Here is a 121,136-nt window from a genome sequence, read left to right on the forward strand (position 1 = left end):
GAAGGTCGGCAGTTCGAATCCCTGTGACGGGGTGAGCTCCCGTTGCTCGGTCCCAGCTCCTGCCAACCTAGCAGTTCGAAAGCACGTCAAAATGCAAGTAGATAAATAGGAACCGCTACCGCGGGAAGGTAAACGGCGTTTCCGTGCGCTGCTCTGGTTTGCCAGAAGCGGCTTTGTCATGCTGGCCACATGACCTGGAAGCTATACACCGGCTCCCTCGGCCAATAATGCGAGATGAGCGCACAACCCCAGAGTCGGTCACGACTGGACCTAATGGTCAGGGGTCCCTTTACCTTTACCTTTACCATACCCTCCAACCTCTCTCCGATGGAAATAGCAACGTCCTATTCCATGCCCTCCAACCTTCCCTCCCTCCCTCCCTCCCTCACTTCCTGCTGATAGTTGTTGAGCTGCTTTTTTAAGGAAAAGAGGGCCAGATTTTCCAAGTCTGTAATTGGAATCCCAGACATATGGCAACCCTACAGAAGTGGAATTAGTTGGTTCCGCCTGCCTTCGGTGTTTCTGCCGCCATCTGCTGTTGACCTCCCAACGGGCACCAGCAGCTTCTGAATACCACCGAGCCACAATTTTATTTTATTTTATAAAAAAAGGTTCTACTTTAAAATCCCTTCTCTTCGCCAACGGGTTGCTCTGCTTCTTGGCAGCGCTGCAAACCGCAAAGAGCTCGGCTCTTTGGGAAGGGCCGTGTTGTGAAACCTTGCTTCTTTTCAAATGCTGCCGGTTAGGGTGTGTGTCTAGCCCTACGCTGCCGGTTAGTGCAGGCAGCACTGAATTAGATAGGCCAATGGCTTCACTTGGCCTCGAGCAATTCCAACACTACCACCTCTGACCCAACCTGGAGGCGCTGGGGGACCAAAACGACTCCTTGCCAAAACCTTGGGAGAGCGCGGCTGCCGGCCAGAGCTGGCAACACGGAGCTCGGCGGACAAACGGTGCAAGGATGGCTCCTCGGTGAAGAGCTGTGACCGGGACAGAGGTGGCTGTGAGTGCGAAGGAGGAGGGTCTGTCCCGGGAAACATGCAGCAAGACCTTTGGCCCCCGTTTCCAGAAAGGTAGCGTCTCAATGGCAGAGCCCTGTTTGCCCACAGAAGGTTCAACCGTGGGCATCTTCAGGTAGGGCAGAGAACGCCCCTTTCTCCTGAGGTCCAGCGCTGGACTGGACGGGCCAAGGGTTCTGACTTGAAGGGAGGCGACCCTCTTTCCCCTCTGCCCCACAGCGGCTAATACTGAACGGAAGTGGGGTTTGGCAACCTGTGTGCATGTTCGGAGGGTGTTTGATCCTTGGCAGCGGGAGCCAGGCTCCCAAATTCAGGAAGGAAGGAGAAGGCTGGGGAATCTCTTATGGCTTCGACATGGCTGCATAAAAGAGAAGGTCGGAAGGTGATGCTAGCAGGCCATGGGGCGGGCGGACCACAGGACTGGGGCGGGCGGAGAGCAGGGCACAGCGGGGCTTAGCTGGCGCTGCCCTCCTCGGCGGAGCGCGTGTCCGACTTCAGCTTGACGAACTCCTTCGCCACATCGTCGTTGTTGCGCTGCGAGAGGATGCGGAGGACGGTCAGCCCCGTGTCGTCCATGTGGATGCGGCGGCCGAGGGGCAGCCAGCAGGCACAGCTGCCCCTCTGGAGGAGGTCCTTCAGCTGCAGAATGGCGATGCCCACCGTCCGGTCCTCGCGGGCAAAGCAGTAGTCCTTCACGCAAACCTGGAGCTCGTAGCATTCCGGGCCCGTCTCGGTGCCCAGGGCGCTGTGGGAGGAAAAAGGTGGGTTCAGCTACAGAGCCGCAAATATAAAGCTTTAAGTGCGTTTCGAGCGCATTGCGCAAACACATCATCTCCTTGACATCTGACGGGAGGGCGTTCCACAGGGAGGGCGCCACCACCGAGAAGGCCCTCTGCCTGGTTCCCTGTAACCTCGCTTCTCGCAGGGAGAGAACTGCCAGAAGGCCCTCAGAGCTGGACCTCAGTGTCCGGGCTGAGCGATGGAGATGGAGACGCTCCTTCAGCTATACTGGGCCGTTGAGGGCTTTCAAGGTCAGCACCAACCCTTTGAATTGTGCTCGGAAACGTACTGGGAGCCAGCGTAGATCAGTCTCACAGGACGGAAGGTACATGTCTGTCATGGGCTTAGCTAGTGAGGCAAGTGGGGCAGCTGCCCCCACCCCCCCAAATTCAAGTAAACAAATAAAAATACTTAAATAAAAATAGAAATAATCAGAATATTCGAGATTCAAGTGATCAAGGGGCTATGCTTACTGAGTGTGGGCAGAAAAACTGCATTGGGGGGGAAAAGGAGGAATTTGAGAAGGAAGTGCTGAAAAGGTTTTCAGCAAATCCCAGAAAATGTGCTTTGGTTTAAGTTTCTTTAAAAAAAAGATGAAAAGGTGTGTTCTTTGTAATTTTGCAAATAATAATAATAATAGTAATAATTTATTTTTTATACCCTGCCCATCTGGCTGGGTTTCCCCAGCCACTCTGGGCGGCTTCCAACAGAAATATTGTTGTTGTTGTTGTTTAGTCGTTTAGTCGTGTCCGACTCTTCGTGACCCCATGGACCATAGCACGCCAGGCACTCCCGCAATTTGGCCAAACAGAAATATTAGAATACACTAATTTCTTAAAGATTTAAAGCTTCCCTAAACAGGGCTGCCTTCAGATGTCTGGTAGTTTTTCTCCTCTTTGACATCTGATGGGAGGGCGTTCCACAGGGAAGGTGCCACTACCGAGAAGGCCCTGTGCCTGGTTCCCTGTATGTAACTTGGCTTTTCACAGGGAGGGAACTGCCAGAAGGCCCTCGGAGCTGGACCTCAGTGTCCGGGCTGAATGATGGAGGTGGAGACGCTCCTTCAGGGATACTGGACCGAGGCCATTTAGGGCTTTAAAGGTCAGCACCAACACTTTGAATTGTGCTTGGAAATGTACTGGGAGCCAATGTAGGTCTTTCAAGACCGGTGTTATGTGGTCTCGGCGGCTGCTCCCAGTCACCAGTCTAGCTGCCGCATTCTGGATTAGTTGCAGTTTCCGGGTGGGTCACCTTCAAAGGTAGCCCCACATAGAGTGCATTGCAGTAGTCCAAGCGAGAGATAACTAGAGCATGCACCACTCTGGAGAGACAGTCCGCGGGCAGGTAGGGACTCTGCCTGCGTACCAGATGGAGCTGATAAACAGCTGCCCTGGACACAGGATTGACCTGTGCCTCCATGGACAGCTGTGAGTCCAAAATGACTCCCAGGCTGCGCACCTGGTCCTTCAGGGGCACAGTTACCCCATTCAGGACCAGGGAGTCCTCCACACCTGCTTGCCTCCTGTCCCCCACAAACAGTACTTCTGTCTTGTCAGGATTCAATCTCAATCTGTTAGCCGCCATCCATCCTCCAACCGCCTCCAAGCACTCACACAGGACCTTCACCGCCTTCACTGGTTCTTATTTGAAGGAGAGGTAGAGCTGGGTATCATCCGCATACTGATGGACACCCAGCCCAAACCCCCTGATGATCTCTCCCAGCGGCTGCATATAGATGTTAAAAAGCATGGGGGAGAGGACAGAGCCCTGAGGCACCCCACAAGTGAGAGCCCAGGGGTCTGAACACTCATCCCCCCCCACCACTTTCTGAACAAGGCGTGTTCTTTTTAATTTTGCAAACTATACTCATTAACTTCCCATCTCGCGGCAGGCAATTTCACCTTCATAGCAATCGCCTCCTAATTGCTCCTACAGCCCATCATTCCAGCTTCTTGGCACTCAGTCAACAATTGCATGTTAGAACTTGAGGGAAAACCTTGTGGAAATGCAGTACCGTTTGGTACTTGACCCCACTAAAATTATCTAAAATGTACCAGAATGTTTCAAGTAAATGCTGGAGAGGTGGAAGGCTCAATGTTTCATCTTTTACAAAAACAAAAAACAAAACCCAGAGGCTTTCCTGTTGGCAACATTAATGGAAAAAATGACAGACCGCACTGAACAAATATTTATTAGGAAATGGGGCATGTACAAAAAGTACCTTAAGGATTATTGTAATAACATGAAATCTGTGTAAGCTCTAGAATAACTTCTGTGATATGTTGGGTGAGTATTAGAAAACATAACATGCATGAAATTTAATGAAAGAAAATCGAAATATAAAGTGCGATAGGTAAAATAATGAGGCCAACTAAGTTTGTCATAGGTGTGAGCTTTCGTGAAGTGTGCATGCACACGAAAGCTCATAGATATGACAAACTTAGTTGGTCTCTAAGGTGCTACAAGAAAGAAGATTCCACCTAATCATTAGGAAGAACTTCCTGACAGTAAGAGCTGTTCGGCAGTGGGATTTGCAACCAAGGAGTGTGGTGGAGTCTCCTTATTTGGAGGTCTTTAAGCAGAGGCTTGACAGGCATATGTCAAGAATGCTTTGATGGTGTTTCCTGCTCGGCAGGGGGTTGGACTGGATGGCCCTTGTGGTCACTTCCAACTCTACGATTCTATTCTATGATTCTATGCTACTGGAAGGATTTTTTTTTTTTGACTGCGTCAGACCAACACGGCTACCTACCTATAACAGGTAAAATAATGTTTAGAGGCAGGAGGGGTTGGCAGGAAGTCACTGGAATTTTGAGAATAATGTGATACAATGTAACAAGCATTAATTCTTTCTTCTTTTTATGGACAATTTTGTTTTAATAAAGCATTTTAAAAAGCAAAAAATGAAACAAACAAACAAACAAAAACAATTGCACACACCACCAGCATTTAAACTGCACGCTCAGCTGCTGGAGAATTGCAATGCCTCCACCGACTGGTGTTTCCTCTGTTTAATGCGCGTAAAAAAATTATTTCGTCAATATTTAAAAATGGTTCTTACAGCCAATTGAGACGGCTGACCTGGCGACGGGGCAGGACTGAGGTTAGCAATAATTGCCCTTCTTGAGTTGGAGGAAGGAAAGGGGGGAATGGAGAATCACTTACAACTGGATGCTCTCGTTATATTTCGGGGACCAGCTGTTGTTCTTGGACTTGGTGGCGAATTTCCTCTTCTTGTCACTGAGGTGCGGCCCGATGATGTTGACCTCAATAAAGGGGCGGAAGATTCCCGACGTTTGCCACTTCAGGTCATTGGCGGCTACCACTGGACGAGAGAAAGGCACAGTGCCGGATTTATGTATAAGCTAGACCACAGAGCCTAGGGCAGGCATAGGCAACCTTGGCTCTCCAGATGTTTTGGAACTACAACTCCCATGATCCCCAACCACTGGCCCTGTTAGTTAGGGATCGTGGGAGTTGTAGTTCCAAGCCTAGGGCTTGCTGATCAGAAGGTCGGCGGTTCGAATCCCTGCGACGGGGTGAGCTCCCGTTGCTCGGTCCCTGCTCCTGCCAACCTAGCAGTTCGAAAGCACGTCAAAGTGCAAGTAGATAAATAGGTACCGCTCCGGTGGGAAGGTAAACAGTGTTTCCGTGCACTGCTCTGGTTCGCCAGAAGCGGCTTAGTCATGCTGGACACATGACCTGGAAGCTGTATGCCGGCTCCCTCGGCCAGTAAAGCGAGATGAGCGCTGCAACCTCAGAGTCATCCGCGACTGGACCTAATGGTCAGGGGTCCCTTTACCTTTACCTTTAACCAAGCTCTAGCTTAGGGCCCCACTTTTTTGCCCCCCCCCAAAAAAAAATTAAAGGAAAAAAACACCTGGATGTATATTTCCAAAATACAGGTGAAACTCGGAAAATTAGAACATCGCCGAAAAGTGCATTTATTTCAGTAATGCAACTTAAAAGGTGAAACCAATATATGAGATAGATGCATGACATGCATAAGCAAGATATGTCAAGCCTGTATTTGTTGTAATTATAATTATTTGTCATTTGGTGGGTCAATTATAAATGGAATGTAATTAATGAAATGTAATGGCGATGTTTATTTTTGTATTATTGTAACTACAGAATTTGTTTTATTACTGTGGAATTTCCAAAAGACAGCATTTGTAAAAATAAAAATAAAAAAGTTGCATTACTGAAATAAATGCACTTTTCAACAATATTCTAATTTTCTGAGTTTCACCTGTTCAAGATAAAAAAACAAATAAAAAAGTGAGGAAGGAGAATATTCAATCAATATATTATCTCCTACTATCCACAACACCAAGGTAGCAGGTTCAATCCCCGGACAGATTCCTGCATTGCCGGAGGGTCAGACTGGATGACCTCGGGGGTGCCTTCCAAGTCTACGACTGCCACTTCTGCTCACCTTTGACGGTGACCTTATGCTCCCCGGTCCCAGGGTGGGTGATCAGTTCCACGTGGATGGAGACCTCGCCAACAGGGTCGTCCACCCCGGATCCTGCCCGGCAAAGGGAGGGAAGCATGGAGATGTAGAACAGAGAATTAGTGCATAAGCTTTCAGCCCATCCCCAGTCCGATTATTTCTCCCGCTCCTCCCTGCTCCAAAAAACCCAAAACCAAAACCTTGTTGATGGACTGAGGCCTGACGCTTGCTTCAGAGGCTCCCCCCTTTTGGGAGGTCCTTCCTATGTCATCATTCCCCCCCCCCCGGAGAAACCTTTCCCTGGAAGATCAGGCAAGGCCTCCTTCCACCTGGCTTGCCCCACCCTCTAGTCTCTGCTTCTCAGTTTGTATTGTATTATTTTATATACTGTGGCTTTATTGTTTGTTGTTTAATCGTTTAGTCGTGTCCGACTCTTCGTGACCCCATGGACCAGAGCACGCCAGGCCCTCCTGTCTTCCACTGTCTCCCGCAGTTTGGTCAGACTCATGTTGGTAGCTTTGAGAACACTGTCCAGCCATCTCGTCCTCTGTCGTCCCCTTCTCCTTGTGCCCTCCATCTTTCCCAACATCAGGGTCTTTTCCAAGGAGTCTTCTCTTCTCATGAGGTGGCCAAAGTCTTGGAGCCTCAGCCTCAGGATCTGTCCTTCCAGTGAGCACTCAGGGCTGATTTCCTTCAGAATGGAGAGGTTTGATCTTCTTGCAGTCCATGGGACTCTCAAGAGTCTCCTCCAGTACCATACTGTGGCTTACCATTGTTTTATTGATTATAGTTTAGAAATTGTTTACTGTAACTGTCAAGAGTGAATTTCTGTTTAACTTTCATATGCTGATATTGTTATTTTAGACTATTCCAACGATTGTCTTCTGTATGCCTGCCTGGTCGTTTTAACTGTATCTAGTTTTGAAATTGTTTTGTGGGTCTTTGTTGTTGTAATGATTGTTGAATGTTACTTTTATGATGCAGGTTGCTTATTTTAGAGTTATGTTTTATTATCACATTTTTGCATTGCATTAGATTGTTATAAGGTGTACATTTTTTGTTTCTTCAGCTTGTAAACCTCCTTGAGTACTGTAAGATAGAAATGTGGTATACAAATAAAAAATGATGGCGATGATGGTATCAGACTCACCAAAGCAGGGAATCGTACTCATATCATTGTTACCCTTTGTAAACTCCCTGCCTATTGATATTCCCTGCACCGTGTGTTTTTCCCAGCGCTTGCTGAAAGCACGCACATTTTTCGAGGGCAATTTTTATTTTATAACGTTTATGGGTCGCCTCCAATGTCAGTCGTACTCGAGAGCAGACCCCTTGAAACGGAAGTATGTGACGAACGAAGCGCCGTTCCTTTCAACGAGCGTAAACTCGGTGTAGAATTTAGTTGGCTGTAACTGTGCTTAAAAAAAAAGTGTTCTTTTGTAAAAGGCGAAAGATTCACATGATCTGAAGAGAAACCAGAGTATCATTTTGACATTTCAAAACTTGACTTCCTTCTGCCTCTTTCTGCGGTTCCTTAAATTTATTTTTTAATATTTTCTGCATATCCAAATTAACCTAATTTGGTCCTTTATTCATCTTTAAATATATACTCTCATGAAACTGCAGGTTATTACAATAACCCTGCCAATGTTTTTATCTGTCTACAATTTATTTGTAAACATTCAATAAACCATTCCCATTCTTTTATAAAAAGTTGGTTATCTTGATTTCTTATTCTCACAGTAACTTTTGCCATTTTTGCATATTTCATAAGTTTTTTGTTTCCATTCTTCCTTTGCTGGGACTTCTTCTTCTTTCCATTTTGGGGCAAGTAACATTCTTGCCGCTGTAGTCGCACACATGAATAAGTTTCTATACAGTTTAGGTAGTTCTGGTCCCTATAATTCCCAAAAGAAGCTTCTGGTTGTTGTTTTAACAAACGTTATTTTAAACATCCTTTTCATTTCATCACTTATAATTTCCCAAATGATATTTGGTTCCCCCAAATTCAGCTAAAAACGCAACTTTGATTTGCTCGTTGCAAACAGCGGAAAGTCTGCAAATTTTTTATAATGAACCTGTTTTGCAATGGGTGTTGAATAATTTCAATCTCAGCAGCAGATATAGACCCTGGTTATTTATACCTCCATCTTATAATTTTGATGCGAGCCACTTAAATGCTTTGCTGATTAAGCGGTATATATATCTAAACCCTGTTAGCGATTGGTAACCAGAATAACAGAGTCATCAGAATGGGCAGATAGCCCAGGCAAGCTTCTGTGACCTCAGCCAAGCAACAAGGTGAAAATCATTCCTTCCCGGAACCCCACTTCAGTAACAGTACCCAACCCAACTCTGCCCTTTCATGGTCCAAGAAGCAGGATAAAAACCAGTCCATCATTCAAACAGGCTTCCTCCGATGAGGAACTTATTCATGCAGCAAAGGCAGAGAAGGAAGAGGAATGGGTGAGGAGGAGGAAAGAGAGACAGCTGTTTGTCAGATGGCAACCAGGGACAGGAGATCTCAGCCAAAGGTGGCCGAGCAAATGGGGAGAGGAGTTGGTGGGCGGGGGGGAGAGAAGAGCTTGGAAACAAAAAGTGCTCCCCCCCACGTTCAGTGGCTCAGGTCTTGCGGATGGGGAGGGGGGAAGGAGGCCAAGGCTGCGGATCTCAGAAGAATGGGGGCCCTGAGCCAAGTGGGAATGTTCAGGGTGGCAGGAGAGGATATATAGTTTATTAATATCCTTCCTAGTTCCTTTACTTAGCAGAGTTAATTCCCCCTTTTTACATGCACAGCAGAGAGCTGGTTGCAGGCTCGTGTGAGGCTCTCACTATTGCACAATTCAGTCTGTCTTCAGATTGAATTGTACGTTCCTGGTAAGTTCCCTTGAATCCCTCTTGAAAGAATAAAGACGCCACAAAAAATATTCAATGTCAATAAAATAAGTTTACTCACATCCATTCACAGTTGGATTCCTGAAGGCAGACTTAGTTGCAAATATGTACATGTGGATCTACCCATATGGGGGAATAATCCCAGTGCTTCTGCTAGCTGAGAGCTAGCAGAGCAGTCCTAGCTAAAAGCTGGTCAAACCAAAGAAGGCAGTAAAAAGAAAGAAAGAGGTTGCTGCATGACTCGTCCTTTTGTTACCTGGACAGGTGAGGTCAACGCCCACCTTCCATCACACGCAAAAGGAAGGATGCTTCAGCCAGGAGGAACAGGAAGTTTTCGACTGGCCTGCCCAAACATTCCCTTGGATGTCTTCTCTAGCATTACAAGGAATGTTGCACTTGACTGCCTCTCATGGATAAAAGGGAACTTACCAGGAACGCACAATTGAATCAGACTGAATTGTCTAATAGTGAGAGGCTTACACAAGCCTGCAACCAGCTCTCTGCTGTGCATGGAAGAAAGGGGAATGTAACTCTGCTACATGAAGGAACTTGCTAGCGCAAGTTAGGAAGGATATTAATAAGCAACATATCCTCTTCTGCCACCCTGAACATTCCCACAAAAAAGAGGGCAAATTTACCTACTTCTGCTTTTAACTGACGACTCTCATTCTAATTACCCCTCCTACATGTAGGCTTTAGAAGCTGTGGTTGCCAGTAGCTATGTTCTTCACTTTCAACAACAAAATAATAATACTACTACTACTAATTGCTCCCTCGCTTGCCACGTGAAAGTATTTGGGCTCATGTTCACATCTTTGTGAGCATCATTCTGCACAGAGCAATTTATTAAACTGTTTCACACGTACATATGGATTCTCCTGGAGGGCAGAGCGGTGTCAACTCTTGCCCTCCCAGACTCCTTCTCCGTGATCTCGTAGCTGAGCCAGCGGCCTTTGAATTCAGCCGCAAGAGAGGGGATTTTTACAGGGTGGAGCTGGTTTAAGATGTTGCTCTCTTGTGATTCTCTGCTGCAGACCAGCTTAGATCTGAGTCGAATGCACTAGGAATTTTTTCCTTGGGGTTACTGTAAACCAGGGGTGGCCAACTCCCAAGAGACTGCAATCTACTCACAGAGTTTAAAAGTGATCTACCCCCTTTTTTGGGGGGTTCGGGTCAAAGTTGTTCAGGGAGGAGGTAAATGTTGAGCTTTTATTTAGGGGAGCCACAGTTGTTCGGCTTCTTTGAGGGGAGCCAATGATCTACCAGTGATCTACCACAGATGTCCAGTGATCTACTGGTAGATCACGACCTACCTGTTGGACATGCCTGCTGCAAACAAAACAAAAAAACCCTGGGCGTTTTGGCCCAATTTTAAAAATCCACCTGAACAGAAATTTTAATTCTGAAAAAGAGGACATGTCTGGGGAAAGGAGGACACATGGCAACCCTAGTATTGAGGGGAAATGTACAGCCTTGGAGGAAATGCAACGATCCGGCCGAAAAACCATTCCCCGCCACTGCCTGGGAGATAGTCCGGATCTTCAGCCTTTGCCCTTTTCATGCAGAAGGAAGATTTGGGAAGGTTGGGCAACACGCACACACACACACACTCGCAACGGCACCGAGCCAACTCCCGAGTCGCATGCTGAGACTCTCTCTCGATCCAGGAACCAAGGCTGGAAACAAACGGGTCATTTCCAAAAGGCCAAACGCAAGCACAGGGGGATGGTGAAAACCCCAAAGTTGCCCCCCTCCCCTGCCCGGTTTCCTCCATCTGGGGATGAGTGCTTGCTTGTGCAAGGGGGGGGGGTTCTCATTCTGACGCATTCAGTGCATAAGGTTGTGGAGAGCTGATGGAGGCCCCCCCCCCCCTGAGCAGAGCTAGTCAAAAGCGAGGCAGAGGTGAGAGCCAGTTGTGGCTTGCATGTCCCTTTCCATATCGGGTCCACAGAGGATGAAAGTTTGGGGGCTTTTGCTAGCCCTGGTCAGGGTGGCGGGGAGAGGGTGGGTGGGTGAGTGGAGGAGGTCTGGGGTGGGTGCAGTCCAGGAAGGAGAGGAGCATTGGGAGGAGAGCTCGAGACGTACCCTTCTCAGGATATATTTCTTCACTAAGAGTAAACCTAACACCTTTGCCACCATGGACTAAGGATGAGAAAAGGAGAGATAAAGTTGGGAGATAAAGAAATGCCAAGGAGGGAAGATAGAGTGGGAAGTAAAGGAGGAGAAGGTAAAAGGAAGGATAAGAAAAAGGCAGAGGGGGAAAGGGAAGGGAAGAAGGTAGATATGAGGGGGGGGAAGGTCAGTACAGAAGAAAATACAGAAAGGATAAGGAGGAGGGCAAAGAGGGAGAGGGAGAAAAGTAAGGCAGGTAGAAAGAAGGAGGGGGAAAGGTAATCAACATAAGGTGGAAAGAAAATATAAGAAGGAAAGGAAGGAATAGAAAAGCAGATGGAAAGAAGGAAGGAAAATATAAGGAAGGAAGGAAAGGAACAGAAAAGCAGAAAGAAGGAAGGAAGGAAAGAAGGAAGGAAAATATAAGAAGGAAGAAAAGGAATAGAAAAGCAGAAGGAAGGAAGGAAGGAAAATATAAGGAAGGAAGGAAAGGAACAGAAAAGCAGAAAGAAGGAAGGAAGGAATATATAAGGAAGGAAGAAAAGGGATAGAAAAGCAGAAAGAAAGAAAGAAGGAAGGAAGGAAAATATAAGAAGGATGGAAAAGCAGATAGAAGAAGGGAAAAGTTCAGAAGAAGATAAAGGAAGGTGGAGAGAAAGAATGAAAGATAGAAGGGTAAAATGGAAAGATGATAGAAATAATGGGTAAGAAGAAAGTAGGAAGAGAAAGAAAAGAAAAAAGGTAAAAATGAAGTTTGAGAAAAAGAAGGTGATGAGAAAACGAGAAAAGGTTAGAGGAGAACAAAAAGTAGGAAGAAGGAACAAGAAAGAGAATGAATAGAAAAGAAGACAGCGAGAAAGAAAGACAAACGTTTGGAAGAGGCGATAAAGAAGGATAGGGTAGAAAAGAAGACAGGTGAAGAAAGGAAAGGGTAAGAAGAGGAAAAAGGAAGGTAGGGAGAAAGAAGGGAAGAAAGAATGGATAAAAACAAGGGTAGCAAGAGAGAGAAAAGGAAGGGAGGGAAAAAGAAGAGAAATAATTTAGAGGCAAAGAAACCAAGAGCAGGAAGAGAAGAAAGGAAGGCGGATAGAAAGGGTGTCAAGGAAAGTTGGAGAGAGAAGGAGGGAAAGAGAAAGAAAAGAGAGAGAGAGAGAGAGAGACATGAGATGGTTACAATAGAAGCAAGAGAGGGAAAATGTGTGAAGGGAGGAATGGAAAAAGGCAAGAGAAAAAAGAGAAGACGAGAGATCAGCTCCTGTAGATTCACACACTGACTCGAGTCGCAGCTGGAGAATTCAGAATATAATGTTATAGCAATCACCAAGTTCAATAACTCTAGGGGGAAGAGGGGAACGGTCAGAAATGTGCCCAGGAGGGCTAGACAGCGCAAGACACTGTATGAATATTTTGAATGTATCATTTGAGGTATCCTGTTTTTATTTTAAAGAGCTCTGTGGAACGCCCTCCCACCAGATGTCAAAGAGAACAACAATTACCAGACCTTTAGAAGGCATCTTAAGGCAGCCCTGTTTAGGGAAGCTTTTAATGTTTGATGGATTTCTGTATTTTAATATTTTGTTGGAAAGCCGCCCAGAGTGGCTGGGGGAAGCTGGCCAGATGGGCGGGGTATAAATAATAAATTATTATTAAAAATTATTATAGAAGCCTGAACAAGACTCCCTTCGGGTGTCTTTTAGCCTGTTTGCACTCTTTGTCAAACCAGCCGATCGATTCCATTCGCCTTTTTGAGCCACTGTTTTTAATCTCAATTCTTAAGTGGTCTTGCAGCCTATCAGTGTATTAAATGATTTCATGGCCTCAGCAGTGGAAGTAGCTGAAATAATAGCAGCGTGGATAGCCTAGTTTAAATCATCTATACGAAGAAAGCCTGTCAATGCTAAATTAAGTAATGGGGGTCCATTTAATTCTATTGGCTGCCTAAGTTATGCCTCAATTTGCGTTTGGAGATAAATTGAATTTCTAAGGGAGGGTTGTTAAGTAGTGGACCCGAGAGTACTATTGTTAAGGGTAGGCGATCGCTTGCAATACTGTGGCCCACTTCAAACTCCACAACAGATTTATGTGTGAATCGTGAGATTGCAATATAATCTATGACACTTCCTCCGAACTTTGTAAAATGGGTATATTCCCCGGGCCATGCTTCAACAATATTTGCATGGGTCCGGGCATCTATTTATTCCAAAAGGAGTCAGCTCTTCGAAATGCAGAATATTAAATATCTTTAACCTTCAGCACAGCCGGCCGGTGGTCCCGATTGAGGGGAACAGGCCCCCTGCACCCCCCCCCCGGACAACTTCAACAACGCGCAAGAACCCGCCTCTCTTTTTGGTTTACACCAAAGCAAAAACCTGGCACTGTTTTCTAAAAACAGCAGCTTGCCGGATGCCTTGGGGGGGGGGGAAGGAACCTTCAAAGCAGTGCATGATGGGAAACGGCACCGACCGCCTCCTCCTGGGCAGGCTGGTGCCATAGGGATAGACTGCACCCGGCTAGGGAGGCTCCGCACAGCCTGCTGGACCAGCGAGCTCCACGAGAGCAGCGACTCCGGGGACTCAGCCGCAAATATTAATGTTTTAAGTGCACTATACAAACATGACGCTAGGTGGCGACGGCGAGCTAACGGGAAATCCAATATATTTTTCAAAACTTTTTTTTAAAAAAAGTGTTTTCGCATCTGTGTCTGGATTCTACCTGGGTCTCCTTGGGGAAACTGGGATCCGAGGAAACCCCAGAATCTGGGCCCCCTTCTGCTTCGCCAGCCGCGCTTACCTTGTGAGGACTGCGTCTGCACGAAGGTTTTGATGAGCAGGTCTGTGGCTTGCGTGTAAAGAGAAAGGGCGTAACGCAGAGACTGAAGGTCCGGGCTCTTCTCCAGGAAGGTTTTCTTCAGGCCGACGCCTCCTGCGTGGAAGTATTGCTGAATTGGGGAGGAGAGAGGGGAGAGGGTTGGGGTGGGAGAAGACACCAGTGGAAGCAAACCCACAGAGCCGTGGCCACAGCATCACATTTGCAACGTGCCAGCTGAGGCGATAATAACGGCAACGGCGACCGCAGGCTGCCATGAGGACTAGAAACTTGGATGGTGAAACTTGAGGGTGAAACTGGACAACTTAGGTCCACTAATGCCGACGGGTTTGGGATGTGACTCAAAGAGGCCTAGAAACTTGGGAAACGAAACTTAGGAAGGGGGAATCGTCCTGGGGACTAGAAGCCGCGCGAGACGTGGAAATGAAACTGAGCATTGATCCCTTGTCCTCCATCTCACTGTTGCTCCGAACTTGCCGGGGCAAGAGAAGGGTAGGGAGAAAACAAGACTGATTTGGCTCTGCCTGTCGTTCTCTCTGGCGCCACCTTCTGTTGGCCTCCTGCGCTGCCGCAGCACTCATCTGGATTTATTGGCCAAGGGAGCCGGCGTACAGCTTCCAGGTCATGTGGCCAGCATGAGTAAGCCACTTCTGGGGAACCAGAGCAGCACACGGAAACGCCATTTACCTTCCCGCCGGAGCGGTACCTATTTATCTACTTGCACTTTGACATGCTTTCGAACTGCTAGGTTGGCAGGAGCAGGGACTGAGCAACGGGAGCTCACCCCGTCGCAGGGATTCGAACCGCTGACCTTCTGATCAGCAAATCCTAAGCTCAGTGGTTTAGACTACAGCGCCACCCATAGAGTTGTTTAAAAAAATAAAAATAAAAATCACTTGGGGACACCTGGATATCTGTGTGTGAAAGGGAGAGACTATATTGACTTTACCCACAGTTTTTTTGGAACTTGTGATGGTATGGAGCCGGTTAGGGCCTTTGTCACAAACTAGCAGGCCAAGAAGGGACGGGATCCCCTCCCAGACATGCTGGGTAATCCTATACGCCAGCCCCATTCAACTCAACGAGACTTTTCCTGCGCGCAAGTGTGTCTAGTGTGACGACCTAAGTTCTTAGTCTTCTTTACCATGTGTACAACATGATTTTTTTTTAAACGAAAGCACCCATGAAGTTTAAAGGATAAATAAAGCCACTGAGAATAAATAAAACGCCACAACCAAACCAGACACGTTCCACATGAATTGCAATAGGATCTAAAATAAAGATACAATTGTCAAATCATCTATTCTAGCACGCAGGGGGCCAACAAAATAATATAATTTGGCATCTGAACAATTGGCATTATTAATTGCATTATAATTTGGTATTGACGATGAGGCTTTTATGGGGCTACTGTAACTGAAAACTAATAAAAAATATTATACATTTTTCTAAAAAAAATAAAGATAAAAACAAAAAATCCCAATAACAGCGGTGTTTCACCCATGCTGAACTGGACAACCTGCCCAAGACATGGTGGGGGAAGGGAGTCCGGGACATGCCCGGTTTGGGGTTGGGCTAGATGACCGCTGCAGGCCCCTCCCAGCTCTACAATTCTAGGATTCTATGCTCTCACCTTGATAGTGTCCAGGGCCAGCTCTACCACAGCACACTGCTTGGGTGTCAAACTCTTGGCTTCCTCACGCACCATGTGGTCCTGGATGGGATGAAGAACAAGTGACGAACAGGTTTCCTTTTCCAGGTGGGGGTAATGCACCCTCCGGCAACCCCCATTTCAAAGCCCCTTTTGCCATCTCATAACCTGGATTACATTTGCCCTACGCCCGGATTTTCCCGTTCGGGATTCCGATGACGGAATTGGCGCCCAGGGAGAGTTTTGGGGTGAATCGGCAAAACGTGCAATTTTTAAGGGGGTAGGCTCAGTTGTCAGGCTCCCCCCTTCTTGACCTAGGCAGCTGCAGAACCTCAGAAGCTTCTCAACTTTCCCTAACCTAGACCAGCCCCATGGCGGTTCAGCCTGCCATGGGGCCGCTGGTGGATGCCCCCTCTCTCTGTGCAACGCTGGAGGGCTTGGTCCTTACGGGTGAAAGGGGCCACTGCTCCCCCCCCCACGCTTCCACTTGCCTTCCCTCTGACCTACAAATAGTCCAGAAAGTGCCACTATCAGTGTCGGCCCATTTTCCCCTTGTGAAACTCAGCAGGGGCAAAGGTCAAAAAGGTAAAAGACCCCTGGATGGTTAAGCCCAGTCAAAGGCGACTATGGGGTTGCGGCGCTCATCTTGCTTTTAGGCCGAGGGAGCCAGCGTTTGTCCGCAGACAGCTTTCCAGGTTGTGTGGCCGGCAGGACTAAACCGCTTCTGGCACAACGGGACACCGTGACGGAAACCAGAACACATGGAAACGCCGTTTACCTTCCTGCCGCAGTGGTACCTATTTATCTACTTGCTCTGGTGTGGTTTCAAACTGCTAGGTTGGCAGGAGCTGGGACAGAGCAACGGGAGTTCACTCCGTCACGGGGATTTGAACTGCTGACCTTCTGACCGGCAAGCCCAAGAGGCTCAGTGGTTTAGGCCACAGTGCCACCTGCGTCCCTGGGACAAAGGTAAAACGAGTTGGCTCTTCCTGCTGTTTGTCTCTGGCGCTACCTAATGTCCAGCTCCTTGCCTTCTGCAATACCATTGGGCTGGCTCCATCTCTCGTCACCTTGGGGCCATTGGTGATGGGAAGCATGGGAGGCTAGCTTGTTAAGGCAAGTGGTCTGCCTAACTCATGAGTCATCTACACTTGTGGTTTTCAATGCTAAAAGCGAGTTTTAAAAAAGGGTTACGGTAGCCATATAGCCATATGACGTTCTTTTTTTAATAATGCGTTATTGGAATGTGACACCAGGGGGCGCTGCAGAGCGATTCCCGTCAAATAAACGGGCAGACCTTGTAGAAAAGGAAGCGGAGGAGAAACCAACAGTATTTTAAACATTATTAAATATATCATTCTAAGAATGTGTAAAAAGAGAACATAGGACCCCCCCCCCCCGCCTCAGTCCGCTGTCTTCCTCCTCCTCGTTTTCCGTTGTGGGACTCAGCAGGGAAGAAGATGGAGGCCACTCTAGAATTAGCTAATTCTCTGCCTGTCATTGGCTGTGGCGCCACCTAATGCCCGGCTCCCTGCTTTGCGCCCAACCAGGCCCAAGAAGCACAAACGACCGCCGTCCTCTGCAACACAGCTCCTTGAATTCTGTGGACTCCACAATCCTGCGTTTCTCACCTTGAGTTTCGAAAGCTGCCCCAGTTCCTTGGCTGCGTTGAAGATCATCTGCGTGCCCTGGGGGGCGGGCATAAGGAGGGATGGAGAGAAGAAAGGGGAGGGGGAGGGAAGAAAAGATAACAGAAAGATAAAAGGTAGCTATGTTTCTGCTGAAATTTACCCTGAACCTCAGCTATCCTTTCCCATTTGATGCTAAGAAATTCAGGCAAGGTTTCACCCATGAACATAGCTGCCAAGTACCCTGTTTCCCCCGGGAAACCCCCGGTTTTTCTTACCTTTTCCCGGTGTTCCCCCGTATCACTTCGTCTCCCGTTATTCTCCCTTATATTCTCCTGCCGGCGGCCATTTCCCCCCCTCCTGATATGCCCATCTATGGGCACCAAAAATGGCCAGCGTTGGCTTTGAAAGTCGCGTCTACGCATGTCCGGAAGCCGGCGCCGGCCATTTTTGGTGCCCACAGATGGGCAAAGCGATACTGGAAGTTGCATCTATGCAACTTCCGGTGTCATGTGGCTGCTGGTCCCGGATTCTGCAGTCCAGGACTTGGCAGGTATGCCTCTGAAGCGTTGCTTCCCAAGAGCGTTGCACCCGAAATGTCTGTTTTTCCACCTACCCATCTCAAATGGAGGGTGTAACAAAGCAATTCTGGCCCTACACACCTAAACAAGATTCACCCTTTCATTTGCAAGGCCTTGGCTCTGGCGTTTTGGAGCCGGTCACTCCCGAGCGTGACAAAATACCTGGAGGCAGAATAGCAGGGTATCGAATGGCGTTAGATACCCTGAATAGAGGCAGGATCCAGACCAGGCACCCTCAAACTTTGGCCCTCCACATGTTTTGGACTACAATTCCCATCTCCCCCGACCACTGGTCCTGTTAGCTAGGGATCATGGGAGTTGTAGGCTGAAACATCTGGAGGGCCGCAGTTTGGGGGTGCCTGATCCCAGACAGTTTAACCGATTGCATAAGCCAGAGGTTTTCAACCTTTTTGTGTGCACAGCTCCCAGGAGCAACATTTGTCTGTGGCACCCCTGTGGGGCTCAGGAGCCCAGTTATGTCCCCCCTTCCCTGCAGAGCTGGCAGCCCCTCACCCTTTTTTGAACCTCCTCCCTTGTGGCATGTTTCCCTTGGCCTCCTCTCCCCTCTCCTTGGGCGTCCTCAGGGCCGTCTTAAGCCCATCCAGCGCCCTGGCACTACGTCCCTCCAGCGCCCCCCTCCAGAGCCTCTCCAAGGGCCCGGGAGTGCCAAGCAGACCACGGCAGCAGCGGGAGGCCACCTCCGAGGACTCCGCGCTGCGCCTCCTTCTCATTTCCCCAGCGCTGGGTTCCGCTCAGTCAAGCTTCGCCACCAGCGCCCGCACCGCAGGACCAGCAAGAGCTGCTTGGGCGCTGTGCGCGCGCTGGTGGCGAAGTTCGACTGAGCGGAACCCAGCGCTGGGGAAATGAGAAGGAGGTGCAGTGCAGAATCCTCAGAGAAGGAGCGCAGTCCTGGCCAGATCGCCGGAACCCTGCGCTCACTTGGCGCCCTTCCAGCGCCCTCCAGCGCCCGGCGCCGTGGTTCTCCGTGCCACTAGCCTCTATGGCTAGGGCGGGCCTGGGCGTCCTCTGGGCATCCGCTGGCCTCTGAGCTGCCCACCCCCCTGCCCTAAAGAGAGGTGCCTCCTCACACTGCCCCACAGGGGCTTGGGACTTGTCTGCCCCATTCCCAACAGCAAGGGCTGGCGGACTGGGTGGCTGGGATCCCTCGCCTGCTTGCTTGCTTACTCCGAGGCCACCCCGACTCCTGGCACCCAGCACCCCCTGGCCAGCCCCAGAGGCACCGTTCGCCTGGGGAGCTTGTAGCCGGGGCTGCTGCAACAAACAGCCATGCAAGCCTTTGGGAGGCAGAGACACAAGAGGGCATCAGAGGAGGGAGGGAAGGAAAGAGGGACGGAGGCCAGTGTTGCCCGCAGCACCCCTGACCATCATTCTGGGCACCCCAGGGTGCCACGGGTTGGAATCCACTGCCATAAGCATTGCAAGGTGCAGAGAGATACAGTATACTAGATCTGATTAAATACAGGTACTGTAGACAGATTGGATGAGATAGATGCGGATGAAGAAGGCTGGATTAATTTAGATAGGTACAGAGAGATTTAGTTCGACGCAGAGATACTGGATTGGTTTTGATAGATGCAAATTTGGTTGGATCAGGGCTGCGTCTACACAGCCCTGGACTACTGCAATGTGCTCTATGTGGGGCTGCCTTTGAAGGTGACCCGGAAACTGCAACTAATCCAGAATGCGGCAGCTAGACTGGGGACTGGGAGCGGCCGCAGAGACCACATAACACCGCTCCTGAAAGACCTACACTGGCTCCCAGGATGTTTCCGAGCACAATTCAAAGGGTTGGTGCTGACCTTGAAAGCCCTAAACGGCCTCGGTCCAGTAGACCTGAAGAAGCGTCTCCACCCCTATCGTTCTACCCGGACACTGAAGTCCAGCTCCGAGGGTCTTCTGGCGGTTCCCTCCCTGCGAGAAGCCAAGCTACAGGGAACCGAGCAGAGGGCCTTCTCGGTAGTGGCACCTGCCCTGTGGAACGCCCTCCCATCGGATGTCAAAGAGAAAAACAACTACCAGACTTTTAGAAGACATCTGAAGGCAGCCCTGTTTAGGGAAGTTTTTAAATGTGTGACTTTTTAATGTATTTTAATCTTTGTTGGAAGCCGCGCAGAGTGGCTGGGGAAACCCAGCTGGATGGGCGGGGTACAAATAATAATAATAATAATAATATATTATTATTATTATTATTATTACTAAAATTCCTTCAGTAGCACCTTAAAGACCAACTAAGTTTTTATTTTGGTATGAGCTTTCGTGTGCATGCACACTTCTTCAGATACAGTAAAATAGAAGTCCCCAGGCACTTATGTAGAGAAGGGGTGGGGAGGGGTGGGGATGGGGAGGGGAGGGGGGATCACTCAGAAGGGTGGTGGAAGTGGGTGATTGACTGACTGATAGCTGTTGATGACCGAAAACGACTGCAAATGGTTTTGCATGAAAAAGCAAGGGTTGAGATGGCTGAAGATCGCTTATCATGTATAATGAGATAAGAATCCGATATCTCTGTTCAAACCAGGTCCCTCCATGGTTTTGAGCTTGGTGATAAGTTGTAATTCAGCAACTTCTCTTTCCAGTCTATTTCTGAAATTCTTTTGTAGTAAGACAGCTACTTTGAGATCTTGTACAGAATGTCCTGGGAGATTGAAGTGTTCTCCTACTGGTTTTTCTGTCTTCTGGTTCCTGATGTCAGATTTATGTCCATTTATCCTTTGGCGTAGGGTTTGGCCTGTTTGTCCAATATAGAGAGCTGAAGGGCACTGTTGGCATTTGATGGCATACACAATGTTAGAAGATGAGCAATTAAATAGCCCTGAGATGGTATGTTGGATGTTGTTGGGGCCAGTAATGGTGTTGTCCGGGTGTATGTGGCAGCAAAGTTGGCATCTGGGTTTATTGCAGGCTCTGGTACCAGTGTCCATGTTAAGTCTGGTGGTTGTATTATTGTGGGTGAGGAGTTGTTTAAGATTGGGTGGCTGTCTGTAGGCAATGAAAGGTCTTCCTCCCAGAGCTTGAGAAAGGGAGCTGTCATTGTCCAGGAGAGGCTGCCTCCTCACCCCTTAGGAGAGGCTGCCTCCTCACCCCAGTGCCTGGGGACTTCTATTTCACTGTATCTGAAGAAGTGTGCATGCACACGAAAGCTCATACCAAAATAAAAAATTAGTTGGTCTTTAAGGTGCTACTGAAGGAATTTTTTTATTTTACTTCGACCCAGACCAACACGGCTACCTACCTGTAACCATTATTATTACTGTTTATTCTGTTTCTTTGACTTTCTCTGTGTTATATCGAAGCCTTTCACGCAATGCAAGAGGCCCTTCCTGAAATCTAGCAGGGATCTACCAGAAGAGGTGGAATTCTTGGGCAGTCGCGAATTATTTCCTGTCGTTTTCATGGGCAAATATTGGGGGGGCGGCGTGGAGGGGACAGGGCCCCGAATGGGCAGAGAGGGTGGCAGAATAGTGATGTTGTCCCACTGCTGCAAGTGAGATTTAGTGCGTTGTCCAAAAGCCACAGCTCCATCGCAAAACAGGTACTGGGGTTTGAAAGGAATGGGACAGAGGCAATTAGCACTATAATCGGGGAAACTAAGGGAATATTTCCCGTGACGGAATTCACCCTGGGCTGATGGAGACAGATATATTAAATTAGATTAGGCAGGAGCAGATAGATTGGATTAGATTAGGTAGCTGCAGTTAGATTAGATTAGGTAGCTGCTGACTAAATTCAGTACAGAGAAGGTACTTGTATATTCGACAGATGCAGATTAGTGTAGATATATTGATTAGACCCAGATGGTATTAGATCAATATAATCAGACTGAGATTAGGCAGGCACAAATCAGATCAATGCAGGACATGGATAGATTAGATCACAGGCAAAATGAGAGAAACAAACATTATAAAAGTTGACTTCTTCGCTTTCAACAAACTCCCCACCTCTTCCCAAACCCTGCTTTGAGTTTTAAAATACATTTCAAACAAAATCCCGATAGGTACGCCATCCTCCTGACAGTTTGTGCCCGAGTTGCATGTGTGTGCCTCTAAAATTTACACCCAACAAGTAAAATATGTTTGGGTCTTAATCTGATGATCCTGTAGAAGAAAGGGGGATTGATTGATTGATTGAAAGGCTGATTGGTGTAGGGAGTGGATTCCTCGACCCGGAACTGCCTAAATCATGCTTCCGATGTCCCCCTAGTTAACTTGGTTTGTAGCCCTCCACCTGTTGTACTCAAAGGTACACAGCTGTTGAATGTGGAGGCTCAACCTTTGGCAGGAACTTTGCCCCAACCCTTATTCCCCAACCCCCACCGACCGGCAAGCCCTTGGCCACCACATGATCGTCTTGTGGCAGTGAGTCCCGCAAGCCGGCGATATCGTTGCGTGATGAAATCCTGAGCCCAAGCACCTTCCACGTGTTATAAGAATTCTAAGGTCCCAAATATAAAATAAAGGTTCATAAACGTACGAGGCAAACACATGCGTAAGTATATAAACCACGTGTCTGAAATAGTCCAGGGGAGCAATCCTGAAGCCATTTGGACTCTCCCAGTGACCTCAAATATTCCTCTGCAGTAAGGGGGGGGGAGGGGAATCGGGAAAGCCTTCCCATTGTCTTTTTGCTTGCAAATCCTGCCTTAAGGGCATATTTGCGTAAAATAGGGTGGACCTGTGACCTGGATCCAGGAATTTTTACCATCACAAAAGAACGGCCAGGCTGCCCAGGTAAAACAATCAGTGACCATTATCAGGTATCCTGGCAGGCAGGATTTCTGCTGTAGACCGCCTTCTTCTGTGATGTATGTATGATTTTTTTTGGGGGGGTGGTCTCTTGGGCTACAGGGTGGGCAATTTCAAAAGTCTATACAGTGGTACCTTGCAATATGAAATGCCTCGCGCAATGAAAAACTCGCAAGACAAAAGCGTTTTGCGATGTTTTTGGTGACTCACAAGACGAAGTTTTCTACAGCCGTGCTTCACAAGATGAATTTTTTTGCGTTTTTGTTTTTGCCGCGGCAAACTGCGCTTCACAAGACGAAATTATCGCAAGACGAAATTATCGCAAGAGAAAGCGACTCGCAGAACGAATTAATTTCGTCTTGCGACGCACCACTGTATAACGGCTTGCGCAGCATTGTTCGGGGTTTCTCCTCCCACCTGCGTGTGGGGAGTGGGGGACCCTGTTGCAACAGTTTAATAAAGATCAGGCTTACTAGCCGCTTTGCTTCTCAATAGTCTCTGGTTCGCCTCTCTTATTTTCTCCTACCGAGAGAGAACCCACTCAAGGACTCTATACGGGCTTTTGGATACCCCATAAGGGAAAAGGAGCAGGTTTTTTTCCTATAACGCACGGCTGGTCCTTAACATTGTAAGAACACAAGAAGAGGCCATCATAAGGGCCCTCTCCCCTCCTGCTGGCCTCCAGCAAGCAGTATTCAGAACCAGGGCTGCTTTCCAGGTATAAGTAAATAAATAAGTCGGACCCATTTCTTCCAATGAGTTTGCGACGAGCATGCTAAAACCAGGAATTGGGGGGGGGGCAGTTAAACGACTCCCCCCAAATCCCAAGTCCCCACCAAGCCTCTAACTATGTCCAGGACAACGGCCATTGAAAACAGGCACCACACATGCACAACAGCAAAGAGGCTGAGAAAAGCAGCCTATAAAATTGTAGCAAGAAGCGGATACCATGCATCGTATCCAATATAAAATCAAATAAATGCCGAAATACAACGGTGTGACGGATTTCCTTGGTTCCAACGGCTAATGAATCCCCTGGAAGAGGGGAATCCGGGGCTCGCCCTCCCTCCATAATCCCGTAAGCATAAGGTCACGTACTCCTTGCCCCTCCACAAGGTGTAAACTTAGCCACGCAATAGGAGGCAGGAGGGCAACATATATCCAGGGCCATCTTAACCATAGGCGTTAGGGGTGCTGGGCACCCGGGCGCCGGGCTCTCAGGGACACTAGGCTGAGAGACCAGGGCCCAAGAGTTGGAGTCCGGGGAAGAGCCCGCCCGTCAGAGCGCTGTGGTGGGTTCTTCCGCTGCGGGGGGGGGGGCTCTCCACCGCAAGTTCGGGGGCAAGCGAGCCAGCGAGGCCCTGAGGCGGCCGGCTGGCTACACCCTCCTGCTCGCCTGGGATTGGCGTAGGGCCGTGGAGAGGCCTGCCCAGGGTGCACTGCCCACCTGATGAGGCGCCCAGCCTAGCACCAGGGCCGGCTCTAGGCCCAGGCTGGGTGGCGCAATGCACCAGGGCGCCTGGCCACCAGAGGCGCCGAAGGGGCGCCAAACGGCTGGCGTCCAGCTGAGCGCGGCAGCCAGGAGCTCCATGCGAGGCGGCAAAAGCTTCCTCTCCTCCTCTTCTTGCAGAACCAGTGAGACACCTGCCTAGAGTGGCAGCAGGCGTGTGGTGTGCAAGGCCACTAAGTCCTATGGCTCCTCCTCTGCCGCTGCCTCCTCCTCTCCCTCGGCTGCAGGAATCCCCTCAGCCGCTGCCCGCCGAGCCGTCATCTGAGGGAGCGGTGCCTCTTCCCCCCTAAAGTCCCTTCTCTTTCTCTGGACTCCACCCCACCCCACTGCCCCACCGCCTTCCCATCTCCCGGCCATTCCCGAGGACGGGTGGCCAAGCTTCCCCTGCTCTCCGCGCTTCGCCCTCTGCCTCGCGCTCTCTCGTGCGCACCCTCTTCGCCTGGGCGCGCGTTTGTTTTGCCCGTGACGGCGGCAAGGCACCAGAGCGAACTTTGGCAAGGCGAGGGGCCGCCCTTGCGGCGAGTGCTTGTCGGTGGGTGGGCAGCGGAGAGCCCCAGTGGGCAGCCTTGGCGCTTATCTGCTCCGAGGAGCGAGGCAGGCGTTGCTGTGGGCAGGATCTCCGGGGAGCTGGTGGCAGCTTTATAAGCCAGTGCTCTTCGTGGGGATGGCCTCGTCGGGCGCCAAGATGCCTCCTGTCACCACCTTCCGCAAGTTGGGCCCCGAGGGGGCGCAGGAGGGATCTTTGCACCACGGAACTGGGTGAGCTTAAGATGGCCCTGCCTAGCACCACCGCCTCGCGCTCCTCTGTGCCCTGCTTTGCCCTGCCTGCATGCCTCGAAGGCTGGCCCAGAGCGCCCTGGCCCCCCCCCAAAGGCTGACAACTCTGGGCAACCTGGGGGGGGGAGGGCCCACCGGGTGGATTTTTGCACCCCGGCGCCACATATGCTTCAGACAGCCCTGCATATATCCCAGACAGAAACCCATCGGGATGGCGGATTGAATCCTGATACTTTCAAAGGAGAAGCCCAGGAAAGCCTTGCCGCCACGTGTAAATACTTCTATTGCTCTTTGGAGAAAAGGGTAGTTAAAAAGGTGTCGGGTATCGGGGTGGGTGACTGGGCTCATGTTTCGACATGCCAAGCTTTGTGACGTATTTGTGACGCACCAATGATGCCATTGGAAAATGGCCTCGGTCCAGTACACCTGAAGGAGCGTCTCCACCCCCATTGTTCTGACACTGAGGTCCAGCTCCAAGGGCCTTCTGGCGGTTCCCTCGCTGCGAGAAGCAATGCTACAGGGAACCAGGCAGTGGGCCTTCTCGGTAGTGGCACCTGCCCTGTGGAACGCCCTCCCATCAGATGTCAAAGAGAAAAATAACTACCAGACTTTTAGAAGACACCTGAAGGCAGCCCCGTTTAGGGAAGCTTTTAATGTTTAATAGATTGTTGTATTTTAATATCCTTCTGGAAGCCGCCCAGAGAGGCTGGGCAAACCCAGCCAGATGGGCGGCGTATAAATAATAAATTATTATTATTATTATTATTATTATTATTATTATTATTATTATTATTAAAGTTCAAGCAGCCCCCATGCTTGGCGTTCCTACCCTTTGTGCGTTCGAACAAATAAAGGTCAGGTCTACTGACCGCTGTTTTGCTTCTTTAGATTGGCTGGAGACTCCTCCTTTTGCTGGCCAGAGAGAATCCTAGAATCCTAGAGTTGGAAGAGACCACAAGGGCCATCCAGTCCAACCCCCTGCTGAGCAGGAAACACCATCCGAGACCCACAGGGAGAGTGGACCCTGACCAGCTGGGCAGCGGAGTAAATCCGCACCCCAGGATTTTTCCTTATCAGGCAGAACACCCCCCTGAGTCTTAGGACTGCCAACATTGATTTCCCACAAACTTGCCCACACATGCAGACAGGCAGGCAAAGCAAGCTGAGAAACAGACGAGAAGGAAAATAAGGGGTTGTTTCCCCCCTTACCACCACCAGGGAGGGTCACTTAAAAAAACAGAGGTCAGCAGACACAACTTTAGCACAGGATATATTTTTGAAGAAACACAACAGCAGCCAGGTAAATCCAGTTAGCGACACCCGGGAAAAGAGAGGGGGACAGATGGACACGATGACCACAGAGTCAAAAGACCACAGGCGGGGGGCAGGAGGGGGGCGGACACGGGGCTCTGCAGACAGAGGGAAGCAGGGTTAAGAATTAAACGGAGTATCCTTACTTCGGTGTGACTGGGGACCTTCGCCCTGCTCTGCAGAAAAGAACAGCAGGGTTTTATATACTTTCAGCACACGGAACACATTTCCATAACATTTATATACTTTCAGCAAAGTGGAGCGTTGCCCCACACAGACATTGCCCTCCATTCCTCCCTGCTGTGACTCAGCTTCCATTTCGACAGGGCTTGGATTGTGTCGATTGATCGGCGACCGACTGACCGATCGATTGATCTGTCAGGTTCTGTCCCCGGCGTAAGGCGAGTTTTGCAGGGCAGGGACCCAAATGCGCAGACCCTCTTCCCTACCCCTGAAGGCTGCCTTGCCTGCGGACCCCTTGCTAGTGTTAGGAGAATTATAAGGTCTAGATGTAAAATAAATGTTCATAAATGGACCAGGCAAATGCATACATAGATCTATAAACCACATGTCTGAAACAGGACAGGAAAACAGCCCTGAATCCATTTCGACTCTCCCAAACTGACCTCAAATGTTTCTCTGCAAGGACAAAGGAAATGGGGAAACCTCCCCATTGTCTCTTTGCTCACAAATCCTGTCATGAAGGCGTATCTGTGTGTGAATAGGGTGAGCCTGTGACCTGGATTCAGGAACTGAGTATTTACCATCACAAAAAAAAATGGGCACGATGCCCAAGTAATACATTCAGTGACCATTATCAGGTACCCTGGCAGGCAGGTTTTCTGCTGTAGACCGCCTCTTCTGTGATGTATGTAGGATGTATTGGGGGTTGGGTCCTGGGGTACAGGGGAGGCAATTTCAAATGTCTATATAAGAGCTTGCACACCAATGTTTGGGGTTCCTGTCCTCCCTCCCGGTGGGGGGGAGAGCGGGGGGACCCTGTTGCAGCAGTTTAACAAAGATCAGGCTTACTAGCTGCTTTGCTTCTCAATATTCTCTGCTTGGCCTCTGTTATTTTCTCCTTTCGATAGAGAACCTACATAAGGACTATATACAGCAGGCATCCCCAAACTTCGGCCCTCCAGATGTTTTGGACTACAATTCCCATCATCCCTGATCACTGGTCCTCTTAGCTAGGGATCATAGGAGTTGTAGGCCAAAACATCTGGAGGGCCGCAGTTTGGGGATATCTGATATACAGACTCTTGGGTACCCCATAAGGGAAAAGGAGCAGGTTTTTTTCTTATAACAATTGACAGGGACCACAGACCCCCCTTCCCTACCCTAGAAGGCTGTCTGCAGACCCCTGGCTGGCCACTGCTCAATATTGCATGCACAATGCCCCCCCCCCCGAAGATCACACACCAGAGATGGGGTGGGAAGACCTCTGGACCTCCAGCTATTATGGGGTTCCCAATGTTAGAGGAAAATCCTCAGGCTCACTCGGGTCGTCGAACAAAGGCGCCAGCCAGGTGTCTAAAAGACTGCCGCAACAGGAAAACTTATAAAAGAAGGGGGCGCCCTTTTCTTCCGGGCTTCTTCCTGCTTCTTCCATGCGGTGGGTGGAAGTCCTGTTGCAACCGTCTTCTGAATAAAGATCAGACCTGTTGGCTGCTGTTTCGCTCCTATATCCCTTGCTGGTGTCTTTGCTTGGCAATACAAGCAAGCCTGAGGATTTTCCAATAACACCAACTCCGTGACTCCCCAGGAGGCAGCGTGGCTGACGGGTCAGGATTTTGGGAATATCCAACAAATATTCTCCGGGGTGTCGCAGGTTTGCCAACCCCGCCGGGAACGGCAGATCCCGACCAGCTGGCCCGTGCTGCTTGCAGTTTCAAAAACGGCTTAAGCAACCGTGTCTTCTCTCCTAAAGGAATTTGATTGCTGGCTGCATATCTCTACGCCGAGAGCTAAAGGTTGCTTTGAGGCCAGCTTCGTTTGCAATAACTGCGGCTCTGTAGTAGAGCTTCTGCCTTGAATACATCTCCGGCTCAAACTATGAAGCCTTCAATGGCTCAGGAGCGCAAGACCTCAAGGACAGCCTCTTTCCATATGAACCGACCCGGACCCTGAGATCATCTTCTGAGGCCCTCCTTCATGTGCCTCCTCCTCGAGAGGTCCGGAGGGTGGCAACACGAGAGCGGGGCCTTCTCTGCAGTGGCTCCCCAGCTATGGAATGCTCTCTCCAGGGAAGTTCGCCTGGTGCCTTCATTATACACCTCTAGGCACCAGGCAAAAATGTTCCTTTTTAACTAGGCCTTTGGTTGAAATTATTGACATCCAACACCCTTTTAGAATGTGGGTTTTTTTGGGGGGCGCGCGGTGTTATTGGGTTACCGCTTTTAGTTGTGAACTGCCCTGAGACCTCCGGGTATAGGGCGGTGTATAAGTTGAATGACTGACTGACTGAATATCTGGATGAGGCCCTGTCTGCAGTGTGCACATGTAAAGGAATTTCATGTCTTCCCCTAAAGGAGACTGAGAGTGGTTAGCAGACATCCATTTCCCTCTTCAGAGAGCTGCAATTTCCCAGAGCTCTCTGGGAATGAGAGATTGACTGTTAAATCACTGGGAATTGCAGCTCCACGAAGGGAAGATGGATCCCTGAACAACTCTCAGCACCCTTAAACTACAGTTCCCATGATCCTTTTTCTTTTTTTGGGGGGGGGGAGCCATGACTGCTTAATGTGGACGAGCCTAAGCACTTCCCATTAATTCTTTCAGAGGGTATTGCTTTATTTTTGCCCTGTGCACCGTTGGAATAAGGCCCCGGGAAGGCATTAATCCGGCCCCTGGTTCACGGTTCCACCATATCACACTCTGTCCTCTCTCCTCTGTCAAAAGTAGAGATTGTAGACGCCTCGGGGCAGGAATCTAGCTTGTTGCTGTAATGGCGGCCCCCGCAAGTCAGCGCCAGTCTTGGGCAGCCCTGTTACGGAGCGGGGAGCTACTTGTGTCGAGACGCACCTCTTGCTCGCCGAATCTGCATGCCGCGCACACACACACACACACAACCGAGTTCCATGCCACACATATCTTCGGACACCTCCGGCCACCACACGGGGACGACACACGACGACACACACACCTCCACGACACAAGAACCACGACCCAGCCTCTCCTGATCTTCTGCCGTTTCCTCTGTCCCTCTCGGACCGGGATGGGGAATATGTAGGGGCCCCTCTAGATGGCGCTGAACCCCCCAACCCCGGTAGCCTGGGTTTAATGCTGGCTAGATCTGGAATCCGGCAACCCTTTGGGGAATTCGAACCATTCCCTACCCCCTTGACCGAAGGAAGAGGCACCACTTTCCAAAAAGAGGCATCCTCTCCATCTCTTTACGAGAGCAGGGAATGCCTCTTCTTAGTCAGGGATGGGAGAACCTGTCTAGATGTTACTTGACTCCATCTCCAAAGGTCAAGGAGTCTGGCAAAATCTGGAGGGACGCAGCAGGTTGCCCACCTCTGCTCCTCGGCCCGGGGCGCGGGAAAGGATTTCTGGCTTGGCCCTACTGCCACGGACAAGACACTCAAGGAGCGGGAAAGGTCAATAATTACCTTCTCGGTCCCTTTGCCATGCTTTCTCAAGAGAGTACCCTGCAGAGACAATCAATATCACAAATCGATCAATGCAGAATGGGAAAGGGCGAGCGAAGAAGTCCAGCGAAGGAAGGGCAGGAGGGTGGAAGGAAGGAAGGAAGGACAGACGGACAGACAGACGGATGGACGGATGGACGGACGGACGGCCTCTCATCTCAAGGCTCTCTCCAGGGAGCAGCAAGGCCAGGCATGATATTGTCCTCCCTCCCCCAAGACTCCCAGTACCATATAACACCAGTCCTGAAAGACTTACATTGGCTCCTGGGACATTTCTGAGCACAATTCAAAGTGTTGGTGCTGACCTTGACAGCCTTAAATGGCCTTGGCTTAGTATACCGGAGGGAGCGTCTCCACCCCCATCATTCTGCCCAGACACTGAGGTCCAGCTCCGAGGGTCTTCTGGCAGTTCCCTCCCTGCGGGAAGTGAGGTTACAGAGAACCAGGCAGAGGGCCTTCTCGGTGGTGGCGCCCACCCTGTGGAACGCCCTCCCATCAGATGTCAAGGAAATAAACAACTACCAGACTTTTAGAAGACATCTGAAGGCTGGAAGTTTCAGGGAAGTTTTTAATGTGTGATGTTTTATTGTGTTTTTACTATCCATCTGGTACACAGGCTGAGACCCTCCCTGCCCGCAGACCGTCTCGCCAGAGTGGTGTATACTCTAGTTACCTCCTGCTTGGACTACTGCAATGCACTCTTTATGGGGCTACCTTTGAAGGTGACTGGGAAACTGCAATTAATCCAGAATGCGGCAGCTTGACTGGGGACTGGGAGCAGCCATCGAGACCACATAACACCGGTCCTGAAAGACCAACATTGGCTCCCAGGATGTTTCTGAGCACAATTCAAAGTGTTGGTGATGACCTTGAAAGCCCTAAACGGCCCTGAAGACCTGAAAGAGCGTCTCCACCCCCATAGTTCTGCCCGGACACTGAGGTCCAGCTCCGAGGGCCTTCTGGCAGTTCCCTCCCTGCGATAAGTGAGGTTACAGGAAACCAGGCAGAGGGCCTTCTCGGTGGTGGCGCCGTCAGATGTCAAGGAGATCCACAACTATCTGACTTTTAGAAGACTTCTGAAGGCAGCCCTGTACAGGGAAGTTTCCACCGAGGGAGAAAGTTTCCACCGAGACGTGACAGCTGGCGCAAAGCAGCTCAGCGACAAGAGGGAAGGGTTTGGGGGTTCACAGAACAAAGGCGTTTTGGGGGAGGATCAGGAGCAGGGAGAAGATAGAGGCACATTGGAGAACGTAGCCAGCCACCACAGGACGACAGAAAAACCAGCTCAAGTTACTTGGGAGGGGTGGGTTGGGGGGGAACTAGACGCAAGGCACAAGGACAAAGAGATAGAGACAAACGAAAGACAGGCAGGGCTTTCACCTGCCGTACTTACAATCATCTGCCCAGGTGAGGGGAGCAATCAGAAAGAACAGCCGTCACGTGAGTATAAGCCTCAGGTCTGCCGCAACCCCACCCCGCAACCCCAAACCAACACACAACGCCACGACAACCCCACACGAAAGAGACACAACACAGCACAACAACGCCTCCCGGACGCGAGGCCACAGGTCGCACCCCGGCGCCCGCAAGCAGCAGCCCTCGGGGGGCGCGGGGTTTGTGCGGGTGCAAAAGTGAGCCTGCCCCCCTATATTTAGGCATACACCCAAGCCCCAAATCCCTGCCCGTTTGAGAAAGAACCCCCCCCCCAAGACCGGAAAGGTTTTCTATCTGCAATTTAGTTAGACAAAAGGAAGGTGAGTCAATTAGGACAAACACCCCCCCCCCCAAATTCATTGCAGGTTTTATTTTCAAATGCATCATAACTTTTAAAAAGTCAATCACGAAAGCTCATACCTATGACAAACTTAGTTGGTCTCTAAGATGCTACCTGTAACTAATACCATCAGAACTGTCAGCTATGCCCATTTCACTCTACACTCTATCTATCTATCTATCTATCTATCTATCTATCTATCTATCTATCTATCTATCTATCTTCTTGCTGTTATGAAAATGAAGAGATTTGGTGGATACTATTGAGGGGTTTTTTTGGGGGGGGAATCAGTCTGATCCTGTACCCCAGTGAGGGGGAGACTCTTAGCCAGACAAGTTTCTGTGCAAGGCAGCGACTTGAGCTGGATACTTAAGGGTCCTCATCAACACCCCCAAAGAATGAGCAACTAAGTGACGGGGCCCTCCAGGCTAATGGGGGTGGGACTTTCCTCCCACCTAGCTGCCAGGTAGGAGAATAGGGTTGAACTGAAAACAGGCTGGAAGATGGATGGACCTGCCTGCTCTGTGCTGGATCCAAAGCTGGGAGGAGATCATAGAATCATAGAGTTGGAAGAGACCACAAGAGCCATCCAGTCCAACCCCCTGCCAAGGAAACACCATCAAAGCATTCTTGACATATGCCTGTCAAGCCTCTGCTTAAAGACCTCCAAAGAAGGAGACTCCACCACACTCCTTGGCAGCAAATTCCACTGCCGAACGGCTCTTACTGTCAGGAAGTTCTTCCTAATGTTTAGGTGGAATCTTCTTTCTTGTAGTTTGAATCTATTGCTCCGTGTCCGCTTCTCTGGAGCAGCAGAAAACAACCTTTCTCCCTCCTCTATATGACATCCTTTTATATATTTGAACATGGAGAAACAAAATCTGTTGGGGTGGCGATGCTGCTCTGGTTATCTCCTGCTTGGACTATCGCCATGCACTCTACGTGGGGCTACCTTTGAAGGTGACTTGGAAACTACAACTAATCCAGAATGCGGCAGCTAGACTGGTGACTGGGAGCGGCCGCCGAGACCACATAACACTTGGAAACACATGAAAGATCTACATTGGCTCCCAGTACGTTTCCGAGCACTGTTCAAAGTGTTGGGGCTGACCTTTAAAGCCCTAAATGGCCTCGGTCCAGTATACCTGAAGGAGTGTCTCCACCCCCATTGTTCTGCCCGGACACTGAGGTCCAGTACCGAGGGCCTTCTGACGGTTCCCTCATTGCGAGAAGCCAAGTTGCAGGGAACCAGGCAGAGGGCCTTCTTGGTAGTGGCGCCCACCCTGTGGAACGCCCTCCCATCAGATGTCAAGGAAATAAACAACGACCTGACTTTTAGAAGACATCTGAAGACAACCCTGCATCATGAAAATTTTTAATGTCTAATGTTTTACAATTTTTTATGTGCCAGCGACTCCAACACTCATTGTCTCAGCATCAGGGCCATCATTGCCCATGCTTGCTTGCTGAGGATCGCTGAGAGTTGGAGACCAGGGAGATTTGGAGGGTGCCATAAATGGAGAAGGACCGGGGTGGCCCTTGAGGAATGAAAAGGCAAACCAGGAAAAGGAGGGCCATCTATTGTTCCTGTGCTCGTTTCACCCGTCTCACCCTCCTCATTGTGTAAGTGAAACCAGAGATATATTGTTTCCGTCCTGCAATCACCGCGTCCTGCTTTAACCGGGACGGGTCTCCTTCTCCCGGAAAACCACTGCTCATAAAAACATAAGAGGGCTGCCGGATGAGGCCATCGAATCTGGCATCCTATCCTCACAGTGGCCGACTAGATGCCTGTGGGGGAAATCTGCAAGCAGGATCTGGGTGCGAGAGCAACTCTCCCCCCTCCTGTGGTTTCCAGCAACTGGGATTCAGAAGTATTGTGGCCTCCGATCACAGCCATCATGGTTAAATAGCTATTAATAGCTCTTTCCTCAATGATTCCCCCCCCCCTCCATATCCTCTTTTAAAGCAATCTGGGTTGGTGGCTGTCAGGGGACCTTTCTACAGGGAACCTCCCCCCCCCCATCCTGTTGACCAGCTCTTTGCCCAGTGAGAGCAGCAGCAGCGGGTCAGGTGGGGGGAATGAGGAAGTCAGCGAGATGGAGGAGGCAAGGCTCAGCGATGTGGGAGAGCCCTTGTGCCGCCTTGACCAAGAGGTAGAGGGGAACACACAGCCCCTTCTGGCGCCTGAAGTAAGGTGCGCCACTAAACGTAAGGTCGGGAGGAGGCGTTTCGGAGTGCCCAAGTTCTTATGCTGGTCACACAACAGGAAACGTCCACTCCTGGATTCTGCGAGTAACTAGGAGGTCATGTTTTCTGCTATCTCTGCACTGTAAATATTATGCACAACACAGGGGCGTAGTGAGGCGCCACGACACCCGGGGCAGCAAATTGCCATGCCTCGGGGGGGGGGGCGCCGTCGCTACGTAATGACGCATGCATCGCTACGTAGAGGGGGATCGCGCCCCCCGCAACTTCTAAACGGAGCGTCCAGGCTCCAGGTAGATAGCCCACTGGTGTGGCAGCCCGCCGCACCAGTGGGCTACCTACCTGGAGCCTGGATGCTCCGTTTAGAAGTCACAGGGGGGGCACGCGATCCCCTCTACATTGTACATCATGCCCCCCTGCGACTTCTAAATGGAAACTAAACGGTCCAGGCTCAGGCACCGATTGCGGGGTAGGGGGCGCGGCCCCGAGTGCCACCCCCCCTCCAGCAGGCACCCGCACAGCGATTTCGGCGCTTGCAGCCTTTTCTTTTCTTTTCAGGCTGCCGTGCAGAGCTGAGGGGCGGGGGCGTGGCCCCAAGTGACACCCCCTCCAGGGCGGTACCCAGGGCGAACCGCCCCCCCTGCCCGCTTGCTCCGCCCCTGGCACAATAAAACCGTTAAAGACAAGCACGGACTTGGGCGTCTTTACTCGAGAGGAGCCGCAACAACACCATTACAGCGGCCACCACTGCTTCCTGCAGCAGAGAGTTCCACAGGGTGTGGAGAAGGACTTTCTTTATCTGTCCTGAATCTCCCAATGTCCAGCGTCGTTGGATTCATGGCTTCTAGTGCTCGCAGAAACTCAGAATGGCAGAGTTGGAAGGGACCCCGAGGGCCATCTATTCCAACCCCCTGCAATGCAGGAATCTTTTGCCCAATGTGGGGCTCGAACCCACAACCCTGAGATCGAGAGCCTCATTCACTATTGACTGAGCTATCTCCCATTTCTGCACCGGTTTGCGACTTTAAAACAACAACACATGAACGTTCACGCTGTAAATTTATCCTAGCGTACATTTCTGTATGCAATTCCCTCCTCCCCTAAGAAAAACCACCTTTTGTTTTTGCAAAGCAGTTTCCCCTAATACAGTGTTCCATTCCACCAACATATGCATTTTCGCACACACTTCTCCCCACAATTTGCATTCTTGTCCAGATTTCCTGACTGGGGAACAGCCTTGCAAAATTAATGTACGTACGGATTTTTATGCTGCAGTTCCATTTCTGCTAGAGTACCATTTGGGGAAAGTTGCAGAACTGGTCAGTTTGCATTTAAAATGTGAACCGAACAATATTTCTCCTTCCCCTCTGCAGCTCCTCAAGAGATGGCCACCCTCCTTATAAAAGTGTCAGCTAAACAAACAGTTGCATTATGTTAACTAACCCACATTTCTTGCACCACGAAATTCAAGGCGCTTAGATCTGCCTCTCAGTCCCTGATATCCCCAAGCATAAATGCTATCCTCACACCATTTCTGCACCAACTTGCAATTTATTTATTTTTTAAAAAAATCCAGAGCAAATTCTCATATTGTGCACATCCTGTCTCATGTAAGCATTTTTTTTGCAAGCGATTTCCCCACTATAGGCCCCCCCCCCAAAAAAATTGTTAGGTAATTTTCTCAAATATGTGTATTTCCCCTTTACATAAAGCTTTTTTTTTTAATTTGTTTTACTGCAACACAACATTTAGGTAAGAGTGAGTTTCGTAGGAGCTAGAGATGGCTCAGACATGGCTGCAAGTCCCTTAGTGACACTCAGCGCCCCCCCCCAAAAAATAACACTGAAAAACCTGATTCCTCCCCAGCCAGCAAATTATTGGGAAGTCGGACAGGCAAATACCTTCACTTTTAATCAAATACAGTGGCTAAACGGACTGTCCCTAAAGATACGGGGGTTAGTCTACATCCCACCTCGAATTTAATTGTGGGATCCGATGGGGTAGTTCTCTAACCAATGGGGAAATAGAGTTCATTTCACCCATTTCTGGTTGATCCACAGAGCTGGTGAATTTCTGGAGAGTTTGCAGGCATGACGGCTACCACCCTGACGTCTAATCAGCACCCAGGGCAGTGAGGCTGTGCCCCTCCAAAGTTGTTGGACTCCAGCTCCCAGCAACCCCCCCAGGAGGGATGATGGGAGCTGGAGTCTATCCAGAGGACTGCAATTTCCCCAACTAAGTTCTAAGGAAGAATTGGAGGTGCAGAGGAATGCCTCGCCTTAGATGGAGACGGGAATACCTCTCCTTAGATTGAGAAGGGAATGCCTCGCCTTAGATGGAGACGGGAATACCTCTCCTTAGATGGAGAAGGGAATGCCTCTCCTTAGATGGAGAAGGGAATGCCTCTCCTTAGATGGAGACGGGAATGCCTCTCCTTAGATGGAGAAGGGGATGCCTCTCCTTAGATGGAGAAGGGAATGCCTCTCCTTAGATGGAGAAGGGAATGCCTCTCCTTAGATGGAGAAGGGAATGCCTCTCCTTAGATGGAGACGGGAATGCCTCTCCTTAGATGGAGAAGGGAATGCCTCTCCTTAGATGGAGAAGGGAATGCCTCTCCTTAGATGGAGAAGGGAATGCCTCTCCTTAGATGGAGAAGGGAATGCCTCTCCTTAGATGGAGAAGGGAATGCCTCTCCTTAGATGGAGATGGGAATGCCTCTCCTTAGATGGAGATGGGAATGCCTCTCCTTAGATGGAGAAGGGAATGCCTCTCCTTAGATGGAGAAGGGAATGCCTCTCCTTAGATGGAGAAGGGAATGCCTCTCCTTAGATGGAGAAGGGAATGCCTCTCCTTAGATGGAGAAGGGAATGCCTCTCCTTAGATGGAGAAGGGAATGCCTCTCCTTAGATGGAGAAGGGAATGCCTCTCCTTAGATGGAGAAGGGAATGCCTCTCCTTAGATCGGGGATGGTGGGCATATCTTTATCCTTCGAGACATTGCTGACCCAAACTCCCAGTAGCCAGCACAGCCAAGGGGCAGGAAAGGTGGGAGTTTGAATCCAGAAACATCTGAAGGGATACAGGTGCACCTTCTGCCCCGAGGGAAACTGAATCCTATTTGGATCCGTGCCTCTCATTTCATATGGTTCCTTTTATCTTCTGAGGGTGGGGGAAGGCTCTACAGTGAACTGGACCCCCCACATTTCCAGACTGGTGGTTTTTAAGCACATCTTAGCAGCTGCGGGAGCTGGGAGCCGATTTCCATTAAAACAAAACAAGGAGAGAACCTGATTATTTCAAGATAAAAAGGCAAGTGTGCAACCGATCTACTTTTTTTTAGGAAGGCACAGCTGAGACGCTTCCACGTTGGGCTCCTACACCCCCAGTTTGCCCATGCTCCCAGAGTTTTGGAGAGTGTGTTGGGGCCATGGGGGAAGAGTGGGTTAGCCCATCTCGTCTTACACGTGGTTTGGGACTCACCGTCTGGTCCGTGAGGGGCGGAAGCACGATCGTCTTCTCCATAGTGTTCATGACGAGTTTCCAAAGCTCCTTCAGCACTCGCTTGAGGACGGTCTTCTCGCAGATCTTCGCAAAGAGGGTCAGGCTGAGAGAGAAGAAGGCCGCGAGGGGGAAGCCGGTGAGCACCATTCAGGGCCATATCGGGGAAGGGAGGGGAAGGATCTTAGTGAGCGAGCACATGCTGCCATAGGCTGAACCTGTGGTCCTAGACCTCGGCGTCTATCCCACTCACTTGCTATCGAGAAGGTCCATGATGGGTTGCAAGACGTTGTCAGCGTCTTGGGCTACGCTGCTGCAAGCACTGGCCGGCACGTTGCCTGTGCCTTTCACCTGGCTCAGAATGTCCCCCATCTGTTTCACGCAGTCCTCAATGTGTGGCTGGAAACTTTGGGGTGAGGAGATAATAATAATAATAATAATAATAATAATAATAATAATAATAATAATAATAATAATATAGAGAAGTGAGGTTACAGGGAACCAGGCAGAGGGCCTTCTTCATGGTGGCACCCTCCCTGTGGAACGCCCTCCCATCAGATGTCAAGGCAATAAACAACGATCTGACTTTTAGAAAACATCTGAAGGCAGCCTTGTTTAGGGAAGTTTTTAATGTTGGATGTTTTATTGTGTTTTTAATATCCGTATGGTGCACAGGATAAGACCCTCCCTGCCTGCAGACTGTCTCTCCAGAGTGGTGCATGCTCTAGAATCTCATAGAGTTGAAAGACACCAAAAGGGCCATCCAGTCCAACCCTCTGCCAAGCAGGAAACACCTCCCGCTTGGACTACTGCAATGCGCTCTCCGTGGGGCTACCTTGGAAGGTGACCTGGAAACTACAACTAATCCAGAATGCGGCAGCTAGTCTGGGGACTGGGAGCAGCTGTTGAGACCACGTAACACCGGTCCTGAAAGACCGACATTGGCTCCCAGTATGTTTCCGAGCACAATTCAAAGGGTTGGTGCTGACCTTGAAAGCCCTCAACGGCCTCAGCTCAGTATCCCTGAAGGAGCGTCTCTACCCCCATCGTTCAGCCTGGACACTGAGGTCCAGCTCTAAGGGCCTTCTGGCGGTTCCCTCCCTGCAAGAAGTGAGGTTACAGGGTACCAGGCAGAGGGCCTTCTCGGTGGTGGCGCCTGCCCTGTGGAAGGCCCTCCCGTCAGATGTCAAGGAGATAAAGAACTACACAACTTTTAGAAGCCATTTGAAAGCAGCCCTTTACCGGGAACCTTTTTAATACTTGATGTCATGTTATGTTTTTAATCAGCCCTACCTGGTTGCAAACACTCGACTCAGCTCGTCCAAGACGTTGTTGAGCTTCACCTGCAGCTCCTTGAGGATGTCGCTGGCTTCTGTGTCCAGCTGGAATGGCAGAAGGCAAGAGAGCAATGTTCATCCTTGGAAGATTAATAGGCAGCTCCCCCCCCCCCCGCAGGCAAATTCTCCAGCTTGAGAATCCTTAAGAATTTGCATCTCTATCCTATTGAGGCAAAGCCTCTGGCACGGATTAATGCCGAGTTGCTCTCATGGAACTAAACAGTTTGTAGTCAACCTTCTGTGAGGGAAAGGGAAGCTGTGAGTTTGGCTAGAGCCAAAGCCTCACGCACCACCAGCTTCAGTCTCATAGAATCATAGAATCCTAGAGTTGGAAGAGACCACAAAGGCCATCCAGTCCAACCCCCTGCCAAGCAGGAAACACCATCAAAGCATTTTTGACATATGCCTGTCAAGCCTCTGCTTAAAGACCTCCAAAGAAGGAGACTCCACCACACTTCTTGGCAGCAAATTCCACTGTTGAACAGCTCTTACTGTCAGGAAGTTCTTCCTAATGTTTAGGTGGAATCTTCTTTCTTGTAGTTTGAATCCATTGCTCCGTGTCCGCTTCTCTGGAGCAGCAGAAAACAACCTTTCACCCTCCTCTATATGACATCCTTTTATATATTTGAACATGGCTATCATATCACCCCTTAACCTTCTCTTCTCCAGGGCTTAACCTTCTCTTCTCCAGTCTCCCCTTGGCCAACCCCCCCCCCATCTGCCTTCTTCCTAACGACAAGTTCTGGGGGGGGGGCTGCTTGTGAGCTTCCTCCTCCTCCTCCTCCTCCTCCTCCTCCTCCTCCTCCTCCTCCTCCTCCTCCTCCTCCTCCGTGTTGCCTTTGTAGAACTCTACTCCAAATGGGCACCAATGCAGTGGATGTTTGAGGGCGAGAAGGCACATTCAGGATGCAGTGAAGCTAATATTCGGCTGGTGGTGCCCCCCTCCCCATTCCACGAAGAAAAGCAGAACAGCCAAGCTATTGGGACTTAAGTCTTCACTGTAAGGTAAAGGTAAAGGGATCCCTGACCATTAGGTCCAGTTGCGGATGACTCTGGGGTTGCGGCGCTCATCTTGCTTTATTGGCCGAGGGAGCTGACATACAGCTTCCGGGTCATGTGGCTAGCATGACTAAGCCGTTTCTGGCGAACCAGAGCAGGGCACGGAAACACTGTTTACCTTCCCGCTGGAGCGGTACCTATTTATCTACTTGCACTTTGACGTGCTTTTGAATTGCTAGGTGGGCAGGAGTTGGGATTGAGCGACAGGAGCTCACCCCGTCGCGGGGATTCGAACCGCCGACCTTCCGATTGGCAAGCCCTGGGCTCTGTGGTTTAACCCACAGTGCCACCTTTCACTGTAGGCGAGACGTTTCCCTCTCCTACCACCTCTGACAGCGGGTGGCGAGTTGAGGGGGGCAAAGCTGCACAGGACACAGAAAGAGCTCTGCCTTTCAACAGTTTCTCAGCTGCTCTGCAGCCCCAGCCACTCTGTCCTGGGACAGGTCCGCCCCCCCCCCGAAGACCTTTTAAGAAATGCAAACCTCTTTCCCCCCCATGGCTTCAAACATTTTCTCCAGTTGGACCCGCAACTGCTGGATGTTGTTCATCAAGATGCAGGGCTGTGACGGGAGAAATAAAATAAAACGGACACGTTGTTATGAAGGCACTGAGATGGCGATTCCTAGGAAAGGTGGCACCTTCCTTCTTTACTTTCTCTAATTATTCTGGGAAGCCGCTCTCTACATCGTGGAGGGAGCACGGAGTAGAATTTTCCCCTTTATACAGGAAGCTAGTTTGTACACACACAAACACAACCCACTTTCTATTGTGCGTCCAGACCAGCAAACAGCATGATTAGAGTTCAGCAACACCCATGGTTCTTTGCTGAGACAACATCTTCCACAGCTCAGCCTTGAAGCACCCACTGGGAGCTGTCCAGAGTGCTGATTTGGCTTGCCCAGGTTTCATATATCGCCGCCACCAGTACAGTCATACCTTGGGTTACGGCTGCTTTAGGTTGTGTGTTTTTGGGTTGCGCACTGCGCCAAACCCGGGATGGGTTACTTCCGGGTTTCGGCGCTCACGCATGTGCAGAAGCACTAAATCGCGCTTTGCACATGCACAGAAGTGCCGAATCGCAACCCGCGCATGCGCAGATGTGGCGCTGCGGGTTGCGAACGTGTCTCCCGCACGGATCATGTTCGCAACCCGAGCGTCCACTGTATTAGCATAAACGCTCCATTCGCCAGCAGGTCCCAGGGCAGGTTACGTCCATTTAAAATGCATAAATTAAAAAAAAGTTTAAACAAATTGCTGTCCCGGGAATAGGGAGGACCCTGAAAACACACATCCCAGGTCATTCGAGGCCTGCAAAATAAGGTGGGTATGAACGCTGACCCATCAAATTCACCCAGATGGCAATGAAATAAAACTTCACAACTTTGGGGCTGCCACAGAGAAGGCCCTGTCCCAGACCACAACCACCCCAAACATCAGAGGGCAGTGGAACTAGCGAGAAGCCCCCGTCTGTTCATCTTAACTACTGGGAGGATCTGTAGCGAAGGAGCCGGTCTCTCAAACTTTGCGGCCCCGAGTCATTTAGGGCCACATCATGTGTGTCCCCAGTCCAGCCCCAACCCCTTTGGTGCCTCGCCGCTGTTCTTTGGGAAACCCAAATCTGTCCGCAGATACTTGGAGGCGGAAGGGGGAAGAGCTACAAAACAGATACATCACCACTTTTTCTTTCTCCTTGGAGCAATGGGAAGCAAAATCCTTGGAGATAATTTCGGCGTACTGCAGCAGGACATTGCTAATGGTCTGGAAGGGAAAAGAGGAGGGGAGGCTGATGAGACGAGGAAAGCCGAGTGCTATTGCCTCCCACATATATATAGAATAGAATGATTTATTGGCCAAGTAACAAACAGATTGGAATTTTGCTTCGACTACATTGCAATGTAAACGTACCTTCTACAAACACTGTTCCACTTACAATACAATAGCACAGCAAAGGAACCCCACCCATAACTGGCCTCCCCTTCCACTGCACAACTACGAATTTAACAATTTGATGGCACAAGGGAGAAAACTGTTCCTGTGCCTAGCCGTTTTTGTGTATAGAGTCCTGTAGTGACGTCCAGATGGAAGTAAATCAAACAGATGATGACCGGGATGCAAAGGATCTGTGACAATTCCCTCTGCTCTCTTCCTAGCTGGAACAGCATAAAGTGTCTCTATTGAAGGCAAACTAGCACCGATTACCCTTTCTGCAATTCTTACAGCTCGTTGGAGCCTTTTCTTGTCCATCTTGGAGGCTGTGCCATACCAGGAAGTAATAGATTTACAGAGAACAGTTTCAATAGTACCTCTGTAAAACTGGATCAACACTTCTTGGGGCAAATTAAATTTCCTTAGTTGACGCAAGAAATACAACCTCTGGTGGGCCTTTTTAATAATACTATTGATGTTGCCTGACCAATTTAAGTTTTGAGAAATTATAGAGCCCAGGGACTTGAAGGACTCTACTACTACAACCATGTTACCAAGGATGGAAAGTGGCGGCAAGACGGAAGAGTGCCTTCTGAAATCAATTACCATTTCCACTGTCCTTTGGGCATTTAGCACCAGATTATTCTTGATGCACCACGAAACAAGCTGGTCTACTTCCCGCCTATGTGCAGATTTTCAATTAAGCAATGCTCCGAAGCTGCTGCCATCGCACAGAGCCCATTCTTACCTTGGCGAACCTGCGCATGTAGTGGCCCACAATCTGCGGGTCGGGGCACTCCAGCTTCTTGATGATTTCGAAGCTCTGGTTCAGCTGGGAAAAGACGTCGACCACCGAGCAGGAGAAAAGGGCATGCTCCGACGTTTGCTGGAACTAGAGGGGAGGCAGACGAGAGGGACAAGGTGAGAGGATCGGTCCCGTTTGGAGGAGAGGAACCAGGCTCCCTTACAAAACATTTCACAGAAATGGGATTCCAGCGGGGTTTCTCCCTCTCAGTAATCCTATATAATAAAGTGCAAGTGTCTCTGCGTCCAGTTTTCCGTGTGTCCCTGTGTCCGCGCTACTGCGCATGTGCCCCACGGACACAGGGATTGGATGCAGAGACTGCACGCACACACACGCGCGCTCTCCCCACCCACCTACTGTTTCCCTGCGGCCGCCAACCGCTGCTCCCAGCCAGACTTCTCCGAACCCCGGGATGTCTCTTTCCTATCGGCGGCTGGGGGAGAGGAAGGAAGGAGGAGAAAGGGCTGCTTTCTCCTCCTTTGTTCCTGTCCCCCTGCCGCCGACAACAAGGACAGGTCCCGGGGTTCAGAGAAGTGCTGCACAAGCGCTTCTCTGAACCCCGGGATGTTCTAGCGCCCGTTTATTCAACGGGCTGAATTACACTAGTACAGTAATAATGTTGGAGGGGATGGAATAGTTGCCCAGATTGGCTGGAACAACCCAGTCAGATGGGTGGGGTATATAATAATAATAATAATAATAATAATAATAATAATAATAATAATAATTCTACCCCACCCATCTGGCTGGGTTGTTCCAGCCACTCTGGGCAGCTTCCAACATCTATAAAGGTAAAGGTAAAGGGACCCCTGACCATTAGGTCCAGTCATGGACGACTCTGGGGTTGCGACGCTCATCCCGCTTTACTGGCCAAGGGAGCCGGCGTACAGCTTCCGGGTCCTGTGGCCAGCATGACTAAGCCGCTTCTGGCAAACCAGAGCAGTGCACGGAAACGCCATTTACCTACCTGCCGGAGCGGTACCTATTTATCTACTTGCACTTTGACATGCTTTCGAACTGCTAGGTTGGCAGGAGCAGGGACCAAGCAACGGGAGCTCACCCTGTCGCAGGGATTCGAACCGCCGACCTTCTGATCGGCAAGCCCTAGGCTCTGTGGTTTAACCCACAGTGCCACCCACGTCCCCTCCAACATATATACAAACACAATAAAACATTAAACCTCCCAATATAGGGCTGCCTTCAGATATCTTCTAAAAGTTGTGCAGCTCTTTATCCATATTGACATCTGATGGGTAGGTGTCCCACAGGGAGGGCGCCGCCGCCGAGAAGGCCCTCTGCCTGGTTCCCCGTCACTTCACTTCTTGCAGCGAGGCAACCGCCAGAAGGCCCCTGGAGTCGGCTACCTGTTCCCCCCACCTCCTCATCCTGCAAGGAGCTTGTGGCTCTCCAATCCTCACAGCGACCTCACAATAGATTGCAATGGATTGCTTTGAAGCTAATTCAGCACCAGGTATTGGGGGGGGGGTTAATCACTTGCTCCCTGCCACCAGGGCCATATAAGCGAGCTAGGCAACCGCCTAGAGCGCTGTCGTGGAGGGGGCGCTGCCAGCCTGCCCGCCACCCTCCGCTCGCAGCTTTCCCTCCTGCTGCTGCTGGCTGCTGGCTGCAAGGACGGGGAGGCGGGGGAAATTGAGCGCGCACGCGCCCAGCACAGCAGCAACAGCGCCCGCCGGCCGAGCGCCATGAGCCAGCCAGCCAGCCAGGCGGCCACCGCCAGCACGCCTAAGAGCCTGCATGCCCCAAGGCTGAGCGGCGGCGGGAGGCCTGCAGGCCCCTTCTGCGCTGTGAGCGAGTTGGCAGCTGATTGACAGGCGGCCTCGGAGAGCTGCCTGAAACCGCTAAGTTTGGCGCCCCTTCCGCGCCCCTGATGGCCAGGTAAAGAGACTGCAATTACCCCTTCCCCTCACCAACAACCAAGGAACTCTCTTTTTATTTTTATTTTCTACTTTTTATTTTATTTTTTCTATTTTTTCTATTTTCTATTTTTATTTTTTTAGTTTTATTTATTTTTATTCCACTCTTATTTTTTCCAAAAAAAGTCAACAACCCTGGTAAATGGGGGGGCGCCAGAAGGTGATCTCGCCTAGGGCACAAAAAACCCTAGCACCGTCCCTGCCTGCCACCCACCCGCCACCGTCCTATATTTTGCCAGAACAAAGGTCACAACCATACTTGGCTGGGCTCTCTGAACTGAAGTGTGCAATGTTGTGCAATGTGCAAAGTCTGCAATGTTTAGTGAGGGCAGGGAAATTATGAAACCTCTCTTCCACCTTAAACACGTTTCAGGCAACGTATGGATACATCACCCAGGATTAAGTCACCACCCAAACCTCATCTGACGCTATAATCCAGGCTTCGTGGGTTGCCAGTAGAACACACATGAAAAAGATCTAGGGAGTCTTAGTAGACCACAAGCTTGATGTGAGCCAGCAGAATGAGTGATGCCATACCCCATCCTTCTTGTCCCGTTCTAGGGCTCCGTGCAAGAAATCTCGTGAGACTTCCTCATTCTCGTCCAGCCACTGGATAACAAAAGGTTCAAACCACCTAGAAAATAGAGAATGAAGAGGTTTTTTAAAAAAGACTATAGCCTCAGCTTGGGGGAGAAAAAAAGCGAGAAACTCATCTGGTTCAGGAGAACAAGGAAGTGGGTTGTTGTTTTTCTGGGGGGGGGGGACCTTTCTTGAACTTCCATTCTGTTCCGAACTAAGGGACGTGTCTCTCTTTCACTTTAAGAAAGTATGCTCCCTTTTTTCCTGCCTCGTTCTGCCTCAGGGCACTTGAGAATTTCTTTGGGATTCCTTCAGAATTTGAGAGCGTGGGGTCAGAGGCGAACGAAGGCATCGTGACACCCGGGGCGGGGCACCGCTACGTAGGGCGCATGTGCGGCGTCGCTACATGCGACGCATGCGCCGTACGTAGCGACGCTGCACACGCGCTGCACATAACGGTTTGCCAGCGGTGCTGGGATCCTTCACATGCGGCTGCAGCGGCGCGATTGCTGTTTGCGCTGCCATGGCGGGGCGGGGTGCCTTCTTGTCATCCCCCCAGACTTGGCACCCAGGGTGTACCGCCCCCTGCACCCCCATTGCAAAGCTACTGCGTGGTGTGTCGTCATCCCCCTGGACTTGGAGGTCCGAATGTATCGGAGAGCAAAGGAGTCCCGTTGGCACCCAAAATTCTGAAGAAAGCCGGAAGGTTGATTAGACTAGCCAACTGCCTTCCTTTTGGAGAGCTGTGTACTTGTGCTCGCAACATGACGCTGTAATAAAAGGACTATAAATCTTATCAACTGCTTGTTAATTCTTATCTGTGAATTAACCGAAAGGAGGGGAGGGCTCTCCATGCCTGATACAACACTGGTGTGACCAGCGGAAAACCCCACCTCTGTGTTATTACAAGCCAATAATCACAACTACTTCTTGGTCTATCTGTTTTAGGGTTGATGGGCTAATCTATCTGTTCATGTGAGCTGGCATTGTTTTGTCCTCCTTTCTTTATGTTTCAATAAAAAATAGCACTGTTGTTGTTGTTTTTTAAAAAAGCGCAATAAGACAAAACGCGGACTTACGCCGGATACTCGGGGACGCGGCTCTTGAAAGAAGGGAGATCTGTGACATATTCGTTGTACAGCCACTTCACCTTAAAGTGCAGGTTCATGTAATCGGCACTTTTGCACAACCGGTGCTTATCATGCTCTGCAGAGGAGGAGAAAAGGAGAGAGGAGCCTGTATACACCTCGAAGCAGCTCCCCTGCTTCTCTTAAAGGTAAAGGACCCCTGGCAGTTAAGGTAAAGGCTGATTAGATTATATGTCTGGAAACTGTAGAAACGACTACCTTTCCTTTCCTAAAGAAGCTGCAGAACTGTGAGTTGAACCCCCATAAAAACAGGATTTTTCCCTTTGCAAAGTAAGCTCAACATCTTTGAGCTGATCCTCAAAAAATTGGGCTTTTCCCTTTTGCAAAAGAAGCTGCACAACTGTGAGCTGACCCCCCCCAAAAATGGGGCTTTCCCCCTTTCCTCCTCTAAAAACTAGGTGCGCATATGGTCAGGTGCGTCTTGTGGAGTGAAAAATATGGTAATCTACGTCACTCCTATGTCGGATAACCTGAGCTTGTCGCCGCAGCGCTCTCTGTTCTACCGCTCTCAAAGCCCGTCTAGTCTTAGACAAAGTGGGGGGGGGTCAGGAATGCTGTCCCAGGACACTGAATCTACCAGCTGACTCTCTCCTGGTGTTTCCTCTTTCCTCTTCTAGCTGCGCCTCGCCCATTATTTCCTAGCTTTTCCCCTATGGATTATGCCCCTCTGCAAACCACTGTTCTAAATCAATACTGTCTTCCTTGTGGGAATGTTCAGGGATGCAGGAGAGGGTATATTATTTGATTATATCCTATTCCAACTTGTGTTAACAAGTTTCACAAATTAGCAGAGTTAACATTCCCCTTTTAAACTCACGGCAGCGGGTGCGCTTGCTCAGGTTCGCTAGAACCTCTATAATAATATTGTCCTGGTATTTCCCCCTTTATTCCCTCCGAAAAGATAAGGCAGGACACAGTCACACATCATCCTGTTCACAATAGGAACCCAGAAGGCAGAATTAGCTTAGAAAAGATATATACACTTGGAGACTATCCCATAGGGAGACAGTTCCTTTGTGGTCTCTTGGCTGGCCAAGAGGGCACCTCTGGCTAAGCAGTTGCTTGCTTGAGAGTGAAGTCAAAAGAGAGAGAGAGAGATGGCCGCCAGACCAGTGCTTTTGTTTACCTGCACACAGGTGAGGCCACGCCCATCTCCGGTTACATGCAGAGGAAGTTTGTCCCAGCTCAGGAGGAACAGGAAGTTCCGACTGACTGGTGCAAACATCCCCTTTCTATGTCCACTCTAGGGATGTTGTACTTGACTGCTCTTGTGTTTCACACCCCACATAGCTGCCCTTGGGAATGGGGGTGGGTGGGTGAGGCAGCTCCCACCATTCCTCCTCAGTCCTGACAGGTGGATGGAGAATGTCCTCTGCTGAGTGAGGGATCTCCAAACAGCCCCCCTTCCCCAACTCTCAAAGGAAGACTCACCTTCCATTGCATATTTCATATCCTGAGCAAAAAGGTTCCACATCACTTCGGCGCTGATCTTCCCGACGTTCAGCTCCTGGGGGAACCTGGCGAAGGGGGTCAGAGGAACCGGGAATGAGACTTCCTCGGGATAAGCCTGGTGCAAACATCAGCGGGGGTGGCCGAACCCTCTGCCGAGACTAGTCTGGACCAGACATTTGTGTATCTGGGCCCACCTTGTCCAGCAGAAGTCCACAAAGAGGAAGTGTGCCTGATAGTCCCCTTCCTCTTAAGACCCTGAGAAATTCCATTCTACCTCTGAACTGGAGCTGGGGTCCACAGCCATTAAGACTAGTAGCTGTCGATGGACTCGTCCCCCCCCCTTCCAAGCATTTGTTGGATCTGTTATCCCCAACATTGTAAACTTTCATCGTAAGGGAGTTACGCCCGTTTTTGACCCTGCACCTTTTCCCTGCTATAGAACGTTATTTTTAACGTGCGGCAGGCGGAACTGCGCGCAAAGGATCTTAAGGGTCTTACTGGTTGAGGCAGGGCGTGTATGAGTTCTTATCTTCCTCGATGATGGAGACGATCAAGGTGATAAGCTTGGACCAAAAATCCAGGTTCTTGATGCTGGGGCCTTGTTCTTCAGGAGGGAGTTCTCCTTTCTTATTCTGGAAGGAGGGCGGGCCCCCCAAACAAAAGACACATCAGATTAAGCAAAGCTATCACCACAATTCCCATTTTTAAGGCCCCCACCCCCAAAGTTATTTTCTTATTTTTTGGGGGGGGCGGACGATGACAAGAGGAACTGGAAGTGCAGCTGACATCGTATTAGGGGACCAAAGATTAGCTCAAGGAGTTTATTAGGCTTCAACTCCCCACCTTCCTTGAATATTTGGCATACTGGCTGCTGGGAATGTTTGGAGTTCGGATCCTACAGCATTTGCAGACACGCAGGTTTTCCTGTTCTATATCTAAGAAGAGGCACTCTCGCGCCCCCCTCTCTCTATAGAGGTATTCCCTCCCATGTCTTGCACGCAGTAAGGAAATGCTACTCCTAAAACCAAGGATATGACTATAATAAACATAAATTTATATAAAGGCAATAAATAAATGGCTCAAGGCTCGAGAGAAGATCTAGTTTTGGGGGACAAGGGGAAATCTCATCGACTGCTTGGTATCGCTTGACAAACTGCCTTTCGGCTAGGATGGGGTGGTAGTGCAGTAGGCAGGGGCTGGCGGGATAAACCCCGCTATAAATAAGTCAAATAAAAAAATTCCTTCAGTAGCACCTTAAAGACCAACTAAGTTTTTATTTTGGTATGAGCTTTCGTGTGCATGCACACTTCTTCAGATACCTTTTCGTGTGCATGCACACGAAAGCTCATACCAAAATAAAAACTTAGTTGGTCTTTAAGGTGCTACTGAAGGAATTTTTTTATTTTACTTCGATCCAGACCAACACGGCTACCTACCTGTAACCATAAATAAGTCAGAAATTATATCGTTATAACAAAGGGGGGGGGGAGCTATAGAAAACTGCTTAGAATTTTTTTTGCTCTCTGGCGCTATCTGGTGTTGCATGTTTACAACGCATTCAAAACACTGTTTCTTGACTAATGCCATAGAATCATAGAGTTGGAAGAGACCATAAGGGCCATCCAGTCCAACTCCCTGCCAAGCAAGAAACACCATCGAAGCATTCTTGACAGATGCCTGTCAAGCCTCCGCTTAAAGACCTCCAAAGAAGGAGACTCCACCACACTCCTTGGCAGCAAATTCCACTGCCGAACAGCTCTTACTGTCAGAAAGTTCTTCCTAATGTTTAGGTGGAATCTTCTTTTTTGTAGTTTGAATCCATTGCTCCGTGTCCGCTTCTCTGGAGCAGCAGGAAACAACCCTTCTCCCTCCTCTATATGACATCATTTTATATATTTGAACATGGCTATCATATCACCCCTTAACCTTCTCTTCTCCAGGCTAAACATACCCAGCTCCCTAAGCCGTTCCTCATAAGGCATCGTCAAAATGCCAGCAGCTCTATCTTAGGACAGACAAAGCCTAGGGAATACTGAGCTGCGGCTGCCGGGGCCGTCTCCCCCCCCCCAACCAACTCAAATACCCCACCCCCATCTCTTGGTGCCCTGCATGATAGAAACCCCCCAATGCTCACCGGATCGGTTTGGTACTCCCGACTGTAGAGCTCGTGGCAGTTGTTGAAGATGTACTCGTACGTGGAGTTGAGGCAGGCTTTCACACAGTCCTTTACCACCTGACTGGCTCGCGGGGGACTCTGAAGTTCCTGGACCTGCATGAGACTTGCACTCATTATGTTGGCCCTGCGCTGGCCACATAAACCCCAAACAGGGGGAGGGAGGAGCTCAGGTCTCTGGGCAAAGCGCAGGCCTCTTCCCCTGCCCTATACTTGGAAATGCCGTTGGGGACCGAAACCGGGTCCTCCTCCATCCAAGGCACACCACGGAATTGTAGAGTTGGAAGGTACCCCAGCGGTCATCTAGTCCAACCCCCTGCAACGCCACTGAGACGCACAGCTCTCCCCCACTAACTCAGCAGTGGGGCTGGGAAACGCAGACAAGGGCTCAGCTACTTGCGGTCATTACCTTCATCCGGAAAAAAGTGATGCTGGTCAAGAGGTCCACCGTCGATTTGAGGTCCTGCAACCTCTCCGGGCTGCTGGCAGGGAAGTTATTCTGCCAGGGAGGAAAGCAGACAGAGGGCATAGGTCATCCCCCCCCCTTTTTTGCACTTCTAAACTTAGTGAACAACCCCCTCCCACCCGGAGCTCCTTTTGTCAGTTTGCATTTCTTAGTGCACAAAGTATTGCTCTTATGTGTAGAGATCTTTCCTATTTGACTCAATTCAAGAGGGTTCTGCAAGCTTCTCTATGTGAAAGAAGCAAGCAAAAGATTCGTGATGTTTGAGTTACTCCTTCTGAGAAACTGAGTACAGCTGGCTTAAACTGGTCCTGTTATCTCTTTCTGGCAAGGTCACGCTGGCTATAAAAAATACAGTCAAACCTTGGATCCCAAACATCCGTTTTGGAACTTTTCGGCTCCCGAACGTCGAAAACCCAGAAGCAAATGCTCCGGTTTTCAAACGTCTTTCGGAAACTGGATGTCTGATGCGGCTTCTGCTTGAGTTCAGGAAGCTCCTGCAACCAATCAGAAGCCGCGCCTGGGTTGTAGAACATTTTGGAAGCCGAACGCGTTTCCAGAATGGATTACGTTCGACAACCGAGGTTTGACTGTAGGGCCAGAAGGAGCCTGAGTTTCATTTTCTCTATCGATCTCTTTTCCTTTTGTTGTTGTGTTCTGTACGTTGTATGCTTAGTGTTAAGGTTTAGACATATATATATATATATATATATATATATATATATATATATATAGGTTTTACATATAATCGCATTACGTAACATCATACCCTCTTCTTTTATCTCTTTGGCTCAACTGAGCCTAACGACTTCCCACCTTCCCGTCTATTGGTTTACAGAATTAATTTTTGCATCATTACATTTCATTTCATTTCCTATCCTTGTTATATCCTTTCCTAAAATATTAAATTAAAAAGGTAAAGGACCCCTGACAGCTAAATCCAGTTGCAGACGACTCTGGGGTTGTGGTGCTCATCTTGCTTTACTGGCCGAGGGAGCCGGCCTTTGTCCGCAGACAGTTTTTCCGGGTCATGTGGCCAGCAGGACTAAGTCGCTTCTGGTGAAACCAGAGCAGTGCACGGAAACGCTGTTTACCTTCCCACCAGAGCGGTACCTATTTATCTACAGTAAGGTAAAGGGACCCCTGACCATTAGGTCCAGTCGTGACCGACTCTGCGGTTGCGCGCTCATCTCACATTATTGGCCGAGGGAGCCAGCGTATTGCTTCCAGGTCATGTGGCCAGCATGACAAAGCCGCTTCTGGCAAACCAGAGCAGCACATGGAAACACCGTTTACCTTCCCGCTGTAGCGGTTCCTATTTATCTACTTGCATTTTGACGTGCTTTCGAACTGCTAGGTTGGCAGGAGCTGGGACCAAGCAACGGGAGCTCACTCCGTCACAGGGATTCGAACCGCCGACCTTCTGATCAGCAAGCCCTAGGCTCAGTGGTTTAACCACAGCGCCACCTGGGTCCCTAGTATTTATCTACAGTACTTGCACTTTTTTGGCATGCTTTTGAACTGCTAGGTGGGCAGGAACTGGGACCGAGCAACGGGAGCTCACCCCGTCGCAGGGATTCGAACCGCCGACCTTTTGATCAGCGAGCCCAAGAGGCTCAGTAGTTTAGAACACAGTGCCACCTGCGTCCCTGAAAATATTAAATTACTCAACCTGAATAGGTAGCAATTTCATCTTACAAATCTTCAGATAACCCTGATAGTGATTTTCCCTTTCCCTTTCTATCTCTTTTCCTTCTGGTGTGGTGTTCTGTATATAGTATGCTTAGTGTTAAGGCTTAGACTTATTATAAGTTATTGTAAGTTTAAGTTAAGTCTGCTGCAACTGGATTTCTTATGGACAGGGCCAATCCTGAATGTATTTGGATTTGTGACCATGATGCTCATTTGCCTTCAGTAGCAGTAAAGCTCCGCTGGATGAAATACAATTGCCTCTGGTCTATTTTTTGGGAATCCTGCAACGTGTTGTTGTAAGAATTTAAGGTCTCAAATATGTAAATTAAATGTTCATAAATTTACAAGGCAAACACATACATAAGTATGTAAACCACGTGTCTGAAATAGCACAGGAGTACAATCCTGAAACTATTTTGACTCTCCCAAATTGACCTCAAATGTTCCTCTGCAAGGCGGAAGGAAATGGAAAAACCTCTCCATTGTCTTTTGCTTACCTGTCCTAATGGCATCTTTGTGCATGAATAGGGTGAGCCTGGGACCTGGATTCAGGAATTAAAGTATTTACCATCACAAAAGAATGGCCAGGCTGCCCAAGTAAGCAATCAGTGACCATTGTCAGGTATCCTGACAGACGGGATTCCTGTTGTAAACCGCCTCCTTCTGTGATGTATGTATGATATTTTGGGGGGTGGTCTTGAGCTACAGGGTGGGCAATTTCAGAAGTCTATATAAGGGCTTGCAAACCATTGTTCTGGGTTCCTCCTGCCTCCTGCCTGTAGTGAGTGAGGACCCTGTTGCAACAGATTAATAAAGATCAGGCTTACTAGCTGCTTTGCTTCTCAATATTCTCTGCTTGGCCTCTGTTATTTTCTCCTTCCGATAGGGAACCTACTTAAGGACTCTATACGGGCTCTTGGATACCCCATAAGGAGAAAGGAGTGTTTAAGTTTTTACTCTGTCGGAGTTCTGCTCTGGATCAATTTTGAGCAGAATTCCACAACACTTTTCTCAATCGCAAGCATTCATACACGCAAACGTACCCGGTACATAGAGAGATCGATCCGGAGGGAATTGTGCAGTTGATCCAAAAGTTTGACAAACCGTTCTTTCTGCAAAAAGAGACAGGCCCCAGAAGCAGGTAAATGAAGTCAAAGAATGGGCAGCACTACCACCCCCCTAGCCCCACAAATAAACCTCCCACCCTATCCTTTCGGACTTGTTTCAAGCCCCCCACCCCACCCCACCCCAGACCCTCTCCATTAGGAAATCCTGGCTTTTTTATATATATTTTTGGAGAGAGAAAATGCAAGCACCTTGGGGCAGGGACCTTTCATTGTGATGAAAAGCTAAGCACCTTCCTTATTGGGGCAATCTATGCTGAACCAATGCCTTGCTCCCTGGAGTGTGGAATTCACAGCACCCATTGATTCTCCTCTGGGCACCAGTCTACAAACGGTTTAAATTCCCTCCTAATCTAGTCTCCTTAGGCACCATCTCTGCTTGCTTGCTTTCCTCAAAGGGGGCAGGCAGTACCCTAGACCTGGGCGGGAGATAACTCTTGTGGCTGAGGGGCAGGGGAAGAGCTTCCAAAAGCTCTGGCCATGAAACTCCCCCCCCCACTTCTTCTGCATTTACAGGTTTCAAAGGGGTCCCCTTGAAGCAGCTGCAGCAAGGGGTCTATTTCTCCTCCTGCTGAGAGTTAACACTTGGAGCCAGCAGCTGTTGAATTCCTGGGCTCAGCCTTCAGGGCAAGCGCCTGATTTGGAGAAACTGCAATTTCTTCACCCAGGGAAAGTTCTTCACCCAGACTGTCCCTGCTTGGTTTGCTTTGGTGTGTGGTAGCGAGAGTGGGCAATAAGGTAAAGGGACCCCTGACCATTAGGTCCAGTCGTGACCGACTCTGGAGTTGGGGCACTCATCTCGCTTTACTGGCCAAGGGAGCTGGTCTACAGCTTCTAGGACATGTGGCCAGCAGGACAAAGCCGCTTCTGGCAAACCAGAGCAGAGCACGGAAACGCCGTTTCACTTCCTGCTGGAGCAGTACCTATTTATCTACTTGCACTTGATGTGCTTTCGAACTGCTAGGTTGGCAGGAGCTGGGACCGAGCAACGGGAGCTCACCCCATCAGGGGGATTTGAACCGCCGACCTACTAATCGGCAAGCTCTAGGCTCTGTGGTTTAGACCACAGCGCCATACCTTTCCACTTATCTGGTCCCTGAGATGCAATCATGACAGGGCTCTAGGGCCACTTCGTGTTGTTACCTTTCCTCCAGAAGAGGATTTTTTTTTGGGGGGGGGTGAGGGACCCTCATCCCATTTTTTTGACCCACGTGTGAAATGGAGATTGGCCTGAGCTATGTGCCACCCCCCCCGCCCGCACTCATGACATTTCCACCAAGATATTCCCACCCACCCACCAAAGACTCTTGAGCGAAGCAGGAGGGAACGAAGGACTCAGCGTTTTTGCGACATGGCATGCAGACAGCGAGAACAGTCCTTTAGAAGGAGGTCGCCCCCCCCCTGCATCCCCACCAAGCGACACCCCCCGCCCCAGATCTCCCCCCGCCCAATTGAATCGTGATACAAGCTAAGTCCCCGTACCCCACTATCTGCCTGACATCTGCCCTCCATGCCCCCCCCCATATCTATGACTCCGCACTGGGTTGCTTCCCTGTTTCTTAATAACGCTATGCATGCGCTCTTATGCGCAGCGCGAAAGGCAGGGTCGCCACAGGCACAAAGGAAGCGCCGTGGTGCCCAGTGGAGAGGGCATCTCTCTCCCCCCCCCGCCCTCTCAACGCTGCACGGCGATATTAAGAAACGGACGTCAGGCCTGTCGTCACGACAAGCAGTTGTGCACGGTGGCAGGAAAGGTGTACTGGGGTGCCAAAAGTGCATGAGCAATCTATCTGGAAGATAAATTGTATTTCGGGGAGTTGGTGATCTGTCAGGGTTACCCTTCTTCTCTCTTCTTAAATTCTTTGACGGCATGAAGAACAGCCTAATCCGTTGGGAGGGAGTGATAGTGCTGGGGGCCTTCTTTCATGTTGGACTTGTGTCTGTGTGTGTTTACAATTCCTTTATTAAAGATTTGTTGGTTTACAAAAGCATATGCAATGTCTCTTTTTCCAAGTTGCATTTTCTATAGACCAGTTTCATTTGCTGAGACATGAGCGTGACATTAGGAAGAAAAGGGGGGAAGAGGTGGAGGGGCCATGGTGGGTGGGGGTGGGGGTGGGGAGGCGATATTTCTATTTTGCTTAATGTATGCGTGGGGTTTTGTGTCAGCGTCGCTTGTGCTGGTTCTCTTTGCTATCCGCTTGTGTTCCTTTGGTGGTGAGAGAGGTTGGGGGTTGGCCTCGGGTGTGGCTGTTCATTTGTGATTGGTTGTGGTGAAGTTGTGAACTTTGTTTTCATGTTTTTGTTTCCCACCCCCACCACCCTCTGAATATACATAAGGGTCTGGCTCTTCTGTTTCAGTGTATCTGACGAAGTGTGCATGCACACGAAAGCTCATACCAAAATAAAAACTTAGTGGGTCTTTAAGGTGCTACTGAAGGAATTTTTTATTTTTGTTTTCGTGTGTGTGTGCCATATTGATTTGTATGCTGCTGGTGGATTCTTGTTGTCTTGTTGGGCTGCGTATGTGATAAAAGGGAGCCATATTGGGGCGAAGGCGTCTTCTTCCATTTGTCCCTGTGTCAGTTTCAGCTTATTGGTTAATTTTTCTAATAAGGCTGTTTCCCATACTATCTGGTACCATTGGTCCATGCTTACTCCCGACAGGTCTTTCCAGTATCTGGTTATGGTGCTTCTGGTTGCTGAGAGTAAGTGGGTTATAAGTTCTTTGTGATGTGAGTGGTCGTTATTGTTTTGGAAGATTTTTAGTAGGGCCAATTCCGGGGTTATTTCTAATCCTTGCTTAGTTACTTTGCATATTTCTTTTATGGTTATTGTTAGGGGGACTCCCTACAGGGAGCCTCTCCCCCCCGTCATCCTGACCAGCACTTCACCCAGCGATAGCATGAGCAGCAAGTCAGGAGGAGGGAGTGAGGAATGGAGCGGAATGGAGGGAGGGCTCAGTGAGGTGTCTGAGCCCTGGCAATGCTCAGGAGAACAGAGCGGGCAGGAAGGGCTCAGAGATGTGTCAGAGCCTTGGCACCGGGGGACAGCAGATGAGGGGCTCAGCGAGACGTCGGAGCCCAGCCAGAAAGAGGGGAGACCTCTCCTTCCGGCGCCCGAATTGAGGCGCGCGCCCACACGTAGGGCTAAGGGGCGGCGTTTCGGAGTGCCCAGGCTTTTATGCTGGCCCCGAAGCAGACGGAAGCCATTGCCGGACTCTGAAAGTGACTAGGTGAACATGTTTTCTGCTATCTCTGCACTGTAAATAGTATGAACAATAAAACTCTTAAAGACAGTGTGGACTGGAGCGTCTTTACTCGAGAGTAGCCGCAACAACCCCCTGACAGCTATTGTCCAGAAAAGTTGGATTTGGGGGCATTCCCACCACATGTGGAAGTAGGTGCCTGTGGAGGTGCACCCTCTTCCAGCATTTTGGTGAGGTTGCTGGGCGTATTAGTGCTAATTTCCTTGGCGTTAGGTACCAGCTGTAAGTGAGTTTCAGAGGGAGTTCTTTCATTTTCATTGATATGGATTCAAAGGGAGGTTTAGACCACATTCTGGTCCATTGGGTAGGGTTGATTTCATAGCCTATGTCGTCCTCCCATTGTTCTTTGATTACGTGGGGGGACGGGATGACACACATGGTCAACAAGGCCACCCGTGGAGGGAGCTGTCCAGCCCTCCGGTGCTGAAGTGAGAAGCAATTGCCTGCCAGGGTGGGTTTGTGCGCTGTCCCAGTGACCGGTTCTGAAGCTAGCTTCAGCCTGTCACACTGTGCAGACTCCCAGAGCTAAAGGGAGACCCAGTTGCGTACTGCGGGATTTGTCATCTTTCCGCAGGGCCTGCAAGACAGAGCTGTTCCGCCTGGCCTTTGGGTTGGACTTAGCCTGACCCCTGTGCTTTCCTCCCTCATGGCCTGGATTTATGGACTACTTGAAATGAGGCTGCACTTTAAATTTTAATACTGTATTTTAATCTGTATTTTAATTAACTGTTTTTATGTTTTATGGTGGTTTTGTTGGTGTGAGCCGCCCTGAGCCCGGTTTTTTACTGGGGAGGGCGGGGTATAAATAAAAATTTATTATTATTATTATTATTACGTGGAAGAAGGGAAGCAACACACTAACCTTGCCTATTGCCCCAGTTAGCAAAATGTATTTGGCCGGCCTCCAGGGTCTGCCTTCCACCCCCAACATGGACCAACGAACACCTCTCCATAGCCCACTGCCTCTGCTCCCTCCCTCCCCCTTTAGCTGAACCCTCCTTTTCCCTCAACCCACCCACCCCACCCCCAGCCCTGGTTCCTGCATCTCCCTTGACCGCTAAGGTTGCGAGAGACAACAAAAAAGCAATCCTTGCAACAAAAAGAACACGGGTGCGCATCCGCCACAACACAGCCTCCGTAGCACCCCTTAGCACCGGCACACAGAGGGTTAAAGCGACACAGTCTGGTTTTTTGGGGGGAGAGGGAAAACGCCCAAATTTTAGGCTCTCTCTGAGAGGGAAAAAGAAGAAAGAAAGAAACACGGTTTGTACAAAGCCTAACATTTGCTTTATCAAAATGATTGATTTTTTTTTTTTGAAGCCACGATGGAGAAAAACGAGAGACCAGAAAACAAAGACAGTCCTGTCGAGGGCTAAACACACCCCTAACCGCAAAACAGAATCGGTTTTATACAGAAGCAGAGTCGGAGGCTTGCTTACACACACACGTTGCGGTCAATAAATCGTGCTACATTCCCCAGAGATACATTTGGTTTCCTTTGACAAACTTGGCAGGGCTGTTGTTGCTGGCCTTCAGAATTGGGTTGCGTGCAAACCTTACCCCCCCCCCCAGCACTGATCTCTGTTAACGTGTTGATGCCGCATGGCCTCAACCACAGATCCCCCCCCCCCCAGTTTTGCTGCGTGAACAAGCCTCCGGCAGTCGACATTTTGGAAAACGCACAGAGAAGAGAAAACCCTGTTTTCAAAAACTCCTGTTAAGTTAAAACGGCGTGGCGGAGTCATCGGGAAGGGGGCCCAGTGTCCAAGGTCACTTCCCTCAGCGCAACTGATATGGGCCTCGCTGAGATTCCCACACTCTCCCTGCGCATCAGAACTGAAATCCACGTTGCTGCTGGTCTATGTGGGCTTCCCTGCCTCTGACACAGCACCATGGGGTTTTGTAGTCTTCAAGCTGCACCGGCACATGCTGAGCAAAGACTACAAAGACCGCATGCAGTGAGAGTGCGAGAAAACCCAAAAGAGCAACTCTCCCCTCCTGTGATCTCCAGCAGCTGGTTTTCAGAAGCACCGTAGCTGTTAACGCAGAGCTATCATCATGGCGAGTAGCCTCTCCTCCACGAATTTGGCCAATCCTCTTTTAAAGATCGGTGGGCACCCCAGCCTCCTGTGTGTGGGATGTGATACATAGATAGCAGCCAAGTACAACATTCCTAGAGTCATAGCTGCCAAGTTATCCCTTTTTTTAAGGGATTTTCCCTTATGCTGAATAGGCTTCCTCGTGAGAAAAGGGAAAACTTGGCAGCTATGCCTAGAGTGGACATGAAAGGGGATGGTTGCTCCAGCCCGTCGGAACTTCCTGTTTCCTCCTGGGCTAGGGCAAACTTTCTCTCCATGTGACTAGAAGTGGGCGTGACCTCACCAGGTAACAAAAGGGCAAGGCAGGAAGCACACTCTCTTCTCCACCTTGCCTCCACCGTGTGAGCTGCAGTGACTGCACTGCGATTATTCCCCCACATGGGGTAGACCCACACCTATATATCTGTAACTAAGTCTGCCTTCAGGCATCCAGCTGTGAACTGAATGTGTAAGTAAACTTCTTTTATATACTTTGCACAAGATTGTGTCGTGCCTATTCTTTTTAAGGAGGAGATAAGGGGACCTCCCAGGAATCCAATATTAAGAGGCTTAAGCGAGCCTGCATCAAGCTAACAGCTGTGCACGTTTGAAAGGGGAATGTAAACTCTGTAAAGGCACTTGCTAATGCAAGTTAGGAAGGATATTATTAAACAATATATCCTCTCCTGCCTCCCTTAACATTCCCATACTGTGGCAGCGAGTTCCATAGTTTAACTATGCATCGCATAGTGAACAAGAACTTTCTTTAATCTGTTCCAAACCTCCCAACACTCAGCTTCATTGGGTATCTACACTGCTGGTCTGCACTGAAATATGAATTTCTACTAGGTTTTTTCTTTTTCTTTTCTTTTGCAAATTGCTGCAGAAATGTAGGGGAACTGACCTTAAGAGTGGGGGGGGGGGGAAATGAGAAGGGAGGGGACCAAAAATCGACAGATCCTTCCACCCCTAGCCCCTCCTGTCATGATCCACTCTCCACCCTGGTTCCAGAAAGACCAACGAAAAAATTCCAGCGGCTGGCTTTCCAGTATCCCAGCAGGTTCCCCTTCCCCTTCTACTTTAACTTTCTGCCCTCCAAACATTTCCCCAGCTCCCAATCCAGCTGCAACCCAGAACATGGTTTGCCAACCTGGCTCCCAGACTGGATTTCCTTCTCCACCTGTCTGGTGTGAAAGCTCACTTTCTCCATCCTGCTTTCCGAGACAAGGCTCAAAATGTCTCCTTAGCACAGCGCTTCACTAAGTATGCCTTCTCAGTCTTAGAAGGCGACAGTAGTTGTACCGAGGGAAGTGATCTCAGGATCGGCACCTTTCCAGACTTTGCCACGCCTCTCCCGCAAGGCACAAACCACCACCCTCCTAAAGCCTTCCTGACTTAGTTGTCGTCTTCGTACATCGATATATCTATATATCAACATATTGAGGCTGGGTGTGGACTGCCTCACTCATAACAAAAGCCAGGCATTCTGCGAACATGAAAATTTGAGTTGCTTCAGCCACGGAGGGAAGCACGGAGGTATTTCAGACTTTGCTTCTTGATTGGTGGAAATTATAGTTTCACATTTATCTTATGAGTTTTCTTCCATCATGGAACGCAAGATGGTGTACATCACGTCCCCAGACAATCTCTCATCTGGGGTGTCCCATGTGTGGTGTGGCTTGTGTTCGTGGGATTATGGTAGGGTTGCCATATTTTGAAGAGCGAAAAAGAGGACACATTTGCCAACTTCTACTTGAAACTACGGGTCGCTATTGTGACAACTCTCCTTTTAAATACTCCTCCTATATGTAGGCTGTAGAAGCTGTGATATATTGCTGGTAGCAATGTTCTTAACCTTCAACAACAAAATAATACAGTGCTACCTCAGTTTAAGTACACAATTGGTTCCGGAAGTCTGTACTTAACCTGAATCGTACTTAACCTGAAGCAAACTTTCCCATTGGAAGTAATGGAAAGTGGACTAATCCGTTCCAGACAGGTCCGCGGAGTATTTAAACTGAAAGTACTTAACCTGAAGCGAACTTTCCCATTGAAAGTAATGGAAAGTGGATTAATCCGTTCCAGACGGTCCACAGAGTACTTAAACTGAAGGGTACTTAACCTGAAGCGAACTTTCCCATTGAAAGTAATGGAAAGTGGATTAATCCGTTCCAGACGGTCCATGGAGTACTCAACCTGAAGCGTACTTAACCCAAAGTATGAGTGTAATTGGTTCTGGAAGTCTGTAGTTAACCTGAAGTGTACTTAACCTGAAGAGAACGTTCCCATTGAAAGTAATGGAAAGTGGATTAATCCGTTCCAGACAGGTCCGCAGAGTACTTAAACTGAAAGTACTCAAACAAAAGCATGCTGTAACCGAGGTATGACTGTAATAATAATAATAATACAGTGGTACCTTGGTTCTCGAACTTAATCTGTTCCGGGAATCTGTTCAACTCCTGAAACTATTCAAAAACCAAGGCACAGCTTCCGATTGGCTGCAGGAGCTTCCTGCTCTCAATTGGAAGCCAAGTTGGACGTTCGGCTTCAGAAAAACGTTCACAAACAGGAACACTTACTTCCGGGTTTGTGGCGTTTGGGAGCTGATTTGTACGGGAGCCAAACCATTCGGGAACCAAGGTACCACTGTAATAACTATTGCTCCCTCTCTTGCCACATAAAGTATTGGGGTTCATGTTCACCTCTTTGTGTGTGACAGGCTTCCTCTCTTCACAGAAATCACCACGAGAGTCTCCTGACATTTTTATGATAGCTGGGGTAAACCTCCACCCCCCCCCCCGATTCTGAGCTCGAGCTTAACCCTTGCTGCTCCTGTGAACTTTCTGGCTCCCTAGCCTCTAGACTTACTCCGACCGCTCTCCCCTCATCATCTTCCTCCCCCGGGTCCCCCTCTGGGGAACTGGAAACCACTGGCTCATCCCTGACATTGTGAACCTCAGTGTGCACAGAACAAATTATTAAACAATTTAACATGTACATATGGACTCCCCTGAAGGACACGGGGATGTTAAATCTTGCCTTCCCAGACTCCTTCTCCGAGATCTCGTAGCTAAGTCAGCATCCTTTGAGCTCAGCCGCAAGAGAAGGAATTTCTACAGGATGAAGCTGATTTAAGATGCTGGTCTGATATGATTCTCTGCTGCAGACCAGCTTAGCTGGGTGCCTTAGATCTGAGTCAAATGCGCTAGAAAAAATTCTGTGGATACTGCAACAAAGCAACCAAAAAACCCCCACAAAAAACCTAGATATTTCCCCAAATTTTAAAAAATCCACCCAGGCAGATATTTTAATCCTAAAAAAGAGAACATGTGTCAGAGACCAGGCTGAGGAGTACAACTCTGATGAGGAATGGTGGGAGGCTACCCCTCCCCCTGCTCATGGCCAGGATCCTGAAACTCCACAGGAGCAGCGGAATAGTGTTGATTTGGAACAATGGTTTGCTGAGGGGCACAGTTCACAAGACAATAGTTGGGTAGAACTGGGAGGTGAACAGCAAGAAGAAGAATGGAAAGATAAATAACAGTGGTGATAATGGACATGCTTGTCTTGTTCCCTTTTGTATTTTGCATTTGTCCGTCACCACTTGACTAACGATTAATTTTGCTTTTTGATCTGAGTATATTTCCTGTATTCCTTTTATGAGATTTGCTCCAAAATCCATTATTTCAAGAACTTTTTTCATAAATTCCCAAGAAACATTGTCGAAGGCTTTTTCTGCATCTATAAGCATAATTGCTGCTTGTTTTTCATTTCTCACTTCCAGGTATTCTATGTTAATAATATTCCTTATATTATCTTTCATTTGTCTCCCTGGAAGGAATCCTGCTTGGTAATGATGGATATATTCCTTCAAAATTGTTTTCATTCTATTGGCCATTATATAGAGATCAGGTGGCTAGGAGAACAGAGGACGGAAGTGACTAGAGGGAAGTGGGCGGAACCTTAATTGGGAGCGCCTGCTCTCCGAGAATGGTTGCTTGTTCTTTTGCTGTCTTAATTAAACATTTCTGTTATTGGTAAGTGTAAGGCGGAGGGCTTATAGGGAACAGCCCCCCCCCCATCAGGTCGAGTTCCTCGCAGAGCAGCAAGTCCAGTAGCAGATCAGATTACAGGAATCAGGAAGTAGAGAGGGAGGGAAGAGGCTCTGACAACATGCGAGAGCCTCAGCACCGAGTAGAGAAGGAAGCAGCTGGAGAGGAAATGACGGGAGTGGCCATGGGAGAGCAGTCAGAAGGACGGCCCTTCCCCCCAATGCCTGAATTGAGGCGCACGGCACCCCGTAGGGCGAGAGGGAGACGCTTTGGGGTTCCCAAGCTGTTATGTTGGGCGCGAAATAGAAAGAAGCCATTGCGAGGTTCTGACTCAGACTAAGCAGACATGTTTTCCAGACTCTTTGCACTGTAAATAAGATGCACAATAAAGACACCTTAAAGACAAGGAGGTGTGGAACGTCATTACTCAAGAGTTTCCGCAAGAACCTCTGACAGTAAGAGACTGATTTCTATTTGTACTGATGATCTACTGCCAAGCGGGGAGGAAGCCGAGCCCTGGAAGCCTGGCAACGTGTCTGGGAAAAAGAGGGCATATGGCAACCCTAGATTATGGCCACACCCACCTTTGTTCATGCCCACCATTGGCGTGGGGCCTCCGAACGGTGTCATCTCTCAGTTGAGGCTACTTGGTTGGGTTAATTGTGCAGTTCACGCAGGGAGAGGAAACATGTACACAATCTTGAGCTCCTCAGAGGAAGGCACGGTGTTATATTTAGAAATGAACGGCACTCCTAATAATTTGAGTGCCTTAGGTCAACTAAGCCAGGAGGCCTCAGTCAGGTTTCAGGTTGTGACCACTTCTACAGAGGACTCCAACAAAAAAAAGTCGCCGCAGAACAGGCCTGGTAGCATTCCCCACATTTTGCCTCCTATTAAATCATATTAATTTAGCGGAGTTGAAATTAGACTATGTTTCCCGATCATACTGGCTGGCTCCCAGTCGCACTGCGTCATGGTTTTGGTAGTCCTCGCCTTCACACGCCCTTTTTTCTCCAGTTCTTTCCCCCTGGGTTTCCAGCCGCTTTTGGACTACAGTCCCCATCATCCCTGACCACTGGTCCCGCTAGCTAGGGGTGATGGGAGTTGTAGTCCAACAACGACAGCTGGAGAGGGTCGCAAAGCCAAGCCCAGGCGAAAACGCAGCCGCCAATTCTGCTCTGAATCCTTCAGCAAAAACCGCCGCGGCATTTCATGGGGAAGAGGAACAGCTTCTTCCTTTGCCGAATCAGAAGAATTTCGAAATCTGCGGCGATGGTTGGTTGTTTTTTTTGGTAGGGTCCTCTCTACCGCCATGCAGCCCCCCTCCCCCCGGGGGGAAAAGGAGAGAGTAAAAGTAAGAAATGAGTGTTCTACGCACCATCGGACTTACCCCGAAATTGGACGCGGCAAAACGGTCAGAGGCAGAGACGTTGGTAGAGGCAGTTGTATGAGCATAATAAGCGTTGATGTTGGCCAACAGGGTGCTCATGACTGCTGGCACCCCAGGGCACATGTATTTCGAAGAGAGGCAGGCAAAGTGCCTGGGGGGTGGGGGGGCGTGGAGAACAAGGAAAGGAGCAGAAAAGACAGTCAACACAACTCAAGATTTAGGAAAGCAGACCGAAACTTTACACTTGGCACCACTGAAAGATGGCTGTAACCGAGAAGATGGGACATAACCTGAGATTTTGACATGGACTATTATTATTAATAGGGACCCAGGTGGCGCTGTGGTTAAACCACTGAGCCTAGAGCAGGGGTTCCCAAACTAAGGCCCGGGGGCCGGATGCGGCCCGCGCGAGCCAATTGTGCGGCCGCCGATGACTCCCGCTGCCTGCTCTTATCGGCGCGCCGCGGTGCAGTTGCCCATCTCCAGGTCAGCGTGGCGCCAGAAAGTGCACCGGAAATTACGTCTGCGCATGCGCAGAAGCCATTTCCGGCGCCAACCCATGCCAGAAAAAGCAAGTGTGCATGCATATGGGAGCACGTTCCCCCGCCCTCTGGCCCGCCGCACGATCGGCGCCGGAGGAACCGGCCCGAAGCTGGGTAAGTTTGGGGACCCCTGGCCTAGGGCTTGCTGATCAGAAGGTTGGCGGTTCGAATCCCTGCGACGGGGTGAGCTCCCGTTGCTTGGTCCCAGCTCCTGCCAACCTAGCAGTTCGAAAGCACGTCAAAGTGCAAGTAGATAAATAGGAACCGCTACAGCGGGAAGGTAAACGGCGTTTCCATGTGCTGCTCTGGTTCGCCAGAAGCGGCTTTGTCATGCTGGCCACATGACCTGGAAGCTGTACGCTGGCTCCCTCGGTCAATAATGCGAGATGAGCGCGCAACCCCAGAGTCGGTCATGACTGGACCTAATGGTCCCTTTACCTTTATTATTATTAATATTATTAATATTATTAAATTTGTTTATTGCCCTATATCTGCAGGTCTCAGGGCAGTCGACAAACAAAAAAATCACAATATTAAAACACAAAATACATAACAACAACAAACAGCAATAACAACAACAACACAAAAAAACAAGAAGGCCCTCTGCCTGGTTCCCTGTAACTTCACTTTTCCCCCCCTTTGGCATCTGGTGGGTGGGTGCCACCACTGAGAAGGCCCTCTGCCTGGTTCCCTGTATCCTCACTTCTTGCAGTGAGGGAACTGCCAGAAGGCCCTTGGAGACCTAGATGACCTACACAGGTATCCCTGAAATGTGGGGGAAGTGACCCTTTAGTATGTAATTTTCTCCCGCTTGGACTACTGCCATGTGCTCTACGTGGGGCTACCTTTGAAGGTGACCCAGAAACTACAACTAATCCAGAATGCAGCAGATAGACTGGGGACTGGGAGCGGCCGCCGAGACTGTATAACACCAATCCTGAAAGACCTACATTGGCTCCCACGACGTTTCCGAGCACAATTCAAAGGGTTGGTGCTGACCTTGAAAGCCCTAAACAGCCTCGGCCCAGTATACCTGAAGGAGCATCTCCACCCCGGACACCGGGGTCCATCTCCCGAGGGCCTTCTGGCAGTTCCCTCCCTGCGAGAAGCAAGGTTACAAGGAACCAGGCAGAGGGCCTTCTCGGTGGTGGCACCCTCCCTGTGGAACGCACTCTCGTCAGATGTCAAGGAGATAAACAACTATCTGACTTTTAGAAGACACACGAAGGCAGCCCTGTTTAGGGACGTTTTTAATGTTTGGTGTTTTATTGTGTTTTTAATATCCTGTTGGAAGCCGCCCAGAGTGTCTCCATCTCCTCCACCCATAGGAATGCTGGTTGCCAAGGGAATGGCTGATAAGGAGGAGGGAAAACTCAGCCGAAGTTCTCTGGAAGAGCGAACAGGCACAGCAACAGTTTGTCAGCAAAAGAGGAAGCTGGAGCTGAGCCAATCACTCCACGGAGTCGTCGTATGGGTGGGTTGTTAGACAGGAAGCAAAACAAAAGGCGCAAAGGACGCCAGTTCGGTATTTTCTACAGAACCCGAAAGAAAAGTTCAGAAGGGTCACCTTGATTGATGATGCCGGAGGCTGGTTACAGCCGTCCAGAGCTATCTGTTTGTTTTTGCAATAAATCCTCCTTTTTAATTAACGACCTTACTATGTTATCAAGCCAGGAACTTGGACGTATGACAGCAGATATGGAATATAACATCAAATGGAACTGTGTGTGCAAAAAAGAGAGAGGTCGACACAGGTATTCCTACAGAGACTCACGTCATGGCCTGATAGATGGACTCCACTCCATATCTCATCGCAAACTCGTCCACGATCTCCTGGGCGGTTTCGTCGAAGTACACTTTCCACGCGTCGTCACCCTTCGCCTCGGGTATTTTCACCACGCCGTTGTTTTGGATGTCCGTCACAAAATGGAAGAGGTTCTAACCAGACATAGAAATAGGGTGAAGAAGGTATAGAGAGGTTGTAGATGGTTAAATGTTGAGATTTAGAGATATATAGATTAATAATGTTAATAAGTTGTGAAATAAATGATAAGTTCATAAAATAAGTTTTAAGGTTTAGAATTAAGGTAAAGTTAAAGTTAACTGAGTTAAGGATTTAGAGTTAGGAATAACTAAAATAAAGTTTTTCAATGTAACGCAGTGGAAGGAGGAAGGAGGAAGTCGATATCTAGATTAATACAAAGAATAATATTTTTTTTGTAACAAAAGATTTCTGGTTTGTTGTGTCTTTTTTGTATTGTATTTTTCTGTATTTTTTTCTCTTTCATTGTGTGTAATTTGGATTTGGATTTTGTATTATTGTTTTTGTTCTTCTATCTTTTTTAAAAAAATTAATAAATATATTATAAAAAATGGAAAAACGACACAAAAATAGGTGGGGGGGGTTAAAATAAAGACAGAAGAGACACACACCAATGGGAGACCTCTGGCAACTGTAGCTACCACCCCTGGATTCTCAGCTGCTCCCCCCCCCCAGCCCCAAAGAGAGGTGCCTCCTCAGACTGCTCCACAGAGGCCTGGGAAGCACCCGCTGGCCAGCTCCAGAGGGACCATTCAAATGGGGGGCTTGCAGCCAAGGCTGCTGCAACAAACAGCCATGCAAGCTGTAAGGGGGAGGGATTATAGAGAACCCTCCCCCCTCATCAGAAGCAGCCCGTCTCCAAGCAGTCATGAGAGCAAGGGGTCTGAAGGGGTGAGTCAGGAAACGGAGAGGGAGTGCCAAGGCTCTGGCAACATCAAAGAGCCCCTGCTCCATAGGCAGGAAGAGAGGGAGGCCGAAAGAGTGGACAGGAATAGGTCAGACAGAAGACCCGCCCCCCCGACTCCGGAATTGAGGAGGAGGAGGAGGAAAGGGAGGCGATTCTCAGTTCCGAGGCTTTTATGCTGGTCCCGAACGCAGAAGGGGGTAGTGCAGGAATCTGACTTGAGCGGATGAAATGAGCAATCCGTTACACTGTAAATAATGTGCACCAATAAAAACGTCTGAAAGACAAGCATGTGTACGGCCGTTACTCAAGAGTAGTCACAACCAACCCTGACACAAGCCTTTGGGAGGCAGAGACACGAGAGGGAATCAGAGGAGGGAGGGAAGGAAAGAGGGACAGAGGCTAGTATTGCCCACGGCACCCCTGACCATCATGCAAGACAACCCAGGGCGCCACAGCACATGGGTTGAAAACCACTGCCATAGAATCATGGAATTGTACAGTGGTACCTTGGTTCTCAAACTTAATCCGTTCCAGATTAAGGTGAACGTGAGGCCAGCAGCTTAACTTGGGAGGCAACAGCGGGCGCTGCCAGGCCTGCATGGCACAAAGGCTTCCCTTCAGCACCGGGCACTCAGCTCCCAGGCTGGCATTGCAGACAGCCAGCACAGGAAAGGCTGCCTGCCTGCCCGGCCTCCCACTAGTCTGCCCATTCCCAACGACAAGGGCTGGCGGACTGGCCGGCTGGCCTCCCTCACCAGCTTGCTTGCTTACTTACTCAGAGGCTGCCCCAGCTCCTGGCACCCAGCACCCCCTGGCCAGCCCCAGAGGCACCGTTCGCCTGCGGAGCTTGTAGCCAGGGCTGCTGCAACAAACAGCTATTGCAAGCTTTTGGGAAGCAGAGATGCCAGAGGGCATCAGAGAAGGGAGGGAAGGAAAGAGGGACAGAGGCCAGGGTTGCCCGTGGCAATGTCTGGGAAACTCCGGATGTATGGCAAAACCCTATGTTATTCAGGTTTTGTTTTTAAAACAAAAACATTAGCCCTGTCTCCTGAATTAATTCCAGGGAGGGGAATGTTGCCTCCCCTTTGGGCAGGACAGCCCACGCCCCCAGACAGATCAGAGAGGGGCTGTGTACAGCTCTGGTTCCTATCAGCATGAGTATGCATCTGGGGCAGGACCAGGGGCGCAGCCTGGGAGTCATTTTGGACTCACAGCCATCCATGGATGCGCAGGTCAATTCTGCATCCAGGGCAGCTGTCTACCAGCTCCATCTGGTATGCAGGGTGAGACCCTACCTGCCTGCAGATTGTCTCGCCAGAGTGGTGCATGCTCTGGTTATCTCCCGCTTGGACTACTGCCATGCGCTCTACGTGGGGCTGCCTTTGAAGGTGACCCAGAAACTGCAACTAATCCAAAATGCGGCAGCTAGACTGGTGTCTGGAAGCGGCCGCCGAGACCATATCACACCGGTCCTGAAAGACCTACATTGGCTCCCAGGACGTTTCACAGCACAATTCAAAGGGTTGGTGCTAACCTTGAAAGCCCTCAACGGCCTCAGCTCAGTATCCCTGAAGGAGTGTCTCCACCCCCATCGTCCAACCCACAGTCTGTCTCCAAGGGCCTTCTGGCGGTTCCCTCCCTGCGAGAAGTGAGGTTCCAGGGAACCAGGCAGAGGGCCTTCTCAGTGGTGGCGCCCGCCCTGTGCAACACCCTCCCATCAGATGTCAAAGAAATAAACAACTACCTGACTTTTAGAAGACATCTGAAGGCAGCCCTGTTTGGGGAAGCTTTTAATATTTGATGAATTATTGTATTTTAATATTTGGTTGGAAGCCGCCCAGAGTGGCTGGGAAAATCCAGCCAGATGGGCGGGGGTATAAATAATAAATGTATTATTATTATTATTATTATTATTATTATTATTATTATTATTATTATTATGTACACCATCCCGGAAAATCAAGGGTCCCACCGCCTTGTGCCCCGCTCACCTCATGGAGGCAGGTGTATTGCACATGATACGGCGCCACTTTCTCCTCGCCTTTGATCTCCACGCTGATGTGCAAGCGGATCGCCCCAGAGACAGCCGATTTGTCTGTCCGCTTATCTGAAACAGCCCAGGGGGTGGGGAGAGTATAGTAGCGTTTAGAGAAAGGTCAGTTATGTTGCACAGGTGTGCAGAGAACAAGGTGCCTGATATGAAATAATATATAATGAATTGGGGTGTGTGTGTGTTTAAAACAACTTTTCCTGAACTCAAAAAGATGTGGATTTTTTAAAAAAAGACCTGAAGCCTTTCTGTTACCGTCGGTATCATGTCCACTGAAATACAAGAGAACCCAGAGAACCCTTTTTATGTACGCTGCAGGAGTTGCCGGAAGGAGGCAGACAAGGCGCCACCCAACTGCCTTAGAGACTCCAGATTTGTGTAGGGTTTCCTCCTGAGCCTTTTCTTCTTCCCAAGATACCCCACAAGGCAGCGGACCTTTAGCATCAATAGTTTTCCTTCTCTTAGATGGGATCCCTTCCCAGGTTGATGAGCCCCCCACCTGACCCTCGCTCCCCTCTACAGCATGGACAGAAACCGCCTTCTTGACCGTTGGGTCCACTCTTGGCTCTCATCTGCTCAATCATAGAATCACAGAGTTGGAAGAGACCACAAAGGCCATCCAGTCCAACCCTCTGCCAAGCAGGAAACACCATCAAAGCATTCCTGACAGATGACTGTCAAGCCTCTGCTTAAAGACCTCCAAAGAAGGAGACTCCACCACACTCCTTGGTAGCAAATTCCACTGCCGAACAGCTCTTACTGTCAGGAAGTTCCTCCTAATGTTTAAGTGGAATCTTCTTTCTTGTAGTTTGAATCCATTGCTCCGTGTCCGCTTCTCTGGAGCAGCAGAAAACAACCTTTCTCCCTCCTCTATATGACATCCTTTCATATATTTGAACATGGCTATCATATCACCCCTTAACCTTCTCTTCTCCAGGCTAAACATAGCCAGCTCCCTAAGCCGTTCCTCATAAGGCATCGTTTGCAGGCCTTTGACCAATTTGGTTGCCCTCTTCTGGACACGTTCCAGCTTGTCAGGATCCTTCTTGAACTGTGGTGCCCAGAACTGGACACAGTACTCCAGGTGAGGTCTGACCAGAGCAGAATACAGTGGTACTATTACTTCCCTTGATCTAGATGCTATACTCCTATTGATGCAGCCCAGAATTGCATTGGCTTTTTGAGCTGCTGCATCACACTGTTGACTCATGCCAAGTTTGTGGTCTACCAAGACTCCTAGATCCTTTTCACGTGTACTGCTCTCAAGACGGTGGCCATCCAGATTTGGCTGACTTGTGGGCCACCCCTGACCTTTGACCACACATCACGGTGATCTTTAGCACAGACAATAACATAGTCAAAGTAATTCCAGTGGTTTGACCGAGGGTACTTCCACAGAGTTTTAAATTTATTTTTCTGTCGGAAGAGTGTGTTGATTACAACAAGAGTGTGTTGGTTACAACAAAGTTGTGCGCTGCACGTATCGTCAAAAGTAAAATTCCATTCTGGTTGCTGTTGCCAATTCCTTCTTTCCCAATAGTCCCAGGCCACAGATCGAAATCTCGCCCAACGCTTGCATTAAAATCACCCAGGAGGATAATTTTTTCTTCCTTAGGCGCAAGGGAGAAACGTGCTAAGAGGAAGGCACACTTGGCAAATCCACACCGTGATCAACTCCTGCCTGGAAACCAATGTGGAAGGACGTGTGGATCCAGAATTGGCCTCCACAGTCACTTACGGACTCATTGTTAAAACCGTGTTTATGGAAGACAATCTTACTCGGCTATGAGTGAAAGAAGAAGAAGGAGAAGGAGAAGGAGAAGGAGAAGGAGAAGGAAAAGGAGAAGGAGAAGGAGAAGGAGAAGGAGGAGAAGTAGTTCAACAACCTCTGCCACTGGTTTTTCCCATCCCTGCTCTAGACCTTGACTTGTGCCGAGCTTGGACTCTGAACCTGCCTCGGGGCCACTCAGATGGCTGGACAGCCCCCAGGGCCTTGGGCCTTGGCCGCCTTCGCAGTCACTTACCCAGATTGTACCAGACGTCCATCTCCCCACTCAATGTCCGCACCTCGATGATCGTCTGGCCAAGGAAGTCGTCAGATTCTCTCTTAAAGCGCTGCTTCACCCTGGACTTGATGTCGTCATCTTCGTCCCAGACGCGCACCTTGATTCGATCGGAGGAGTTATGGCATTCACTGTTGTTGGGGAAGATCGGTAGGAAAAGAAGCCAATGTCACGAACGAGAGCTGTTCGATTCCCAGAGTTGCCCCCGCAAAACTTTTTCTCCGAGGAGATCACGGCGGCATGTGTGGTTCTTCCCCACCCCTCCGTGGCTTTACCACCCCCCCACGACAACCCTGCGAGGTAGTTCAGGCTAAAGGAGAGTGCCTGCCCCAGTACAGTGGTGCCTCGCTAGACGAATGCCCTGTAAGATTAATTTTTCGCTTAACAAAGAGATTTTTCTAGCGGAGGTTGCCTCGCAAGACGAATTCATTTTGCGAAAAATTCATCTAGCGAATCGCGGTTTCCCATAGGAATGCATTGAAATTCAATTAATGCGTTCCTATGGGCAAAAAATAAAATTAAAAAAATTCAATGCATTCCTATGGGATTCGCTAGACGAATTTTTCGTTATACGAATTGACCCATGGAATGAATTAAATTCATCTAGCGAGGCACCACCAGTGAAATTAGCTGAAATGTATAAAACAAGTAATAAATGCTGGAAATGTAAAGAAAAAGAAGGAATGTTTTTTCACATGTGGTGGGAATGTAAGAAAGAAAAAAGCTTCTGGGAAATGATATATAATGAATTGAAAAAGATGTTGAAATGTACATTTATTAAAAAAAACCAGAGGCTTTTTTACTTGGCATTACAGGAGAAGATATTAATAGACAAGATAAAAAATTGTTTTTGTATGCGACTATGGCGGCAAGAGTATTACTGGCACTGAGATGGAAACAAGAAGAACTACCGACGATAGAGGAATGGCAGATGAAGTTGATGGACTATGCAGAATTAGATAAGAAGTTTTGTAAGGAGAAATGTATGATATATTACAGGGATAATTTAAGAAAATGAAAATTGATTAGTGATTTTTGAAAGTAATAGTGAAATAAGAAATACAAGAAGAAGTTAAAAAGTTTGGAAATCTTGAGACATGGTTGACGGAAGTCCAAAATATTGCATAAGATGAATGGTAAATGATTAATGGAAAATATATATAAAAACTTAAAAATAATATATATAAGTAGGATTTGAACTCTGGTCTCCAGGTCCTAGCCCGACACTCTAACCACTATGCCACACTGGGTGACAGGTTCATCCCTCGCTGCATCTAACTGAGCGGTCCCCAAACTTCCCCTGACCACTAGACCTCTTGAAAATGGCTGGCAGTCTGACTTAATGACTTTTTTGTCTGCTGGTTATAACTATTGGAATGGGCTGTGCTAGATGCTTTCTGAATTTTCTGTTGCTTCTTTTCTTTCTTATATTGCATTACATCCTGCAAGCCACAGAAGTCCATCAAATTTGAATTGTAAGTGTGGACTCCTTGAATGAAGCTCGTGGACCCACCGGCAGTCCTCGGACCACAGTTTGGGAACCCCAGATTTGACACAGGCTAGAGACCCTGATGTTGGGAAAGATGGAGGGCACAAGGAGAAGGGGACGACAGCGGACGAGATGGTTGGACAGTGTTCTCGAAGCTACGAACATGAGTTTGACCAAACTGCAGGAGGCAGTGGAAGACAGGAGTGCCTGGCGTGCTCTGGTCCATGGGGTCACCAAGAGTTGGACACAACTAAACGACCAAACAACAACAACAACAAAGAGACAAGGACCCCGGGATCAACTCACAAGTGGAAGTTCTCCTCCCAGATCGGGTTCAGGTTGCCGTAGATGGTCTTGGTCCTCTTTTTCGTCTTCCCAACCTGGACGGTGACGTACGGGTCGCTGGACCCTGTCTTGTCCTTCGCCTGCAGCCCTTGCGCGCAAACCACTGGCCGAGCGATCCCATGCACAGCCGAGTGCCGTTTTGATGGGTTTCATGCGCATCCAGCACCAGGGGCGATCCCCCCAAAACAGCCACGAAACACAAAGAGAGAAAAATGAGGGTGAAGGGCAGGACAAGGACCCAACATCACCAGCTCATTCAGTTAGAGGGCCAAGACAAAAGAGCCTCCCCATATCTTGTATCCCTGTTTGTAGGTGATGGGACTGTGAGGGACATTGCCAGATTGACATAAAGCAAAGCAAGCTATAGTTTGAAGGTGACCCAGAAACTACAGCTAATCCAGAATGCGGCAGCTAGACTGGTGACTGGGAGCGGCCACTGAGACCACATAACACCGGTCCTGAAAGACCTACATTGGCTCCCAGTACGTTTCCGAGCACAGTTCAAAGTGTTGGTGCTGACCTTTAAAGCCCTAAATGGCCTCGGTCCAGTATACCTGAAGGAGTGTCTCCACCCCCATCGTTCTGCCCGGACACTGAGGTCCAGCTCCAAGGGCCTTCTGGCGGTTCCCTCATTGCGAGAAGGCAAGTTGCAGGGAACCAGGCAGAGGGCCTTCTCAGTGGTGGCGCCCGCCCTGTGGAACGCCCTCCCATCAGATGTCAAAGAGAAAAACAGCTACCAGATTTTTAGAAGACATCTGAAGGCAGCCCTGTTTAGGGAGGCTTTTAATGTTTAATAGATTATTTTATATCATTTTCTGTTGGAAACTGCCCAGAGTGGCTGGGGAGACCCAGCCAGATGGGCAGGGTATAAATTATTATTATTACTAGTGTCATTCAGCCCGTTTACTAAACGGGCGCTAGAACATTCAGCCTTTTTCTGCGGCGGCGGCCCATGGGGGGGCCGGCCGGCCCCTCCCACGGCCGCCGCTTCATCAGGGCGCTCCGCTGAGCCCAGCTGGCCAGCGGGCGCCCAGGAGAAGGCCACGATTCTTCTGAGGACTGCGAGGGAAACGGTAGGCAGAGGGGTGGGGAGAGTGTGCATGTGTGTGTGTGCGTCAAGTCTCTGCGTCCAATCCCTGTGTCCGTGGGGCACATGCACAGTAGCGCAAACCCAGGGACACAGGGAATACTGGACGCAGAGACACTTGCACTTCATTATATAGGATTATTATTATTATTATTATTATTATTATTATTATTATTATTATTATAGTTTAGGGCCCCACTCGCTTGGGGGCCCCCCAAAAAAATTAAAGGAAAAAACACCTGGATGTACATTTCCAACATATAAGATAAAAAACAAATAAAATAAAACCTCCATACAGCAACCGTGTTTTGTGTTGTGTAGGCTCCTATGATGTAAGTCATGGGCCCCGCCTGCTAACCTGCTCCCTAAAATATCCCAGGTTTGCTCCTTTCTATGTATAGGGTGCCTACATTCTGCATGTGCAAGTGGCTTGAGAGATACCTACGAGGTCCATCAATGACCATATAGCATATATTCAACCAAAAAACAGCGACCATTTGTTGTTGGCAAACGACAGCTGGACATATAAAGGGCCCCATTACCTTCAGGAGCTTAGGGCCTCATCAAACCTAAATCCGGCCCTGGCGAGGAATCTTGCCGGCCACTCGGAGAGCAGCTTTTCAAGGAAGCCTAGCAGTCAGGACCCCCCAGTGACCCCACTCTGAGGCACAGAGGGTTCATAATAGATGCTAATGGAACTCTGTGCATTTCTGTCTCTCTTTGTGTATGTTAGGGCTGGACGATATTTCGATATATCATTCCAAACCAGTTTGACATCCATACCGTGATGTCAGTTTCACAGTTTTTGACCTGGCTACAGCGGAGCCTTGGTTCTCAAACTTAATCCGTTCCGGAACTCCGTTCGACTCCCGAAACCGTTCGGAAACCAAGGCGCGGCTTCCGATTGGCTGCAGGAGCTGTTAAGACTGTGTTCATGGAAGACAATCTTACTCAGCTACAAGTGATAGTCAAAGTCGAAGAAGGAGAAGGAGAAGGAGAAGGAGAAGGAGAAATAGAAGGAGAAGGAAGAAGAAGAAGAAGAAGAAGAAGAAGAAGAAGAAGAAGAAGAAGAAGAAGAAGAAGAAGAAGAAGAAGAAGAAGAAGAAGAAGAAGAAGAAGAAGAAGAATATTTCTCTATGCTCATCTGGCTCTCTGTGTTTGCACATATCCATATGCCTGTCTGTATAAACGTCAGCAATATCAAAGGCAGCACGATGACCATGTGCAATATACAATATACAATATGAAAATCTTTATAGAATTTCTTCAGAACATCACACGTAATAAACTGAATTCTTTGAAAGCCTCTGCAAATCTCTTAAGTCTTTAAATGAAGCAAGGTGCCAGACTTTTATCTGGTGAAAAGCAAGCTATGCAGTCACTGCTCCATAATTACATGAGCACTGTTCCATAGCAATTGATATTTCCACCTATATTTAGTTGAGAAAAATATGGGTTAATGAAGCAATTCTATATCCTTCTGCTGCGCTGATGAAGAATGAAACAGTGGTCATTATCCGGAATCACTGTTCACCAGCAGTGTTGGACATCATATTTGCTGACTACACAAAGCTTCACAGCTGGCTTTTCACCGGATAAAGTCTGGCAAAGGCAGCCCCAAACTTTGGCCCTCCAGATGTTTTGCACTACAATTCCCATGATCCCTTACCACTGGTCCTGTTAGCTAGGGATCATGGGAGTTGTAGGCCAAAACATCTGGAGGGCCGCAGTTTGGGGGCGCCTGGTCTGGCACCTTGCTTCTTTTAAAGACTTAGAGACTTTCAAAGAATTCAGTTTATTACGTGTGATGTTCTGAAGAAATTCTATAAAGATTTTCATATTATATATTGTATATTGCACATGGTGTTGCCTTTGATATTGCTGATGCACTTGTTGCAACACATGGGTTTGTTTGTTTGTTTGTTTGGTTGCTTAAAGGTAAAGGTAAAGGGACCCCTGACCATTAGGTCCAGTCATGACCGACTCTGGGGTTGCAGCGCTCATCTCGCGTTATTGGCCGAGGGAGCCAACGTACAGCTTCCAGGTCATGTGGCCAGCATGACAAAGCCGCTTCTGGCGAACCAGAGCAGCGCACGGAAACGCCGTTTAACTTCCCGCTGCTTGCACTTGATGTGTTTTTGAACTGCTAGGTTGGCAGGAGCTGGGACCGAGCAACGGGAGCTCACCCCATCGCGGGGATTCGAACCGCCGACCTTCTGATCGACAAGCTCTAGGCTCAGTGGTTTAGACCACAGCGCCATACCTTTCCACTTATCAGGTCCCTGAGATGCAATCATGACAGGGCTCTACGGCCTGTAGCGGTTCCTATTTATCTACTTGCACTTTGACGTGCTTTCGAACTGCTAGGTTGGCAGGAGCTGGGACCGAGCAACGGGAGCTCACCCCATCGCGGGGATTCGAACCGCCGACCTTCTGATCGACAAGCTCTAGGCTCAGTGGTTTAGACCACAGCGCCATACCTTTCCACTTATCAGGTCCCTGAGATGCAATCATGACAGGGCTCTACGGCCTGTAGCGGTTCCTATTTATCTACTTGCACTTTGACGTGCTTTCAAACTGCTAGGTTGGCAGGAGCTGGGACCGAGCAACGGGAGCTCACCCCATCGCGGGGATTCGAACCGCCGACCTTCTGATCGACAAGCTCTAGGCTCAGTGGTTTAGACCACAGCGCCATACCTTTCCACTTATCAGGTCCCTGAGATGCAATCATGACAGGGCTCTACGGCCTGTAGCGGTTCCTATTTATCTACTTGCACTTTGACGTGCTTTCGAACTGCTAGGTTGGCAGGAGCTGGGACCGAGCAACGGGAGCTCACCCCATCGCGGGGATTCGAACCGCCGACCTTCTGATCGGCAAGCCCTCTAGGCTCTGTGGTTTAACCCACAGCACCACCCGCGTCCCATTTGGTTACTTACTGTCTGTATAAACGGCCATCAGCGTGACGTACCTGTGATGCTGATCTTGGCCGACCACTTAGAGGTACCATCCAAAACGCTCTGCTTCACAGCTTTCATCTGCTGGGTGTGAGTGGTCTTGGAGACGGCGAAGATCTCCTGGATCAGCTCGAAGATCTCGGGCTTATTGCGCTCCCGGATCTTCATACGATCTTTCAGCACCATGATAATATTCTGCGTGCGGTCCTCAGCCCCGTGCTTAGAACTTTTCTCTGCCGCCCCTGGACAGAGAGAGATTTGCGATGGGTGGGTTACTAACACCCTCACTGCAATGCATTCTGATTATTCCACACGTTAGGAAATCTGTTTTGCATTTCACAGAAGCAGGAAGAACCGTTACGCAGCAGAACAATAGGTTGCACCCAGCTAAAAGCAGATACGTTTAAATAAGTGTACATGTTTTGGTCCTGCCCATTGGTTTCAATGGGGGGGGTCTACTCTAAGTTAGGGCTAAAGGTAAGGGACCCCTGACCATTAGGTCAGATCGCAGACGATTCTGGGGTTGTGGCGCTCATCTCACATTATTGGCCGAGGGAGCCAGCATACAGCTTCCGGGTCATGTGGCCAGCATGACTAAGCCGCTTCTGGCAAACCAGAGCAGCACATGGAAATGCCGTTTACCTTCCTGCTTGGCTATTTATCGAGTTCATGCTTTTCGTCAGCCACGTTCCTTTGTTTTGAAACACTACAGCTTTCTTTTTTTCTTTTTTCAGTAATTGGGGTTGCTATAAAAATCCATCCCTTCTGAAGTTTTGGGTTGTTTCGTTTGCCCGGCGGTCAAGTGCCCAATGGCATGTGACAAAGCCGAACATTGGAAGATTTGGGACAGATAAAAGAAAGTAAGAACTTAAATCGTTCCGGAGGTCCGTTCTTAACCTGAAACTGTTCTTAACCTGAAGCACCACTTTAGCTAATGGGGCCTCCTGCTGCCGCTGCGCCAGCGGAGCGCGATTTCTGTTCTCCTCCTGAAGCAAAGTTCTTAACCCAAGGTATAACTATTTCTGGGTTAGCAGAGTCCGTAACCTGAAGCATTTGTAACCTGAAGCGTTTGTAGCCTGAGGTACCACTGCACTTGTTCACACAGGGCATAGCTAAACTGCGGACCTCCCTCCTGCAGGAGGCAGTGATGTTCACTGACCTAGATGGTTTTAAAAGAAGACTGGACAAATTCATGGAGGAGGAGAGGGCTATTGGCGGCCACTAGTCATGGTGGCTATGTTCTGTCTCCACAGTCAGAACCAGCAATGCTTCTGAAGACCAGTTGCTGGAAACCACAGGAGGGGAGAGAGGGCTCTTGAGTTCAAATCCTGATTGTAGGTTTCCCACAGGCATCTGGTTGGCCACTGTGAGAACAGGATGCTGGACTTGGTAAGAACAAAAGAGAGTGTACTGGATGAGGCCAATGGCTCATCTAAGTAAAAAAAAAAAAGGTAAAGGTAAAGGACCCGTGGATGGTTAACTCCAGTCAAAGGCGACTCTGGGGTCGTGGCGCTCATCTCGCTTCCAGGCCAAGGGAGCCAGTGTTGGTCCACAGAGAGCTTTCCAAGTCATATGGCAGAAGGACTAAACCGCTTCTGGCGCATGATGGAAACCAGAGGTCACGGAAACGCCGTTTACCTTCCCGCCGCAGCGGCACCTATTTATCTACATGCTTTCAAAGTGCTAGGTTGGCAGGAGCTGGGACAGAGCAATGGGAGCTCACCCCGTCGTGGGGATTCGAACCGCCAACCTTCTGATCGGGAAGCCCTAGGCTCTGTGGTTTGGACCACAGTGCCACCCATTGACCTAATCCATTATGAACTTTAAAAAATAATAATAATACAACGATGGTAATAAAAAAACAAGACATCGTATTATTTTTATTGGCAGATCGCCTTTGTTAACTGCAGTGCAAAATCAGTGGTGAGAAGCTGCAAATTTTGGAAATGTAGGCTGCATGTTTTATTGCTCTCAGTTCAGACAGAACTCTACAGCCTCCCACCCCAAGTCAAACCCAAGCGAGCAAGGCACCCCCTCCTCACTTTGCAAGCAGTCGGCGTTGAGCAGGTCTTGGCACTTCTCATGGCACTTGACCCCGCATTCTGTACACCGCATGCCTTGACGTGCAATGCCCCAGAGCAGGCCTTCGCACTCATAACAGTAGGTGGGCGTTGTGGCGGTCCACACCTCGAAGTTGTGGGGGGTTGTGCAAGAGATGGGGTAGATTAAGGCTTGGAGGGTCTTCTTGTAAACATGGTTTTTCTGGAGGGAGACAATGAAGAACACACGCTTGGGATCTGAACAGGCGGGACTCTCTCAACTTTTTATAAAAGAATGGAAATGGTTTATTGAATATTTACAGACAAATTGTAAGAAAGATGAGAACATTGGCAGGATCATTGTAATAACCTGCAATTATTTAAAGTAGATGAATAAATGAACAAGTTGTTAATTTGGATAGGCAGAAAATATTAATAAATCTAAGGAACCGCAGAAAGAGAGGGAAGGAAGTCAAGTTTTGAAATGTTAAAATGACTGTAAAATTATTGAAATGTATAAACCTGAAAATAATAAATTGTGTGTGTGTGTGTGTGTGTGTGTGTGTGTGTGTGTGTAAAACTTTCCAGTTCAGTACTGTATAGAGTGGTTGGCAGTGACTTTCCAGGGACTCAGGTAGAGAAGTATCTTTCCCATCACCAGTTACCTGATCAGACAAGGTATGACGGAGGCGATGCTAGAGAAATCTCTGCCAGCCCTTTCAAAGCCTTTCAAAGGGGACTCCAGTCCTTTGCTTAGACAACATCTGCTGTAGCTCAGCCAGCAGGATTCACTGGGAGCTGTCCAGAGTGCTGACTTGGCTTGCCAAGCCTCCAGGAGACTCTGCTAAACAGATCAGCCAGCAGTGTCCTGTTAGGGCAGTGTTTCTCAACCTTTTTTGGGCCAAGGCACACTTGTTCCATGAAAAAAACCACGAGGCACACCACCATTAAAAAAGTTAAAAAATTTAACTCTGTGCCGCCCTATATTGACTATATAATTATGACTGTAAGAAACACTTGCCAATTGCTGTGTTGGTTGCAATCTCCTGTAATAAGGCTTCACAAGCCGCTGATTTCTCTGCCAGCACAATCCTTTGCTCAGCAAGTTTCAGGTTGAGCTCATCCAGCCAGCTTCTTTAAGTTTGTCTAAAACCACCCTCCCGTGGTGGTGGCTGTTGAGAGCTGCGCTCGCCCCGCGTCGTGACCTGTCCGGCTTCCTTTCCGGTGGGTCAGCGGCCGCCAGGCACGTGACAATGCAAATCGCCCTTCTCGTCGCCGCACGTCACGGCACACCAGCCAGCGGTTGAGAAACGCTGTGTTAGGGTTCAGTCCTGAGCAAACTGAGGAGATCGAGGAGAAAGACACCCACCCACCCACCCAAGTAGATCTCCACACTGACGGTGACCCTGAAGAGCTGTTGGATCTGGGCATCTCTGCTCCAGAACTAGAGGTCTTTGCACTTGGCTGCCTGAGATCCCAGTTGGCTCTCAGACACCCCATACCCTACTGAGACCAGAGCTGGTGGTGCACCAGGAAAGACCTTCAGGGCTGATGCTGTAGTGGCTGGCTAGCAATGCACGAGGCTACATGCAGGAAGCATATTTGACCACATCAGGGCAGCCAGGAAAGGGGTAGAGCCTGTCATGACTAAAGCCTTTGAGGGCAGAAACTGGAAAGTGCTGGGAAGTGCTGGAAGATTCTAGAAGGTTCACTTCTGATGTAAATATTGTTTTGACTATCTCAAGGTCACGCTGAGCCTGGGGAGATAAATTCCTGCACTCAGCAAGCTGCTCTCTCTCTCTCTCTCTCTCTCTCTCTCTCTCTCTCTCTCTCTCTCTCTCTCTCTCTCTCTTGTTTGTACCTTGTGTGTCTGAAGTTTTTGTAACAAGCCTTTGCTTTTTAGTAAAAAAAAAAAATCCTTTTGGAACTTTTGACTCTGCATGGCCTTTTTTATTTCCTGCAAGATGCTGTCCGTCAGAGCCTCCTTCTCCCATACAAGCTCCCTGTCTGAACGGCTTCATCGCTGAAGCAACAGCTCCCTTATGACTCCCAACCACCAGGGATATGGAACTGTCCGTGGTCCTGACATGAACTTCCTTCTATGCCTTGCTTCCGCTTCCCCTGTGGGCTCCCAAGACAACTAAAGACCAAGTTCTCCTAACGCAAGAGCATGAGCATATATATGTATAAAAAAGGAGGAACTGGGGCACTTACTAGCTCTTCGTTGTTTAAAGTGCTTGATGCGAGTGCTGATGTGATACCAGCTTTCCTGGACTGGACCAAGGACTGTTGGAAGGAAGCATAAAAGGATAAGCATATGAAGAACGCAGTGCAGAAAAACAACAACAACAGAAGTTAAGGTAGACTGTTTCCTGCATTCACATGGTCTTCACCTAGGCATGGGATGGGGGGGGCGATTAGTGGAGCTCCCTACATTGTTGGAGTCCAACTCCCATCAGTCTCAGCACCCAGCATGGCCAATGGTTAGGGTTGATGATGGGAGCTGGAATTCAGAAATATCTGGATTCGTCACTCCTGATCTAAGAAGAGATATTTCCCCAAACTCAGGGGATAATAATAATAATAATAATAATAATAATAATAATAATAATATATTTATACCCCACCCATCTGGGCGGCTTCCAAAAGAAATATTAAAATACAGTAATTTCTTAAAGATTAAAAGCTTCCCTAAACAGGGCTGCCTTCAGATGTCTTCTAAAAGTCTGGTAGTTGTTTTTCTTTTTGACATCTGATGGGAGGGCGTTCCACGGGGCGGGTGCCACTACCGAGAAGGCCCTCTGCCTGGTTCCCTGTAACTTGGCTTCTTCCAGCGAGGGAACCGCCAGAAGGCCCTCGGAGCTGGACCTCAGTGTCCGGGCAGAGCGATGGAGGTGCAGACGCTCCTTCAGGTATACTGGACCGAGGCTGTTTAGGGCTTTAAAGGTCAGTACCAACACTTTGAATTGTGCTCGGAAACGTACTGGGAGCCAATGTAGGTCTTTCAGGACCGGTGTTATGTGGTCTCGGCGGCCACTCCCAGTCACCAGTCTAGCTGCTGCATTCTGGATTAATTGTAGTTTCCGGGTCACCTTCAAAGGTAGCCCCACGTAGAGCGCATTGCAGTACAGTCCAAGTGGGAGATAACCAGAGCATGCACCACTCTGGCGAGACATCCAACCCCCAACTGCCTCTGAATAGAGACTTCCTTCCTGCACGCAGAAGAGAATTCTGCTTTTTAGATCAGGGTGCAGGATCTGTGAGGTCCTCCAGATGATATGAGTCTCCCAACTTCCACCAGCCAGCATGGCCAATGGGCAGGGGTGCTGATGGGAGTTGTAGTTCAGCCATGTCATTGGACTCCATCAGTCTCAGCCTGCAAGGCCAATGGCCAAGAGTGAGGAGGGGGAAAGAGGTAAATCCAGCAACATCTGGAGAACCACAGGTTCCCCATGTCTCACCTTGGCCCTAAATATATATGTGGACTCTAAATCCATCAGCACCCACTCCTTCAATTCCAGAGATGATTAAGATGCCACCCAAACACTATCTCTATTTACATTTCTTGAAAATGCCACATGCCATTACGGCCATCGAAAATTTGAAACACTCTTTTGTTTTTCTGGGTGTGGGTGTGGCCCTCCTGCACGGCTGAAAACATGTTCCCCATGTAGCCGTGAAATCATGTTCACTGGAACCAATGTAAAAAAGGGTAAAGGACCCCTGGACGGTTGAGTCCAGTCAAAGGCGACTATGGGGTTGCGGTGCTCATCTCACTTTCGGGCCGAGGGAGCCGGCGTTTGTCCGCAGACAGCTTTCCGGGTCATGTGCCCAGCAGGACTAAACCGCTTCTGGTGCATGATGGAAACCAGAGCACACAGAAATGCTGTTTACCTTCCTGCCGGAGCGGTACCTATTTATCTACTTGAACTGGCGTGCTTTCAAACTGCTAGGTTGGCAGGAGCTGGGAACAGAGCAACGGGAGCTCACTCCGTTGTGGGGATTCGAACCACCAACCTTCTTCTGATCAGCAAGCTCAAGAGGCCCAGTGGTTTAGACCCCAGCGCCACCCGCATCCACCTGGATGTGTGTGTGGCCCTCCAGTATGGCTGAAACCACATTCCCCACGTGTGGCCGTGAAATCATGTTCACTGGCCCCGATGTAACAAGCTGGGAAGGAACCACTGGAGCTCCCCCCCGCCTCCAGAAGTGATTCATAAACTCATCAACGTCAAAACAATTTACAATCAAGAGGTGTTGGGGAGTTTGCCCATCACTATTCTTATTTGGGAGAAAGATTTGCGAGTCCTGAGCGAGGAAAAGAAATAAATAAGGAGACAAACACTCACCATAGCCTGCAAAGGCGTGTTGGTCAACGATTGAGCAACAAAGGAAGAAATGAGATGTTGTTAAGATGACTCAGACAACCAGGTATATATATATTTATACATAAAAGACCAAATTCCAAGCTTGTCCCCATGATAATTTCATTCTTCATTCGTAAGCAGCAGAATTCACTGTCACCCACTAGCTAAACATGTTGCGGCCTTTGTTATTCTAAAACAGGGGTGGATCACATTCCTCATCCTGTGGGGTGCCTCATTCCCTCATGGGGTTAACTTCCGGGGGGTCGCATGCCAGAAGTGGGCGGGGCTACAGGAAAGGGGTGTGGCCAGTGCCCGAAGTGGGCCGTCCCAAAGGTATGACTCCTACCTTTGCCCAGTAGGCTAGATTGCAGCCGTGCCAAAGTCAGTGACTTGCGGTGGTCTGGCAAGAGGGCGTGCTGCCTGGGGGCCAGATCTATAGGTCTGGGTGGCTGGGTTCAGTCTATGACCCACAAGGTTCTCCAGCCTTCTTGTAAATCAGGGTGGCAGTCAAGTGCACAAGTGGAATTTGGCCCTATTCATTTTCAACAGAACTAGAAAAACTAAATAGGTAAAGGTAAAGGGACCCCTGACCATTAGGTCCAGTCATGACCAACTCTGGGGTTGCGCGCTCATCTCGCATTATTGGCCGAGGGAGCCGGCGTACAGCTTCCAGGTCATGTGGCCAGCATGACAAAGCCGCTTCTGGCAAACCAGAGCAGCACATGGAAACGCCGTTTACCTTCCCGCTGTAGCGGTTCCTATTTATCTACTTGCATTTTGACGTTGCTTTCGAACTGCTAGGTTGGCAGGAGCTGGGACCAAGCAACGGGAGCTCACCCCGTCACAGGGATTCGAACCGCCGACCTTCTGATCAGCAAGCCCTAGGCTCAGTGGTTTAACCACAGCGCCACCTGGGTCCCCTGATATTTGGGGTCTGGCTTGTTAACCACCCACAAGTCACCTCTTGCTCGATCTCTCCCCCCCTCAACCGCACAGACAATGTCTTCACACGTACCAGATTTTTCAGGCGATGGTTTGGAAAAATGTGCACAAACCTCAGCCCCTTCCCACCTCTTCCCCGCGTCGATAAACCCCTCACATGTTAGAAAGAGGCATCAGCTCTCCCAACTTAAGGAGTCGGGGTGTTCACAGGAGGAAAGACACAAAAGAAACAGTGGCGTCAGTAGGAAAGGGCGGAAGCTCGGCGGAGGGGAAAGGCAGGCAGAGATAGGGAGGATAGTCAAAGCTGGACATTGCAAGAAGGGAGCGAGAAAGCGAGAGAGGTTAAGCACAGGAGCTCGGCAAGAGAGCACGAAATGTTGGGATTTTTGGCCATGGCAAAGCTGCGTCCGACAAGGATTCATTTTGTGATGCCCACCAAGGAACCTGGGGGTTGTGGTTTATCCTATATAATAAAGTCCCTGTGTCTCTGCGTCCAGTATTCCCTGTGTCCCTGGGTTTGCGCTAATGCACATGTGCCCCACGGACACAGGGACTGGACGAAGAGGCGGGACGTACACACGTGCACTCTCTCTCACCCCTCAACCCTCTGCCTCCCGTTCCCCTGCGCCGGCGGACCAAGATGGCGGCATTGGGCTCCGCCGCCACGGGTCGTGGCCCCGGAGCCCGATGCCGCCATCTTGGTCCGCTGCCGCCTCCTCCTGACAACCCTACCTGGCCCGTGGGAGGAGCGGCGGGGCCGCGGCCTTCCCTCCCTCTCTGCGCTCGGCCGCGGGACACGACGGGAGGGAAGGCCGCGGCTCCGTCGCACCTCCAGTGCCCGTTTTCTTAACGGGCTGAATGCGACTAGTTTAAAATAAAAGGAATGAAGGCACCAAGATGTTCCTCTTTCTAGGAGGACACGGTCATGAGATCACATTTGGTCACCTTAAATCGAAGCTGTGGCTCCCTGAAGGGTTTGGGAATCTCTCCAAATTTTGCTCCTCAGAAAAAGCTACAATTCTTCCGGGTTCCTTGGCTGAGCTGAGCATAGATTCCAATGCTGGAGTCTTGGGAACTGTAGTTCCAAGTCTCTCTAATGCAGGATTCATATTACTGGGACAAAACTACAGTTCCCAGGTTCCCTGGATCCAACACCAATCAATGAGATGTTGCTCAGGAGATAATAGCTCGCAGGGTTTCTTGATGGTAGTTTGTTAACTCTGAGCTTCCAGTAGGGAACTGCGGTTCATTGGAGGTCTATTGATCTCTATCTAACACTGAAAGGTTAGCACATACACAGTTCCAAAGTTTCCTTGGCTTCAAAGGAGAGTAAGAGGGGGGAAAGACCCTTGGACGTTGAGCAACCGTATAGAAGAGCGAACTTTCGCCATGAAAAAGCATGCCTAGCCACACATCTCATAGCTGAACACAGCCCTTCCCAAACTTGTTCCCTCAATATGTTGTTGGGCTACGGCTGGAATTGACGAGAAGCTAATGAGAGGAGGTGGTCTCCTGAGGGCTGGAAACCTCTCCACAGCCTTTGGAATGGGACGTAGAGATGTTGCTGGGCTGTCAACTCCCACCATGGGAGTTGGGGGTCCAGAAACACCTGGAGGGCATGACTTTGGCCACCTCCGGTCCATGCGGACTGCTGCCAGGTCTTTAACGGAAGACGCCAGGCATTGAACATAGGACCTTCCGCATGCAAGACGCTGGGGCTCTGCCACTGAGCTATGGCTCCTGGGAGCCCGCAGGGAGTTGTCAACAAAGGCAAGCATGCACAGGTAAGGTTTGAGGTAGACCATGCCAACTGCAGCATTGGGGGGGGGCTTTCTTTACACAACAACGGAGAGCTATCCCTTGGGAAGGAGAGAAGGGTTGGGAGCGCCAGGGCAGGTGTTGGGAGGGGACAAAAAGGAGGAAATTCAGACGCAGGAAGACAGGCTGATGTTCCTCGTTGGACAAGGGTTCCGTACGGCTTCTGTTAAAGCGATGGCGCCGTATGAAAAAACCAAGACAACCGATCCTGAAGCCTCTTGTAAGCTCACTGTTTCGGCAAGCCTGGCACCTTGGAGAGGAGTTCTCCAGAGTCTCTGTTTCCCCCACCCCCAGGCTGTCCATCAGGTGCGGTCAATGCTGTGTAGGATATAATCCACTGGAAGCAGTCAAGTACAACATTCCTTGTAATGCTAGAGTGGACATGTAAGGGGATGTTTGGTCCAGCCAGCCAAAACTTCCTGTTTCCTCCTGGCTGGAGCAGAGCAGACTTCCTGTTGCATGTGACTACAGGTGGGCGTGACCTCACCTGTCCAGGTAACAAAAGGACGAGTCACACAGCACTCTCTCTCTTTTTTTTTTTCACTTCCTTCTACGTTGGACCAACTTCTTAGCCAGGACTGCCCTGCTAGCTTCTCAGCTAGCAGAGGAACTGGGCTCATTCCTCCCTATGGGGTAGACCCACATGTGTAAATTTGTAACTAAGTCTGCCTTCAGGGATCACACTGTGCTCTGCCTGATGTAAGGAAACTTCTTCTATTGACTTATGAATAAGATTGTGGCGTGTTTATTCTTTTAAGAGGCATTCAAGGGAACTTAGCAGGAACGTACAATTCATTACTGAATTGTATGATAGTGAGAGGCTTACACGAGCCTGCAACCAGCTCCCTCTTGTTGGAGCCAATGGGAGTCCTAGTTCAGCAGCATCTGCAGGTAAATGCATCTTCTAAACAGCGGCATTTTACCTTCCCCCTTCCTGGCGTAGTAAAGACGTAGTACTTTTTAGATGCAGAAGTTCCCTGCTCCACATCTAAGGAGGCAATCCCCTCTCTCAGGAGGGAACACGCCTTCTAATCAGAGGCATTCCTCCAAGGATATCTGGACATAAACAGGTTCCTCATCCCCTGTCTGAGAAGAGGCATCCCATGCTCTCAGGAGCGAATGCCTCTTCTAAATAAAAGGTAAAAGGTAAAGGACCCCTGGACAGTTAAGTCCAGTCCAAGGCGACTCTGGGATTGCGGCGCTCATCTCGCTTTCAGGCTGAGGGAGCCGGTGTTTGTCCACAGACAGCTTTCCAGGTCATGTGGCCAGCAGGACTAAACCGCTTCTGGCGCAAAGGGGCACCGTGACAGAAACCAGAGCGTACGGAAATGCCATTTACCTTCCTGCCGCAGTGGTACCTATTTATCTACTTGCACTTTGACGTGCTTTCGAAATGCTAGGTTGGCAGGAGCTGGGACAGAGCAACGGGAGCTCACCCCTTCGAGGGGATTTGAACCACCAACCCTCTAGACAATGCTGAGAATTGGCCATGATAGGAATTGCTATAAAACAACTTCCAAACAGTGCCATGATGTCTACACCCGCCCTGAACAACCCCTTCCAGATTTCTTGTACTTGGCAAAACTAGATTTCCCCCAAGATGCTCCTTCATGGGGTACCAGTGGCATTAAGAGCATGTAAAGCTACAATTATGTGGCAATAGGGATGGACGGACCAATCCATTTTGGCTTCTTTCTCTTTTGCACATTCTTTCCATCCTTAAGCTAGCCACATTTCCATATCAGCTTGCTTGCAACCCCCACTGCCAAAGAACGAAGATGTCGTGAAAACACATTTTAGTCTCTCCCTAATATAAACATTCTGAATGCAAAATTTGTCAGTTTGCATTTCTTGGTGCAGAAAGTATCGATCTGACTTGTAGAGATCTTTCCCATTCTAATTAATTCCAGGAGGGTTCTGGGAGCTTCTCTGTGTGAGAGAATCAAGCAAAAGGTTCCTGATGTTTGGGTTATTCCTTCTAAGAAGCTCAGAACAGCTGGTTTAAACTGTTTTCTCTTTCTGTCGGGTCATGTTGGCTATAATAAGAAGGCCAGAAGGAGCCTTGTTTTCACTTTCTATCTCTTTTCCTTCTGGTGTGGTGTTCTGTATATGGTATGCTTAGTGTTAAGGTTTAGTCTCATAAGTTATTGTAAGTTTAAGTTAAGTCTGCTGCAACTGGATTTCTTATGGACAGGGCCAATCCTGAAGGTACTGGATTTGTGACCGTGATGCTCATCTGCCTTCAGTAGCAGTAAAGCTCTGCTGGATGAAATACAATTGCCTCTAGTCTATTTGGGGGGGGGGGGAATCCTGCAACACGTTTAAGTTTTTACTCTGCTTAACGATACAGTGGAACCTTGATTCTCGAACAGCTTAGTTGTCAAACAAATCAGCTCCCGAGCGCTGCAAACTCGGAAGTGTTCCAGTTTGTGGACGTTTTTCGGAAGCTGAACGTCTGACGCCACTTCCAATTGAGTGCAGGAAGCATTTTCGAACAATTTCAGGAGTTGAACGTGTGGGATGGAACACTGGGGCAGACAAGTCACAACAGTTCCTAGAGTGTCCACTAAGAGGAACTCACCTGGAGGGACACCTGACTAAGTTCAGTTCCTGTTCCTCCAGATATGCAGATGAGATGGATTAGCTGGCAGATAAGCCCCTAGCCAGCAGCCATTCTCTCTCTTAGCCATTTCTTCTTCAATGGGAACACATCTCTAGAGAATCTCCAGTTAGGATGGTTCTCCCTCTCGGCCTGCTGCCAAGAGAGAGACCAGATGGAGCCTCACTTTACTAAGAAGACTCCACATGTATATATATTTGTAACTTTTCTACGTAAGCCTGCCTTTCTGAGATTATGCTGTTAACTCAGGATGTCATGTGAGTAAACTCTATCTTATTTTAATACTATTGTGTTGTGTATTTCTTTTAAGAGGGAAAAAGGGGATTTGCCAGGAAGTATAATATTGAAGTATAATGTTATAGAGGTTCTAACAAACCTAACGCTCATGCTTTGCTGCGCACAAAAGGGGAATGTCACTCTGCTGATATTGGAAGCTTGCTAACACAAGCTTGGATAGGATCTATCTAATAATATATCCTAATCCACATCCCTAACATTCCCACAGAACGGACTTCCGGAACTGATTAAGTCCGAGAACCAAGGCACATTACTCTGGGTCAATATTGAATAGAATTCCATGACCAAATTTGCCAACGGATACGCATTTTGCAAACAATCTCCCCTACGTAAGTCTTCTCTTTATGCTTCTCTCTGTGTGCGCATGTGTCTACATGCGTGCGCAAACACGCACCTGCAAGTGCCCCCCCCCCCACAGCCAACATGGGAACTCCAAATCTCCCCAGACCAGGCTTGCACCAAACCGGGGCAGCTTCCAAGAGAGCTTGCCGGATGTGGGTTGCGGGAGACCCATACGGTGCTCTCCCTTTAACCTCGTTCCTCACCAGGTCGCTGATGACTAGCGGGAGTGATTTGCATCCAGGCCTAATGTCAGGCATGCTGTCTATGCAGCGCAGAAACTTGACCGCCGCTCCCCTGGGGGACGGAAGCAGCCCAACCAACGTCCCAGAGAAGAAAGGAGGAAGAGGGGGTGGTGGAAACAGAAACAAGAATGAGCTGTATTAGCGAAGCGAAGCGAAGGCGAACTCAGCGAGGTGTGTGCCACACAGGAGCCGAGGTAATGGAGGGCAAGGCCTTCAACCCTGCAAGACAGTTCCCAGGCCAATTTTTCTTCTTCTTTTTGTCATGGCGATGGGGTGGTTTAGCAGCGGCAGAGGGGGAAGGAAACCCTGCAAATCGTCTGCCTGCAGAAGTTGCTATATTTGCAATCGGCCACCGCCATAGACCTTGCATTTCCTAACAGCTCTTATTGGGGGAATAATAATAAAAATGATCCTTCAACATCAACTTCGTTGGACTGGTCATGCTGTGCAGAGGCCTTCTTCCAAAGCAACTGCTCTATTCTGAACTTAAAAATGGAAAGCATAATGTCAACAAAAGAGATTTAAAAACTCTCTCAAGGCAAATCTAAATCTAAATAAAAATAGTACAAACACCGAGAACTGGGAAACACTGGCCTGTGAGTGCTCCAGTTGGAGAACAGCCTTTACCAAAGGTGTCCTGGGCTTTGAAGACGCTCGAACTCAGGGCGCAAGGGAGAAACAAGTTAAGAGGAAGGCACGCTTGGCAAACGCTCACCAGGATCAACTCCCACCTGGAAACCAATGTCCTCATTGTGGAAGGACGTGGGGATCCATAATTGGCCTCCACAGTCACTTACGGACTCATTGTTAAGACTGTGTCCATGAAAGACAATCTTACTCGGCTACGAGGGATCGCCAAAGAAAAAGAAGAAGGGAAACAAATAAAAACTTATTTGCGGGAGGGGAAATCTATCTTGGATTTAATCAGAAAATTAGCGACTTACTCCTGGGACTTTCTTAGTATGCTGCAACACAGCAGATCTACTGAACTCCTAATCTGATAGCCTTGATGTTAATATAATGGGGGGGAGAGGGGTTTTTTTTTGGAGGGGGGACAAACATTTCTGGACTTCTCCAAACCTTGAGAGTTGGAGCCCTTCAGCCACCTGTTTGCCTTTTGTGCAAGTGTGTGGTTTAGAGAGAAGATTTGAACCCAGGCATTTCCTGGCCACTAGGTTATTATCCCAGGTCTTGGGCTACAGAAAGTCCAGTGCACACCCAGTCTTAACCCTGGTTCAGAAGAGAGTTGTTGGTTTTGGCCTGGAAGGCCGCTCAGTTAAAAAGAGGGAGGAACTGTCTATAAGGTATAGCTCAAAATTGCCAATCCTTTATCCCGGCTCCAGGGGGGGACAGGGCAGAAAAGAATTCCAGCGTTTCCAGAGCAGGTGAAGCTAGCAGCTGCCAGAGAGAGAGAGAGAGAGAGAGAGAGAGAGAGAGAGAGAGAGAGAGAGAGAGAGAGAGAGAGAGAGAGAGAGAGAATGGAAATGGGAAGAAAAACGTTAAGAGAAACCTCACCAAATCGCTAACTAAGGGGATGGGTTTCCTTTTGCGAATATCAGGCATGCTATCAATTATGATGAGCCCGCCGCCCGGTCTGGAAAAAAGACAGAAACAGTCAGCACAGGAGGAGGGGAGAAAGGGAGTGGATTAGGGAGAGAGAGAGAGAGAAAGATTTGATAGTGAGGAGAGGAGAGAGAAGAGGGGAGGGGGAGGGGGGAGGAAAGGGAGAGGGGCAGGGGCATACCCAGGATCAAAACTAGGGGGAGCAAGGGGCGGGGCCAAGGCATGGGAGGGGAGGGGCCACAAAGTGGGAATGTGGGCGAGGCTATGGAGCCCAGGTGGAGTGTGCAGCTGTGGGTGAGAGTGGCGCTGCCGACGGGGCTGGTGGGCAGAGGCGGAGGCGGAGCACAGGCCAGCAGAGCGGAGCGCGAGTTCAGCGTTCCTGCCCGCCGCGCCCTCCAGCTTCCCGCCACGCTCTCTGGTTCCCCGTCGTGCTTGGCCTTGCCGGAGGGCGCGACGGGGAGCTGGAGGGAGGGCGCAGCACGGTGGAGGGGGAACGCCGAGCTCGCGCTCCACCTACGCCTCTGCTCACCAGCCCCGCCGGCAGCGCCGCTCTCGCCCATGGCTGTGCCGGCCCTGCTTCTAGGGGGGGCAGTTGCCCCCCCGCCCCGCGCTGGGTACGTCCATGGGGAAGGGAGGGGAGGGGGAGGGGGAGAGGAGAGGGGAGGGGAGGGGGAGGAGAGAGGGAAGGGGAGGGGGAGAGGCAGGGGAGGAGAGAGGGGAGGGGAGGGGAGAGAGGAGATGAAGAGAAGAGAAGGGAAGGGAAGGGAGAGGAGATGAGAATCGCTGCATGCTTAATGGACTCAGAACACCAATTCGCTTCAAATGGCCATATGCTAACTTTGTTCATTAATAAATATCAAGAGTTATCAGCATTGATTATGATTAAGCATCTCAATTATATATTAAACCATTATTAACCATTATTAACTTTATTTATTATAGCCATCCATTGCAACCATCATTCATCGTTTTCTCTTACCTGCCCTTTTCCGGGAAGGGCGGGATTCCAACAACATTAAAATGCAATATTAAAATCAGTTTTTGGGGAATAATAAATAATAATAATAATAATAATAATAATAATAATAATAATAATAATAGATTTGCAAATCTGTACAAGCATGCACAGGAGGCTATGGGAAATTAAGGTGGAAATTTAACAAATAAACAAATAATATTAATACGCATAGTTTTCTTTCTGAATATGACGAGCGTGTTATCATTGCTGCCACATCCAGGTATCTTACTAGGTGCAATTGAAAACAGCAACATAAAAATAAAATGATACTGGGTGGCCTTCCACCAAGAGCACACCCATTAGAATCAATGGACCTTGGGCCCATTAAATTCAATGGATGGACCTCCTCTGAGCAAAAAAACCTGACTACCATCCTCGGCTGCCATGGTTTGCATTTGACGCGAGTCCTACACAGAGTAGATCTGCTCAATTTAATGGACATGGCTTATCCATCTCAGCAGGTTTACTCTGAGTAGGGCAATCCCAAGTGCCTACTTGGGGAGAGGGCGGGCAGGTAAATCTAGGCACTCTGCACATGCTTTAAAAAAGAAAAGAAGGTTGACTATCAGAACTAGGATAGATCAAGCGACCACAGCCACCTGAGACCCATCTAAAGGCTTTTTGAATTTGAGACGGCAGTCGGAGACAGCAACTCACCCGCCTTTAAACCACAGGGATTTCGATTCTCCAGATCCTTCGCCCCGAGCCTGTGAAATAGAAAGATCAGTTATTTAAATGAGGTTGCACTTGTAGATTCCTAATTTTAACATTGTATTTAATCTGCATTTTAGTTGAATTATTTCTTTTATGCTTGCTTTCATATTCTTGTTGTTAGCCGACCTGAGCCCGGTCTTGACTCAGGGCGGCTATTATTTTTATTGTTATTATTATCATCATCATCATCATCATCATCATCATCATCATCATCATCTCTGGTAGGGTCTTGATCCTAGGAGACATTTCTCTGCCGCCCCCCCCCCCCGAGATTTCAGAAATGCAGAAGTCAGATCATTCCTCTCTCAGACCCTAGCTGCTCATTATCTCCAAAAGGGTAGAGCTCCAGATGTTTTGGAACTACAACTCCCATGATCCCTAGCTAACAAGGCCAGTGGTCAGGGATCATGGGAGTTGTAGTTCCAAAACATCTGGAGAGCCAAGGTTGCCTATGCCTCGCTTATGGTTATAGGAAGAGTTCCCCCCAGTTTTGGTAATCGGTTTGCAGCCGGTAATCATAGAATCATAGAGTTGAAAGGGACCCCAACTGTCATCTAGTCCAACCCCCTGCAGTGATGTTAGAAGGGCTTATTTGGGTGATTTGCAGCACTGGCCCTGCTCTTGGGGCAGATCGGACTGAGCCATCAGGCTTCACTCTGGTCCACCCCATGGGTTTTCAATCTCGGGGCCTAGTCCACCTCTGGGGGGTGGGGGGCGCTGAGGTTTTTTTTCCCCTACAAAGGGGGCAGTACTAATAACGATAATAATTTGTTATTTATACTCCACCCATCTGGCTGGGTTTCCCCAGCCACTCTGGGCGGCTCCCCACAGAACACTAAAAACAAGATCAAAGATCAAACATTAAAAGCTTCCCTAAACAGGGCTGCCTTCTGATGTCTTCTAAAAGTCAGACAGTTGTTTATTTCCTTGACATCTGCTGGGAGGGCGTTCCACAGGGCGGGTGCCACCACCGAGAAGGCCCTCTGCCTGGTTCCCTGTAACCTCAATTCTCGCAGTGAGGGAACCACCAGAAGGCCCTTGGCGCTGGACCTCAGTGTCCGGGCTGGACGATAGGGGTGGAGACGCTCCTTTAGGGGTACTGGGCCGAGGCCGTTTACTGGGCCGAGGCCCTACGACATTGGCTCCATTCATGAAGAACATCTAGCTTGGTTTTGTCCACACAGATAGGCAGCAGCTCTCAAGGGCTTCATGCTGGAGCGTTTCAAAGGTGCCAGGGGCCGAACATGAGACTTGGCACACTGGAAAAAGATGCTCTAACAAGGAGTGGTGGCCCCTACACCAAACCTAAGTGTCAGGGATGAACCAGAGGTTATAGGTTTCCCAGAGGGAGGGGGAGACGTTGGTGTGGAAAGAGCAGGAGGTGAGCCCAAAGGGGAGGGGGAGGACAGAGCTGTGGAGATTGTTCCTGAAGAACAGGCAAGAAGGGACGTAGAACCGGGAGGTTCACAGGAGCGGCAAGGGTTAAGTTCCAGCTCAGACTCAGGAGGAGCGTACAAGCCGGCTCACAGCTCTCGGGAGACTTGTGGGGAAAAGGCGTGGCGAAAGACGAGGGTTCGCCCTTTTCTCATGTGCTGGCCGGGCCAGACAGGCATCAGCAGAGATCTGAGATGAGTGACTCCGATGAATGATCATGACTTGCTAATGACCGCTTAGAATCATAGAATCATAGAGTTGGAAGAGACCACAAGGGCCATCTAGTCCAACCCCCTGCCAAGCAGGAAACACCATCAAAGCATTCTTGACATATGCCTGTCAAGCCTCTGCTTAAAGACCTCCAAAGAAGACTCCACCACACTCCTTGGCAGCAAATTCCACTGCCGAACAGCTCTTACTGTCAGGAAGTTCTTCCTAATGTTTAGGTGGAATCTTCTTTCTTGTAGCTTGAATCCATTGCTCCGTGTCCGCTTCTCTGGAGCAGCAGAAAACAACCTTTCTCCCTCCTCTATATGACATCCTTTTATATATTTGAACATGGCTAGCATATCACCCCTTAACCTTCTCTTCTCCAGGCTTGTAAATAATGTAAATAAAAAGCCATAAAAATGCCAGGAGGCTCTTGTGGTGATTGTGTGAAGAGGGGAACCCGTTGGCTGTGACACTAAGTTTCTTGTCCTCATGGCGCTGGATACATGTAGGATGCAGAGGAGGGGGATTTTGAAGGGTATCCTTATCTTAAGGTTAGCAGATTTTTTTTCAATACATCCGGGGACACTTTTCAGCTGCAATGGATTTTGCCAGGGGACTGATTTGTAAATCTGGGGACTGTCCCCGGGAAACGGGGACGTCTGGTAACCTTACCCTAACTGAGGCTGTGCTGTGGGGAACCTCTGGGGGCGCTTGAGGAAACTCTTACCTGCAATCCCAGAGGGAGACAGAGAACGACGAAGACACAAAGATGGCGGTGGCTCTGAGCAAACTGAAAAGTGAGGTCTGGGGTGCCCCCAAGTGGGGGCAGCTTTGGGGCAAAAAGAAAAAGATGGCGGGTGGAGTCTACAAGCAAAACAGAACAACAACAAAAATTATAGGTACGGTCAAAACTCAACAAATGGGGAAGAGGACCAAAGAGGGAGAGGGATGGGAGAAAGGTACAAACTTAAAATGGTGAGACATGGAGCTGGGATGGAGATGTGCAGGGTGGTCCATTAGCCTTCAGCCAGCCGCCACTTGCCTGCCTCCTTTGGGGGACATGATCCATGAGAGGCAGTCAAGTACAACATTCCTTGCAATGCTAGAGAAGACATGCGAGGGAATGTTTGGTCCAGCCATACCTGCCAAGTTGCTGTCGGAGAAATAAGGAACCAGGTGGAAGTAGCAGACCGGAAGTAGCGCTGCCGCCATTTTGGAACTGGGCGGAGCATGCTCAGAAGTGACTTTTGATGCTGCTTTGCCCAGTTCCAAAATAGCCGCCGTGCCAGAAGTCGCACTGCATGCCAGAATTAACCAGGGGGAAACAACAACAAAATCCGTTTTTTCAGCTAGGAACAGCTGGAAAAACGGGGATTTCCCGGGAGACTTGGCAGCTATGGGTCCAGCCAGTCGAAAACTTCCTGTTCCTCCTGGCTGGAGCATCCTTCCTTTTGCATGTGATAGAAGGTGGCCGTGACCTCACCTGTCCAGGTAACAAAAGGACGAGTCACACAGCACTCTCTCTCTCTTTCTGACTTCTTCATTTCGCCAGCTTCTAGCTAGGACTGCTCTGCTAGCTCTCAGCTAGCAAAAGCACTGGGATTATTCACCCATATGGAGTAGATCCACATGTACATATTTGTAACTAAGTCTGCCTTCAGGAATTCAACTGTGAACTGTTGTGAGTAAACTTCTTTTATCTTTGAATAAGATTGTGGTGTCTTTATTCTTTAGAGGGATTAAAGGGAATTTACCAGGAACGTATAATTCAATCTGAAGACAGACTGAGTTGTATGATAATGAGAGGCTCCCACAAGCCTGCAACCAGCTATCTGCTGTGCGTTTAAAAGAGGAATGTAACTCTTCTAAGTAAAGGAACTTGCTAGCACAAGTTAGGAAGGATATTAATAAACAAAATATCCTCTCCTGCCACCCACATCCTTATTTACAGGCAGCCCAGAGGGACAACCTGCCTCTAGGAGTTTCTTCCTCCTCCTTAGTTTCTGTGTTGCCTTTCTAGAACCCAACAGGAAGGAAGGGGAGGATGGGCGGTTGCCTGTGCCTCTCGTTGGCTTTGGCGCCCCCTACTGTTGGGCTCCTTGCCTCGGAAGGTCACTCAGAAGGCAACGCAGCCCTCGGGGTGAACGAAAGGAATTAAAAACTGCACTGCATTCAAGACTCAGAACTTCACTAGAGCCTGCCAGGTGAGACCAATGGCCCTTCTAGTCCAGCACCCCGTTCTCAGGATTTAATTTATTTAATTCGGAAGATTAAGTGGGGGGGGGGGCAAATTTGCGGAATATCACAAAATGAAATTCCAAACGCACCGCCTCCATTTCTGAAAGCGAAAACAGCTCAAGTACGAACTCTCAAATCTGGAGGTGTAAAAGATTTGGATCGTCATAAAAGGCACAGGAGGAAATGATTAACAACAGGACCCACAAAGGGGAGGAGGGAAGGCAAGGAGATTCCTTGCAATCGTGTTTTTATGTCCCATGTTCGATATAAGACTGTAAAATTGTAATCCGAAAACCCAAACGAATAAATCCTTTTAAAAAAAAGAACTCTCAAATCTGCAGAGAATTTCGGAAGTGCTTGTGGCGGGGGGGGGGAGCTTGATGCAGCTGGGAAAGGAGGCGGGGTGTTTCACAGCCAGGGGGAGGAGCCTAAACCTACTGTACTGTATTTGAATACGGGGGACAAGGGAACGTGACCAGAGGTGCTCACCTCCTGAAGCTGCATGCATACTTTGTTGAAAGCCCGTAGCCAATTCGCCTTTGCTCGGGCTTTGGGGTCCACCGGTTCTGCCTCTTCCTTCTCCCTGCAGCCAAAACAACAGAGGCAACTCGCTGAATGATGCGTAACCATGCAGGAACCAAGCCCTGCCCACTTTTGCTTCTGCCCCCGCCTACCACTCGCATGTTGGGGGCCCCTGAAAGTTCCCCAGATGTTAACGTGGACCCTGATCGCCCTTCCCCTGATGTGCACTTTATGAGTTCCACGCATTCGATTTATTATTGGCAGGTGTCGGTACTAACCCTCCTGGGGTTTCCGGTAACTGGTACCCGGAAGCACGGCTGCCTCCACTGCTCCAGTGAGTCGTTTCCAGCCAAGGCAAACTGCCCCACCCATTTCCAACCGCGCCTCTTACCTCTCCTCTTCCTTGGGGGGTTCTTCCTCCTGAAGGACTTTCTCCGGGGCAGGGGCCTCTTCTGCGGGCGGCTCCTTCTGCTGGCCTGCCGGAAGCTCTTCCGCCGTCTCTTCCACCACTTTCCGCTGCTGCTGCTGCAACGATTGCACCTGCTGCGGCGGTTGTTGCGGCGGCGGCAGCTGCTGCTCTGCTTTTTGCTGCTGCTGTGCTTGTTGTGGCTTCTGCTGCTGCTGTGCCTGTAGTGGCTTCAGCGCTTGCTGCTGCTGCTGCGCCTGTAGTGGCTTTTGCGCTTGCTGCTGCTGCTGTGCCTGTAGTGGCTTTTGCTGCTGTTGCTGCTGTGCCTGTAGTGGCTTTTGCTGTTGCTGCTGCTGCTGTGCCTGTTGTGGCTTTTGCTGTTGTTGCTGCTGTGCCTGTAGTGGCTTTTGCTGCTGCTGTTGCTGCTGCTGCTGTTGCTGCTGCTGTGCTTGTAGTGGCTTCTGCTGCTGCTGTTGTGCCTGTAGTGGCTTCTGCTGGGATGCCACGCCTTGTGGCGGCTGTGGCGGCTGCAGTGCCTGGCCCTTCTGCTGCTGCTCTTGCTGCGGGTAGGCGTCCCCGGGGTAGGGAGGCTCGGGTTCAAGCTCTGCCACCTTGTCCTCGGGGTAATACTCCTCGTTGTCGCTGTACTCCTCGTTGAACTCGTCCTCGTCCAGGTACAGGTCGTCTTCATCCTCGTCCCAGCGCGGCGAGTCCTTGTGGTAGCTCACCGAGCTGTGGCAGGAATGGTAGGAGTCCCCGTCCCGCTCGTCCAGGCTGATGTCGTCGGGGTCAAAGTCGTCGCTCAGCTGCGAGCTGCCCTGGCTCAGCTCCCCCGACGAAGCGTAGCGGCTGCTCCCCGTGGGGCTGCAGTGGTGGGTCGGGGTTAGAGAAACCAAGTGAGGCGAGAGAGAGACAGAGAAGCTTAGAAAGGGAAGGGCCTCAACATCTGCCTCACAAGCAGAAAATCCCACATTCAACCCACCCACCCCCTCCCAGGCATCCCCGGGTAGCATTGAGAGAGAGAGCGCTGCTGCCAGTCAGTGCAGACAACATTAGCTAGATGGACTGAGTTGTCTGATTTTCTCCAGGGCAGCTTCCTGTGTTCCGAAGGGGCATATGGACATTAGGGTTATTCTTTTATTTTTATTTTTAAATTTATTTGATGGTTCAACTTAATTTTACAGAGATACAGTGGTAACCTCGGAAGTCGAACAGGACCTGTTCCAGAAGTCCACCCGGCTTCCAAAACATTTGGAAACCAAGGCGTGGCTTCCTATTGGCCATAGGAAGCTCCCGCAGCCAATCGGAAACCGCGCCGAACATTTGGGTTCCAAAGAACATTCACAAACTGGAACAATCACTTCCGGGTTTGCGGCATTTGGGAGCCAAAACGTTTGACTTGCAAGGAGTTTGGGATCCAAGGAACGACTGTATATCAGACATAAATTGTAAAAACAAGATACGAAGGAATCTCCTGGACTTGCATCCTCCCCTATGTGGGTCCTATTATTAATCCTTTCCTCCCCCATCTTTTACGATAATCCAAACCTATTACTTCTTCCATTATGCCCAGAATCAGCCTTAAACTACAAGTGCTATTCCAATCCCACTAACAATTTTAACTGTTTACAGAGGTCTTTAAGTTATAATTTCCCCCCATTCCTTGTTAAAATTTTGGTCTTCCTGATTTCTGACTTTTCCAGTCATTATAGCCATTGATCCATGAAATGAAAGCAATAAACAATGTACTGCAGTCACACAATCAATCAATCAATCAATCCTTCAGTAGCTGAACTGGGTTCCACACAGTCACAAAAACAAAAAACCACAAAAACGCAAAGTAAAAAGCAAAAACAGACGACAGACCTCAGCGTAACACTCAAATTGGAAGCGTAGCCCTCAAAACGGAGCACGTTCAGCTTCCGAAAAGAGTTCTCAAACTGGAACACTTAACTTCCGGCTTTTCAGTGTTTGGGTTCCAAGTTGTTTGAGTACCAAAGGCGTTTGAGAACCAAGGGACCACTGTACTTTAAAACACACGGAAGTTTAAATGCTAGCGCAGATTAAAATTGCCCCAGCTTTCTAAGCCCCTTGTCTAAACAAGGCAAAACAACCAGGCACCTCGAACGACCAGGGTTATAAAAACCAACACATGCTCCCAGAACGAAACTGGGTGTCTGGGCACATTTCAGAGGCCCAGTTAACGCGCTTAGGAAACAGGGAGCGTGTGTGAGGAGTGGGTCCGCTATTATAAGAGGAGAGCATCCCATCTTAAGGTCGGGAGGTGGGGATGTAGCTGCCAGATTCTCATCATCTGAGGTCCAGCTTTGAGGGCCTTCTGGGGATTCCCTCCCTGCGAGAAGCGAGGTTACAGGGAACCAGGCAGAGGGCCTTCTCGGTGGTGGCGCCCGCCCTGTGGAACGCCCTCCATGGGCTGTTTTGCTGCAGTTGGACATGGAACGGGGCTAGGAGAGGTAGTCTCCCCGCCTCCCCCCATTGTCCCAAACCCCATTCCCTGTTCCCACCTCCTCCAACCCCTGCTGGCCATACAGATTTCCCCCACACCCAAGTCATTAGCAGCGATGAGTCACGCAAACACACACACACACACGCATTAAAAGAACAGCAGCCAGGAAACACAGGGCCCTAGGAGTTGGCTCCTATGTCCATTCTGAAGTGGACATAGTTTGGCTCAGTCCCTCCCGCTATTTCATTCTGATACACCAATCCTTTTTCGAAACCGCCCTGCCTTGAAATCGCTTCTGGACAAATCTCACTGCGGCAGAAACAGACATAGATGCACACAGAAGGGGGGGGGAGAGGGGGCCACAACGATTCACGGTGGGTGGAAGACAATAAGCCTTCGCCGCCGCCCCCCCCCCCACGACAGCTACCAGTCACCACCAGAACATCTCTGAGCAAGCGCAGAGTTCTACGGGAAAGCACATGCAGACAGGATACGGGGGACACTCCTGGATTAGACCGAAACCACGCCTCCAGCTTTGGCACAGGCGGGGGCTTAGGGTGCCCCCCCCCACAGATATCAATGTGACCTCCAGGGACTTTCAAAAAGACTGTGATTTTGGAAACGGCCAGGCTCCCTTGAGGACGACGAGGCAGAGAGAAAAAGTCGTCCCTTCATCTTGTGGGGAGGCAGTGTGTCTGTGTGTGCTGGGGGGGAGATGTTGAAATTCTCTCCAGCCCAATTTCCCCTCGGGGTTTTGAAGTTCTGAACAGCATTGGTTCAGACTCCAAAGCGGAAAGGGCACACTACAAATTCCTGGACCTAGGCTCCTCCAACCCCCCCCCCCCGCAAAACAGGAATCTCAGCTAAAACATCCCTGACTGATGGCCACCCACCTCCAAGGAAGGACAGCCCCTCCCCTTCCACCTCACTGCCAAACAGCTCTTGCTGTCGAAAAGTCCTTCCTGATATTGCGTCGGAATCTCCTTCCTTGTCGCTTGAAGCCACGGGTTCGAGTCCTGCCCTCCAGGAGCGGGAGAAAACAAGCTTGCTCCGTCTTCCATGGGACAGAGATATTTGAAGATGGGTCTCCTATCTCCTCTTTCCCAGGCTAAACATCCCCAGCTCCTTCGACCGTTCCTCATCAGGCCCGGTCGGCAGGCACCTTGGCCATCTCCGCTCACCCAGCCCCCTCTGTATGACTCACAACTCCCTTTCCCCAGAGGTGGGTCGAATTGGCCACAGCTGGAAGGATGCTAACAGCCTAACCCAGGGTGCAGAACGCCAAAGAACCACGTTAATCTGCGAAAATAATAATAATAAAAGGCACACTTCGAGAGACACAGAGAGAGAGAGAGACAGAGAGAGACCCACCTATCCGATAGGGCTAGGGTGCGCCTGCTCTCGAGGGAGGGCTGGCGGCTCGTGTGTCTGCTCGAGCCAGAACCAGACTCAGCGTCGCTGTGTCCGTTTGCGGCAGAGTCTACGCTACCGTAGCGTCTGCCGGAGGATCGGGGAAGGGGAAGAGGAAGAGGGTCAGCATTTGACAAGTCAGAGAGAGAGAGAGAGAGAGAAGACCACCTTCCCCGTCACGTTCAAAGACAATTTCTGGTTCCAGAGGTTGGGGGTGGGGAGAGAGGGAAGAGGCACACACACACATTCATAGATTTGTAGAGGGACCCTAGGGTCATCTAGTCCAACCCCACCCCGCAAGGCAGGAATCCCAGCAGGCGGCCAATAGAATCGCAGAACGGTAGAGTTGGAAGCAGCTCACTTGCGAGGTTGGTTTTCGGCGACGTTTTTAGGGATGGAGGGCGCTGAGCTTACATCTGAACCACGGTCGTGTCTCCCCCCCCCAAAAAAACCCCCACACTCACCCAATAGTCTTAGCATTGTAAGAGTTGGAAGCGACCCAAAGGGTCTTCAAATCTAATGCCAGAATCACGACGGAATCTGCCTGGACATAAGGCTGTTGGAAGACACCCTGCTGAGACTGGACCAAAGATTTATCTAGCCCAGCATTCTGGTGGCCAATGGGATTTTTGAACCCGTATGATCTGATCCAACAACAAACCGCTTGTGCTTCCCAGGAACCTGTATCTGCAGGTCGACTACCAGGAACTGACCTGAGCGACAGCCCACCCTCCCCGCTTGCGATTCTCAGTAGCTGATATTCGTGTTAGGATTCTATCTATCCTTAGCTGCTACAGCAAGGACTGTTAGGTTTAGTGTAAATCACACCAGTGTCTGAGAGAGTGTGAGAAGGGAAGTCTATCTTATCTCTTCCTCCTAAGTGTTGTTATTGTATGTGTTAGTTTCACTTCTGTCGTGTCGCAGTCATAGAATCATAGAATCATAGAGTTGGAAGAGACCACAAAGGGCCATCCAGTCCAACCCCCTGCCAAGAGAAGCGGACACGGAGCAATGGATTCAAACTACAAGAAAGAAGATTCCACCTAAACATTAGGAAGAACTTCCTGACAGTAAGAGCTGTTCGGCAGTGGAATTTGCTACCAAGGAGTTTGGTGGAGTCTCCTTCTTTGGAGGTCTTTAAGCGGAGGCTTGACAGGCATCTGTCAAGAATGCTTTGATGGTGTTTCCTGCTTGGCAGGGGGTTGGACTGGATGGCCCTTCTGGTCTCTTCCAACTCTATGATTCTATGATTTAACTATCTCAAAAGACAATGGAGTGCACCTTTGGGGGTGAAGTCAAACTGCTCCATTAGCAGCACCCCAGGGACCTCCCTGGGTTGCAAGCCTGGGCAGTGTGTCTGGAGGTCCTGGGCTGCCCAAACAACAAGAACCCCACCCCAGCCTCACTGATGGGGTCCAAAGGAAAGCAGAGCAAGACGTTGGCTGCAGGAGTTGCCGGAAGGAGGCAGACAAGGCGCTACCCAACTGCCTTAGAGACTCCAGATTTGTGTAGGGTTTCCTCCTGAGCCTTTTCTTCTTCCCAAGATATCCCCCAAGGCAGCAGAGGGATCATTGTTCTCCTTCTCCTAACTAAAGCACCCCCAAACATCAAAATCTTTCCTTCCTCCATCACTTTGAACTTGCCCTTTGCTCTCATGGCTCCCAAAACAATTAAAAAAAGTCATCCCAGACCAACAATGGATGCTCAGCCGACCTAGGACATAAATAATAGCACTCTTCTATTATGGGCTTAATGGGACATGGGTGGCGCTGTGGGTTAAACCACAGAGCCTAGGGCGAAGGTCAGAAGGTCGGTGGTTCGAATCCCCCGATGGGATGAGCTCCCGTTGCTTGGTCCCAGCTCCTGCCAACCTAGCAGTTCGAAAGCACGTCAAAGTGCAAGTAGATAAATAGGTAGCGCTCCAGCGGGAAGGTAAACAGCGTTTCCGTGCCCTGCTCTGGTTCGCCAGAAGCGGCTTTGTCATGCTGGCCACATGACCAGGAAGCTGTATGCCAGCTCCCTCGGCCAGTAAAGCGAGATGAGCGCCGCAAGCCCAGAGTCGTCCACAACTGGACCTAATCGTCAGGGGTCCCTTTACCTTTATTATGGGCTTAAGGTGTCGTGGGCTTTGAAGACACTCGAACTCAGGACAAGAGGGAGAAACGTGCTAAGAGGAAGGCACACTTGGTGAACCCTCACCGTGATCAACTCCCGCTCAGAAACCTATGTCCCCACTGTGGAAGGACGTGTGGATCCAGAATTGGCCTCCACAGTCACTTACGGACTCATTGTTAAAACCATATTTATGGAAGACAATCTTACTCGGCTACGAGGGGAAGAAGAAGAAGAAGAAGAAGAAGAAGAAGAAGAAGAAGAAGAAGAAGAAGAAGAAGAAGAAGAAGAAGATGATGATAATAATAATAATAATAGCATTCTTCGTAGACTTTAAGGATGCCTGCCTGCATCCTTAAACAGAGCACCGGGCTCAAATCAACCTTTGGTCCAATCTAGTCCAACCTGACCTGTGGTACCCTTCGCCTTCCAACAGCCTGGTGCCCGCTTCTGGCCAAACCTCCCCATCTAGGATCAGGCCCCTCACCCCCCACACCACCACCACCCCTGCCCCGTGGAGGCTTCTCGCGCCTTTCCCCAGGAAGGTCCCCAGCTCCCATCCGCTCTACCTCATGGGGCGATGGTCAGAGTAGTCCATCTCGTAGCTCTGCATGGAATCGCCATAGGAGTCCCTGCCCGCTCTCTGCTGGTGCCGCATGGGGTATTGGTGGACCGAAGCGTTGGGCTGGGAGGTGGTATAAAAAGGGGGAGGGATGCTATTGCTGGTCTCGCTGCGGTAGTCGCTGTCCCGGTCGTCCATGGTGCTGTCGGGGTCATCGTCTGGAGAAGAGGAGGACCCAGTTTCGCATGTTAGGAAAACGCCCACTCTCATAACAAGGCGTGGCCGTGTTTGTGTGCAGGCCTGGAGATCTAGGGTGCGTGCAAACACACACTTTCCTTCTTTGTTTTCCTGGGGACGTTAGAGTAAGGTTACCAGATTTCACCCCCCCCCCCAATCCAGGGACACTTCATTGAAAATGAGTCAGAATGGATGGATTTTGTCAGGGGACTGATTTATAAATCGGGGGGCTGTCCCTGGGAAACGGGGGCGTCTGGTAACCTTACATTAGAGAGGGGAGGTCAGGATTCAGGAAGGGGGGAAACGGCTTGACTGGGGTGGGTGGGATTCGGGGAGAACAACGGTACTGGTCGATGGCAGAAGAGAACGAGGGAGGACACTGAGAGAGGTGGACGGAGCGATGCGGAAACCCAGAGAATGGAGGTCTTTTCCCCAGAAGCAAAAGTTGGAAGGGACCCAAAGGGCATCTAGTCCAACCCCACTGCAATGCCGGGGCGAGTGTCCCGTGTTTTAGCTACCAGGAGGATGGAGAAGTGAGAGGAAGACGGGTCACAGGGAGATAAGACATGAGAAGGAAGGAGCCTAGGACTAGATTTTCCTGATTATGGGGGAAGGCAAACTCCCACTGCTCTGGGGAGGTAAAACTTGATCTGCAATCTGCTTAATACCGGTAATAATAATAATTTAATATCTATACCCCGCCCATCTGGCTGGGTTTCCCCAGCCACTCTGGGTGGCTCCCCACAGAATATTAAAAACACAATCAAACATTAAAAACTTCCCTAAACAGGGCTGCCTTCAGATGTCTTCTAAAAGTCAGATAGTTGTTTATTTCCCTGACATCTGACAGGAGGGTGTTCCACACGGCGGGCACCACCACCGAGAAGGCCCTCTGCCTGGTTCCCTGTAACCTCGCTTCTCGCAGCAAGGAAACCGCCAGAAGGCCCTCGGAGCTGGACCTCAGTGTCTGGGCAGAACGATGGGGGTGGAGACGCTCCTTCAGGTATACTGGGCTGAGGCCGTTTTGGGCTTTCAACACCAACACTTTGAATTGTGCTCGGAAACGTCCTGGGAGCCAATGAAGGTCTTTCAGGACCGGTGTTCTATGGTCTCGGCGGCCGCTCCCAGTCACCAGTCTATCTGCCGCATTCTGGATTAGTTGTAGTTTCCGGGTCACCTTCAAAGTTTTGAAGTGTTACTTCTCCATCAACTGTTCCCAACTCCCCCCACCCACCCAACAAAGCTGGCTCACTTTTTGAATTTTGAACCTCAGCTTCAGCCAGCTTTCGTTGCTTTGCACCTGGGGGTAACCGCCCAGTCCAGTCCAGTCCTTTCTGGGCTCCGAACTCCCATCAACATGACAGGCAGGCAGGGATGAGGGGAGATGGGAGCTCGGCAGATTCTGACCCATGTGTTGTGCTCAGCCCAAGAATGAACAACCCACCTTGAGTTTTGGCTTTGCTGGGCACAACGACTCGACTGCTTGCTTTTGTAAAAGTCTCCAGGAAGTGCAGAAAAACTCTGCCCTTTATCAGGCTGGCATTCCCCCTCCCCCCGAAATTATTTCCCAGTTCCCTGCTCTCAGCTTGCTTCCCACCTGCCCTCCGCGATACCATTTTTCAGATCAGTTTAGGTACATGGAGTTAAGATGCCGCGCAGTCCAGTGCAGGATCCCTGACTGCATGAGGGTCAGCCTTATCAATACAGTGATACCTTGGTCCACGAACTTAATCCGTTCCAGAGGTCCGTTCTTAAACCAAAGCGTTCTTAAACCAAGGCACGCTTTCCCATAGCAGCGGGGGACTCAATTGACAAATGGAACACATTCAACATGTTCTGCTTCCAAGGCAAAGTTCACAAACCAAAACACCTCCTTCTGGGTTTGCAGCATTCTTAATCCAAGTTGTACATAAACTAAGATGTTCTTAAACCAAGGTACCACTGTAATTTGTTCTGGTGGCAATGTTTTCTCTCTCCCCCTATGCAGGGCGGAGCAAAGGCTGGATTGGGACCAGGGTGGGGGGTCAAAGGGTTCAAGCCTCCGTCTTGTTTGAGCACTCTCCAAACACACAAAACTAGAATTTATTTTTTAAAGAACAAAAGCGACACAGGTGGCATTTTGTTCACCCGCCATACTGTGATACCACTTTAAGCAGTAATGGCTTCCCCCCAAAGTATTCCTGGGAAGTGTAGTTTGTTAAGGGTGCTCCAAGGAGGCCCTAATTCCCAGGGAGCTCTGGGAATTGTAGTTCTGTGAAGGGAACCAGGGGTTGTATCTAGACACATATATTTAAAAACCTTAAAAAATGCTTTTAAAAAAATAAATAAACGTTTTGAAAAATATTTTGCTTTTGCCCTAGCTCAACATCGCCATCTAGTGTCGCATTGGTACAATACATTTCGCAACACACATTTTATTTGCAGCTGAGTCCAGGGTCTCCCAGCTCCTCTCAGCAAACTACAGCTCCTAGAATTGCGGCGGGAAACCAGGCCTGTTTAAAATATTTTAAATGGATAGTGCGAATGTGGTATTTGTCTCATATGGTCTGCAAAGGGGTGGGGGGGAGAGAAAAGTGTTTGAAGAGGTCTGCATAGTGAAACGGGTAGAAATTGGGGGTACGGAGGTCTAGAAGTGGGGACAAGTCATATACTTACTTTGTTGATCTCCCCAGCCAAAATAATTCCAGTTGCCTACAAAAAACAAAAAAAATACCAAGAAGACATGTCCCTTTAAGAGACAGGCCAAGTCTAAATAAAGCCAGTAACTTTTTTAGCCCCAAAGGGAAGAGGAAACTTGAAGAATTTAAATCCTTCCTTCAGGACATTATACAAGCAACGGTACCTAGGACACAGAAAAGCGAGCACAAAATAAAGTCCATTATGTGACTGATTCGTCCTCACATTTACCAACCTATTTAGCAGTGGAAAGCCTATTTAGGCCAGGAAGGAGCTGAAATCATCTCAGCTTTCCGCTCTTTCTCCTCTCCCAATTCCGTAGGCAAAATTCAGAAGGGCAAGGTCCCTTTCTGACAACCACACCCCCTTCTAAGAGGGCACAATAAACTTGTGACTATGCCATAACAATTATTTGGGCTGCATTGCATCCAGGGCCAGATTTAGGTTTGACGAGGCCCTCAGCTCCTAAAGGTAATGGGGCCCTTCATATGTCCAGCTGTCCTTTGTCAACAACAAATTGTCACTGTTTTTTGTGTTGAACCTATGCTATATGGTCATTGATGGACCTCATAGGTATCTCAAGCCACTTGCCCATGTTGCCCTGCAACCAGTCCATGCAGAATTTAGGCACCCTATATATAGAAAGGAGCAAACCAGGGATATTTTAGGGCAGGCATCCCCAAACTGCGGCCCTCCAGATGTTTTGCCCTACAACTCCCATGATCCCTAGCTAAGAGGACCAGTGGTCAGGGAATTGTAGTCCAGAACATTTGGAGGGCAGAAGTTTGGGGGTGCCTGTTTTAGGGAGCAGGCTAGCAGGCGGGGCCCATGACTTACATCCTAGGAGCCTCCACAACACACAACGCGGTTTCTGTATGTCGGTTTTATTTTATTTGTTTTTTATCTTATATTTTGGAAATGTGCATCTAGGTTTTTTTCCCTTTAATTTTTTTGGGGCCCCCAAGAGAGTAAGATAAGGCGGCTATCGCATCTCCTTTTCCAGACATTTCCCAGCTCCCTCAACCGTTAGTGTGGCCAAATAAGGAACTCAAAGTGTTGGAACTCAAGCAACTCTCATTTCTGGCACCTTGCGGGGGGGGGCGGGGTAGGGGCATTTCCTTACTCTGTCTGCTAGTGATGCTTTTTCCTTGACCCCCCCCACCTTGCCCGCCTTCAGAAGGGAACCTCTCTTCCTTCAAAACCCCTTTTGAATTCACCGTTGCTTTTCGATCTCCAACCAGCCGTTCCTAGCCCACATACTTTGCTCCCAAGCTCGAGACTTTCCTGAGACTTAGAAGTGGGGTGGGGGGTGGGAGAGAGACATAGCAGGGAGGGGGGGACAAATGGGGGTAAGGGAGACACAGAGGGGAGGGTTGAGAAGCAAGGGTGGGACTTCTGCCAGCCAGGTAACCCCCTTTTCAGTGGTCAAGCCCTCTGAGCGAGGTAACTTCCAAACCAAAGACGGAGGGTCATGGAAAGACCTTCACAGATATGCCCTGAGTCAGGGGGTTCAGAACGATTGTTGGACTCCAATTCCCAGCAGCCATTGATATGTTCTGTTTGCATAATGCGTTCAGAATTCCTGGGCATTGAGTTACAGGAGGATCTGTCCAGGAGTGACAACGTAAGAGGGATTGTGAAGACGGCGCAGCACAGACTGTATTTTTTGAGAATTTTAAGGGAAAATCGGTTGGGTTTCTTGAATAAGCAAAGTTGCTTTTGAGCCGGTCTAATGTCAATACTGTCTTTTTAAGAAAAACAGGTGCCAGTAATTTCTGTTTAATTGCTCACAGGTGTGGGCTCTACTCCATGTATATAATGCTCTGTTGGAAAGCATTTTGTGTGGGAGTTGTGTGGGAGGATGGTGGGAGGTTTGGAATGTGGGTATGTAAAGTTGCTGGGAGAGGGAGCGTTTATCTTTAGTTTAAAGTCTCTTCCGAGTCAATTTGTTTTTCTGTTAGAGAAAGCCAACCTTTTGTTTTTCTTCTGTATACTTTAAACAGGTCTACTGCTAGTCAGGGGTTTCATGCTAGGTTGGTCTTCAAACTCTTGGTGGTGTATTTTAGCCAAGTCAACTTCTGTTTGCGTATTTTGTTTTTCTACAAACTCTGCGTGAAGCGTACTTTGAAGGGCCACTGGGAAACTGGGGCATATGATTTATGTTAGCACTCTTAATACCCAGTGTTCCCCAATATTATTTCCTAATCTTCCGCAAAAGTTGCTGCTTGCCTTCTATCGCTGTGCCATTGAGAGCATGCTCACTTATGGTTTATGTGTGTGGTATGGAAGCTATCGGGAAAGGATAGTGTTGTGCAGAATTATCAAAACAGCAGAGACTATCATTGGTTGTTCACTCTCTACCTTGGAACATACCTATACCATCAGGTGGCATTAGATATATCAAGAGACCCATTGCATCCTGGTCATCGTTTCTTTGAGCTCCTGCCATCGGTAATGAAGGCGAGAACGAGCCGTCTCAAGAACAGTTTCTTTCCTAGAGCAATTTTGGCCTTAGATGGAAAATCTGAAGTCATCTTATTTATCTGCTATATTGTTCTGTATTGTATTGTGGTTATCAGTATTTTAATTTATGTGGAGTGTCCTATTTGAGTTGATATAGCAACCGAGAAATTTCGTTGTTCCCGCAAGGGGACAATGATAATAAAGATCTATTCTATTCTATTCTATTCTATCCTATCAGGGGCGACCAACTCCCAAGAGACTGCGATCAACTCACAGAGTTAAAAACTGGCAGTGATCTACCCCCTTTTTGGGGGTTCAGGTTCAAAGTTGTTGAGTTTTTTCAGGGAGGATGTAAAATGTTGAGCTTTTTTTTAGGGGAGCCACAGTTGTTCAGCTACTTTGGGGGGAGCCAATGATCTGCCAGTGATCTACCGCAAACATCCAGTGATCTACCAGTAGATCACGATCTACCTGTTGGACACTTTGTGAGGTTTATACCATGTTTCTCCGAAATTAAGAAACCGTCTTATATTTATTTTTCCTTTAAAAACCTCACAGTGGCTTATTCTCAGGGGATGTCTTATTTTTTATTACACGTCCAGCCTCGCCTCTTCCTTGGGGCCCTCCAAAACTGTGCCAATCACTATGTCTTATTTTCGGGGGTATGGCTCATATTGTGCAAATGCTTAGAAATCCTGCTATGGCTTATTTTATGGGTATGTCTTATTTTAGGAGAAACCGGGTATGTTGAATTGTGTTTGAAATAGAAGTTACATATTTTTTTAAAAAGCCTGTTACATTGTGTGTGTTGTTACTGGGAGCTGGGGTCCAGCAAGTGACAGAGGGTCAGGACCTGGTAGGGGCATGGGGGAAGCGAGATCGAATTCCCTAAAATTCACAAGCGAGTCAAACACTTACAGCACTGAGATCCGGGTACTGGCAGCGGCTTCTCCTGTGTCCCCCGAGAACAAGAATGGGAGCCCCAAGATTTAGAGAGGCAGGGAGTAGGCAGAGAGAAGAAGGAAGGAGAAGTTATTAAAGAAAACGCGATCACAAAACATCTAATAAAAATAACAATATGTCATTAGAATGTAACAAAGGCTCGTGTAATTGCTCATACAGTGGTACCTCAGGTTACAAACGGTTTGGGTTACAAACTCCGCTAATCCGGAAGGAGTTACCTCGGGTCGCAAACTTTGCCCCAGGATGAGAACGGAAATTGCGCGTTGGCAGCACGGCGGCAGCAACGGGAGGCCCCATTAGCGAAGGCACGCCTCAGGTTAAGAACGGTTTTGGGTTAAGAACGGACCTCCGGAACGAATTAAGTTCCTAACCCAAGGTACCACTGCATTTAGATTTCCAATCTACCTACATTAGAAATTGTCCAGGTTAATTTGTGTCTCTTAATTTCAACGGGGGAGCCAACTACATCACAGTGGTACCTCTGGTTAAGAACTTAATGCGTTCCGGAGGTCCGTTCTTAACCTGAAGCACCACTTTAGCTAATGGGGCCTCCTGCTGCCGCCGTGCTGCTGAAGCACAATTTCTGCTCTCATCCTGAAGCAAAGTTCTTAACCCGAGGTACTATTTCTGGGTTAGCGGAGTTTGTAACCTGAAGCATTTGTAAACGGAAGCGTTTGTAACCCGAGGTACCACTGTAGTCAAAATAAATGTGTTATAACACCGTAACACCAGATGGCACCGAGGAGCTGAAATCGCAATGATGTTTTCAGTTGTGAGCTTTGCAATGTTTTGTTTTGTTTTGTTTTTGCAGAGCATATATATACAGTATATAGCTGTGTAGATCTAGCCTGGGTCTAGTCCAAAGGTCAGCAAACTTTTTCCCCGGGGGGCATAGCTGCCAAGTCCGGATCGTAAAGATCCGGGATCGGCAGCGCGCGCATAACCGGAAGTTGCGTGGCGCAACTTCCGGTGGCGCTTCGCCCTTCTATGGGCACCAGAAAATGGCGGCGCCAGCGCCAGAAGTCGCTTCCGCGCATGACCGGAAACACGTAAAAGCGACTTCCGACGCCGGCGCCGCCATTTTCTGATGCCCATAGAAGGGCAAACCGCAACCGGAAGTCGCGTCACGCAACTTCCGGTCATGCGCGGAAGCGACTTCCGACGCCGGCGCCGCCATTTTCTGGTGCCCATAGAAGGGCAAAGCGGCACCAGAAAAATGGCCGCCGGGAAGAAGCAAATTAAAGGGACAATGCCGGGATTTTCCGCCAAACGGGAGACCGCCGGGAAACGGTAAGAAAAAAGGGGTTTTCCCGGCGGATACGGGATACTTGGCAGCTATGCCGGGGGGGGCCGGTCCACTGTCCCTCAGACCTTGTTGGGGGCCAGACTATTTTTTTTTTTGGTGGGGGGAAATCTCCCTCACGACTCTCCACTCCCTTCCCCACAGCACCAGACGAGCCCCGATGGCTGCTTATCTGTGCCTTGCGAGCAGCAGGGGCTGGCAGCGGCGGCAGCGGAGGGACGATGAGTGTCACAAAAGGGCTGGCTCCGGAGAGGGGCTGCTTAAAATGGCACTCAGCCAACCGTGGCTCAACAAAGCCCAGCCCCCTTCCTCCTCTAGGCAGGGCGGGGAGAAGCCGGGAGGAGGGAGGGAGGAGGCACCATTTTGGTGTGTAAGAGGGAGAAGGGGGGGAATGGCGCAGCCCGAACGATCAGAATCTCCACGCCGATATACGCTGCGATTCCCGGACCATTTGCAGGCCAGATCCAAAAGGCAATTGGGCCAGATCCGGCTCCCGGGCCTTCGTTCGCCTACCCATGATCTAGTCTGAGCAGGAAATAGTTGGAGACAACCCTCTCAATCTATTGGTTGCCTCCAACGGTTTCCCCTATTCAGACTAACAAGGCGTGCCCATCAATGGGCATTGCTAATTTAGATCTCTTAATTTCAATAGGTCTAGTCTGAGTAGAAAAACAAAACAAAAATGTTACGGAAATTACGGGGGGGGCACATCTTTAAAGTTGTTAAAAGTTACATATATTATGCATAAATGTATCCTTTCAACTTGACAGCTCAGAGAAGTTAGCTAGCTTTAGAAATCATATAAAATCAACTCCTTTGCCAGTTTCCTCCATTCCAACGCTATTTTGCCCTTGAAAAGGGACTCCAGGAAGTGCCCAGAGGTGACAATTGCTGAGCTGACTGCTGGCCAAGGAAAGCTTAATCCCATCACCAGACTTGCCAAGGGGTCCAGACATGCAAAGGAAATTCTATTATATTGTCTCCAAACTGCGGCCCTCCAGATGTTTTGGCCTACAACTCCCATGATCCCTAGCTAACAGGACCAGTGGTCAGGGGTGATGGGAATTGTAGTCCAAAACACCTGGAGGACCGAACTTTGGGGATGCCTGCTTCAGAGGTGTTTGCCTATGCTAACCTTTTACCTGGGTCTTGCCCTGATATGCTTATGCTAATCTCTAACCAAGGACTTGTCTGGACAGGTTTGCTAGGGTAACCCCTGTCTACCCCTCTCCTTTGGTGACATGCCAGTGATGTAAAGATGATGTATCAATGATGCTGTGCGAACTGTACCCTGGGATGTGGTGGGAAGATTTAAAAGTCAATGTCGCCCCATGCTCTGGGTTCAAAATTCCTCTTTGAACCTGTTGCGCAATAAACTTTGGTCTACAGCTATTTGCTCCGGTTGGTGGCTGGACTCCTTTGTTCCTCAGGGACCCGTGGGCTCTGCCCGACGAGCTGGCTGGCTGAGCAGCCTCACACCTAGACTTTTCCTGTAACATTAAAACCACCACCATGCTGGTAAGAATACCACGAATGCTAAAATCCAGGAAGGAAACTGGATGAGCAGGTCCCCCCCTGTTTCAGATAAGGCATATTACCTGTGTGTGTGCGCGCGTGAGCGCGCGCAAGCGCGCCCTCTTACAAACTTACATCATCCTGATCTCGCATCGCATTGAGCCTCTCAAGCTCTTTGACCCAGTAGCGTGCTTCCTCCTCAGGTATATCTGCACAGGAAAGAGGGGTGAACCGGAGGGGGTTCAGTTGACAGAATTAAAAAGAAAGAAACACACACACACAATTGGTGCAAGCCTTTCCTGGACTGCACCATACAGAACTCAAGAAGAGGGCTGCATTCCTGTTAGAATCATAGGGTTGGAAGGGACCATTAAGGTCATCCAGCCCAACCCACTGCTTTTGCAGGAAACTTTTGCCCAAGGTGGGACTTGAACTCGCAACCCTGAGATTTAGAGCCTCATGTTCTACAGACTGAGCTATCCCACAGTGGCCAACCCACACTTTGCATGACCTCTAGGATGTACAAACCCCTAGTACAGTAGTACCTTGGTTCTCAAATGCCTTGGTACTCAAACAACTTGGAAGCCAAACACAGCAAACCTGGAAGTGTGTGTTCCAGTTTGCGAACCTTCTTTAGAAGCCTAACGTGCTCCGTTTTGAGTGTTACGCTTCCCTTTTAAGTGTTACGCTGAGGTCTGTCTGTTTTTGCTATTTATTTTGTGTTTTTGTGACTCTTTTTGTTTTGTTTTTTTGACTGTGTGGAACCCAGTTCAGCTACTGATGGATGCATTACACCGTTTATTGCTTTCGTTTTATGGATCAATGGTCTCGTTAGATTAGCAAAATCCATGTTAAATTGCCGTTTAAAAGTTTGTTTTTAAAAGTCTGGAACGGATTAATCCGTTTTGCATTGCTTTCTATGGGAAAGCACGCCTTGGTTTTGGAACGCTTTGGTTTTGGAACGGACTTCCGGAACGGATTAAGTTTGAGAACCAAGGGGCCACTGTATTAGGGTAAACACACACACACACACACACACACACACACACACACACACTTTACAACCCAATCCAGCCCTGCTTCCCTACCAAGTGGAAGTTCAAAGCGAGTGTCCAAAAGGATGCGGTGGAAGGTTGGGTCCTTGGTCCCAGAGATCTCATTGTCCGTCATGATGACGTGGGAGTCGAGAGTCAGCCATTCCCCAGGCCCCTCCTGGCATGGAAGAAAGATGTTTGGATTTAGCCCAGCCATTGCAAAATGTGGGGTGTGATACATAAGGAGCAGTCAAGTACAACATTCCATGTCTTCCTAGAGTGGGCATGCGGGGGAATGTTTGGTCCAGCCAGTCGAAACCTTCCTGTTTCCTCCTGGCTGGGACATACTTCCTCTTGCATGTGACTAGAGGTGGGCATGACCTTACCTGTCCAGGAAACAAAAGGACAAAGACAAAAGGACAAAAGGACAAGGCATGCAGCCATCTCTCTCTCTCTCTCTCTGACTTCCTCCATTGTTGGAGCAGCTTTTTAGCTAGAATTGCTCTGCTGGCTTTCAGCCAACAAAGGACCCTGGGATAGATCCACATGTATATACTTTGTAACGAAGTCAGCCTTCAGGGATCAAACTGTGAACTGATGATGTGAGTAAACTACTTTTATATACTTTACACAAGATGGTGGCGTGTTTATTCTTTTAAGAGGGATATAAGGGAACTTAGAAGAACTGCTGCTTTTGAATTCTGGTGCTGGAAGAGATTATTGAGAGTCGCATGGACTGCAAGAAGATCAAACCTCTCCATTCTGAAGGAAATCAGCCCCGAGTGCTCATTGGAAGGACAGATCCTGAAGCTGAGGCCCCAAGACTTTGGCCACCTCATGAGAAGAGAAGACTCCCTGGAAAAGACCCTGATGTTGGGAAAGATGGAGGACACAAGGAGAAGGGGACAACAGAGGACGAGATGGCTGGACAGTGTTCTTGAAGCTACAAACATGAGTTTGACCAAACTGCAGGAGGCAGTGGAAGACAGGAGTGCCTGGCGTGCTATGGTCCATGGGGTCACGAAGAGTCAGACACGACTAAACAACTAAACAACAACAACCAGGAACCTAATAGCGAGAGGCTCACACGAGCCTGCAACCAGCTATCTACTGTGTGTTTTAAAGGGGAATGTAAAACTCTGCTAAGTAAAGGAACTTGCTAGCGCAAGTTAGGAAGGACTTTAATAAACAATATATCCTCTCCTGCCTCCCTGAACATTCCCACACTTTCCACGCACCTCGTTGGATTGCCGGATCGTGCTTAGAGGAATCCACACAGTCCCCACCATCGTGTCCCAGATTAGACCCTTGTTCCACACTTCCACTGTCAGCCCGAGGTCCAGGCGGTTGATTTCGCTGCAAGAGAAACGTAGTTTTAATCGCACGGTACCCGTTCTCAGGAATGGCCAATGCCTTAATATATGGCCGCTGTTTTTTGTGTTGAATCTATGCTATATGGTAATTAATGGACTTAATAGGTATCTAAAGTAATTTGCACATGCAGAATGTAGAGGCACCCTATATATAGAAAGGAGCAAATCAGGGATATTTTAGGGAGCAGGATAGCAGGCAGGGCCCATGACTTACATCATAGGAGCCTACACAACACAAAACACTGTTGCTGTATGTAGTTTTTATTTTATTTCTTTTTTATCTTATATTTTGGAAATGTACATCCAGGTTTGTTTTTTTCATTTAAATTTTTTTGGGGGGGCCCAAAGAGAGTGGGGCCCTAAGCTAGAGCTTGTTTAGCTTTTACGTAAATCCGGCACTGCTGGTCTCCTCCGAGCACTTAAAATGAACTAGTTTGGTTTTAGCAAAGTACACCGAATTAGTTGAAAAATCTCTAAAGGGCATTTGAGAGTAGTTCCCACAAATTCTGGGAGAACTGAACCAGTGCTAGCTTGCTAATAATCAGTGCTTTTTTCCTTAAAAAAATGTTTAGGGGTACTCTCATTTTCCTACACGTATTGAAATACTGCCCTTCAATGCGGCCAAACTTAGATTCACAAAATGTTTAGGGGAATGCGTACACCCAGAAAAGAAGCACTGATAAATAATAATAATAGTTATAATAATAATGATAATTTATAACCCACCAATCTGGTTGGCTTTCCCCAGCCACTCTGGGCGGCTCCCAACAGAATATTGAAATCACAATAAAACATCAAGCATTAAAAACTTCCCTGAACAGGCCTGCCTTCAGATGTTTTCTAAACGTCATATTTTATGGGGAAGTTTTCAATTATAAAGAAATAAAGTGATACAAATAAAAATAAAAAGACACCAAAATGTGTAGAGAAACATATATATACATACACATACGAAAAACACCTTAACCCATACTGATATTACACTACTAACACATATGTAAATATGAATAGCCTACGGCATTTTGTATAAACGCATTCCAAATATTGGATTTATATAAGCAAAATCAATAGGCAGACTGAGGGCTCCTCAGCCATCCTTTTCCTGCTCCTTTTCCAGGGAGACTCACTATTTAGCTCCAAACCAGAAACAACGGCAAGCTGTCAGAAACCATAGCTGCCAAGTTTTCCCTTTTCTCGCGAGGAAGCCTATTCAGCATAAGGGAAAATCCCTTAAAAAAAGGGATAACTTGGCAGCTATGGTCAGAAACCCAGGTTGCTGTTTGTTCCGAATGAGCACTAGAGAGCAGTTCCACTTACAACATGAAGTCTTGCTCCCAGCATGGAAGATTTCCCCGCACCGCTATCGTCGTGCTCTTCACATTCTGGACTTTGAGGGTAACGTACGTGTTGAATTTTTCTGCACGGAAGGGGGGGGACACAGAATAGGATAGGTGGATAGAGAGAACAGAACCGGTGTTTGTCAGAGGAAAGCCATTTGAATGAAAAACAGCCACAAAAACCCAAGTCTTTCTGTACGTCTCCTTAATACTCCCACATTTCTCACTGAACCCCCACAAAGCATTGAAATGAGCCCCACAGCTTGAAACCCCAGTGTTATAAGAATTTCAAGGTCTCAAATATAGAATAAATATTCATAAAGGCACACATATCAAAATATATGAACCATGCGTCTGAAATAGTATCGGAGCCATTTTGACTCTCCCAATGACCTCAAATATTCCTTTGCCTTGCCTAAGACCCAGGACAAAGTGGAAATTCGCCCCCACCCCACCCCGACATCAATTCCAGCTATTAAATCCCAGTAATGTCCGTGTTATAAGAATTCTAAGGTCTCAAATACAAATTAGATGTTCATAAACGTACGAGGCAAACACATACGTAACTATATAAACCACGTGTCTGAAATAGTACAGGAGAGCAATTCTGAAGCCATTTTGACTCTCCCAAATTGACCTCAAATATTCCTCTGCAGTAAGGGAGGCAAGTGGGGAATGCCTTCCCATTGCCTCTTTGCTTGCAAATCCCGTCTTAAGGGTGTATTTGTGTATGAATAGGGTGAGCCTGTGACGTGGACTCAGGAACTAAAGTATTAACCATCACAAAAGAATGGCCAGGCTGCCCAGGTAATGCAGTCAGTGACCATTATCAGGTATCCTGGCAGGCAGGATTTCTGCTATAGACCCGCCTCCTTCTGTGATGTATGTATGATGTTTTGGGGGGTGGTCTTGGGCTACAGGGTGGGCAATTCCAAAAGTCTATATAAGGGCTTGCACACCAATGTTCGGGGTTCTCCTCCCTCCCGCATGTGGGGAGCGGGGGTCCCTGTTGCAACAGTTCCTTGAATAAAGATCAGGCTTACTAGCCGCTTTGCTTCTCAATATGCTCTGCTGGGCCTCTGCTATTTTGTCCTACCAATAGGGAACCCACTTAAGGACTCTTAAACGGCAGGCATAGGCCAGGCTTCCTCCACCTCGGTGTCAGCAATAAGCCGTCCTGGGGGCCAGTGGCTAAACTGGCCCCACAGGCCAAATATGCGATTGCACTCACAAACATGAAGAACAACACACACAAGTCAGTAAATAAGGCTCTCCAGGTGTTTTTGAGACTACAATTCCCATCATCCCTGACCACCGGTCCTGCTAGCTAGGGATCATGGGAGTTGTAGGCCAAAAACATCTGGAGGGCCGAGGTGGAGGAAGCCTGGCATAGGCAAACTCGGCCCTCCAGAAGTTTTGGGACTACAACTCCCACCATCCCTAGCTAAGAGGACCAGTGGTCAGGGATGATGGGAGTTGTAGTCTCAAAACATCTGGAGGGCCGAGTTTGCCTATGCCTGCTACCAGCATATGGGCTCCAGAATACCCCATAAGGGAAAGGGAGCAGTTTTCTTGTAACACCTGGGCATGCAGAGAAAGGCACTGGGTCTTCGACTGGCCAGGTGTGGCGAGCATTCATTCAAAAACGCGAACACAGCTTAATTCCAAAAACAAACAATCAGCAGTTCGCAAAAAATATCCTCTATAATAATATCCAAGTGTCTCTGCGTCCAGTCCCTGTGTCTGTGGGATTGTGCTACTGCGCATGTGCCCCACGGACAGCCGTTGGGACTTGGAGCGCAGAGACACTTGGATATTATTATAGAGGATATCTCGCTTGCGCGCCCAGGACACTCTCATGCGCACGCACGCGGGTCTGAGGGGAACGGCTGGCCCGGGCGTTGAGTGAGCGGGAGGCGCAGCGCGGAGAGGGGGAAAGAGAGGCCTGTGTGTTGTGGGGCAGCCCAGCCACCCTCTCGGCTCCCCGCCTCCCGCCGTCTAGCCCAGAGCCGCGTCGCAAGGCCGAAGTGGCGGTGAGGAGGAGGAGGAGGAGGACGCCTTCTCCCCCCCGCCCCAAACGATGACACTCTTTACCCGCCTCTCAAGCTCAGCCCGCTCCAGTGGGGGGCAGAAAGGAAACCCCTTGGCCAGGAGGATGACAGGCCCACGATGCGGGTGAGTGGGGCCCGCTGTGGGGCGGCGGGGAAGGAGGGGAGAGAGATGAGGGAGGGATGCAATGTAACAAGTCTGTTTTTATAAATGTCTCACCACATTTGTTCTAGCACCCGTTAATTTAACGGGCTTAATGATACTAGTAAAACAATAAAATAACCAGTGAGAAAAAACGACCAACAATAAGTCGAGACCTTTCCAAAAGTTCAAATAACAACCGTTTCAAACCAGCTTTCTAAACATCTGGGTAGTAGGTTGTTCTGACAAGGTAGAGCTTATTGCTCAAAGGAAGGAAGGCAGGAAGCCCCTCTGATATTGCCTCCTGCCTTGGAGGAGCCAATGGTTGGTTGCTGGGAAGCTGCAGCGACAAGGCTCTCAAGGTGGGGGCAATGGTCAGTCATTCTCAACAGTCACATGACTCCCCGGGTACAACAAGAAGAAGAGGAAAGGACTCACCTTGGGGGCCATCAAATTTGGCTTTCTTGACTGGAAGATAAAAGCAGAAAGCAGAAGAGTTAGTTGTAGCATCCAATATGTGCTCTCTTTTTCGTTCTTTTTTTACTTAATTTTAAAATTGATTTATCATAAAGATAAATGTAAACAGCGCAGGACCATGTAAACAGCAACAGAACCATACACAAAACATGTTCGGTATACAGTGGTACCTTGGGTCTCAAACGCCGAAAACCCGGAAGTGAGTGTTCCGGTTTTCGAACGTTTCTCGGAAGCCGAACGTCCAATGCGGCTGCCAGCTATTGTTTCTGGGGCGCCTACGCCAATCTGAAGCCGCGCCTTGGTTTCCGAACATTTCGGAAGTCAAATGGACTTCCGGAACGGATTAAGTTTGAGAGCCAAGGTACCACTGTATTTGGCGCTTTTGTTTTTGCTATTTATTTTGCGTTTTCGTTTTTGAGGCTTTTTCGGTTCATTTGTTTTTGTGACTATGTGGAACCCAGTTCAGCTACTGATTGATTGATTGATTGATTGATAGTGAGACTGCAGAAATGGATAAAAGCCCCCCATCCAAACAATGACTATCATCAGTGCAGGCAAGAAAAAAATTAATTCTAATTTTTATCATCTACAATACTGTCTTTTTTATTTTATAGTACAGCACATTGATTATTGCTTTCATTTTATGGATCGGTGGTCTCGTTAGATAGTAAAATCCATGTTAAATTGCTTTTTTAGGGGTTGTTTTTAAAAATGGAACAGATTAATCCATTTTGCATTACTTTCTATGGGAAAGTGTGCTTTAGTTTTGGAACGCTTTGGTTTTGGAAGGGACATCCGGAACAGATTACCGGTAAGTTTGAGAACCAAGGTACCACTGTATTAACACACACACACACACACACACACACACACACACACACACACACTACAGAGATGTGGTTACATATAGCAAACATTTTAGGATAAGTCCAGATGGACACTTTGGGAATCTTTCAGTGGGAGCAGAAGAGTCTGAGAGGGGGAAGCTTCCCAAGTCATAATTCTGTCCCTGGGATGGGGAGCAGAGTTGGAAGCAACCTCTAAGCTTTCTGATCTGA

General features: G+C 49.2%; 1 protein-coding gene across 1 annotated transcript; it reads right to left on the reverse strand.

Annotated features, from left to right (window-relative positions):
• Window positions 1-442: 442 nt before the first annotated feature.
• On the reverse strand, window positions 443-120,119 carry UNC13A (unc-13 homolog A). Its single transcript, XM_088673086.1, has 41 exons — window positions 120,040-120,119; window positions 117,392-117,491; window positions 115,940-116,057; window positions 114,756-114,879; window positions 113,794-113,876; window positions 110,805-110,856; window positions 107,403-107,438; window positions 104,518-104,728; window positions 97,945-98,823; window positions 97,521-97,614; window positions 93,090-93,139; window positions 91,367-91,445; window positions 81,438-81,509; window positions 79,227-79,446; window positions 77,199-77,426; window positions 73,104-73,245; window positions 71,270-71,439; window positions 69,187-69,302; window positions 66,241-66,404; window positions 63,925-64,075; window positions 53,056-53,124; window positions 50,267-50,356; window positions 49,819-49,953; window positions 48,183-48,316; window positions 47,664-47,749; window positions 46,164-46,290; window positions 45,043-45,139; window positions 42,515-42,658; window positions 41,515-41,598; window positions 40,323-40,400; window positions 38,738-38,826; window positions 37,698-37,850; window positions 37,427-37,550; window positions 29,927-29,965; window positions 26,456-26,485; window positions 17,371-17,427; window positions 15,722-15,802; window positions 14,053-14,200; window positions 6,238-6,330; window positions 4,965-5,124; window positions 443-1,764 (listed from the first exon to the last, which is right to left on the reverse strand). Exons 2-41 carry the CDS (start codon window positions 117,394-117,396, stop codon window positions 1,473-1,475), a joined length of 5,304 nt encoding a protein of 1,767 aa, XP_088529212.1. The 5' UTR covers window positions 117,397-117,491; window positions 120,040-120,119; the 3' UTR covers window positions 443-1,472.
• Window positions 120,120-121,136: the final 1,017 nt, after the last annotated feature.

The sequence above is a fragment of the Zootoca vivipara genome, chromosome 6, assembly GCF_965207765.1.
Source record: "Zootoca vivipara chromosome 6, rZooViv2.hap1.1, whole genome shotgun sequence".
Taxonomy (NCBI): Eukaryota; Metazoa; Chordata; class Lepidosauria; order Squamata; family Lacertidae; genus Zootoca; species Zootoca vivipara.

Excerpts from the sequence above, each read along its gene's own strand:
- UNC13A (XM_088673086.1), bottom strand. Across the intron at positions 71,440-73,103 it reads TGGGAGGAGAACTTCCACTT|TGAATGCCATAACTCCTCCG; the intron begins GTGAGTTGATCC and ends CCCCAACAACAG. Across the intron at positions 37,551-37,697 it reads ATGGACCTTCTCGATAGCAA|CCTGACCCTCTTTGCGAAGA; the intron begins GTGAGTGGGATA and ends CTTCTCTCTCAG.